A 121901-nucleotide genomic window follows, 5' to 3' on the forward strand; every position below is an offset into this window, starting at 1 on the left:
AGGCTGGTACAGGCACTATACACTGGTATAAGGCTGGTGCAGGCACTATACACTGCTATAAGGCTGGTGCAGGCTCTATACACTGCTATAAGGCTGGTACAGGCACTATACACTGCTATAAGGCCGGTGCAGGCACTATACACTGGTATAAGGCTGGTGCAGGCACTCTACACTGCTATAAGGCTGGTGCAGGCACTATACACTGCTATAAGGCTGGTACAGGCACTATACACTGCTATAAGGCTGGTACAGGCACTATACACTGCTATAAGGCTGGTGCAGGCACTATACACTGCTATAAGGCTGGTGCAGGCACTATACACTGCTATAAGGCTGGTACAGGCACTATACACTGCTATAAGGCTGGTACAGGCACTATACACTGCTATAAGGCTGGTGCAGGCACTATACACTGCTATAAGGCTGGTACAGGCACTATACACTGCTATAAGGCTGGTACAGGCACTATACACTGCTATAAGGCTGGTACAGGCACTATACACTGCTATAAGGCTGGTGCAGGCACTATACACTGCTATAAGGCTGGTACAGGCACTATACACTGCTATAAGGCTGGTACAGGCACTATACACTGCTATAAGGCTGGTACAGGCACTATACACTGCTATAAGGCGGGTGCAGGCACTATACACTGCTATAAGGCTGGTACAGGCACTATACACTGCTATAAGGCGGGTGCAGGCACTATACACTGCTATAAGGCTGGTGCAGGCACTATACACTGCTATAAGGCTGGTGCAGGCACAGTGTAGTCTACATATACCGCTGTACTGGTAGGAGGCGTGTCCGGTAGATGCCGGTGGGCGGGGCAGATTGGAGCAGGAGGATACACGTGGCTTTTCTTCGCATCCGCCCTTTAGGCTGCGCGCATGCGCCTGACGTCACGTACTCATTCATAAAAGCTGTAGGCAGGGTTCGGGGCAGAGGCGCTGCGGGCGGCGGAGATGAAAGATGGAGGCTGCTTGTTATATCCAGACCCAGCCATACCCCAGCGCTCTGCTGGCGACCCCCAAACCAGAGTCCCCCAGACCTGGACAGCCAGCACCCTGCAAGCTCATCACTGACCACCTGACCGGACGGAGCTATACGCGGGGCAGGACCCTGGGCAAGGTGAGGAGCGGCCGCGGTCTGTGACAGGGGGCTGACACTAAAATAATATAAAAATAATATAATAATAAATGTATGAAGCCCCTGTGCAGAGTATAAGTGCACCCTGCTGCGTGTGAATGGGGTCACTGAGCCGAGTCTTGCTGCGTTTTAATCGCATCTAGGGGAAAATTTTTGTGTGTGTATATGTAATATATATATAATCAGCTGGTAAAGATGGGGGTTACCTCTCCATGTTTCCTTTAAGTCTGGCTTGTGTAGAACTACAAGTCCCAGAATACCTTAATGGCTATCTTGCGCTTTATTTAGTGCTGGGTTGTGTTTGTTTTCTTTGCTTGTTACATATTTTGCCCTCTGGTTACTATGTATCTTGTCGCAGCCACTGGCTATAATCCTGATGTCACGGTGCTGGTTGTGGCCTCATCCACTGGCGATGGCTCTGGAATATCAATGTGTCCCTGCAGGAGCGTGCGGAGCCCCCCGTGTGCTGAGCTGCTCTCTGCAGGATCTGTGTGGATTGTTATGTTGGATTGTCATTAATATTGCTGTATTCTTGTATACAATCATGCTGGATTACGTGCCTGGTGCAGATGGCACGCTGCCCTGTGCTTTCTGCACCCCGCCTGGCATTGTGCTGCGGGACACGGTCTCTGCAGTGAGTTTACAGTCGGATTGGACAGTGATGGACATATTATTGGTGCAGCCTGTGTGCCTGAGAGGTAAGGGGTCCGCCACTACCTCCAAAGTAGATGGCATTGGGCATTATCATGAGCTACTGGGCCCATCTACTGTTTGTACTCAGGGGCCTCTCCTCCACGGTGACTGGCACTGTGGGTGGGCAGCAGGCACTGACACTTCTCGAATTTGTGATGTTCTGAGTCACGGCCTTTCCCTGGATATGATTCCGCTGTCGGAATCTGATTTATGCCGTATTCACCCTTTGCATTGTCTTCTGCTTGTTGCAATGTTATGGTTTCCTGGGCAGATCCTGATTATTGATGATTTTAAAGGGATGGGTCTGCAATGATTTCTGATATTAAACATGGACGAAGTGAATTTCCTCATTCCCCCCCTTCCCCTGCTGTAATCTGTGCTCTGCAGCAGTTAATGGACTGAGCAGCTATAATGGGTGCGTTGTCTGCAGCCATCCTCCATTATTGCCTCTGCAGACACTAAATAATCATTTATAGGAGGCGGGTGAGTGGGGGAATCTATAAATGTCTCATGTAGAGGAAGCGAGGATCGCAGGCTGTTATATTAAGGTCTGTCATTGATTATCAGTCAGGACAGGGTGGATCCGCGCTGTGAATCAGGCTGGCCGCTCTTCCTTGCTACTCATCCACATCCTTCCTTGGCTGATAAGTGCTATAAGGAGATCATCAATTCAGGGTCACAGGACCTAAAATGTAGGATGAGAGATTCTGCACCGTCTTATTATCAGTTTATCACAACTTGTAAAGATCTGCTTGCTGTCAGTGAACAGAAGTTTGGTCACGTTTTTTGGTGCATTGCTTCACCCTGATCTCTCCTGAGTTTACTGTATTGTCCTTTTTTACCTTTATCAGGGGGGATTTGCTCGATGCTATGAAATGACCGAGGTTTCCACTAATAAAACCTACGCTGTTAAAGTCATTCCACACAGCCGTGTGGCCAAACCTCATCAGCGGGAAAAGGTGAGTGACGTGGATGCCCAGCGCCATCACGGAGAATAATTCTAAACCTGTGTGTATCTATGGGCTGCCTTGTGGCCTGCGAGGGGTTAACAGCATAATGGTCTAGATGCAGGGCCCAGCCCTGGCTTCATGGGCTTGTAGGGAGCCCGACATTCCCAGTTCTGCAATTAAAGGACATGAGCCTTTTGTTTTCTGGGATGTTCAAAGAATTCCATGGACTTAAAACGTCATAATTCGTACATTCCGGCCGGACGCTCCTGGGATTGGTAGTGTCTTCATCACCCCCATTTTCTCAGCGTGATGTGAAATATTTATCTTCTCAACTTGGTCAACTGTGAAATTCCTCTACCTTTTTTTTTTTTTTTTTTTTTTTTTTTTTTTTATGGTAAACTTTTATCTTCTCTTTGCAGATTGTGACTGAAATCGACCTTCACCGGCAGCTTTATCACAGACACGTTGTCAAGTTCTCCCACCATTTTGAAGACTCTGACAACATTTACATCTTCCTGGAGCTTTGCAGCCGCAAAGTAAGTTTTGGCTTTAGAAAGTAGTCCTCATCATCCTCGCTGCATCTGGTGACGCGTTTGGTCTCCTGCAGAGACTGCGCGGTGCACTTTTTGTTTTCGGCTGCAGCTTTGTGCTCCGGTCATGGATGGTTTATTCAGCGCTGTCGTCAATTTCATTCATATGCACTGAGGCAGCTGTCAGCTCTATACAGAGGAGTCAGACGGCTGCAAGAGATTGGTGCTAGAATTGCCCTTTTGTGCAGGTTACATTTACACCCCCCCCCCTCCGGCCATTGTGGAGATATGTAACCTAAGCCGAGTTGCAGCCAGCTGTACATCCCGACCCTGACTGCAGCTGCTCTGAAGGCTCTTTGTAGTAAAGACTCCAAAAATAAATCCCAGCTCTTCTGTGGCCCCTGGGTCTCCCCAGACACAATACAGATGTTGGGAGTACAAAGCCGCCTGCTGTAAGCGCTGATTCATGGTGCTCCATGCTACTGTTGGCTAAAGTCTAGAGATGGCCAAAAGCAGGAGTGGATGTTAGGAATAGGTGGCGGGCTGCAGTGCAATAGACCTGATCCTCAAGATTATACTGGTTTAGCTTTCTTTGATGATTTCCTCCTGAGTAATAATGAGACTTTAGAACCATCTTGCGGCAGTGTTACTATGTAACAGGATATAGACAGTCATGAATGTTTCCAGATACTTTGTATCTTCAAGTCATTGTTTCCAGCTGGCTGTTAGCACAGGCTGCAGGGATTGTCTGCCTCTGGGGCTCCAGAATTTTAAGGTTTAGCATTTTAAGGTTTAGCAATGTGTTTCATCTTTGCTTTTTACAGTCTCTTGCACATATCTGGAAGGCACGTCACACGCTGCTGGAACCTGAAGTCCGGTATTACCTGAAACAAATAATCTCTGGCCTCAAGTACCTGCACATGCGAGGAATCATTCACCGGGACCTAAAATTGGGCAAGTTGTGCGCCCTGCAGTTCCCCCAGATGTAGCAGTAACAGCTGTGGTTGGTGCTAACTTTTTATTTATATATTTTCTTCCTACAGGAAACTTTTTCATCAATGAGAGCATGGAGCTGAAAGTTGGTGATTTTGGATTGGCAGCAAGGTTGGAACCCCCAGAACAGAGAAAGAAGTGAGAACTGTGTGGGGGAGACACATAATGGAAACTTCTACCATATGGGCATGGTGGGGGGGGGGGTATATGAATTTGATTAATATTGCACCATGATCTGTGGAATGTTCCTGGGTTTATGCTCTTGACTGTGCCATGTAAATATTTAACACTTATTCTCTGGTCTCCTTCCTAGAACAATCTGCGGGACCCCAAATTACTTGGCCCCTGAAGTCCTCCATAGACACGGTCACGGTCCGGAGTCAGACGTCTGGTCTCTGGGATGTGTCATGTAGGTTTAGTTTCCTCTTTAACACTTTACACACCCTAAAAATAAAAAGGGAAAGGAAAATGTAAGCTTGTGACTGTCATCCTGGAGCAGTGCGTGGGTTCACGCTGTGGTGGAACGATCTTGTTTATCTCCAGCTGCATTTCTTGTTTGGCGTCACACAGGAAACCTGTGGCATCGCTGTATAACTGATGTTATGCTGCTCTGCTTCCGGACGTTACAAACATGGCGAGGGTAGTGTGCCCAGCTCCTCCCTGGCAGGAGACAGAGGTTTCCCCAAGAGCGTTCATCCATAAGTGTCACTTGTCGCGTGCTGACACTACACTAATTACTGGGGAATCTATGTTCTGAACGTCGGTCCCCTGTGGTTTATTTGACTTATTTTATCTTCTGTGGAACTTGCATTTGACGTCAATAAAGATATCAGAGTATCAGATTGGCATCTCCAATGTGTCTATAAATGTCTGCATGGTATAAATAGTTTTATTAAATGACCCTTGTCCCCTCCAGGTACACACTACTCTGTGGCACGCCACCCTTTGAGACCGCAGATTTAAAGGAGACTTATCGCTGTATTAAGCAGGTGAAGTACACCTTGCCAGCTTGCCTCTCGTCCTCTGCCAAGCAGCTTATCATGGGGATCTTGAAGCGCACTCCAAGTGAGCGGCTGACACTCGACCAAATCACTGAGCATGAATTCTTCTCTAAGGTGCGTCCTTCCCTCCCTTGACACATTTTTATATGGAATCTTTTATTTCCTTGTCTGTAGATTAACCCCTTGTGTTCTTGTTCAGGGTTACACCCCGGAAAAGTTGCCTCCAAGTAGCTGTGTCATGGTCCCAGATCTGCACCCGCCCAACCCCGCCAAGAGCCTCCTCACCAAAGTTGCCAAGAGTTTGTTTGGAAAAGGAAAGTCAAAAGGTAACGACAGTGGACTATAAACTGTGCAATCAGTGACATAACACCATGGCTTTCAGCCACTATTTCCTCTGCTACTGTAAACTAATTCCTGCCTCAGATTTGCTTCCTAACACAAAGACCCATACTTTATTTTTATGCAACTCTGTATAGTCCAACGGTCTCCCTGCTAATCAGCTGGGTAAAGGAGTTGCAGCTGCCTCCTGTTAACTTAACCCATCCCTTTTAAAATAATTTATATATTTTTTTGCATGCCTTTAAAGAGGTTTTCCAGAGCCACTCACTTTTGCATTAGAATTGACTGGTGCAATTGAGGTTACAATTATGCACCATCAACAGGTATTGTGCACGTGTTGTAACCTAATGAAGAGGATGAGCGCTGTCCCTGCCGATCATGCATTCAACTTGTCGTCACCACTCGTTTCCCATGCAAGTGATAAGCTCTGCAGATCACTGATAACTTTTAGTAAAAATAAAGGCCCCTCTTCCCAAGTTGCTGGAGCATTGTAAATCGGTAATGCTGATCCTGCAGGGATTCTGATTAACTTCTAAACTTTGTCACAGCAGTTCTTTGTGTCTGACATCTGTTTGTTTTTGCAGCAAAGAATGGCTCCTCTGATGAGAAGGATGAAATATCTAAGCTGGTGACGGGTCTGGTGAAAACTTCAATCTGCCGACAGCTCAGCTATAAAACTGTGGAAGGAAGTGAGGTAAGGGGCAAAAGCTGAGAAATTTCTCTTTAATAGTTACTATCCATGGCTACAAACTATCTGGTCATGTCTATATCTACATTCTGTCTGGAATAGTGGCATAGATGGATGGATATTGCATGGATAAGACTGTTTTTATATACGTTTCATGAAAGGGTTTGTCCTGTGGCCAGAGGCTGTAAGTAATGCTTATTTTCAGCAGGGAGTCCAACTACTAGGAGTTGCACCAATTGGCAGAATTAACTTTTTATCCCTGTTAAGGTACCGTCACACTTAGCGACGCTGCAGCGATACCGACAACGATCCGGATCGCTGCAGCGTCGCTGTTTGGTCGCTGGAGAGCTGTCACACAGACAGCTCTCCAGCGACCAACGATCCCGAGGTCCCCGGTAACCAGGGTAAACATCGGGTAACTAAGCGCAGGGCCGCGCTTAGTAACCCGATGTTTACCCTGGTTACCAGCGTAAAAAAACAAACAGTACATACTTACATTCAGCTGTCTGTCCCTTGCCGTCTGGTTCCTGCCTTGACTGCTGGCCGTAAAGTGAAAGCAGAGCACAGCCACAGCGGTGAGTCACCGCTGTGTGACTCACCGCTGTGCTGTGCTTTCACTTTCACTTTGCGGCCAGCAGTCAGTGCAGGGACCAGACGGCAAGGGACAGACAGCTGAATGTAAGTATGTACTGTTTGTTTTTTTACGCTGGTAACCAGGGTAAACAGCGGGTTACTAAGCGCGGCCCTGCGCTTAGTTACCCGATGTTTACCCTGGTTACCAGTGAAGACATCGCTGAATCGGTGTCACACACGCCGATTCAGCGATGTCTGCGGGGAGTCCAGCGACGAAATAAAGTTCTGGACTTTCTTCCCCGACCAGCGATCTCCCAGCAGGGGCCTGATCGCTGCTGCCTGTCACACTGGACGATATCGCTAGCGAGGACGCTGCAACGTCACGGATCGCTAGCGATATCGTCTAGTGTGACAGTACCTTTAGACTGGAGCAGCAGAGCGCAGTATTCTGTTCTCCAGCAGAAGTTGTGGTCGGTGTTAGACCTGTTGCTCCACTTTGTAACTAGGATAAAAGAAAAAATCCCAGTCTGGCGGTTGGGACACCTACCGATCTGGAAGTGATAACTGTATAAACCTTTTTAAGGAGACTAAATCTTCTGTAGACTTAAGTTGGTGCAAGTTGACTTGCAGAACCCAATTTAGGGTATTATCTGGCTTCTGGATGAGAGCCGCCTCTTAGCTGACAGCATCACAACTATTCACTAGCTTATGTGGTGACTTCACAAAGTTGTCATTCTGCCAGGACGTACTGGCCTGGCCCCAGTCCTGTAAATCGTTTTGCACCAACCCTAGTGCAGGCATCCATTGCTCACTGAGCTGCCGTGTATCTAAGGTCCCTTATGGGACTCTAATAGAAGCCAAAAATATATCAATCTGACTCCATGCCCTGTCTCCTACCAGCAGGCGGCCGCCCCGGTCACTGGCCATGCCCTCAGCACTAGCTGCAGCCCAGTGGAGTCCTTGACAGAAGAGGCTTCGGGGAAATCTGTCTCAAGATCGATCCGTGGGAGCCTGGTCAGCAGTGACGGTAAGTGACACATCTTATAGTGGTTCTTGATTGTTTTGGGGTATGTGCACACGTTCAGGTTTTCGCAATAAAAACACAATAAAACCGCATTAGAAACTGCTGACATAATATGCATCCTATCATTTAGAATGCATTCTGCAATTTTTGTGCACATGATGCGTTTTTTTCCGCAAAAACGCATCGTGGTAAAAAAAGCAGCATGTTCATTAATCTTGTGATTTTGTCACGTTTTTCCCGCTATTCTATGCATTTGGAAAAAACGCATCAAACGCGCAAAAAACACATGCAGATTTCTGGCAGAAATCCTGACATGTGCATAGCCTTACTCTTCATCATGGCTGACTTTTTTTTTTTTCCCTCTCCCCTCCTTCCTGACAGGCTTTGAAGACTGCATCACTGCATCTGGTGTTATGGAGACTGCTCTAGAAGTCCTGAAAAACTGTATATCTTCCATGCCCACAGGTGAATAACCCAATGATCCTGTAAACTCTGCCTGTCAAGAATTCTTGAATGGTTAATTATAATGGTCCCATTGTTCTCTCAGGTGAAGGGAAACCAATCCCCCTCTCCAAATATGAAGATTTCATGTGGGTGTCGAAGTGGGTAGACTATTCCAACAAGTACGGCTTTGGTTACCAGTTGTCCAATAGAAGCATCGGCGTCCTCTTCAACAATGGCACCCACATGGTTCTACCAGCCAGTCGCAGGTACAGATCCAACTCTTCTCTACATAATCATTATGGTTTTCTGACCTGAACTCTGCCTCAAACTTGTGTCCCTCTTCCTAAATTGTACGATCTTGCTGAATGCTTCTGATGAGCCTGATCCTCAAAGCACAGTGGGTCGCCTCTATAGTCCATTAACAATTGGTTGCAGCCTGGACGAGCCCTTGAAATGCTGTTAGATACAATGGTATAATTCATCTTTCTTACCATAGAAACGTCCACTACAACCTGACAAACAGCCGCCACTTTATGTTCCCGACCTCGGCCGTACCAGAGCAGCTCCAGGGTCAAATGAGCATTTTGCATTATTTTGCCACATACATGGAGAAGAACCTCATGAAGGTGAGTTTTTGGTAGGGTAGCAGGATGTGGATTCCTATCGTTGGTCCACGTAGAAGCATTTGAATGCTCATTTGCTTCACAAATTAAATATTTACATGACTGGTTTCAGAACAAATGCAAAACTGTTCACCCGAATGTTTCCACTGCATCGTTTTCAATCTACAGTCATTTATCGAGTATCGTCTTGTTTTAAGAATTAATAGCCCCAGGTTAGTAAAGAGTGGTGGTGAATCGAGATGCCAGAATTGCAGTTTCTGGGTTGCTGCAGCTTGGCACAAAATACACAATAAGTAATCAAAATGTTAATATTTTAAAGAAAATCTGGTTATTTTGGATGGCGCGCTCCCACATTGGGGAAGACGCCTACAGTCAGTCTCCAGCGATGTCTTAAGGTGCGGTTATTAACGGTTGTACTGTCGCGGGTTCTTGCCTCAGGTTGGCGGTTTCTGGTGTTCATAGGTCAGGAATGTGACTGACCTAACCAGTTGTGAGGATCCAGTGGGAAGTGTGGGCTGGAAGCTGCTCTCGCCCCATCCTCCATTGCCTTTCACCACTTCGATCTCTGCAATTCCTCAATCTTCTGGTTGTAACTGACTTCTTACAAATTCCTGTGTCTGCAGGGAGGGGATCTGCCGTGTCAGGACGAGGGGAGCCGGCCGCTGCTGCTGCTTCTCCAGTGGGTGAAGACTGAACATGCCCTGCTGATGCTCTTCAACAACGGCACCCTGCAGGTAAGGACCCAAAGTATACACTGTATACCCCCACCCCACGGTTACTGCTACTTATCTTGCCTCAGGGTGCAATCCTTGCTCTCCCCTAAGGTTTGTGCATTGAAACTGCCAACCAAACACTCAGAAGAATTAAAATATTCACTTCTATGTAAAAGCGACTTGCTTTTCTGCAACGTTAAACCTCATCAGGTTTCCAAAGACTCCAAGCAGTTAAGCGCCCCGACCATTATTCAAATGAAACACTGTACTCTACAATAAGTCAATGGGAAGACTTAACAAATCTGCATTTGTTTAACGTTTTTAAATGCCATTAAAAAAAATACAGTAATACATTAAAGCACTCAAATAACTTCTCCAAAAAAAGATGCTTTGGGTATACCAAACTTCAAAGAAAAGTGGTTTCCTGGAGCATCTTTATTTATGGCCTTCTGAAACGTGTGCACATTACAAAATAGTTTGGTACAATGAATTGGTCAGGGCTGAATATTTCTCCAGCATCGTACTAGTACATTAATTAAAATCCCACCTAGACACCACTGAACGTCTACCAATCAGGAGGTCTGGTTTGACATAATGTGCATGACGGCCTTTATCTTGTCAGTCTGGATATAGGACCATTGCTGCCATTCTCCGTCTTCCAGCAGATCCTTAATGGTGACTAACTTAACAAATACATGAGTTTTTTTGTTGTAAGAGACAATATTGCAGATTACTGCGCAGTAACGAGTGATCTCTGCTCACGGGAGATCCTCAGTACTGTTCTGCCACCCTTTTCTGGTGCTGACTTGATTCTTCTTCTCAGGTGAACTTCTACAATGATCACACAAAGCTCATCCTCAGCAAACCTCAGGATGTCTACCTGCTCACCTACATCAACCGTGACCGCAGCTCCCAGACCTTCCTTCTCAGCTCTCTGGTGGAAAGCGGCTGCTCCTCAGACATGTACCACCGCCTAAAGTACACTCTGAAGCTTCTAGAGCAGAAGTCTGAATCCTAAATCTTCTTACCCCATACTTGGTCCTTCATGCCATTCCCTGCTCTTAACACAGCGGTGGCCAGATTTATCTGCTGGATGTATGGGGCAGAGTCTTTATCTGGAGGACCGGACCCTGGAACTGTACAATCCAAGGCTCCTCAGAGCTTTTTGGTGCTTGAAATATGAAATCTGTAGCGACATTCTTGAAGTTGCCTTCACGTGACTTGATTCACAATGATCCGGCAGTGGCTGGTCCTGCACAGATCACCCGGTGTGACAATATAAGGTTATGGGTTACACAAGGCTTCCCTGGTTTACTGCAGACGGTTGTCTGATCTCGTGACGGGCAGATTGTGGATACAGGACGCTCATGGCAAGTGTTATCTGATCAGTGGATTTGGCAGCTCGCTTACTGTATTAAGCTCAACGCAAGAGGATTAAGCAGATTTGCAATGGGGACATTAAGCCGCTGACTTGCTGCCTGTTGTAATACGGCTGTTTAAAAACAAAAAACTCCCATCCATCAGGGTGTTGCTGATGCAAAACAACCAGCTGCTGGGGGCTACTCTATTCAGACCCTCTAAGGGTCACAAATGGGTGACCCTGTCCCCATCTGCTCCAGGGGTGAGCTGCCAGCAATGGTGCAATATGATCAGCTATTGATTGTCCTAGCTTGCAGCAATGGATCCCCTGTGACAACAAACCAAACATTACAATCTTAGTGCATCGAGCTGAATCTTCCACTCTGGGATTCAGAATTGTCCACTTAATGCCATGTATCATCTCGCAAGACTCTCCCCCCTTGTCTGACTTTGCTGATCTAGAGATGAGCAAATTGGTTCACAAGATCCAGGGGTCAGGACAATGGCTGCTGCAGTGGAGCCCTGCAAATCTGCTACCTGCCGGCATCTGGCAAAACGTAATCCTTGCGGCACGAGACGGCTACTTGGAAGATCCGCACATGCCGACAGGTAGATGGCTGATTGCATCGCTCCCATCCAGTAGCCACAGAATGCTGATCTGGGTTCTGCAAGTTTATTCACCAATCTCTACTGCCATCTCATGCCGGAGGGTTCTCCTTCCATAAACGTCAACCTGTAGCTCTGCTCCTGTTCTTGCGAACAGACCAATGACTTAAATGGCTAATCCCCCAAATATTTAAGAACTGCATGGGGAAATCCTAATGGATGCAGGTCAGTTACATTACTAATGGTTCCCTTTCCTCACTTAATGCACTACATTACCAAAGGCTTCTTTGATTTTTGTTAAATTTGCTGTTATAAGCAAAATGGAAAAATAAGAGGAATCCTTATTTTCTCACTAAAACGTAACACGACCGTCTGCTTTTTCTTTTGACTTCTACCAAAGACCCTCTTAGACATCGGATCGACTGACTCCTGAGCTCCGTATAGAAGGTATTTTTATACGGAGCTCATTCCGATCACAGCACTTAAATGTCCTCTCCCACCCGGCACCCGTACACCCCACCTTTCTTATACGCTACATATCAGTCTGGTTCCACTTTCCCAATGTGGAGAGTAGATGCCACCAAAGCGGAGGTCTGCAGAGTTCAGGCTGCTACTTGAAAATTGTCTTGGTTTCACGGTATGAGCCCCCCACGAGAGCAGTGAGGGGCCCCACTACTGTTATATTTGTTCTTCCATTGGATAATAACATTTATTTATGTTTTATTTATAAAGAATGTATTTATTTTTAATGTGTTTTTTTTCCTTCTTAGATTTACATTAATCAAAGCAAAAGTTAAAAATAAAGTTTTATACAAACGACAAATAAAAAATTGATCTGAAAACTGCAGAAAATGTGTTCTGGTTCATTTGGGAGATGTATAACCAATTCCATAGCGTTTCGGGACTGGATTTGTTTGTCTTTGTGATCTGTAGATGATGGATACAGAGAATGGGCTGGGATTTGTTATTCGGCGTTGTCAATATGGTAAAGGATTAGTTTTAATCTGAGAAGACCAGACAATGGACTCTTGTGTAATTCTCTGCATTAATGTGATTCCCCCTGTCCACTGTAGATGTAAGGGTACCGTCACACAGTGCAATTTTGATCGCTACGACGGCACGATTCGTGACGTTCGAGCGATATAGTTACGATATCGCAGTGTCTGACATGCTCCTGCGATCAGGGACCCCGCTGAGAATCGTACGTCGTAGCAGATCGTTTGAAACTTTCTTTCGTCGTCTAGTGTCCCGCTGTGGCGGCATGATTGCATGGTGTAACATATATCGTATACGATGTGCGCCTAGTAACCAACGGCTTCTACATCGCACATACGTCATGAAATTATCGCTCCAGCGTCGTAGATTGCAAAGTGTGACAGCAGTCTACAACGCTGGAGCGATATTGTTACGATGCTGGAGCGTCACGGATCGTACCGTCGTAGCGATGAAAATTGCACTGTGTGACGGTACCCTAAGGTGTGAGCAATAGGAGATCAGAAATATGGAAGACCAAAACAAACCCTGCTCCATCTGTAGAGGGAAGATGGCAGAATTTGTGTTTGTAATCTCTGGCATTTTGCTGCATTGCTTCCTTCTGTCTGCCCCTAGGAGGAAAGGCTGTATATTGCCGCTGATGTTTGGAACAGGCCAGGATCACAATCTCCATTTTTAGCTCATCCCATAGGATTGAGGTTCAAGCTCCTTGAGTCCGGTCATATTCTTCCACCAAACTCCTCCAACCGTGTACACTGAACACTCTGATACAATGGCTCCGTCTCCCTGGTCTGCCACAATCTCGCTGCACTGTCACCCTGCTGCCATGGGGCCCCAGAGCAGGAGCTAGGGTCCCCCAACCAATCATTGCAAGTGCAACTATATAGCTGACCGCGTTGAATCAGCGTCTGACGACCCTGACAGGGAGTCACGATGACATCACTACTCAGTGCCCACTGTCTGGAGACCTGCGGTCAGAGGAATGAGGAAAGGGGATTTATTGGGGTGCATTATACAATAGTCTGCCTCTTCTGGGGGCTACATTATGCCATCTTGGTGTTGGTGCTATTAAACAGTTTTAGGGGCTACTAAGCGGTAATAATAATAATAATCTTTATATAGCGCCAACATATTCCGCAGCGCTTTACAGTTTAACAGTTTCAAACACAACAGTCATAAGTAACGTTAGCAATACAATAATTAAAGTGAAATAAGACGACTCTGCTTGTGAGAGCTTACAATCTACAAGGAGGTGGGGGAGATACGAAGTACAGGTGTGTATTTACAATGATGTATTTACAATGATGGTCCAGCCATATTCAGGGGGTGGGGGATAGATGGGGATAGTGAATGTGCTACACACAAACGTAAAATGACTCTGATTTGTGAACGTGATAGGCCGCCCTGAACAAATGTGTTTTGAGCGAGCGCCTAAAACTATGCAAATTGTGGATGGTCCTAATATCTTGGGGTAGAGCATTCCAGAGGATTGGCGCAGCGCGGGAGAAGTCTTGTAGTCGGGAGTGGGAGGTATGGATTAGTGCAGAGGTTAGTCGAAAGTCATTTGCAGAGCGCAGTGGTCTGTTAGGCTGATAGACAGAAATGAGGGAGGAGATGTAAGGGGGTGCTGCACTGTGGAGAGCTTTGTGGGTGAGAACAAGTACTTTGAATTGTATCCTGTAATGAATGGGCAGCCAGTGTAACGACTGACGAAGAGCGAACATGTTTGAGTAATGATTAGCCAGATGGATGACCCTGGCTGCTGCATTAAGGATAGACTGGAGAGGGGAAAGTCGAGTGAGGGGGAGGCCAATTAATAGAGCATTACAGTAGTCCAGGTAGGAGTGGATCAGGGCGACAGTGAGGGTTTTTGTTTCCATGGTGAGAAAAGGGCGGATTCTAGAGATGTTCTTTAGGTGTAAGCGGCAAGAGATTGTATATGGGAGGTGAAGGAGAGATCGGAGTCAAACATAACACCCAGACAGCGCGCCTGCTGCCGGGGCGTTATTATGGTGCCACCCATGGAGAGGGAAATGTCAGATTTAGGGAGGTTAGTAGATGGCGGGAGCAGAAGAAGTTCAGTTTTGGAGAGGTTGAGTTTTAGATAGAGCGGACATGATGTTGGAGACTGTGGACAGTCAGTGGCGTACTGTAGTACAGCGGGGGTAAGGTCAGGTGATGACGTATATAGTTGTGTCATCGGCATAAAGATGGTACTGAAAGCCAAATCTGGTGATGGTCTGTCCAATTGGGGCCGTGTAGAGGGAGAAGAGAAGGGGGCCAAGGACTGAGCCCTGAGGTACCCCGACAGTGAGAGGAAGAGGAGATGAAGTGGAGCCAGAGAACAGAACACTGAAGGAGCGGTCAGAAAGGTAGGAGGAGAACCAGGAGAGAGAAGTCCTTAATGCCAAGTGACTGGAGCCTAGAGAGTAGGAGAAGGTGGTCAACAGTGTCAAAAGCTGCAGAGAGGTCGCGAAGAATGAGCAGAGTGGTCACCGTTACGTTTTGCTGTTAGAAGGTCGTTGGTCACTGTGATGAGTGCAGTTTCTGTCGAATGTAGGCGGCGGAAGCTGGACTGTGAAGGGTCTAGGAGGGAGGCGGTTACTATTCTGGGTGGTACTATACAGTGAGGGGTCATTATATTGTGTACAAGGGGAAACCTGGGATATTATTAAATGTATAGTGGGCACTTATGGGGGAACTCGAGTTACTGTGACTGTCAAAAGGGCACAGAGGGCAATATTACTTTCTAGGGGGTGAAATGTGGGCACTGTTTTCTAGAGCACTTGCACCCGGCATTACTATATTCTAGAGCAGGGGTCCCCAACTCCAGTCCTCAAGGCCCACCAACATGTCATGTTTTCAGGATTTCCTTAGTCTTGCCCAGGTAATAATTGCATCACCTGTGCAATGCAAAGGAAATCCTGAAAACATGACCTGTTGGTGGGCCTTGAGGACTGGAGTTGGGGACCCCTGTTCTAGAGGTTGCTTTAGAATTTAGAGGGCACAGATAACCACTCAGTGGGTGCAGTAATAGGGACACATACCCCAATACTGAGCCACTGCTGCCGTATCAGCAGGATAAGGAGTTTGTGCAGATTGAGGATAGCACTGAAAATGAGGAGTGGCATGTCTGTAATCTCTGCAGCGAAGTCCTGGCTGGAGAGGTTCTCATGTCAGTCTGGGCCAGATGGAAAGTGAACAGTTCCATCAGAAAGAACGTCAGTGGTAAGTCACCATCTATAACTGTACTGTGATCTTATATGTTCTGTAGGACTGGTATCTACCACTGACCATATGGCGGTAATATCAATGTTTATTGTATAGAGTTTTTCAGTAATAGTGCGGTTATCTGCTAAGGTTCTCCTCCACTATAAGGGTGCATCACCCAGTTGTAATAAAGGTTACCTGGTTAGGGTCCCACTCAGACGTTTTGCCCACCCCTGAACCAAAACCCTAGCTACGCCTCTGCGGACAACCATTTTAAACCATGCATGCAAACTTTTGAAAACTTCTACGTAGATCAAAATTGAAAATGACGTATGCTGATAGTTCGGGTCACAAAAACCAGTGGTTGGGTGGGAAAATGCAACCACTATACCTGTAGTATGAATTGGCCCTAACTTACATACCAGGGGGCTAATGATATTGGGTGCAGGGGTTGTAATCGCACCCAGGCCAGGGGGACTGGAGGGGTGAAATGAAGACTTACTATTAATGACCTGTTATTTGTGGGCCCCATTGAAGATTTTACAATGGGGCCCACAAACTTCAAGGTTCACCACATACTGTTGAGGAGACTGTAGCTGATTGGGCATGCTTGGAGTTGTAGTTGCACCACAGCTGGAAAAGCCCCTGGTTGGAGGCTGCACATGCTGATGCCATGGAGCTCATGAAGTTTGGGGGGTCCAGCTCGGGGTTGACATAACTTCAAACCTCATCCTCATGTTGGGTTTAATCTCTAATATTAGTAGACAAGGGGGAAGAACCAGTCGGGGGTCCTACAAGTAATTGGAAAGAGGTTGCACTTTATCAATAGAAGCATGTCTGCCTTTTATTTTTGCTTTGGGGTCCTCAGTGCTCCCCTGACCATATACACAACACATGTGCACACTATAAATTTATTACACACCATGAGTGCTGCCATTATTCATAGTACAGCCCGTGCACCATGGCCACCGCAAACAAGGAGGCGTTAGAATATGAGGCTGAGGCAAAATGATCGTTCTGGGGGTCCCACAGGGAGCGGCTGGACACCTGCACCCCCTGGTGGCACATCTGGCCCAGGAAGACATTGCAGACCACTTTGTACCGGGCAGGGGTGAATTCCTTCAGTTTGCTGCGGATGAGGTCGGACAGATTCTGGGCCAGCTGCCCGCTGGTGATAGGGTTGTACTTGGCGTCCACCAGGTAGCTCCTCAGGATGGTCTCTAGAGCTTTCTGGGCTCGGCATGGGTTGAACCTGAAGTCCAGGTCGGGGCCCATCTTGAATGTGTTTTCATACTGAATCTCCTTAATGGGCTGATAGAGGGGAAGACCTGAGAAACTAACTCGTCCATAATGCGCCCAGGGCCCCAAGGACAAGCGCCTGTTGGAGCCCATTGTACACAGCGAGTTCTTGCGGGAGAATGGGACGTTCATGTTGCTGACGACCGAGCTGCGGCGCGAGTACATGGCGGGGCGCTCCTCGATGCTTCTCAAACGTGCCAGCTGGCGCGGTGGCATTTCTATGGAGTGAGAGAGGCGGCGGCTGGAGAGAGGACCTGACTTGGAAAAAGCGTCGCCTGCGGCACCCAGGGTCGTACTGTCCTCAGAGGGAGACGGAGGGTTATCTGCCATTGTCCTGCCCTGGAGACCGGGAGAGAAGAAAACTGCATCATATAAAGGAGGCGCAAACATCGTATAACGAAAAGTATAACTCTCCAATATACTGCACCCCACTCCAAATGAAGGGTGCACTGCAAAAAGTTGGCGGAACTGGACGAGACACATAAAAAGTTACAAAACTTTTTCTGACAGCCCAATATGACCATATTCACCAGCCCGGAGTCCAAGGCAGGATTGTCTATGCTGACACACTGTAACAGACTGGACTGTAGGGTCAGGCTGAATTTCCAGCCTTTGTAGATGGGTGTTTGGGTTGACTCGCAGGCTAGCTACATCTACAAGGTGGCACTAAAGGGATAGATGTCATGAAAATGGTGTGCAGAGCAGAAACAGATCACGGATGTCACCGATTCCAGATGACGTTCCCTGTAATAAATGTATAGAACCCACGGAGAAGTATATAACATCATTAGTGACAATGGCAGGAAACCGCAGAGAACATTCACCCAGCAGAAGTTCTGCTACAATGTCCCAGCTGGAATCCTCCCTGTTCTCATGAAGGCGCTGATATCCAGCAATCTCCTGGGCGGATGGCAGCGGGTACCTGGGGTAGAAGGGGAACATTCATCCTATCATATGACCCCCTCCAGGGCAGCTCTCCCTGTATCTAAGCCTGTGATACATGTCCTGCCCATTACCTGGAGACAGAGTAACCGGAGATATAAGGCAGCAAGCTACAACATGTTCATTATTAGTTGTAGAGACGATCAGATACTTAGGGGATTAAAGGGTGGAAGATACATTTATCCGCAGCACTGTCATCTTAGAAACTAATGTCAATGTAATTCCAAGGAGAAAGTGTCTGCGGACCCCCGACCAAGGGAAGTCCATTCATATCTGGAAATCTGCAGCTAATCCAGGTCCACTGCTACTGTCTGCTGAGCCATGTATCTAATCCTACCATGTGTGATACCGTCTGCTGAGCCGTGTATCTAATCCTACCATGTGTGATACTGTCTGCTGAGCAGTGTATCTAATCCTAGCATGTGTGATACTGTGTGCTGAGCTGTGTATCTAATCCTATCCTGTGTGATGCTGTGTGCTGAGCTGTGTATCTAACCCTATCCTGTGTGATACTGTCTGCTGAGCTGTGTATCTAATCCTGTCCTGTGTGATACTGTCTGCTGAGCTGTGTATCTAATCCTATCCTGTGTGATACTGCCTGCTGAGCTGTGTATCTAATCCTACCATGTGTGATACCGTCTGCTGAGCCGTGTATCTAATCCTACCATGTGTGATACTGTCTGCTGAGCAGTGTATCTAATCCTAGCATGTGTGATACTGTGTGCTGAGCTGTGTATCTAATCATATCCTGTGTGATGCTGTGTGCTGAGCTGTGTATCTAACCCTATCCTGTGTGATACTGTCTGCTGAGCCGTGTATCTAATCCTATATTGTGTGATACTGTCTGCTGAGCAGTGTATCTAATCCTATCCTGTGTGATACTGTCTGCTGAGCTGTGTATCTAATCCTATCCTGTGTGATACTGTCTGCTGAGCCGTGTATCTAATCCTATCCTGTGTGATACTGTGTGCTGAGCAGTTTATCTAATCATATCCTGTGTGATACTGCGTGCTCAGCCGTGTATCTAATCCTAACATGTGTGATACTGTCTGCTGAGCTGTGTATCTAATCCTATCCTGTGTGATACTGTCTGCTGAGCTGTGTATCTAATCCTATCCTGTGTGATACTGTCTGCTGAGCTGTGTATCTAATCCTATCCTGTGTGATACTGTCTGCTGAGCTGTGTATCTAAGCCTGTGATGAATGCCTTGTCTGTGCAATGTTGCACTACATTCTGCTTCCTCTGACATCTCAGGGATTCATTCCACATGACAGTGACCTGGAATGTATCACCTCTCACTGTGGCATGTTCATGGTTAATGGACGCAGATCACTCACCCCAAACTCATGTCCAGTGACTGTACGACTGGGGTCCGTTCACACGGTGCAGTTCATAACCACATTTGATCATTTTGTGCAGTTTTCACAGGTGAATCGTGTAACAAAATTGCCAATTTCATGCCCAGTGGGACAGATTCATAGTGGCCCCTCCGCCTGCAGTCACCTGAGGGGTTAATAGTAATGTGTTACCTGTGTGCCCAGCAGCAGGGTGGCAGTATGTCCGGGGTCCTCTCTGCTCCTGCGATACCCGTCCAGCCCTGGTCTTATAAGGGGCAGTAGCGGCATGCCCGGGCTCGTCCCCAGATTAATCATTGCCCCGGCCACTGTAAATCATTGCCACAGAGGAGACAGCTTGGTGCCGGCTGAGCCCGGGCCCGGGGCCAGCCCAAATACCGGGTCACCGTGGACACCGCATGCCACCTCCCTCTGCGATCGCATTTTATTTATTACTGGGCTGATAATTGGGGAACAGTTCGCATTTAATTAACGGGACCAAGAGTCCTGTACTAGTGACACTGTGTACTCTTGAAATACTCTGTGCTGCTGGGATCCCTGGTTCCTGCACAGTCCCTCTCTGAAATACTCTGTGCTGTTGGGATCCCCGGTTCTTGCACATTCCCTCCTCTCTGAAATATCCTGTGCTGTTGGAATCCCTGTTTCCACCACATTCCCTCTCTGAAATACTCTGTGTTGTTGGGATCCCTGGTCCTGCACATTCCCTCTCTGAAATACTCTGTGCTGCCGGGATCCCAGGTTCTCGCACATTCCCTCCTCTCTGAAATACTCTGTGCTGCTGGGTCCCTGCACATTCCCTCTCTGAAATACTTTATGCTGTTGGGATCCCTGGTTCCTGCACATTCCCTCTCTGAAATACTCTGTGCTCCTGTAAATCTTACTTTTTGGGCATTTACACCCCGCAGGGGCCAGTACTTTAGTCCAGTAACATGACCCACAAAAACCTGACATTATCTGCACATGGCTACATGGAAGCCACGCTTTGTGGGAACTTTACTGCTGTCCGGTGTTCATATTGATTACCACTAGTGATGAGCGAATATACTCGTTACTCGAGATTTCCCGAGCACGCTCGGGTGACCTCCGAGTATTTTTTAGTGCTCAGAGATTTAGTTTTCATCGCCGCAGCTGAATGAGTTACATCTGTTAGCCAGCATAAGTACATGTGGCGGTTGCCTGGTTGCTAGGGAATCCCCACATGTAATCAAGCTGGCTAGGAGATGTAAATCATTCAGCTGCAGCGAAGAAAACAAAATCTCCGAGCACTAAAAAATACTCGCAGGACACCCGAGCATGCTCTGGAAATCTCGAGTAACGAGTATATTCGCTCATCACTAATTGCCATCCAACTTTTCCAGGAGCAGATAGAACTCCAGGGTTTGTAGGCTGAGGATTGTCTGCACATTGTAATGCTGTGACCATGGTGCAGTCTGTGACTCATCGCTGTACTGGAGACTGACCCGCTGAGTCTGCACAGGAATGTCATGTCAATGAGCAAGAGCCTCCAGACTGGAAACACACACAGAGGGTCACAGCAGAGTCACCCAGACAGTATCACACAGGACAGGATTAGATACACAGCTCAGCAGACAGTATCACACAGGACAGGATTAGATACATAGCTCAGCAGTCAGTATCACACAGGACAGGATTAAATACACAGCTCAGCAGACAGTATCACACAGGATAGGATTAGATACACAGCTCAGCAGACAGTATCACACAGGACAGGATTAGATACATAGCTCAGCAGTCAGTATCACACAGGACAGGATTAAATACACAGCTCAGCAGACAGTATCACACAGGATAGGATTAGATACACAGCTCAGCAGACAGTATCACACAGGACAGGATTAGATACACAGCTCATCAGACAGTATCACACAGGACAGGATTAGATACACAGCCCAGTATCACACAGGACAGGATTAGATACATAGCTCAGCAGTCAGTATCACACAGGAGAGGATTAAATACACAGCTCAGCAGACAGTATCACACAGGATAGGATTAGATACACAGCTCAGCAGACAGTATCACACAGGATAGGATTAGATACACAGCTCAGCAGACAGTATCACACCAGAAAGGATTAAATGCACAGCTCAGCAGATGGTATCACACAGGATAGGATTAGATACACAGCTCAGCAGACAGTATCACACCAGAAAGGATTAAATACACAGCTCAGCAGTCAGTATCACACAGGATAGGATTAGATACACAGCTCAGCAGACAGTATCACACAGGATAGGATTAGATTCACAGCTCAGCAGACAGTATCACACCAGACAGGATTAAATGCACAGCTCAGCAGACAGTATCACACAGGATAGGATTAGATACATTGCTCAGCAGACAGTATCACACAGGATAGGATTAGATACATTGCTCAGCAGACAGTATCACACAGGATAGGATTAGATACATTGCTCAGCAGACAGTATCACACAGGATAGGATTATATACACAGCTCAGCAGACAGTATCACAGGACAGGATTAGATGCACAGCTCAGCAGAGTATCACACAGGACAGGATTAGATACACAGCTCAGCACGCATTATCACATAGGATAGGAGTAGATACACAGGTCAGCAGACAGTATCACAGGACAGGATTAGATACACAGCTCAGCAGACAGTATCACACAGGACAGGATTAGATACACAGCTCAGCAGACAGTATCACACAGGACAGGATTAGATACACAGGTCAGCAGACAGTATCACACAGGACAGGATTAGATGCACAGCTCAGCAGACAGTATCACACAGGACAGGATTAGATGCACAGCTCAGCAGACAGTATCACACAGGAGAGGATTAGATACACAGCTCAGCAGACAGTATCACACAGGACAGGATTAGATACACAGGTCAGCAGACAGTATCACACAGGACAGGATTAGATGCACAGCTCAGCAGACAGTATCACACAGGACAGGATTAGATGCACATCTCAGCAGAGTATCACACAGGACAGGATTAGATACTCTGTCTGGGCTGCACTCTGCTCTGGTTGCAGGAGTCCGCCCTGCTTTCCAGCCTCCACATCAGGCATTTCCTGGCTGTCTGGGGATCTCTGTGGGGGGATTCCATGTGCAGCCATGTCACACCCTCCTGAGAAGGTTGGGGTCTTTCTGCAGGGGGACGCCTCATCCCTTCCCCCTGCCTTGAGGGGCCTCATTAACAATGCACAGTTCAGGTAAGTGGCCCTGCCAGGGTGAGGAGCTGGGGCCCATGTGGGCAGTGCAGGCCTCCGTCACTGGCAGCTGTGTGTGCGGCTATGGAGGGGGCACCACCCGGGGGCTACAGCCACAGAGGGGTCACCCAGTGTTGTTAGGAAAGCTCTGCGGTTCCCTCAGTTGCCCTGTGGCCAAGAGCAGCCATGTCTGTGCAAAAAAAAAGTGCCCCCTTCTCCTAATCTTGCACTAATCACAAAAGTAGCAGGTAGTCTGTTCCCTCCTTCCTGAAATCCTCTGTGCTGCTGGGACTCTGCCCCTTCTAGCAATTCTCTAACTTCCCACTTCTCTACTGACCCTCTCCTTACACCGGTTAGACCTTCACTGATAACCGGTGTAAGGAGAGGGTTAATCGCCTCTTGTCGCTGAGGTTTTGGCGCTGTGTCTTTTTCTCATCAGCAGAATTGCATGAAAGGTGGAAATCCTGGTGGTCACGGTGAATTGCAGCACTCAGCAGCGCCCCCTCGGCCGGCTGACAACAGCACGACCTTACTATTCTAGAATGGGCTGATACGACTGTGTGGCCGAGCACCAGAGAGGTGAAGGCTCCGGTCGGGTGTTTTCTGGCCTCCCCCGGTCGGTCGGTTGCTCGGTCGCTGACTCTGCAGCTTTTCATCTTCCTACACGTCGCAGCAGCAAGTGAAATTTTGCTGCGACTGCAGGAAGTTGTCGGTGTGGAGCGCGGGCGTGAGGTAACCATGATGGAGGGACGGTTTGTCGTGTGACGCAGATGTTGTCATTGTTTGCCACAATCACTTCCCACACAATACAACGGCGTCCGCCGCTAAATATATCTCACAGGGGTGTATGCTGCCTAAATATGGCGCCGGCAGGACCCTGGAGCACAGGCGCAGGTGTATAATACATGTACTGGGAGGGGGGTCTGATAGCAAAATCATATGGGGGCCACTTTATTTTGAGGGTCGCTGCTCTTGTGGGCGCTGCGACTGTCGCTGCTCTTGTGGGCGCTGCAGCTGTCGCTGTTCTTGTGGGCGCTGCGACTGTCGCTGCTCTTGTGGGCGCTGCAGCTGTCGCTGCTCTTGTGGGCGCTGCAGCTGTCGCTGTTCTTGTGGGCGCTGCGACTGTCGCTGCTCTTGTGGGCGCTGCAGCTGTCGCTGCTCTTGTGGGCGCTGCAGCTGTCGCTGTTCTTGTGGGCGCTGCGACTGTCGTTGCTCTTGTGGGCGCTGCAGCTGTCGCTGCTCTTGTGGGCGCTGCAGCTGTCGCTGCTCTTGTGGGCGCTGCGGCTGTCGCTGCTCTTGTGGGCGCTGCGGCTGTCGCTGCTCTTGTGGGCGCTGCGACTGTCGCTGCTCTTGTCTCAACTTCTATCCCTGCCATGTGGAGGCTAAGGCTTCCCCTCTCGTGGAGGATGCTGAGGCTGTCACAACAGCACTTCACCCAACTAAAGCGACAGGCGCAGCGTTTCCCATGAGAGTGACGGCGCGCTGCACCTGTCGCTCTTGTTGGGAGCGCTGCGCCTGTTTCCCTTGTGGGGGGGCGCTGCACCCATCGCTCTTGCTAGGGGCTCTGCGCCCATTGCTCTTGTGGGGGGCTCTGCGGCTGTCGCTCTCGTGGGGGGGTCACTCTGCACCCGTTGGTCTTACGGGGGGGGGGGGGGGGGAGGGAGCGCTACACCTGTCGCTCTTGCTAGGGGCTCTGCGCCCATTGCTCTTGCGGGGGGGGGGAGCTCTCGTGGGGGGTCACTGCACCCGTTGCTCTTACGGGTGGGCGCTACACCTGTTGCTCTTGTGGGGGGCTCCGCGCCCATTGCTCTTGTGGGGGGGGCTCTGCGCCCGTCGCTCTCTTGGGGGGTCACTCTGCACCCGTTGCTCTTACAGGGGGCGCTGCACCTGTCGCTCTTGCGGGGGGGTCTTCGCCCATTGCTCTTGTGGGGGGCTCTGCGCCCATCGCTCTCTTGGGGGGTCACTCTGCACCCGTTGCTCTTACAGGGGGCGCTGCACCTGTCGCTCTTGCGGGGGGGTCTTCGCCCATTGCTCTTGTGGGGGGCTCTGCAACCGTCGCTCTCGTGGTAGGGCGTTCTACACCTGTCGCTCTTGTAGGGAGTGCTGCACCTGTTACTCTTGTGGGGGGGGCGCTGGTCCTGTCTCATGATATACTGTTCTCTACCTGATGATCTCAGACGCTGATCCTCCTGTGCACAGGAATGATTCATCACTGCTGCCATCAGTGATTTGCTCTGGCTGGATCATTTCTGTTAATATTTAATAATCTGTTGATAAGATTTTGTCTGCAGCTGTGACCTGTGCAAAGAATTATTAACTTCGGGCCTGTCCGCTCATGGTGCAGGCTCACCCCCTAGGGCGTCTTGTAGGTGGGGATCACCCCCCTTGGGTGTCTTGTAGGTGGGGGTTACCCCCTGAAGCGTCTTGTAGGTGGGGGTCATCCAGTGGGGCATCATGTAGGTATGGGTCACTACCTTGGGCATCTTGTTGTACATGCAGGGGGTCTCCCCCTCGTGTGTCTTGTTGATTCTCTTTTCTAGAGTTACTTTTTTCCACGTTATAAAAAGAGGGCCTCTTGAGGTAATATTGCACATAATGAGATTAGATACAGCATCTCAGTAGACAGTACTACAGTTATGGCAAACTGGACATCATTTCACACAAAACCCCAAAAATAGACCAGCCAAAATTGTGGGTAAACAATTTGTTTTCACTAGCATGTGATGCGCGTTCAAACTCACCTGTGGCAAGTAACAGGTGTGGGCAATTTAAAAAATCACACCTGAAACCAGATAAAATGGGGAGAAATTATCTCAATCTTCGCATCGTGTATCTGTGTGTTCCACACTAAAGATGGAGAACAGAAAGAGAAGAGAACTGAATGACGACTTGAGAACCAAAATTGTTGAAAAATATCAACGATCCCAAAGTTACAAGTCCATCTCCTGAGATCTTTATGTTCCCTTTGTCCACGATGTGCAACATAATCAAGAAGTTTACAACCCATGACACTATAGCTAACCTCCCTGGATGTGGACAGCAGAGAAAAATTGAAAGGTTGCAACGCAGGATAGTCCAGATGGTGGATAAGCCCCAATCAAGGTCCAAAGAAGTGCAAGCTGTCCTGCAGGCTCAGGGGTGCATCAGTGTCAGCGCAAACTATCCGTCAACATTTGAATGAACTGCTATTGTAGGAGACCCAGGAGGGCCCCACTGCTGACACAGAGACCTAAAAAAATAGAATGCAGTTTGCCAAAATGTATGTAAGCCAAAATCCTTCTGGGAAAGCATCTTCTGAACAGATGAGACCAAAATAGAGCTTTTTGGTAAAGCACATCACGCTACTGTTTACCAAAAATGGAATGTGGACCATGAAGAAAAGAACACAGTACCTACAGTCAAATATGTTGGAGGTTCAATGATGTTTTGTTGCCTGTGGCTCTGGGTGACTTGACTGTGCAACATGTTTAGATAAAAACTGGAATGGCAATGAACACTATGGTGTCTTATCCAGATTACAAACGATAGATTAAAGGGAACCTGTCACCCCGTTTTTTCAGTAGGAGATAAAAATACCGTTAAATAGGGCCCTGAGCTGTGCTTTACAATAGGGTCTTTTTTGTCCCCTGATTTTACCTATGCTGCCGAAATACCTTACAAAAGTGGCCTTTTTGGCCTGTCAATCAGGCTGGTCAGGTCGGATGGGCGTGGTCACAGCGCTGTTTCTCCCCCACATCTTGCTTATGTTCCCGTTGGTGGCGTAGTGCTTCTCGCATGCGCAAGTGCCGAATGCACTGCGCAGCTGCAGAAAAAGAGCGCGCTCGCCGCTATTCAGCGGTTTCTCGGTGGGCGCGGCCATCTTCCTGAGGCCGCGCGTGCGCAGATGGAGTCTCCTACTTCCCGGGGCTTCAGGAAAATGGCCGCGGGATGCCGCGCGTGCGCAGATGGACATCGCGGCGGCCATATTCCTGAAGCCGAGATTCGAACTTGGCTTCAGGAAAATGGCCGCCGCGATGTCCATCTGCGCACGCGCGGCATCCCGCGGCCATTTGCCTGAAGCCCCGGGAAGTAGGAGACTCCATCTGCGCACGCGCAGCCTCAGAAAGATGGCCGCGCCCACCGAGAAACCGCTGAATAGCGGCGAGCGTGCTCTTTTTCTACAGCTGCACTACTTGCGCATGCGAGAAGCACTACGCCACCAACGGGAACATAAGCAAGATGTGGGGGAGAAACAGCGCTGTGACCACGCCCATCCGACCTGACCAGCCTGATTGACAGGCGAAAAAGGCCACTTTTGTAAGGTATTTCGGCAGCATAGGTAGGGAATCAGGGGACAAAAAAGACCCTATTGTAAAGCACAGCTCTGGCCCTATTTAACGGTATTTTTATCTCCTACTGAAAAAACGGGGTGACAGGTTCCCTTTAAAGTGGGCTGTGCTCACCTGAGGGGGTTGTGAAAGTCACAACCCCTTTATTAGTTATTAAGCAGAGTTGGCTGCTACAGATCCACCAAACAGATAGCAAGCAAAGTTGGAGATGAAAGTGGATATAAAACCCGCAAAGCCGAGGATCCAATATACAATAGGAAACCAGATGAGATATGGATGCGGTTTTGTCAACGCGTTTTAAGGCGATCATACCTCTTCATAAGGACTAACCACAATGATCACCTTGAAATGCATTGACAAATAACCAGCTTGTTTATGGTTATAGGAAGCGATTTGATCGCAGTTATTTATACCAGAGGGTGTGCAAATAAATATTTAAGATGAGGGTGCCATCATTTTTGTCCAACCCATTTTTGGGATTTTGTGTAAAATTATGTCCAAATTGCCTTTTTTTTTTCTGATTTTTCATTGTGTTGTTCCAGTACACAAAAAGGAAATAGGCGTGTATATAACAAAACGTGTAATTGAATAATTTTCTGGGAGAAATATTTCATTTTCCGGAACAATTTTCATGGTGCCAACACTTTTGGCCATGACTGTTTTATAGAATACAATTAGATATAATGGCTGTACAAACCGCATCACACATAGTAGGACACACAGGATTAGATACAGCAAATAGTAGCACACAGGATTTGATTATATGATCGGATTAGGTACAGTATCACAAATGATTGGATTACATATAGCAGCTCAGCAGACGGTAGCACACAGGATTAGATACAGCAAACAGAATCATACAGGATTGGATTAGGTACAGTATCACAAATGATTGGATTAGATACAGCAGCTCAGCAGACAGTATCATGGATGACTAGATTAGATGCAGTGTTTTGACATCTGCTCAGTCTCATAAGCCGCTGTTGGATCTTGTTTTCTAGCGACGTCTCATTCGTGGTGGGGAAGCAGCGGCAGGTGGTCCACGCTCATCGCTGTATCCTGATGTGTCGCTGTAAAGTCTTCCACAGAATGTTCAGCGGGCAGCTGAAGGCAGCGCAGACCCCCCAGGAGATGCAGGTCCCCTTCGTGTTGGCAGACGTTCAGCCTGAGGTTTTCCTGGCAGTCATAGAGTTCATCTACACCAGCAGTGTGACGCTGGACAGTGTGATAGTGAGTATCTGGACAGATTGTACTGCACAACAGGCAGATCGGGGTGCACAGGGGGATATAGACCTCACTACAATGTGCAAGTGTGACTTTTCACTGATACACTGTAACCAGCTCTCTGCTGTGCACGCAGGAAATGATCAGGATCAGTAGCGTAACTTGAAACTTGTGGGCCCCAATGCAAATTCTCTACCTGGGCCCCCAACTATCATGGGTCTTTAATTGTAAAAGTCTTTACATATGGGCCATAGGGATCCTTTGGGTTCCTTGAGGCTGCAGAGCCAAGGTGCGATTGCAACCCCTGCACCTATTATACCTATGCTCCTGACATCAAGGAGACATCATAAAAATACTGACAAATTAGAAAGTTGCAGAACTTTTCATTGTTTAAGTTCTTTGACTCCCCCCATTATGGGTATTTATGGTGGCAGGTGGTGCAGTGGGCACATATAGTCTATGAGATGTGTAGCATGGTGGCTTCATTGCACAGCACTTCCAGCATAAGACGATCTTTGACTCTTCAATCTGGTGGGTAGGGTGGATAAAAATCAATGTTTTTTTTTTAAACAAATCAAAAAAATCGGATTTTTTTTATTTAAATCGGATTTTTTTTATTTAAATCGGATTTTTTTCAATAAACTGCTTTTTGAGGAAAATATTTTACCATCCAAAGGTTCTTCCATCATGAGATAAAGCTGAGTTGTTTAACTCAGTAGAATAAAGGCTGTATATGTGTAACATTCACAATGCCATGCTCTTCCAGAGGTTTCTGTAGGATTAGTGGGCAGTTTCTCTCCTATATTATCACAGACGCTCGCTTTACTTACGCAGTTCTCAAAACTGAATTTGACTCCGCAGAGGTCCCAGTCATCTTCATCACCGCACTTCTCATGATGTTGCCTCATTCGCGCCACCAGGCCTTGCATATCTCTTTGTTGCATCGTTTGCATTTTGCACGCATGCCTGCCTTACCGATAGGCGAAGGAGCTTCATTAAAATATTCCCAAACTGGGTCTCTTTTACGGCCAGCTGCCATTATAAGGAAAGAATGTAATAAACCTCAGATCGTACACACAAACAGATCCAGACTTGTCTGTCTGTGGCTATGCTGCAGTATTGTGCTCAAAGTTTCATTTTCATTTTCTTGTCTGCTTGCCCTTCCTCCTCCTCACACTTAGATTCACATTCTTCTTGTGTTGTGCAGATCTATTCCACTCCAAACAATCAGAAACATATTGTCTAACTTCTTGGACTTGGCACTGAAGGGGTTGATTCTGTATTCATAGGTTTGTAGAACAATAGGATTAAGGTCTTTTTTTCTCAACTCTGTTCATGTTGTAACATTTTTGCTGTGAAGAAGAGGCTGGGACCTCTGCGGAGTCAAATTCAGTTAGGTAGAAACTTTGATTTAAATCACTGATTTAAATCAAGCCTTACTGACTAGTGATTTAAATCGTGATTTAAATCAGTTAGATTTAAATCAAATCCACCCTGCGGGTGACTATCCAATTAAAATGATCTGGATCATTGTACATCTGGATTGGTGAGTGAGGATGAATCGTGAATCGGGTGGCTCAGGATGAACAGACTTCTAGCTCCCTCCCATATAAATCTGCAGAGCAGGGAATAATGGGAGAACACAGACTATAAATGATTAGAAGACAAGTCCTCTTTCAGTTGTGACATTCTTTTTCCGCCGCGGTGACCTGCGGTAATTCACTTGCATGGCGGCCGCCTGGACGTGCATCCTCTCTGTGCTGCAATAGTGCAGGAAGCGGCTGCAATAAAGGGGTTGAATTATTTCTTCCCATTTTTGCACTTCCGCTTTTATACTCTAAAATGAAATCACAAGCAAAAAAAAAAGGTTAATGATGGTGGGGGGCATTTATACCGGCCCATAGCCTCAGTGCCGCTCCTATGAGTTCTTCATTCTTCCTCTCAGGTTCTTACAAGTATCATTCCGCTTATATCCGTCTCTAGGAAAGATGGGTGAGTAACAATATGGCGGACATTACAGATTTCTTATAAGCAGATCTATGGCCGGGTGACAACTTTGTAACGGGGGGTGCAGGGAGGTGTCCATATTGGTTGGCTGTCACTTTGCAGATGCCGATGACCCCAGGTCTGATATTTATCATGGATGACTTTCTTGATTTTACTGGAAGTTTTGTGTTGCACAGATCTGTGTCATAAGGTGACGGACATTGTACAATCGCACTAAAAATAAAAAGTTACACAAGATGTTGTAGACAGAGGCCATTACTCCATTCTACAGTACAAAAGCCGGGGGTCCGACAGGAGACCAGATGGGTTAATATTCGGAGACTTGTTGTGTGACCCCTGAAGAAAAATACTGCCTTATGACAGCAAAAAGCAAATCCAGCGTTATATTTAAAGGGTTTGTCCACTTCCTACAAACTTTCCGTCAGGCCTACTAGATAGTATGGAGAATGATAAAAGGGGGTCTCCATTACACCACATTAGGGGGATGCTACAATGAGCCAATGGACCTGACAAGTTCATATATAAAACCAATATGGTCACACACTTACATTGGTCACTCGCCGGCGCTCTGTGCTCATTCGGTCAGGTCAATCATGTCACATGTATTAACCCTTTATCTTCTGCAGGCATTGGAAGTTCTCACTGCCGCCGTAGAGTACGGGCTCACAGACCTGAGAAAGGTAATTCTGAGGATTGTGGGGTGGTATCAGATAAAAATGATGTTTTTTGTAATGATGGTGGGTGAAAAATCTTTTCTAATTCTCAGTATAACCATTTAGAACAGAATAGTGAGTGCAGCTCTGGAGTATAATATAGAATGTAACTCTGGATCAGTAATGTAATGTATGTACACAGTGACTGCACCAGCAGAATAGTGAGTGCAGCTCTGGAGTACAATACAGGATATAACTCCGGATCAGTAATGTAATGTATGTACACAGTGACTGCACCAGCAGAATAGTGAGTGCAGCTCTGGAGTATAATACAGGATATAACTCAGGATCAGTAATGTAATGTATGTACACAGTGACTGCACCAGCAGAATGGTGAGTGCAGCTCTGGAGTATAATACAGGATGTAACTCAGGATCAGTAATGTAATGTATGTACACAGTGACTGCACCAGCAGAATAGTGAGTGCAGCTCTATACAGGATGTAACTCAGGATCAGTAATGTAATGTATGTACACCGTGACTGCGCCCAGCAGAATAGTGAGTGCAGCTCTGGAGTATAATACAGGATGTAACTCAGGATCAGTAATGTAATGTATGTACACCGTGACTGCGCCCAGCAGAATAGTGAGTGCAGCTCTGGAGTATAATACAGGATGTAACTCAGGATCAGTACAGGATCAGTAATATAATGTTGGAGTAAAGTATTTCTTGGATCTTCCAATTTTTTGCCTTGGGGATATTTTTTGAGCCTCCTGTCTAGCAATGAGAATTCTTCACATGCCACTAGAGATTACTGAATTCCTCACTGTCAGGCGCTTTTACTTAGAGGTTTGATGTGCTGCAGAAATGCCGTTATCGCTGAGTGCAGGTGTGTGCAGTGCAGGGTAATGTTCTGCTGGTCTGGTCCCTGAAGGTAAAAGAGATCTTATTTCCCTTTCTTCCACACTAACTTTATTTGAAACCCCTCTTTAAGATTTGGTGATCACAATGATTGACTATTTCAGTGAGATGACCCGCTGCGTCTCTTCACAATATCTTTGTATAATGAAAAGTTTTCCAACCTTCTAGAAAAACTTTGTCCCCGTTTCATCAAGGCTAACATTTTGTGTTAAAGCCTTTGTTTATTTTTATGAATGATAGGAAGGAGAAACTGAGTGTGCAGAGATTTATCCATCTTGAGACTGTATAGAAGTTTCAAGATGGTGCTTCAGTATATAGGTGGAGTGGGCATCTCAGGAAATGCAGTGTGTGAGGTGTGGGACAAACGGCCATGACTCTTGAGAAATGTAGTTGAGAGTCACAGAATGAGAAGTGGCAGGACGTTCAGGATGTAGACAATAAATCCCGCAAAGATGTCTGCGGGCAGGTAAAAATAAAGGTGGCAGGGTTCTTAGAGGGCTTTTTATAGGAATCGTGTTTGTTTGTTTTTTTGTGCCCAGAAATTCACTATAAAAATGGTAAGTAGCTGACACACAAAGTTGTTAGAAAGTTGTGGAAAGTGTTATTACACAGGAATAAGCGGTGTACAACTAGAAGAAAAAAGCTTCTCACTTGTAGTTGAATTTAATGTAATAATTGCAGCTGATTCTTCCTGTGAGAATCTGTATCCAGGATCCTATTAATAATCCGACAGGAAATGACCGACGTCTGGGACCGAACTGTACACACAGCTGCTTGCCCCATACTGACAGCTCCTGTCAATGTGCTGCTATCAGTCATGTATAACAATGCAACGTATGTGTTATATACTGTGTATATCATATCCTGTGTATGGTGTGGATTATATACTGTTGCGCCTTTGTTTTTTCTTCCCATACGTCCAAGAGTCATAACTTTTTGTTTTCGCCATCGAAACAGACGTATGAAGGTTTTACTTTTGCAGGACGAGTTGTAGTTTTGACCGACACCAATCAGTTTGCTTCATAATGTCCTGAAAAACAGGGAAAAATTCAGTCTAAATAAATCAAGATCTTTTGAACATTTTTTAGTCATTTGCAGATCAATAGCTCGTCTGTGCATTCTTTGATTTCCATCATTCCGCAATGTTTTCTTCTTGGTGTTGCCGTTGGGGTGTTGGGGACCCACTACATCTAAATGCCTCTGTCTGTGATTGATGGTGGCACCTAAATGGTTAAACAGCAGTGATTGGAGTTATCCCTGTGTCCTGTGTTACCGGCAGACTCCGGGTCCATAATTTTACCGTGAGAATATCGCCGTGATATTACGAGGAGACTTCTATGAATATTATCATACTCCTGTGCATGAAGCGCTGAAGATGAAAGTGAAAACGCCAGTAAATGACCCACACCTAGGAGTCTGATCTGGGCTGTAGGCGTCTGTAATTAGCTCTAGATGTCAGGAAACCTCAATGTCTCTGCTTATAACCCAGGGATGGAAAGATAGAGGTGAGACGTCTTTATCCAGGGGGAAGCAACCTAGCGGGGTCACGCTGCACACCCCCACGCAGGACACACGATCCACGGCCTCTCGTCCCGCTGTTTGTATACGATTCACACCAGCTACATACTCACTTTCATTTTTTACGTATGTCTCCATTTTTATACCTTTGTTTGTCAACCCTCATGATATATTAGAATACATTCTACTGATTTCATTTTAATTGTAAAATCATGAAAAATGTGTCAATGATTATAGAATTGTATGAAAATGTCCCATTCATCATTTATCATTCTCCTATCGTGTATCATCCATCACCGAATAGCCATCATTTGTCACCCGTCATCTATCATTTGTCATGTCATTCATGGAACATTAACCAACAAATAAAGTAGCAGTCTGTAGCACTATAGCATGAAAATATGCAATATGGGACATATGAATTGCATTACTGCTCGAGAAAATAAGAAAAATTGAGAATACTTAGCGCATAAATTGTCCAGTTCATGGAACATTATCATTCATCATCTCTCATTTAACAAATATTTTATCCACCATCCATCATCTGTCTTAAAATAAACTTTATTAATCATTCATTATCTGTCATTTATCAGCCATCATTCATTATCTATCGTCCCTCATCTGTCATTCAGGACACATCATTCATCAACACATCTGTTGTCATGATTCATCCGTCATCCATCATCTCAAATGTCATTTATCATAAATCTGCTATCATTTATCATCCAACATCTGTTGCCAATCGCCATCATTCGTTATGTCACTTATCATAAATCAGCTGTCAGTTTTCTATCATTTTTTATTGTCCATGATTCATTGTCCGTCATTCATCATCCACCACCCATGGTCCAAAACCCATCTTTCATCACCGATTATTCAATAAACTTCATCTATCGGGCATCAGGAATAATTTGTCATCCATTTTTTTTCGTCGTCATCATCATTTTTTTTTTTCCTCTGTTCTACAATGAAGTCATGAGACGATGTATACAATTTATGGGATCATCAGATATTGTCCATCTTTCCATCTCTCATCCCGCTGACTGCACTGATCACACCAGGGCGGTGATTTCCTTTTATATTGGTGGATATCGGTGACTCTTAATGAACCCCAATGCCATACAGTAGGGCCTGTTGGGGGTCAATCATGGTGCATTCAGCTCCATGTTTCCAGGCAAAATTAGCGGAAACTTCCAAATGAGAAGAACTTAGTCCATTTCTAAACCTAAAGACCAGAGCGGACGCGGGAAATCTGTGCAATTCCGAGTGCTTAAGAGTTGGGAACAGAGTTGAGCATAAACATTTGGATGACTCTGGTCATTAGTCCATGGTGGCCGGACCAGTGCCCTGCGACCCTCCTCTTCTGATTAGGTGGTCCGGCATGATGCGCACATTACGGTGCTCTGGGTTTGCTCATCATAAGAGGCATCGGTGATGCCGGCGGGAAGGAGATGGTTTACAGGACACTGGTCTGGCCACACCATGGACTGCCGACATGGACCTGGGTGCTGCAGATCTTTTTCCACAACTCTGCGTTGGAGCTGAACATGTCCTACGATAACGGCTCCATCTGCGCTGCGTGGGAATTACAGTATTTTTTATGACAAACAGATTTTGTCTCCAACTAAAAAAGCAAAATACTAAGAGGAAAGAAAGTCAGATTTGCATCTGGGCGCGGCGTCACCAAACCCCCTCAATTACATAGCTGAACTGGGAACTGATGTGTTATGGGGGTCTGAGCGCTGCCCATGACATCATGGAGGGGGTCTATTCTCCGCTCCGGATGTCTCTACGAGGTCAGCACTAGAGCAGGAAGGCTTTGAAGTAATATTACATGAAGAGGGATGGTGGGGGTCCGGGGGTCTCCCTCCCATGAGATCATCGCTTCCTTTTCCTCCCAGCTGCTTGTCATTAGAGAGGATGAGCCATTGTACTGCGCCCACCACAGCCCCAGTATAACTTCCTTATGGGAAGCCATTGATCAGACGGAGGCTTCCTGTATGTCCCAATGTCCACAACCAAGAGGACGAAATATTAACCCTAAATTAGACGCTTACAATGGCGCAAGAATAGGAGGAGCGGCTGATATCAATCTCCTATATGGAGGTTGTACCAGTGCTAGAGCGTTATAGGAGGAGAGGCTGATATTAGTCTCCTATATGGAGGTTATATCAGTGCTAGAGCGTTATAGGAGGAGCGGCTGACATCAGTCTCCTTTATGGAGGTTATATCAGTGCTAGAGCATTATAGGAGGAGAGGCTGATATTAGTCTCCTATATGGAGGTTATATCAGTGCTAGAGCGTTATAGGAGGAGCGGCTGATATCAGTCTCCTATATGGAGGTTATATCAGTGCTAGAGCGTTATAGGAGGAGCGGCTGACATCAGTATCCTATATGGAGGTTATATCAGTGCTACAGCGTTATAGGAGGAGTGGCTGATATCAGTCTCCTATATGGAGGTTATACCAGTGCTAGAGCGTTATAGGAGGAGCGGCTGATATTAGTCTCCTTTATGGAGGTTATATCAGTGCTAGAGCATTATAGGAGGAGCGGCTGATATTAGTCTCCTATATGGAGGTTATATCAGTGCTAGAGCGTTATAGGAGGAGCGGCTGACATCAGTTTCATATATGGAGGTTATATCAGTGCTAGAGCGTTACAGGAGGAGCGGCTGACATCAGTCTCCTATATGGAGGTTATATCAGTGCTAGAGCATTATAGGAGGAGCGGCTGATATTAGTCTCCTATATGGAGGTTATATCAGTGCTACAGCGTTATAGGAGGAGCGGCTGACATCAGTTTCATATATGGAGGTTATATCAGTGCTAGAGCGTTACAGGAGGAGCGGCTGACATCAGTCTCCTATATGGAGGTTATATCAGTGCTAGAGCATTATAGGAGGAGCGGCTGATATTAGTCTCCTATATGGAGGTTATATCATTGCTAGAGCGTTACAGGAGGAGCGGCTGATATCAGTCAACTATATGGAGGTTATACCAGTGCTAGAGCGTTATAGGAGGAGCGGCTGACATCAGTCTCATATATGGAGGTTACATCAGTGCTAGAGCGTTATATGAGGAGCGGCTGACATCAGTCTCCTATATGGAGGTTATAGCAGTGGTAGAGCGTTATATGAGGAGCGGCTGACATCAGTCTCCTATATGGAGGTTATATCAGTGGTAGAGCGTTATAGGAGGAGCGGCTGATAGTAGTCTCCTATATAGAGGTTATATCAGTGCTAGAGCGTTATAGGAGAAGCGGCTGACATCAGTCTCCTATATGGAGGTTATATCAGTGCTAGAGCGTTATAGGAGGAGCGGCTGATATTAGTCTCCTATATGGAGGTTATATCATTGCTAGAGCGTTATAGGAGGAGCGGCTGATATTAGTCTCCTATATGGAGGTTATATCAGTGCTAGAGCATTATAGGAGGACCGGCTGACATCAGTCTCCTATATGGAGGTTATATCAGTGGTAGAGCGTTATAGGAGGAGTGGCTGATATTAGTCTCCTATATGGAGGTTATACCAGTGCTAGAGCGTTATAGGAGGAGCGGCTGACATCAGTCTCCTATATGGAGGTTATACCAGTGCTAGAGCGTTATAGGAGGAGCGGCTGATATTAGTCTCCTATATGGAGGTTATACCAGTGCTAGGGCGTTATAGGAGGAGCGGCTGATATTAGTCTCCTATATGGAGGTTATACCAGTGCTAGAGCGTTATAGGAGGAGCGGCTGATATTAGTCTCCTATATGGAGGTTATACCAGTGCTAGAGCGTTATAGGAGGAGCGGCTGATATTAGTCTCCTATATGGAGGTTATACCAGTGCTAGAGCGTTATAGGAGGAGCGGCTGATATTAGTCTCCTATATGGAGGTTATACCAGTGCTAGAGCGTTATAGGAGGAGTGGCTGATATTAGTCTCCTATATGGAGGTTATACCAGTGCTAGAGTGTTATAGGAGGAGCGGCTGATATTAGTCTCCTATATGGAGGTTATACCAGTGCTAGAGCGTTATAGGAGGAGCGGCTGATATTAGTCTCCTATATGGAGGTTATACCAGTGCTAGAGCGTTATAGGAGGAGTGGCTGATATTAGTCTCCTATATGGAGGTTATACCAGTGCTAGAGCGTTATAGGAGGAGTGGCTGATATTAGTCTCCTATATGGAGGTTATACCAGTGCTAGAGCGTTATAGGAGGAGCGGCTGATATTAGTCTCCTATATGGAGGTTATACCAGTGCTAGAGCGTTATAGGAGGAGCGGCTGATATTAGTCTCCTATATGGAGGTTATACCAGTGCTAGAGCGTTATAGGAGGAGTGGCTGATATTAGTCTCCTATATGGAGGTTATACCAGTGCTAGAGCGTTATAGGAGGAGTGGCTGATATTAATCTCCTATATGGAGGTTATACCAGTGCTAGAGCGTTATAGGAGGAGCGGCTGACATCAGTCTCCTATATGGAGGTTATACCAGTGCTAGAGCGTTATAGGAGGAGCGGCTGACATCAGTCTCCTATATGGAGGTTATACCAGTGCTAGAGCGTTATAGGAGGAGCAGCTGATATTAGTCTCCTATATGGAGGTTATACCAGTGCTAGAGCGTTATAGGAGGAGCGGCTGATATTAGTCTCCTATATGGAGGTTATACCAGTGCTAGAGTGTTATAGGAGGAGCGGCTGATATTAGTCTCCTATATGGAGGTTATACCAGTGCTAGGGTGTTATAGGAGGAGCGGCTGATATTAGTCTCCTATATGGAGGTTATACCAGTGCTAGGGTGTTATAGGAGGAGCGGCTGATATTAGTCTCCTATATGGAGGTTATATCAGTGCTAGAGTGTTATAGGAGGAGCGGCTGATATTAGTCTCCTATATGGAGGTTATACCAGTGCTAGAGCGTTATAGGAGGAGTGGCTGATATTAGTCTCCTATATGGAGGTTATACCAGTGCTAGAGTGTTATAGGAGGAGCGGCTGATATTAGTCTCCTATATGGAGGTTATACCAGTGCTAGAGCATTATAGGAGGAGCGGCTGATATTAGTCTCCTATATGGAGGTTATACCAGTGCTAGGGTGTTATAGGAGGAGCGGCTGATGTCATTTGCACTTATAGAAAGGTTCTCTGCACTGGAGATTGTGTGACATAAGGAAGTTTGTTACGTGGCTGATAACAGAGAGAAATAGATTGCATTCACTTGTTGTGGATTCAGCCTCTCTCCAACTTGTAATGTCTGATAATAGGGAGCAATAGATTATACAGCTGCACAGCAAATGGAAGGAAATGTATAAAAATCTAATCTTATAAATTATGATAAATCTATGTAAGACCCTTGATGGTCATTTGGGGGGATGGGGATCTGCATGAGCTGCACCCCTCCCCTGCCTGTCCAGAAGTGACAGGCTGGGGAGGGGTGGACTGGAAGCCACGAGGGTCTCCCCATAAGGGTCTAGTCAGGAGGTTTGTGACTTGTTAGCAGCTTCTCTCTGAGTCAGGCTCCTGACATGACTGTGCTGATCATCACTTCTGCTAGGACTCCCCCAGGGGATCCCCAAGTATAACCTTCCCCCACCTCCATAACTTTCCTATCACCTCCCCCAAAACTTCTGCCTCTGCAGCTCTCTGTACTGACATGACTCCCGGTGCCCCCCATGGGACACCCCCTGTGTCTGGGATGATACATTGTATGTGCTGATCTTTCCTGTAACCTTCCCACTGAGTGATGCTGGTTTCATTATTTGTAGATACTATGTTGTATTAATATCCGGTGCGAATGCTAGAAAGTGCCAGCGGTGCCAGGAGCGTGGGCACTATGGGGTCTACGGGCCTCTAGGCACTGCCTGACCGTCCGGCCCAGCGGGGGTGATTGTAGCATATGATTGTAGGCAGCAGCTGCTGAGATCACTGGGGGATGCTGATCGGTGACCCCTGATCCTGGGATTTGTAGATCAGTGGCAGGAATGACATACACTGTATCACAGCAGATTGTTCCCACGGATCCTCAAATCTGACAGTGTCCAGGATGTCGCCGCGGTCTCACAGTCTCCAGTTTGTGTCATTATACTTGTTCTAAAGCAAACACTAAAGCGATTCACAAACTGTAAACACGACGTGTCAGGACTGCCGCACTGAATAATGGGGTGCATGAGGGAGAGGATGGACCTTTTCTGACTACCCCATTAGGATTATATAGAATAGTCATGAGATTTTCCCTTTTTAATATTGTGTTTCTTTACACAATTGTATATCTTTATATTGGCCAGAGCTCCAAATGCACTATATTGACAGCTACATAAAAAATTGTCCCCCCACCAGGGGGAGACCCCTGCATATAGAGATATATGATAAGATTCTAACTGTCTGCAGCCACCACTAGGGGGAGCTCCCTGTATACAAAGATGTATGGTAAGAATCTGTCTGATTGCAGCCAACACTAGGGGGAGCTCCCTTTATACAGAGATACATGGTAAGATCCTGGCTGCAGCCACCACTAGGGGGAGCTCCCTGTATACAGAGATACATGATAAGATCCTGTCTCCAGCCACTATTAGGGGGAGCTCCCTGTATACAGAAATACATGATAAGATCCTGTCTGCAGCCACCACTAGGGGGAGCTCCCTGTGTACAGAGATACATGAGAAGATCCTGTCTGGAGCCACCACTAGGGGGAGCTCCCTGTATACAGAGATACATGAGAAGATCCTGTCTGCAGTCACCACTAGGGGGAGCTCCCTGTATACAGAGACACATGATAAGATCCTGTCTGCAGTCACCACTAGGGGGAGCTCCCTGTATACAGAGATACATGAGAAGATCCTGTCTGCAGTCACCACTAGGGGGAGCTCCCTGTATACAGAAATACATAAGATCCTGTCTGCAGTCACCACTAGGGGGAGCTCCCTGTATACAGAAATACATGATAAGATCCTGTCTGCAGTCACCACTAGGGGGAGCTCCCTGTATAGAGATACATGATAAGATCCTGTCTGCAGCCACCACTAGGGGGAGCTCCCTGTATACAGAGATACATGATAAGATCCTGTCTGCAGTCACCACTAGGGGGAGCTCCCTGTATACAGAGATACATGATAAGATCCTGTCTGCAGTCACCACTAGGGGGAGCTCCCCGTATACAGAGATACATGATAAGATCCTGGCTGCAGCCACCACTAGGGGGTGCTCCCCGTATACAGAGATACATGATAAGATCCTGTCTGCAGTCACCACTAGGGGGAGCTCCCTGTATACAGAGATACATGATAAGATCCTGTCTGCAGCCACCACTAGGGGGAGCTTCCTGTATACAGAGATACATGATAAGATCCTGTCTGCAGTCACCACTAGGGGGAGCTCCCCGTATACAGAGATACATGATAAGATCCTGGCTGCAGCCACCACTAGGGGGTGCTCCCCGTATACAGAGATACATGATAAGATCCTGTCTGCAGTCACCACTAGGGGGAGCTCCCTGTATACAGAGATACATGATAAGATCCTGTCTGCAGTCACCACTAGGGGGAGCTTCCTGTATACAGAGATACATGATAAGATCCTGTCTGCAGTCACCACTAGGGGGAGCTCCCTGTATAGAGATACATGATAAGATCCTGTCTGCAGCCACCACTAGGGGGAGCTCCCCGTATACAGAGATACATGATAAGATCCTGTCTGCAGCCACCACTAGGGGGAGCTTCCTGTATACAGAGATACATGATAAGATCCTGTCTGCAGCCACCACTAGGGGGAGCTCCCTGTATACAGAGATACATGAGAAGATCCTGTCTGCAGTCACCACTAGGGGGAGCTCCCTGTATACAGAGATACATGAGAAGATCCTGTCTGCAGTCACCACTAGGGGGAGCTCCCTGTATATGGAGATACATCATATAATGTCTGGAAAAACCTTTAGGTATTTTTAGTTAAATTTTCACTTTTCTGTTATTATGTCAATAAAAAACCAATTTCTAATATACGTAGTGGCAAAATGATCAAGACTGGCTTTTTTTTTAGGAGCAATTGCAATTTATGCAAAAAATGTGTGACTTTAATCTACCTGTTTGCTAGCATAAAATCTTTGGAAGCTTCCCTTTTTACTAGTTCAGGTTCAAGGTTTCTTGTCTATTTTCCAGCTTTGTGTGGACTTCATCAGTCAGACGCTGACGGTGGACATGGCCTGTGAAGCGTTACAGGTAGGAGACTGTGCATTGGCTTATTATACAGGATTGTGATTAATATCCATAGCCGTTGAGGCTGCAGCGATGCATACAGTATATATCTGGGAGTCGGATCCATCAACACTTTTACACCAGAGTTCTGCAGTAAAAATCTTCAAAAAGTCACAAACTTTGGCGCATCTCGAGTCTGCATTAAAATTTTGCGACTTTTAACGTTATCGCGCCATTTTTGATGATGAGCGGCGATGGATGTGCACGCCTCTTTCTGCATTGCCTAATTAATTGAGGTGTGCAGAAGAGCGTAAACTTCAAGTTTTTGAGGTTTATTTTGGAGAGTTTCCACTAAAATAATCTCAGTGTGTATGTGCACATGACGTATTTTTCTGGCAGATTCCATCATGGAAACCGCTATGTGAGCAGAACTGGATAGGGACAGGATTCAATTCACTAACAAAAATAGACGAGATCTTAGAATATTAAGAAATAAAAGCACAAACTGCATTAAAAAGATTCAGAACTTTTGTGGACTTTTCTCAAGCTGCATAACATGTATAGTAACATCACGTCAATCGCTTAATTGCGCATACGTGCGGTTTTATTGCTCCTTCTCGTCTTTGTTACATATTTTTGTGATGCATTTTTTTTTTGTGCAAACATTCCGTTTTTGGATTTAAGGTACCGTCACATTTAGCGACGCTGCAGCGATACCGACAACGATCCGGATCGCTGCAGCGTCGCTGTTTGGTCGCTGGAGAGCTGTCACACAGACAGCTCTCCAGCGACCAACGATGCTGGTAACCAGGGTAAACATCGGGTAACTAAGCGCAGGGCCGCGCTTAGTAACCCGAAGTTTACCCTGGTTTAACATCCTAAAAGTAAAAAAGACAAACGCTTCATACTTACCTTCCGCTGTCTGTCCCCGGCGCTCTGCTTCTCTGTACTGGCTGTGAGCACAGCGGCCGGAAAGCATAGCGGTGACGTCACCGCTCTGCTTTCCGGCCGCTGTGCTCACAGTGAGTGCAGGAAAGCACAGCGCCGGAGGACAGACAGCGGAAGGTAAGTATGAAGCGTTTGTTTTTTTTACTTTTAGGATGGTAACCAGGGTAAACATCGGGTTACTAAGCGCGGCCCTGCGCTTCGTAACCCGATGTTTACCCTGGTTACCAGCGAAGACATTGCTGAATCGGTGTCACACACGCCGATTCAACGATGTCAGCAGGGAGATCCAGCGACGAAATAAAGTTCTGGACTTTCTGCAGCGACCAACGATGTCACAGCAGGATTCTGATCGCTGCTGTGTGTCAAGCTGAACGATATCGCTAGCCAGGACGCTGCAACGTCACAGATCGCTAGCGATATCGTTTAGTGTGACGGTACCTTTAGTTCAGTATGATTTAGTCTCTGAGATATCGTCAGTTGAACAGCGGCACATAAACCTCCATCAGTCATTCTGCCACCATGAACCTGCAGAGAGGTGATCTGCAGTCACAGAGGGGATGAGCATCTCTAAATGTCATGTTCCTCTTGTGACCATTATCTGGATGCGTCACTCGCTACTGCGGACATTTTCAGAACTCTTGGTAAAACTTCTGAAAAGCGAAAAAAAAAAAAATACATTTCCTGACACAAGATCAGTGGAGGCACCAGGTCGCCCGTTTCCCACTGCTAGAGTTGCCCAAATCCCACTGCTAGAATCGCCCGATTCCCAGCGTTAGTGTCGCTCGATTCCTACCACTAGTCGCCTGATTCCCAGCCCTAGAATCGCCCGATTCCCAGCGCTGGTCGCCCGACTCCCAGCCCTCGAATCGCACGATTCCCATCGCTGGTCGCCCGATTCCCAGGGCTAGAGTCGCCCGATTCCCAGGGCTAGAGTCGCCCGATTCCCAGGGGTAGAGTCGCCCGATTCCCAGGGGTAGAGTCGCCCGATTCCCAGGGGTAGAGTCGCCCGATTCCCAGGGGTAGAGTCGCCCGATTCCCAGGGCTAGAGTCGCCCGATTCCCAGGGCTAGAGTCGCCCGATTCCCAGGGCTAGAGTCGCCCGATTCCCAGGGCTAGAGTCATCCGATTCACAGGGCTAGAGTCGCCCGATTCCCAGGGCTAGAGTCGCCCGATTCCCAGGGCTAGAGTCGCCCGATTCCCAGGGCTAGAGTCGCCCGATTCCCAGGGCTAGAGTCGCCCGATTCCCAGGGCTAGAGTCACCAGATCCCTGCCAGAGTACTTCTTAAAGATCACATTGCCCATCCAGTCATATCTGTAATACCAGTCGCGGCTTAGGTACAGAGCTCGGAAGCCTATCATGTGTGATACTGTCTTCTAAGCCACTCCTGTATCTAAGTCTTTCTTTTGTTACTCTCTGCTGAACTCTTGTATCTAACCCTAGTATGCGATACTGTCTAATGAGCTACTATGATTCTATTATGTATCTATTATGTGAGATACTATCTGCTGCTTTGTATCCATTCCTATCGTGTGTGTTCACTGCTGCATCTAATCTTATATTAAGTGATACTGTCTGAGTTGTGCTATCTAATACTGCTACGTGTGATCTGTACTGATCTGCTGTATCTAATCGTATTATGTGTGATACTGTCTGCTGTGCTGATGTATCCAAACTTATCATGAGAGATCCTGCCTGCTGAGCTGCTGTATCTAAGCTTTAATCAGTTGGATTTGTCTTTCTCTCACTCTCATCGGCCTCGCAAAAATAAAAAACAAATGGTCTATAAATCACTGGTTTCCAGTCTACACCAGTACCACTTGAAGGGCCTGTTAGTGGGAGCCGGAATCTTGAACCAATTCCCAGTAAGTAAAGTAAATCTCTGAAAATTGTTGCCCCCGGTATAATACCCCCAACCCTCAATTTCCTCTCTGATTATGCAAACACACTAAATACTATACAAGATAAAATAATATATACCTCCTGAATAGCATGCTAGGTAGTGTAAGAGCCCCCCATGGTCCCTGCCCTCTTTCTTGGAGTCCCCCTATAGAATCACAATACATCATCTATATTTTCTGTCTCGCCCCCCATCCGTCTGCTGTAAAACATTGCCCAATCTGTGGAAGATCTATAGATCTGTTCATGCTCCTGGTTCATGAAAGCTCCCATGTCTGGTGTGTTTGTACACCTGTGTCTGGCTTTATTGGAAAACGGTAATTTTCCTATCCATCATATGCAGCATCACCGTATTGTACGAGCGAGCAAGTGATCGCGTCTCCTACAGTGACCAATAAAAAATGAGAAGCAAAATCAAATATATATATTATAATATGCAAATATAAGCAATCCTACCATCCCCCCCTTTTCTGCAGAATGTAAAATAATAAAGAAAAAAACATCTCTGGCATCTTCACCTGCATATCCATTAAGACAAATAAACTACCGTATTATAATGTGTACTTCATTTGCTGAAATTAAAAAAATCTAAATATCAGCATCACTTCCCCAAAAAATGGATTAAAAAAATAACGGTAAAATATATAGCTCATAGCACAAAAAAAAGCCCTCTGATACCGCTCTATGTTCAAGAAAAATTCTAGCTCTTTGAAAGCAAAAAGGAAAGGTCAAAAGAGAAAAGGATCGCCGGAGACTCCAAAGTCCTAGTCACTCGTGCCCGCATCACCCTGGAGACTGTACTGGCAGCCATTGGTGGTGGTCACCCAGCACCTGTAGGGTACCGAATGTGACGGACGCTGATTTAACATTGCGATGATGTAACATTGATTGTCTGTGTCTTCCATTCGTTCTTGGTTTTCAGGCTGCGGTGACTTACGGTCAGACCGACCTGCGACAGAGATGTCTGACGTTCATAGAGCGCCATACTGCGGTGAGTAGCCTCCGGGTGGTGGTGTGGCGGCACAAGAGGCCATTATACAGGTCCTTCTCAAAAAATTAGCATATAGTGTTAAATTTCATTATTTACCATAATGTAATGATTACAATTAAACTTTCATATATTATAGATTCATTATCCACCAACTGAAATTTGTCAGGTCTTTTATTGTTTTAATACTGATGATTTTGGCATACAACTCCTGATAACCCAAAAAACCTGTCTCAATAAATTAGCATATCAAGAAAAGGTTCTCTAAACGACCTATTACCCTAATCTTCTGAATCAACTAATTAACTCTAAACACATGCAAAAGATACCTGAGGCTTTTATAAACTCCCTGCCTGGTTCATTACTCAAAACCCCCATCATGGGTAAGACTAGCGACCTGACAGATGTCAAGAAGGCCATCATTGACACCCTCAAGCAAGAGGGTAAGACCCAGAAAGAAATTTCTCAACAAATAGGCTGTTCCCAGAGTGCTGTATCAAGGCACCTCAATGGTAAGTCTGTTGGAAGGAAACAATGTGGCAGAAAACGCTGTACAACGAGAAGAGGAGACCGGACCCTGAGGAAGATTGTGGAGAAGGACCGATTCCAGACCTTGGGGAACCTGAGGAAACAGTGGACTGAGTCTGGTGTGGAAACATCCAGAGCCACCGTGCACAGGCGTGTGCAGGAAATGGGCTACAGGTGCCGCATTCCCCAGGTAAAGCCACTTTTGAACCATAAACAGCGGCAGAGGCGCCTGACCTGGGCTACAGAGAAGCAGCACTGGACTGTTGCTAAGTGGTCCCAAGTACTTTTTTCTGATGAAAGCAAATTTTGCATGTCATTCGGAAATCAAGGTGCCAGAGTCTGGAGGAAGACTGGGGAGAAGGAAATGCCAAAATGCCTGAAGTCCAGTGTCAAGTACCCACAGTCAGTGATGGTGTGGGGTGCCATGTCAGCTGCTGGTGTTGGTCCACTGTGTTTCATCAAGGGCAGGGTCAATGCAGCTAGCTATCAGGAGATTTTGGAGCACTTCATGCTTCCATCGGCTGAAATGCTTTATGGAGATGAAAAAAACACTGGTAAATGGTTTACTGACCATGGTATTACTGTGCTCAATTGGCCTGCCAACTCTCCTGACCTGAACCCCATAGAGAATCTGTGGGATATTGTGAAGAGAAAGTTGAGAGACGCAAGACCCAACACTCTGGATGAGCTTAAGGCCGCTATTGAAGCATCCTGGGCCTCCATAACATCTCAGCAGTGTCACAGGCTGATTGCCTCCATGCCACGCCGCATTGAAGCAGTCATTTCTGCCAAAGGATTCCCGACCAAGTATTGAGTGCATAACTGAACATTATTATTTGTTGGTTTTTTTGTTTGTTATTAAAAAACACTTTTATTTGATTGGATGGGTGAAATATGCTAATTTATTGAGACAGGTTTTTTGGGTTATCAGGAGTTGTATGCCAAAATCATCAGTATTAAAACAATAAAAGACCTGACAAATTTCAGTTGGTGGATAATGAATCTATAATATATGAAAGTTTAATTGTAATCATTACATTATGGTAAATAATGAAATTTAACACTATATGCTAATTTTTTGAGAAGGACCTGTATTAGAATAATCATTGGGGGATTGTTATGTAGGCAACTCAAGATGTAACAAGCGTAACCCCCAAACATCAGCTTCATGTGGATTAGTTTCTGGGTTCTGGGTATTTTTGTGCTGTTTTCTCCACCCAGTGGAGGGGGATGGGATCTTCTGGATTGTAAAGTGAAGGTCAGGGGGTCTCCAGATCCTCTCACTTGAGTGTAGGCTGTGACAGATCTACTTGTCATCCTCCTCCTTCTTGTATTGTGTCTTTGTGGTGCCTCATTGTCTTTTAGGGTCTGGCACAGGCGGCTCACATCTGCCGGGTGAACGTTATTTAACGCCACCGACATGAGCCAGGAATATAAAGGCAACAAACAAAAAAGTAGGGTTTATTCTGGGGACATTACTTTGTGCCATTTGTCACAGCATTGAGAGAGAAGCAAGGTAAAATTAGCAGCAGATGGCGTCCATTTTTTGCTATTGCAGACCCTCAGGCCAATCGGCCCTGGCTGATTCATAGACCTGGCTGCCCACAAGATAAAGGCAGGACGCATAGATTACTGTAGATGAATCTGTGTGAAGGATACTGATTCCTCTATAACTTTGTGCATCAATGGCGCCAAAACAACAGGGCTGAGCACTTGGCGGGCTCCAGGGTATGAACTTGCCGATTTCAGTTGGTTTGGCCAATTGTTCCCTGACATACGATGTAAGAGGGCAGAAGGATCCGGTACATCCGATTTCGGACTGCCCATCGTTTTGTTCTCTAAGAGATCATTTGTGCCCGGAGGAGTCTGGCAGCAGCTCTCTCGTAGACAACATCGGCAGACTGAGCGCCCCTGCGTATGAGATAGTCGGGGGGCATGGCTATCAGGCGAACAATCGGCCAAACCATCGTTGTGACAAATTTAGTCTCAGACATGATATAGAAGCTGGTTGTCAGCAATAATAGAGGGGAATATGTGTGAGGATATCACTGATAATTTATTAGGATGATTATGGATTCTGGGCTGAGATGTTCCTCTTCTGTTTCCTGTGTGGGAATTATCCAAACAGGATGTAAACTGAAAATAAACATCTTCCGATCACCGTGGATGTCCTCAGCGCTGACCTCCAACCTTTTCTCATGATTTGTTCTCCTTACAGGAAATCATTAAGACACAGAGTTTCCGGGAACTCTCCGATCTTGGAATTGTCAGCATTCTACAGAGCGACCGGTTGTCTATTGATGAGGTTCCCCTTATCCAGGCAGTCCGGGAGTGGGCATATGTCAGCTCGGTAAGGATCCTGGTGTCCTTGTGTGATGAAAGCTGGAATTTTGAAATGGAACACTTCATTGCATTTTGCCCTTGGACCAATTGACATCAGAAGCATGAGCTGTTTTTGTGCCTAACACCTCAATGCTGCAAGTAGCACACGGTGAATTTAAAGACTTATGGAAGTTATAGTCTAATTCATTGGATAGGGAATAACTTCCCAACCTCTGGGACTTCAACATATTCTGATAACTGGGGTGCTGAAGAGCTCTGTGTGGACGGAACGGTGGCCCTATTGTAATACCATATGTGCTTGTTAACACTTTCCTTTGTAAGGTGGTTCTGGATGTCCAGGTGTCTGTGGTCGCTCAGGACGCGGTGCGAGAATTACGTCTTATCCTCCTGTCACCAGATGAACTCACTACACTAGAGCGGGAAAATGGCAAAGATGACCTCATCCCGGTGAGATGCGGGGACAGGGCTTTCCTCATCGTATGTTATAACCTGCTTCTTCTAACCATATCTTCTCATTATTAGGAAATCCAGATCGCTCAGGCCTGGAAATTTCACGCCCTGAAAAAAGTTAGTGACTCCCACCCTCATCATTTTCAAAGGAGGAAGGGGACCCTGGGGAGAGAGCACCACCGTTACTTGTACTCCCCCTCTAAATAATCTAGATAGTCATCTCTTGGGACCAAAGGAAGACAAAAAGCGTCTTCTATGACAGCCAGACGAGGAGTTGGATGTAGAGGGATGGTTGACTTTGGTGATCTCGCCCAGAATGGTGTGTGAGCTCTGATGGCAACAGCTACCAGTTCTGGTCATAACACTAGCAGGAAGCTGCACCAAGGAACACGCTACCGCACTGTAAATAATTCACAGAAAGATTTTAGATTTTACTATAATAACCATAAAAATGTTTCCAGAGTTATTTTATTGAAGTGTGAAACACAGAGTCAACAGCTTCTGGTATTGCAGCATTCACAGGATTCTTCACCTGGCTGTTCCAGGACCCTAACCCTGAACGATGCAGTAATACTGGATCTGAGCATGTAGTGCTGTACACAGCTGCAATCCGAGTTGTTCAGCCCTCCATTGTAAATTCAGATTGTTTGCTAAACATACAAACTTTGGTTTACTGTAAACAGAATTAAACAAGAACAATGTAAATTGCTCAACATAACTAATATCTTCAAATTCAATGCAATATGTCACTTTTACTGACTCCTGGAGTCACAGATTTATGTGCCCCTTTATGACAAGTGTCTTTAGTACTAGAGCCCCTCTAGCTGTTATAACCTGCTGCAGACTTGATGCATAGGTAGATACTGGCTTCTTTTGGCATTTCTGAGCAATCTTGGCCCATGCCTCATGAGCGATGACCTCATCACAGAATTATTTGCCCCCTTATCACAAGTGTCTTTAGTACTTAGTAGAGGCCCTCTAGCTGTTATAACTGTTATGAATAGGTAATTCAGAACCACAATGGACCTTGAAGTTCAGAGCACACAAGTGACCTGACAAAAACCACAAAACATAGGACGAGCTCTGAGACGTGGAAACTCTGCTGACCGCAATCCCTAAACCTATCAAACCACACTAGAGGTAGCCGTGGATTGCGCCTAACGCTCCCTATGCAACTCGGCACAGCCTGAGAAACTAGCTAGTCCTGAAGATAGAAAAATAAGCCTACCTTGCCTCAGAGAAATTCCCCAAAGGAAAAGGCAGCCCCCCACATATAATGACTGTGAGTAAGAGGAAAATACAAACACAGAGATTAAATAGATTTAGCAAAGTGAGGCCCGACTTACTGAATAGACCGAGGATAGGAAAGATAGCTTTGCGGTCCACACAAAAACTTACAAACAACCACGCAGAGGGGCAAAAAGACCCTCCGCACCGACTAACGGTACGGAGGTGCTCCCTCTGCGTCTCAGAGCTTCCAGCAAGCAAGCAAACCCAAAAAAGCAAGCTGGACAGAAAATAAGCAACAAAAGTAACACAAGCAGAACTTAGCTTATGCTGAGCAGACAGGCCACAGGAACGATCCAGGAGGAAGCAAGACCAATACTAGAACATTGACTGGAGGCCAGGATCAAAGCACTAGGTGGAGTTAAATAGAGCAGCACCTAACGACTTAACCTCATCACCTCAGGAAGGAAACTCAGAAGCCGCAGTACCACTCGTGACCACAGGAGGGAGCTTGATCACAGAATTCACAACCTATAACCTGCTGCAGACATGATGCATAGGCAGATACTGGCTTCTTGTGGCATTTCTGAGCAATCTTGGCCCATGCCTCATGAGCGATAACCTCATGACAGAATTATTAGCCCCCTTATCACAAGTGTCTTTAGTACTTGGTAGAGGCTCTCTAGCTGTAATAACCTGCTGCAGACATGATGCATAGTTAGACACCGGCTTCTTTTGTGCAATTTTGGCCCATGCCTAATGAGCGCTGTCCTCCAGTTTACTAATATGCTTGCATTTGCTGCATTCGCCTTCTTCAAAATCCACCAAAGATTTTCTTTCGGGTTCTACTCGGGTGACTGTGACGACCACTTCGGAACCTTCTGGGACATATTTTTAAACCAAGCCTTGGTGGTCTTTGAGGTATGATTGGGGTCATTATCCTGTTGGAAGGTCCAATGATGCCCAAACTTCCGGTTCCTCACAGATGTTTTCTCCTAGGAGCTCCTGATACTTGAGTGACTCCATCTTGCCCTCCACCCTTTGCAGGTTTCCAGTGCTGGTGAAAGCTAAACTTTCTCTGATGGCGGATTGCTCCGAGATAACCACTCATATTAATTCAGTTCTACATTTTTCACCACAGATCTTGCCGCCATGTTATTATTCTCTCAATGTCACGTTTGTAATGTAAGACAAGACGTGGATCCTCCCTGGGGAGGTCGGCGATGGAGCAGAGGAAATGGCCCCGGCTAAGAATAAACCAAACACGGCTAGAAATAGCCGGCGTTATTACTCATCACCTTCACACATACTACGAGGACGCTGGGTCCCATTAGGGTTTATTTACTGATGGGAGAAGTCATAATAACTCCCTATGATCAAAGATTCATTTAATCCAACCTCAAACATAACCGTGGAAACAAACCCTAGATAAGTTGCCCATAGCAACCAGATTATTGACATTTTTTTCATGCAGAGTAGGAAATGAAAGTAGTGATCTAATTGGTTGTTAGCAACCAATAAGATTCTATGTGTTATTTTCCCAGTGCAGGATGGCAAACAAAAGCAGTGACCTGATTGGTTCTCATAGAGCCCTTCGAACCAATTAGATTCCTTTTATATTTTTCTAGTATAGGTTTTAGGAAATGAAAGCAGTGATCTCATTGGTTGCCTTGGATTTATATAACCCAAATCAGATTTAATTTGTCATTTTTGTCAGACAGTTGAAAACAGAAATAAAAGATGTGATCTGATTCACTGTTGTGGGCAACTGCTACACTCCTCCTGGCAGGGGAGCAATGGCGTCTTCTCCTCATCCTCCAACATAGCGCACTGCTTGTATGGCTCAGGAGCTGCGCCCGCTCCATACAGCACAGGTGTCACTGTACCCTGCCATATCACAAAATTGGGGGGTATAACGTACAGGCGATCAAGCAGTTACAGATTCTAGTTCCCTAAGGGGATGAATAAAAAATCTAAAAATAATAAAATGACATAAAAATAATAATACATGTAGAAAATAAATTATAAAAAAAAATATATAATATAGTTTAAATTGGAGAAACTAATAAAATCGCAATATATTTGTCCCACACAATGGGGACAAAAATGAAAAAAAAAAAAAGCACCAAGCAGGTTCGGAAATCTGTTAACCTGCAGATTAACCCCATATATAATGTGACACGTTCTCTGTAACTAGTAAAACAATATTAAATCTATATATGTTTGGTATCACCGAAGAAAAAACAAATTTTTTTACTAGATGACATGGCAAAAGTGAATGGCCTCATTCAAAACTACAACTGGACCAGCAAAAAACAAGATCTCGTATGTCTAACGGCGACGTAAAAATAAAACAAAAGTTATGGAATTTGCAAGAAGGTGAGGAAAAAATGAAAATGCAAAAAAATCTAAATATTACCCAGTCCTTAATGAGACTGTCAATGGAACCAGCCGAGAATTTACTTGTTCTTGCAATATCGTTTTTTGGTTCCCTTTTCCATTCAGTAATTTCTGGATATGTCATTTTGCTTTCATGCAAATCTACCCCATAGGGAGTCTTACCGGCCTCCAGCCGTGTCTGTCGGGGCGGGGGGTGTGCTAGAATAGGTTCTTTTATAATGAAATTGCTGCACGGTTTTGTTCCAGTATCGGAGGTCTGGTGTCTGGTGGATAAATATTCATTGAGCACGTGTCGGCCTTGTTGTGGGGGGCTTCATCCCTCCAACCAGACAAGCAGGTGACAATCAGATGCAGGGCCCTGTGACCTCCAGACAGCTGGTGGGGAGTGAGGGACCCCCGGACGGAGGGCGCTGTCTGCACCTGTGCCTGCTTCCCAACAGACATGAAGCTTTCGTTTCCCCCAGTCAAGATATTTTTAGGCAAAATATCTACTTGTCCCTGTCAGATATCTCCCAATGTGACCAGAGTGCTAATATTTATTCTTAAAGAGGAGACCCGTCACTTGTTATAAGTATTTAATTAATTTATTTTTTAACCTGGTGTAAATGCCGCTGTTCTCCTGAATCCGGCGTTGTTTTTCTCTTGTTCCTCCGCCTCTCCATTCCTGAGATATTGTCCTCTTTTCTCTGTATATAAATCTAGTATTTTTATCCAAGTGGGTGTAGTCCTCAACTCTTCTCTATGGGCGTGTTCTAGCGGATCAAACCCACTTGGCTAACAAAATAAGACTTATATACATTGAAGAAGGGGCCGTATCTCGGGAACCGAGAAGAGCAGGAACAAAAGAAAGACAACGCCGGATTCAGGAGAAAAGCGGCATTTACACTAGGTAATAAAAAGCAATTAAAAAACACATCTATCGCATGTGTCAGGGTTACTTTCACAAGGCTGTTTTTCAGTTAGTAGGATCTATGTGCATATTTTCAGTTTCTGGATGTCATTGAGGATGTTTCCATTCACTGCCTACTGGCAGAGACTTTGAAAATAATGAGAAAATAGGAAATAAAAAGTTTAGCCTCTGATATGATGTGTATATAGTGATGAACCTTCACATAGAGGCCTTTACCCTGTGCAAGGAATGTGGCAGCTCCAGCAATATAATGGTTTATTGCTGCCATATAACTTAATGCCCCCTGTTCAGACAGTTTACCGGACTGAGATTTTTATGTGTCATGGATTTTATGATATGCAGAAGCATAACTTCAATCTTATGGGTTCCAGTGATAATTGTGTGTATATATGTGTGTGTATATATATATATATATATATATATATAAACACTTTTCTCTATCAAAACAAGGAGAAAAAAGAGAGGAATCCACAAGAGAAATAAAAATGTACGTAATTTATTACAAGAATTATACAACATGTAAATAGCAACAGATTCAAACAAAGCAAAAGGAATCTAGTTTAAAAACATACGGCAAAAGGGCAGGCAGTAATAACATGAATATTTCATTGCACCTAATATACAGAAAAGAAATGATAGTATAATTCCGACCCTCTATATCCCAAAATATGATGGAAAGCAACACTGCTGTAGTCCTATACTGATATAGGCACCATATGATTTTACAGCAAAAAATGCAAAAAATATAAAACAAGGGATAAATAGATATAGTCGTGAAAAGCCGACAAAGAAGGGGCTATTTGAAAATGCACCGATAGTATGAAGTATCAGAGGATCAATCGGTTTCAAATTGAACAAACCTGATCACTCTATGGAGTGAAACAATGCATAACTAAGCCTATGAGATCTTAAGCCAGCTAGAGTGGTATGCTAAATATCTATCATAGTTGTTAGAGCCAAAATAACGGTAAACTTACATGATATGCTTAGGTGGTGCAAATGCTACGCCCGTGCCGTTACCCCGACAGCGCCGTTTCGCGTACCAGGCTTCTTCCATATGGGGGCCGAATATATATATACATAACCCTTGCACCCACTGTTATTACGCCCCTGCCGAGATGCCTTGTCATAGATTCTGAGGCTGGAATCACACATGCAGCTTTTTATGCTGCTTAAAAAAGCCCCATGAATAGCTCCACCTTCAGGTTATGGTACAAACTGCAGTCCTTTTAAAAATAAAATTAAAATGCAAATACTTTCTGAAAAAATATGGTTTGTGCATGTAAGAGACTCCACGCAAATAAATCAGGGGGTGTCCCCTGCTGTTATAATATGGGCTTTAGCTGCAGGGCAGGAATTTTAAAGGTTAATTAGCACTGAGTTCTTGTATGAGAGCATCTGGTAGCCAAGTATATAAGGCAGTAACTGCAGGAGCTCGGTTCAAAGGTCTATGGGTGAGGGGCAATCCTGACACTGTTGGCAGGCCATATAGTATTATGGTGTGAGGAAGGGAAATCCCTGGTTAGACTTTTACCCCCCCCCCCCCCATGTGTGGAATGCAGTGACTCAGGCCCAGCTGTTCCTATGCCAAGGAATGGACAATAAACTATTAGAGGGGGTGGTCTCCAGTAATGTACTACAGTAAGTTTGGTGACACCTGCTGGACACAGCTGGGAAGTGCAGGCCTAGAATAACATTTCCTGCAAAAAAAACAGCCCTGATGCAATGTTATTTACATACAGGGGATTGAAATACCAAGGAAATGATAACCTGCAGATATAAAGTCTTGCCGATATTTGTAGACATTATTCCCATGCTTAATAGCTGATGAATTTTTTGGCATGATTACGCACTAAGATCATATAGCGATTAACCTTTAAAAGTCAAGAAGAATGTACAGAAAAGTAAAAAATAAGTGTGTCACCCATTACAAAAATTAAGGACAATGGAATGGCACCTGAATCCCTCTTATGTTCTGAACTGTCCAGAGCTGGGATATTGCTTATTGCCGTGTACTATTGCTAGATGGTTTTGTCCCCTGTTTAGTTTAGGCACAACCAGCAATGCCGTAATAATGTTTATGTTCATTGCTGCCATTTACTATGTGAATATTACAATCGAGTTGCTAACGATGTGCGACAAGTCTACAAGAAATGTGATGCGAGTAATGGTGACATCAGTATAGGTCACAATCGCATAGAGATTGGTCAGTAACAGAGAAATGCCTGCACTAGTGCTAACAAGCAGGTGGGGGTGAGTAGCATTCACTATATATGATGCGCAAGCTCCGGGCGACACAGGAGCGTGCAAAAAGCTCCAGTTTGCATTGCTGTCAATGTAGTTTATACAAGGTGAGGCAACCTAACTAATGAGAAGACTAGAGAGAGGGTGATGTTTGCCACCACACACAGTATAAGAGCACAGGGAATCCACCAGTAAGAATAAAATTAGCCAATAAGGCTACGTTCACACTAGCGTTCTGCTAGTGTGCGTCGCCTTAGCGTCGGGCGACGCAGCGGCGACGCACGCGTCATGCGCCCCTATGTTTAACATGGGGGACGCATGCGTTTTTGTGTGTTGCGTTTTGCAACACTTGCGTCTTTTTTGCCGCTAGCGTCGGACCAAGAAAACGCAGCAAGTTGCATTTTTCTTGCGTCCGATTTTCGGCAAAAAACGACGCACGCGTCGCAAAACGCAGCGTTTTTGCGTGCGTTTTGCCGCGTTTTTGGGTGCGTCGTGCGTTGCGTCGCCGACGCAGCGGCGCGCAACGCTAGTCTGAACGTAGCCTAATAGGTGTGGTGTTGCCACCCCAGAGGGAGTCTTGGAGCAGCTTCATGCCTGCAAGTAAAGCGGTTTGGAGCCACAGAGACCGAAAGGAAACAATTATGTAGTAATAGTTAAGGGTGACCGAGATGCGGAGGCCAGCACTGAGGAAGTGTGCTGTGGCACATTGTGAGAAAGAGAGGAGGAGCTGCAGAGGAGATTGCCAGCAAGCTGTATAATGACTTTTCAGCCCGCCATTATTACTAATACAAATTGTTTATTTATGTTCAATCCAGGCTGTTACTTTTGGTAAACATCTGAAAAAAAAATGTGCTGCCTTTGTAAGTAAATGATCCTGATCTGTCTTCTGTGTACACCTGCATTCCTTCTGTATTCTTATCAACATTGATGTTGGCAATGTAGGAAAGCTCAAGTCTCACTCAGTTACTGGTTTTAGTGGATATAATAATTATAACACCATATAACCAGTATGACTCTTACCCAGTATAACCACCTCCATATAACTTCTACACGTCTCTTTAAGCATATAACCATTATGCCTCCATACATTTATTAATCCATAAAAACCCATACATCTTTATGTAACCATTCTCGCCGTACCTGGTCAGTACACTCCTAAATAACCAGTATACAAAAAAATACCCCATAAAGATGAGTATAAGCAGTGTAACTCATACACCTCTGTATAACCAGCACATCTCCAATTAATCATTATACCGCAATACAGCAAGCATTACCCCATAAAAGACTTAGGCTACACTACTCTGTCCTCCTCCTCCCAGACCTGTCCTCTGCCTTCTACACTACTCTGTCCTCCTCCTCCTCCTGGACCTGTCCTCTGCCTTCTATACTACTCTGTCCTCCTCCTCCTGGACCTGTCCTCTGCCTTCTACACTACTCTGTCCTCCTGGACCTGTCCTCTGCCTTCTACACTACTCTGTCCTCCTCCCGGACTGTCCTCTGCCTTCTACACTACTCTGTCCTCCTCCTCCCGGACCTGTCCTCTACCTTCTACACTACTCAGTCCTCCTCCTCCTGGATCTGTCCTCTGCCTTCTACAATACTCTGTCCTCCTCCTCCTGGACCTGTCCTCTGCCTTCTACACTACTCGGTCCTCCTCCTGGACTTTCCTCTGCCTTCTACACTACTCTGTCCTCCTCCTCCTGCACCTGTCCTCTGCCTTCTACACTACTCTGTCCTCCTCCTCCTGCACCTGTCCTCTGCCTTCTACACTACTCAGTCCTCCTCCTCCTGGACCTGTCCTCTGCCTTCTACACTACTCGGTCCTCCTCCTGGACTTTCCTCTGCCTTCTCCACTACTCTGTCCTCCTCCTCCTGGACCTGTCCTCTGCCTTCTACACTACTGTCTTCCTCCTCCTGGACTTGTCCTCTGCCTTCTACACTACTCTGTCCTCCTCCTCCTGGACCTGTCCTCTACCTTCTACACTATGTCCTCCTCCTCCTGGACCTGTCCTCTGCCTTTGACACAGTGGACCATTCCCTATTACTATAGACCCTCTCATCTCTTGGCATCACAGACTTGGCCCTATCCTGGATCTCTTCATACCTAACAGACCGGACATTCAGCGTCTCCCACTCACACACCACCTCCTCACCTCGCCCCCTATCTGTCGGAGTCCCACAAGGTTCAGTTCTAGGGCCCCTGCTCTTCTCCATTTACACCTTTGGCCTGGGACAGCTCATAGAATCTCACAGTTTTCAGTATCACCTCTATGCTGATGACACACAGATCTACATCTCTGGACCAGATATCACCTCCCTTCTAACCAGAATCCCTCAATGTCTGTCCACTATTTCATTCTTCTTCTCCGCTAGATTTCTGAAACTTAACATGGACAAAACAGAATTCATCATCTTTCCCCCATCTCACGCGACCCCCCCCCCCCCCAACGAACCTATCCATTACAGTAAACGGCTGCCCACTCTCCCCAGTCCCACAAGCTCGCTGCCTCGGGGTAATCCTCAACACTGATCTCCTTCAAACCACATATCCAAGCCCTTTCCACTTCCTGCCGCTTTCAACTCAAAAATATTTCACGGATCCGTACATTCCTAAACCAAGAATCTGCAAAGACCCTAGTCCATGCCCTCATCATCTCCCGCCTTGACTACTGCAACCTCCTGCTCTGTGGCCTCCACTCGAACACTCTCGCACCCCTCCTCCAATCTATTCTAAACTCAGCTGCCGGGCTAATCCACCTGTCCCCCCGCTATTCCCCAGCTTCTCCCCTCTGTCAATCCCTTCACTGGCTCCCCATTACCCAGAGACTCCAGTACAAAAGCCTAACCATGACGTACAAAGCCATCCACAACCTGTCTCCTCCATACATCTGTGACCTCATCTCCCGGTACTTACCTACACGCAACCTCCGATCCTCACAAGATCTCCTTCTCTACTCCCCTCTTATCTCCTCTTCCCACAATCATGCACATACAAGATTTCTCTCGCGCATCACCCCTACTCTGGAACCCTCTACCACAACATATCAGACTCTCACCTACCATCGAAACCTTCAAAAAGAACCTGAAGACCCACCTCTTCCGACAAGCCTACAACCTGCAGTAACCACCGATCGACCAAACCGCTGCACGACCAGCTCTATCCTCACCTACTGTATTCTCACCCATCCCTTGTAGATTGTGAGCCTTCGTGGGCAGGATCTTCTATCCTGGACCAGTCGCTGACTAACCTTGTCTAAGATTGCCTGCGTTTTTATCTATACCCGTTTTTCAAATGTAAAGTGACATGGAATAAATGATGCTATAGTAATAAATATTGATTAAATAAAATGTATTTTATGAAAACTACAGCAATCATCCTACTAAGTAACACATCACTGGAATCAAGGTCTCCGTTTCTATATTATGCTGCTCTCATGAGGAAGCAGAAACCTGGTGTTAGAGCTCCTTTGACTGTGATCCCATCCCTGGTACAGTAGTTCAGAGCTGCACTCACATCATAGAATTTCTCGATTTTTATTTTACAATGTATTACCCAGTTTTCACCATCAGGGGGCAGCAGAAGATCAATAAGGGCTTAGTTCTTCTTGGATAACTATACCAATCACTGTCTGGATATTACTGCTGTTGTAGTCTTTCCATGTCATGCATATGTTGGATGTGGTAGGGCCGATTTATGTGAATCATCATCTTGGATCACAAAACTCGCTAAAAAAAATGTGTTAATAAGTTGGTGACTATCTGCTGTGTTTTGTGGGTAGGGTCCCCTGTAAGTGACCCCAAACTAAACTACAGTGAAACAGAATAGCTGCAATACCATTGATGGTCAGTAGATGTCAGACACAGACCTGTCTCCATGTAGTTTTATGATTGCACAGGGCAGGATCTTCAGGGATAGAGCTATAGCACTGTGCAAAAGTTTTAAGCAGGTGTGGGAAATCTGTGCGGCAATAGTTTGTGTAATGTATGTACACAGTGACTGCACCAGCAGAATAGTGAGTGCAGCTCTGGAGTATAATACAGAATGTAACTCAGGACCAGTAATGTAATGTATGTACACAGTGATTGCACCAGCAGAATAGTGAGTGCAGCTCTGGAGTATAATACAAGATGTAACTCAGGATCAGTAATGTAATGTATGTACACAGTGACTGCACCAGCAGAATAGTGAGTGCAGCTCTGGAGTATAATACAGGATGTAACTCAGGATCAGTAATGTAATGTATGTACACAGTGACTGCACCAGCAGAATAGTGAGTGCAGCTCTGAGGTATAATACAGGATGTAACTCCGGATCAGTACAGGATGAGTAGCGTAATGTATGTACACAGTGACTGCACCAGCAGAATAGTGTGTGCAGCTCTGGAGTATAATACAGGAGGTAACTCAGGATCAGTAATGTATGTACACAGTGGCTACACAAGCAGAATAGTGAGTGCAGCTCTGGAGTATAATACAGGATGTATCTCAGGATCAGTAATGTAATGTATGTACACAGTGATTGCACCAGCAGAATAGTGAGTGCAGCTCTGGGGTAGAATACCGGATGAGTAACATAATGTATGTATACAGTGACTGCACCAGCAGAATAGCGAGTGCAGCTCTGGGGTATAATACAGGATGTATCTCAGGATCAGTAAAGTGATGTATGTACACAGTGACTGCACCAGCAGAATAGTGAGTGCAGCTTTGGGGTATAATATCGAATGAGTAATGTATGTACTCGGTGACTGCACCAGCAGAATAGCGAGTGCAGCTCTGGGGTATAATACAGGATGTAACTCCGGATCAGTGCAGGATGAGTAACGTAATGTATGTACACAGTAACTGCACCAGCAGAATAGTGAGGGCAGCTCTGGAGTATAATACAGAATGTATCTCAGGATCAGTAATGTAATGTATGTACACAGTGACTGCGCCAGCAGAATAGTGAGTGCAGCTCTGGGGTATAATGCAGGATGTAATTCAGGATCAGTACAGGATGAGTAATGTAATGTATGTACACGGTGACTGCACCAGCAGAATAGCGAGTGCAGCTCTGGAGTAGAATATATGATGTAACTCAGGATCAGTACAGGATATGTAATGTATGTACACAGTGACTGCACCAGCAGAATAGCGAGTGCAGCTCTGGAGTATAATACAGGATGTATCTCAGGATCAGTAAAGTAATGTATGTACACAGTGACTGCACCAGCAGAATAGTGAGTGCAGCTCTGGAGTAGAATACAAGATGTATCTCAGGATCAGTAAATTAATGTATGTACACAGTGACTGCACCAGCAGAATAGTGAGTGCAGCTCTGGAGTATAATACAGGATGTATCTCAGGATCAGTAAATTAATGTATGTACACAATGACTGCACCAGCAGAATAGTGAGTGCAGCTTTGGGGTATAATACCGAATGAGTAATGTATGTACTCGGTGACTGCACCAGCAGAATAGCGAGTGCAGCTCTGGAGTAGAATATATGATGTAACTCAGGATCAGTACAGTATATGTAATGTATGTACACAGTGACTGCACCAGCAGAATAGTGAGTGCAGCTCTGGAGTAGAATACCAGATGAGTAACATAATGTATGTATACAGTGACTGCACCAGCAGAATAGGGAGGGCAGCTCTGGGGTATAATACAGGATGTAACTCCGGATCAGTGCAGGATGAGTAACGTAATGTATGTACACAGTAACTGCACCAGCAGAATAGTGAGGGCAGCTCTGGAGTATAATACAGAATGTATCTCAGGATCAGTAATGTAATGTATGTACACAGTGACTGCGCCAGCAGAATAGTGAGTGCAGCTCTGGGGTATAATACCGAATGAGTATTGTATGTACTCGGTGACTGCACCAGCAGAATAGCGAGTGCAGCTCTGGAGTAGAATATATGATGTAACTCAGGATCAGTACAGTATATGTAATGTATGTACACAGTGACTGCACCAGCAGAATAGTGAGTGCAGCTCTGGAGTATACCGGATGAGTAACATAATGTATGTATACAGTGACTGCACCAGCAGAATAGTGAGGGCAGCTCTGGGGTATAATACAGGATGTAACTCAGGATCAGTAATGTAATGTATGTACACAGTGACAGCACCAGCAGAATAGTGAGTGCAGCTCTGGAGTATAATACAGGATGTATCTCAGGATCAGTAAAGTAATGTATGTACACAGTGACTGCACCAGCAGAATAGTGAGTGCAGCTTTGGGGTATAATACCGAATGAGTAATGTATGTACTCGGTGACTGCACCAGCAGAATAGCGAGTGCAGCTCTGGGGTATAATACAGGATGTAACTCCGGATCAGTGCAGGATGAGTAACGTAATGTATGTACACAGTAACTGCACCAGCAGAATAGTGAGGGCAGCTCTGGAGTATAATACAGAATGTATCTCAGGATCAGTAATGTAATGTATGTACACAGTGACTGCGCCAGCAGAATAGTGAGTGCAGCTCTGGGGTATAATGCAGGATGTAATTCAGGATCAGTACAGGATGAGTAATGTAATGTATGTACACGGTGACTGCACCAGCAGAATAGCGAGTGCAGCTCTGGAGTAGAATATATGATGTAACTCAGGATCAGTACAGTATATGTAATGTATGTACACAGTGACTGCACCAGCAGAATAGTGAGTGCAGCTCTGGAGTAGAATACCGGATGAGTAACATAATGTATGTATACAGTGACTGCACCAGCAGAATAGTGAGTGCAGCTCTGGAGTAGAATACCGGATGAGTAACATAATGTATGTATACAGTGACTGCACCAGCAGAATAGTGAGTGCAGCTCTGGAGTATAATACAGAATGTAACTCAGGATCAGTAATGTAATGTATGTACACAGTGATTGCACCAGCAGAATAGTGAGTGCAGCTCTGGAGTATAATACAAGATGTAACTCAGGATCAGTAATGTAATGTATGTACACAGTGACTGCACCAGCAGAATAGTGAGTGCAGCTCTAGAGTATAATACAGGATGTAACTCAGGATCAGTAATGTAATGTATGTACACAGTGACTGCACCAGCAGAATAGTGAGTGCAGCTCTGAGGTATAATACAGGATGTAACTCCGGATCAGTACAGGATGAGTAGCGTAATGTATGTACACAGTGACTGCACCAGCAGAATAGTGTGTGCAGCTCTGGAGTATAATACAGGAGGTAACTCAGGATCAGTAATGTATGTACACAGTGGCTACACAAGCAGAATAGTGAGTGCAGCTCTGGAGTATAATACAGGATGTATCTCAGGATCAGTAATGTAATGTATGTACACAGTGACTGCACCAGCAGAATAGTGAGTGCAGCTCTGGAGTATAATACAAGATGTATCTCAGGATTAGTAATGTGATGTATGTACACAGTGACTGCACCAGCAGAATAGTGAGTGCAGCTCTGGGGTAGAATACCGGATGAGTAACATAATGTATGTATACAGTGACTGCACCAGCAGAATAGCGAGTGCAGCTCTGGAGTATAATACAGGATGTATCTCAGGATCAGTAAAGTAATGTATGTACACAGTGACTGCACCAGCAGAATAGTGAGTGCAGCTCTGGAGTAGAATACAATATGTATCTCAGGATCAGTAAATTAATGTATGTACACAGTGACTGCACCAGCAGAATAGTGAGTGCAGCCTTGGGGTATAATACCGAATGAGTAATGTATGTACTCGGTGACTGCACCAGCAGAATAGCGAGTGCAGCTCTGGGGTATAATACAGGATGTAACTCCGGATCAGTGCAGGATGAGTAACGTAATGTATGTACACAGTAACTGCACCAGCAGAATAGTGAGGGCACCTCTGGAGTATAATACAGGATGTAACTCAGGATCAGTAATGTATGTACACAGTGACTGCGCCAGCAGAATAGTGAGTGCAGCTCTGGGGTATAATGCAGGATGTAATTCAGGATCAGTACAGGATGAGTAATGTAATGTATGTACACGGTGACTGCTCCAGCAGAATCACGAGTGCAGCTCTGGAGTAGAATATATGATGTAACTCAGGATCAGTACAGGATATGTAATATATGTACACAGTGACTGCACCAGCAGAATAGTGAGTGCAGCTCTGGGGTAGAATACCGGATGAGTAACATAATGTATGTATACAGTGACTGCACCAGCAGAATAGCGAGTGCAGCTCTGGAGTATAATACAGGATGTATCTCAGGATCAGTAAAGTAATGTATGTACACAGTGACTGCACCAGCAGAATAGTGAGTGCAGCTCTGGAGTAGAATACAATATGTATCTCAGGATCAGTAAATTAATGTATGTACACAGTGACTGCACCAGCAGAATAGTGAGTGCAGCTCTGGAGTATAATACAGGATGTATCTCAGGATCAGTAAATTAATGTATGTACACAATGACTGCACCAGCAGAATAGTGAGTGCAGCTTTGGGGTATAATACCGAATGAGTAATGTATGTACTCGGTGACTGCACCAGCAGAATAGCGAGTGCAGCTCTGGAGTAGAATATATGATGTAACTCAGGATCAGTACAGTATATGTAATGTATGTACACAGTGACTGCACCAGCAGAATAGTGAGTGCAGCTCTGGAGTAGAATACCGGATGAGTAACATAATGTATGTATACAGTGACTGCACCAGCAGAATAGTGAGGGCAGCTCTGGGGTATAATACAGGATGTAACTCAGGATCAGTAATGTAATGTATGTACACAGTGACAGCACCAGCAGAATAGTGAGTGCAGCTCTGGAGTAGAATACAATATGTATCTCAGGATCAGTAAATTAATGTATGTACACAGTGACTGCACCAGCAGAATAGTGAGTGCAGCCTTGGGGTATAATACCGAATGAGTAATGTATGTACTCGGTGACTGCACCAGCAGAATAGCGAGTGCAGCTCTGGGGTATAATACAGGATGTAACTCCGGATCAGTGCAGGATGAGTAACGTAATGTATGTACACAGTGACAGCACCAGCAGAATAGTGAGTGCAGCTCTGGAGTATAATACAGGATGTATCTCAGGATCAGTAAATTAATGTATGTACACAGTGACAGCACCAGCAGAATAGTGAGTGCAGCTCTGGAGTATAATACAGGATGTATCTAAGGATTAGTAATGTGATGTACAGTTAGGTCCATATATATTTGGACAGAGACAACATTTTTCTAATTTTGGTTATAGACATTACCACAATGAATTTTAAACAAAACGATTCAGATGCAGTTGAAGTTCAGACTTTTAGCTTTCATTTGAGGGTATCCACATTAAAATTGGTTGAAGGGTTTAGGAGTTTCAGCTCCTTAACATGTGCCACCCTGTTTTTAAAGGGACCAAAAGTAATTGGACAATTGATTCCAAGGCTATTTCATGGACAGGTGTGGGCAATCCCTTCGCTATGTCATTCTCAATTAAGCAGATAAAAGGCTTGGAGTTGATTTGAGGTGTAGTGCTTGCATTTGGAAGGTTTTGCTGTGAAGTAAACATGCGGTCAAAGGAGCTCTCCATGCGGGTGAAACAAGCCATCCTTAAGCTGCGAAAGCAGAAAAAAAAACATCCGAGAAATTGCTACAATATTAGGAGTGGCAAAATCTACAGTTTGGTACATCCTGAGAAAGAAAGAAAGCACTGGTGAACTCATCAATGCAAAAGACCTGGGCGCCCACGGAAGACAACAGTGGTGGATGATGGCAGAATAATCTCCATGGTGAAGAGAAACCCCTTCACAACAGCCGACCAAGTGAACAACACTCTCCAGGAGGTCGGCGTATCAATATCCAAATCTACCATAAAGAGAAGACTGCATGAAAGTAAATACAGAGGGTTCACTGCACGGTGCAAGCAACTCATAAGCATCAAGAATAAAAAGGATAAAAAACATCTAAAAAAAGCCGCACAGTTCTGGAAGAACATTCTATGGACAGATGAAACCAAGATCAACCTCTGCCAGAATGATGGAAAGAGAAAAGTATGGCGAAGGCGTGGTACAGCTCATGATCCAAAGCATACCACATCATCTGTAAAACACGGCGGAGGCAGTGTGATGGCGCGGGCATGCATGGCTGCCAGTGGCACTGGGTCACTAGTGTTTATTGATGATGTGACACAGGACAGAAGCAGCCGAATGAATTCTGAGGTATTCAGAGCCGCCATACTGTGCTCAGATCCAGCCAAATGCAGCCAAACTGATTGGTCGTCGTTTCATACTACAGATGGACAATGACCCAAAACATAAAGCCAAAGCAACCCAGGAGTTTATTAAAGCAAAGAAGTGGAATATTCTGGAATGGCCAAGTCAGTCACCTGATCTCAACCCAATTGAGCAGCATTTCACTTGTTAAAGACTAAACTTCAGACAGAAAGGCCCACAAACAAACAGCAACTGAAAACCACCGCAGTGAAGGCCTGGCAGAGCATCAAAAAGGAGGAAACACAGCGTCTGGTGATGTCCATGAGTTCAAGACTTCAGGCAGTCATTGCCAACAAAGGGTTTTCAACCAAGTACTAAAACTGAACATTTTATTTACAATTATTGAATCTGTCCAAATACTTTTGGTCCCTTTAAAAACAGGGTGACACATGTTAAGGAGCTAAAACTCCTAAACCCTTCATCCAATTTTAATGTGGATACCCTCAAATGAAAGCTGAAAGTCTGAACTTCAACTGCATCTGAATTGTTTTGTTTAAAATTCATTGTGGTAATGTCTATAACCAAAATGAGAAAAATGTTGTCTCTGTCCAAATATATATGGACCTAACTGTATGTACACAGTGACTGCACCAGCAGAATAGTGAATGCAGCTCTGGAGTATAAGGCTGTGTGCACACGCTGCGGTTTTTGCTGCGGATTTGCAGCAGTTTTCCCAAAGTTTACAGTACCATGTAAACCTAAGGGAAAAAAAAAACGCTGTGCACATGCTGCGGAAAATGCCGCACGGAAACGCTGTGGATTATTTTCCGCAGCATGTCAATTGTTTAACGCTGCGGATTATTTTCCGCAGCATGTCAATTGTCTGTGCGGATTCCGCAGCGGTTTGCAACCAGCACCAATAGGAAAGTGCTGGTGAGAAACCGCAAGAAAATCCGCAGTGAAAACCGCAATGGTTTTGCACTGCGGATTTTCCAAATCCGCTGCGGAAAAGTCCACAGCGTGGGCACATACCCTAATACAGGATGTAACTCAGGATCACTACAGGAGCAGTAATGTATGTACACAGTGACTGCACCAGCAGAATAGTGAGTGCAGCTCTGGAGTAGAATACATGATGTAACTCAGGATCAGTAATGTAATGTATGTACACAGTGATTGCACCAGCAGAATAGTGAGTGCAGCTCTGAGGTATAATACAGGATGTAACTGAGGATCAGTACAGGATGAGTAATTGAGTAATGTATGTACACAGTGATTGCACCAGCAGAATAGTGACTGCAGCTCTGGAGTAGAATACGTGATGTAACTCAGGATCAGTACAGGATATGTAATGTATGTACACAGTGACTGCACCAGCAGAATAGTGAGTGCAGCTCTGGAGTATTATACAGGAGGTAACTCAGGATGAGTAATGTATGTACACAGTGACTGCACCAGCAGAATAGTGAGTGCAGCTCTGGAGTATAAGGCCGGTGTCACACAGCGTAGGGAAATACGGACCGTATTTTACATGCGTAATACGCAGAAATGGTCCCAAAATAGTGGTCCGTATGTCATCCGTAGGCAGGGTGTGTCAGCGTATTTTGCGCATGTAAACCTCCGTATGGCATCCGTACTGCGAGATTTTCTTGCTGGCTTGCAAAATGGACATACAATGGATCCATGGGCTCAAATATTCGTTAAAACATATATACTGTTATATATATATATATATATATATATATATACATGTCAGTGAGACACATATATATATATATATTTATATTTAATACAGCGCTAGATAGCTTAAAAGCCGGTAATTCAATTGCCGGCTTTTGTTATCTCCTTATCAAACCCGACAGGATATGAGACATGGTTGCATACAGTAAACCATCTCATATCCCGTATTTTTTAAACATATTCCTCACTTATAATGTTCCAAGTGTCTGTGTGCAAAATTTAGGGGCTCTAGCTGTTAAAATAAAGGGTTAAATCATGGAAAAAATTGGCGTGGGCTCCCGCGCAATTTTCTCCGCCAGAGTGGGAAAGCCATACATACATAAATCATCCAAAAGTCAAAAAAATATGATCAGCAAAGTGGTTTTACTATATAGAAATAAATGGAAGGAGGGTTTTTTTAAACATTTTTTTAGTGATTTTTTTTAGGCTTTTTTTAGCGGATCTGTTCTAGGGGGGCACCTGGATGTGACTATAGGGGGCTTCTCATGGCTCCGCATGTCAACTCTCGGTATATAGAGAGTGCAGATCGTGAAATGGCCGCACCTCTCGTCACCACTTTGGTAAGTGCACCCGAAGCCTAAAGGGGTCAAACCTGGAGTCGCCCTCATAGCCCCCCACTGCCTTGTTTGGAGCCAGGGTCCATATCTCTGTCATTGAGGGGAGGGGGTCTCTATTGACAAAACCTGAAAAGAAACAGGGAAGAGACACCATGTGACAATGCTCTAGGTGGGAAGTTTGGTATTAGTTACAGGCGGAGGGTGGGCTCACATCTCCCCCCTTCCTTCAGCAACCTGTCCCTCCAGGCAGGAGGAGCAGTGACAAGACAATTAATGAGGAGACCACCCAGATAGAAGAGGCTTTCACCCACATCAGACAATGCTGGGGTCAGGGGGGCCCAGGGAGGACACATTAACCCCCGAGCTGCCACTCCAACCGCCTGTACATTATACACTATAATATACAGAAACAAATTAAAGATGTTTATAAAACCCTGCGCTCTGCTTCCTGGGGAGGATGGGGGGCCGGGACCACCAGGGAGGAATCAAAGCCGGGACCACCAGCAGTCTGCTCCATAAAGATGACAACTCCAAATATCTAATGTAAAGTGCGGCCCACACAGGCGGACGAGCCCAAAAAATCCCAAAATACTGACTGTGCTGCAGGGGAACAGAAGCTATTGCTCCCTGTTATCAGCTGCATCAGGCTGGGGAAACTCGGATGGTAGAACAGGTGAATACAATCTATTACTCACTGGTATCAGCCATTTTTTAGCGGAATTGGCTATTTGTAGGGCGAGTGAATACAAGCTATTGCTCCCTGTTATCAGCCATTGCGGACTGCGGAGAATCTCCCTTTAGGGTACGTTCACATTTGCGGTTTGCGCCGCAGCGTCGCCGCCGCAACAAAACGCATGCGTCGTGCGGCCCTATCTTTAACATTGGGGCCGCATGTGCATGCGTTGTGTTGCGTTTTACGCCGCATGCGGCGTTAGGGCGCACCTGTCTGGGTGCGGCAAACGCAACATGTTGCATTTTTCGGGCGGCGCCGACCTTTTAAAAAACGCATGCGTTGTGTCGACCCTATCTTTAATATTGGCGCCGCATGGCGCCGCATGTGCATGCGTTTTGCTGCGTTTTTGTTTGCGTTGTGGCGACGACGCTGCGGCGCACAACGCAAATGTGAACTTAGACTTAGTGCTGTTATAGGCCGATCAGTCATGTAGCAGGTGATTTAAAGGGCCAGTGTTCAGTCTCTTCCTATCAATAGAGCTGTTCTGCAACTTTCTAATAATATGTTTGTTTTTTTTCACTAAACCTCTGCTTGTCATCAGTGAATGGAAATATTTACTGTCGTCATCCAGAAGATGAAGAAGGAGAATGTTCCTGACCTAGTCCTGCGCAAACCCAGAGGACATTGTATCCAGGACAGACACTGCTGAGCACATCCACAGCACAGAGCTCGGTCCAGGCCCATACATTGTACAAGTGTGGACTAATGTGACCTGCAGTCCTATGTAACACCATAGCGATCACAGTGAGAACTCTCTGAGTATAAATAATGTATGTGACCTGCAGTCCTATGTAACACCATAGATATCACAGTGCTAACTCTGAGTATAATGTATGTGACCTGCAGTCCTATGTAACAGTGCAGATGTCACAGTGATAACTCTCTGAGTATAATGTATGTGACCTGTAGTCCTATGTAACATTGCAGATGTCACAGTTATAACTCTCTGAGTATAATGTATGTGACCTGCAGTCCTATGTAACATTGCAGATGTCACAGTGAGAACTCTCTGAGTACAATGTATGTGACCTGCAGTCCTATGTAACATTGCAGATGTCACAGTGAGAACTCTCTGAGTATAATGTATGTGACCTGCAGTCCTATGTTACATTGCAGATGTCACAGTGATAACTCTCTGAGTATAATGTATGTGACCTGCAGTCCTATGTAACATTTCAGATGTCACAGTGATAACTCTCTGAGTATAATGTATGTGACCTGCAGTCCTATGTAACATCGCAGATATCACAGTGATAACTCTGAGTATAAGGCTGGGTTCACATTGCGTTAATAGCAGCCCATTAAACACATACGTTAACGGGCTGCTGTTAACGCAAGTGCCGTTATGGCAGCACGCTAGCGCAGATAGAGCTTCTGCTAGCTCTATCTGCGCTAGCGGTGACGGACCTGGAAACGCTGTAGCCCGCGTCTCGGCATCCGTCACTCAATGACGGCACATGGCTAGCGCACACAAATTGTGGGCGTGCGCTAGCGATGCGTCCGACATTGCATTCAATGGCGGCGTTAACGGACTACGTTACACCGCATTATGCCGCGGTGTAACGTAGTCCGTCTAATGGACTGGGGGGGACGCAATGTGAACCCAGCCTTAAAAATGTATGTGACCTGCAGTCCTATGTAACACCATAGATAGCACAGTGATAAGTCTCAGTGCAGATATTGTAGCAGATGTTACCTGCAGTCCTATGTAGCATCGCAAATAATACACTAATATGTCTCGGAGCACAGCTACCTGCAGTCCTATGTAACACCACAGATAACACAGAGATAGCTCTCTGAGCAGAGATAATATGGTGGATGTTACTTGCAGTCCTATGCAACAATGCAAAAAAACTGTGATAACTATAAGAACAGATGTCGTAGAGGTTACCTGCAGTCCTATGTAACAACACAGATGACATTGATAAGTCTCTGGGTATAGGTAATGTAGTAGATGCTACCTGCAGTCCTATGTAACACAAGATAACACTGTGATAACGGAGTAATGATAATATAGTATATCACCTGCAGTCCTATGTAACACCACAGATAACAGAGTAATAACTCTTAAGTACAAATGATGTAGTAGATGTAACCTGCAGTCCTATGTAACACCACGTAAACATTATAAGCAGAGTATACATAAACTGAGCCGAGTCCTGTGTTGCTGCAGGGAGGCGCGGCAGTTGATGGGTTAATGACTCAGACTGTGGTCCTCTGTCTGGGGGCTCCTTGGGTGGGCTGCAGCCATTGTTGTGTTAACAGAGTTTCTGTCCCCCCCCTTTGTGGATAATTCCCAGGAGTGCAGGAGGTTGAGGTGTCCATGCTCCTGGGTGGCCCCTGCCTGTTTACAGAGGATCTCAAGGGCCCCCATCACTAACATTGGCTGAGGACCAAGCATTGGGCACTACAAGGGTTAACCCCAGGTGCTCTCCTTCAGTGGGGTCATCAGTTTGGGGACATTTTCTTATAATCCCTGTTTAGTACATCCATGATTTCTATGTCCGCCCCTGTCCGGATTCATACACGACACACAATACATCACCTCGCGGACACAAGAGCTTACAATCTAATATGACTGTGGAAGAGAGGAGGAAGCCAGAGACAGATCCCATAGAGGCTGGGTCCTGAAAGCCTCTGTGCTGCTCTGCTCCTAGCTACATTGCATACATACAATAGATCGCCCTCTACTGGTCATATATGGTACTGCAAGTTTCACTTTCCAGTTGAGAAAGAGAGAACACAAACCCCTCTCCTGACTTTTGCCATCTCTACCTTCAGTACTCGGGCGATAAAACCTTGGAGAAATGATGGAGCGTAAGATTATATTCTGTTTTCTAAATGCCATTGATGTGGCAGCCATTTCTATGTCGTGTGGTCTGGGGTTACATAGAGTGATGGCTCTTACTGTAAAGAACCCTTTCCTATATTGATAAAGGGCCCTAAGCCGTGAACCATCACATAGATACTAGATGTTAGTGATGGGTTATTGTTTTTTTATTAATTTTACTCATCTCTGACTTTAATTGATGGAAGAAATTATAGCAAAATTGCTGGGCTGCTTTCCTGGCTGCTGTTTTAAGGAAAAGAAAAATGGCGAGAAAGGCAGAAGATTGAAAGAAAAAAAGTTTTCAAACTTTTGCACACATGAGACGTACAACAAAATGCGGGTCTTTTTTTCTCTGCGGTTCTGGCGCAAGTCCGGATAAATTCCTCCAAAGTCTAAAAGAAACTTACAGAACTTTTCATGGTACAAGGACTGTGCTTCCTTTACATGGGACTGCTGGATGGGGAGTCTTGGTTATTCAACATCAGTAAATAATCAAAAGGCTCAAGGTCTATCAGTAATGGCTCACATAGGGAGACTCCAAAAATAATAACTTGTATTGGATGTAAATATTTAATAATAACTAATAACATGTAAGACACACAACACAATGCACATAGGTGTACTCCTGGACTGACTGCATCCAATGCTCACCTGTATACCTGCAGAGATTGGCACCCTATGTATGAGATATTGGTGCCCCCACTCCTCAGCGGCTGTCCCTAGGACACCCTCGTCTATCCTTGTACTGCTAGGGGGTGGACAATGATTACCCAGTAACTTTAAAAAAAAAACATATACACTTTGATAGCATCTAGATACTCATAACATGCATGGGATCAGATGAATAAACATTAGCTCCAAAGAGAAAAAATGGTACTTATCAGATAGATAATGCTTCACTCTGTACGCGTTTCGCCTATTTGGGTCATCAGGAGGTAAGATGAATCGATGCTGCCTTGGGCCCAATGATCCGAATAGATGAAACACATAGAGGGTGAAGCATTATATCTATCTGATTAGGTCCAAAGAGAAAAAATGGTGTTTATCAGAAAATGCTTCACCCTCTTCACGTTTCACCTATACGGATCATCGGGCCCAAGGCAGCATCAATTCATATTACCTCCTGATGATCCAAATAGGCGAAACTCATGCAGAGTGAAGCATTATCTATCTGATAAGTACCAATTTTTCTGTTTGGTCCTAATCAGATAGATAATGCTTCACCCTCTATGTGTTTCATCTATTCAGATCATCGGGCCTAAGGCAGCAGCAATTCATCTTACCTCCTGATGATCCAAATAGGCGAAACGCAAAGAGGGCGAAGCATTATCTGATAAGTACCATTTTTTCTCTTTGGACCTAATTAGATAGATAATGCTTCACCCTCTATGTGTTTCATCTATTCGGATCATCGGGCCCAAAGCAGCAGCAATTCATCTTACCTCCTGATGATCCAAATAGGCGAAACGCGTACAGAGTGAAGTATTATCTATCTGATAAGTACCTTTTTTCCTCTTTGGAGCTAATTCTTACTCATCTGATCCCATGCATGTTATGAGTATCTAGATGCTATCAAAGTGTATATGTTTTTTTCTAAAAAAAAAAAAAAAGTTTCTAGGTAATCAATTGCTGCCCCCTAGCAGTACAGGGATAGACAAGGGTGTCGTAGGGACAGCCCTCAAGGAGCAGGGGCACCATGCTCTCAACATTTGTTTATGCCAACCTCCGCTGTCAAGTAGGTAGGGATTCAGACATTGGGCGAAAGATTATCTGTTTTTTATCATTGGGGTTTTCCTGGACTAACCATCGCCTGTTAGCCTCTCCTATTTTGTTCCAATGTACGGACGATGTCTATGGAGTTAATCTTCAGTGATTTATCTTGTGCAATACATTGTCATTATAGCCTTTAATGGATTTAGTTTAGGATTTGACATTTGACAGTTTGTACTGTTGTTGGTATGTGACATACTTAAATATTCAAGAAAAGTTATATTGAGCCTTAGTTATTCCTCCATTTGTGAATCTTTACAAAATATAAAATATTCACAGGTGAAATTCACTTTGTTCATCACCAGATGGCGCCAGAGGCCGTATAACTTTCACGTGAATTTGGGAGACCATAAACAAGAGCACATGGACCAAAAAAAAAAAAAAAAACATTTTGTGTGAATAGGCCCTTAGATGGCATCAGTAAATGTGGGCATGTGGGTTTAAATGCTTAATCATTTTCAAAAATCTGTGCTTGTTGTCAGTAATTTGCTATGCAACATTATTGTAAATGTGGGTCTGTGTGTTTCACCTGCAGAGAATACAACAAAGACAAGCTTCACTTCTCACATTCCATCCCCATCTTCATCTATTCCCAACCTGCACATACTCCTCATCCTGCTGATACCCCAATACTGAGCCGCTGCTGCCGTATGTGTCACTATTACTGCACCTGATACCCCAATACCGAGCCGCTGCTGCCGTATGTGTCCCTATTACTGCACCTGATACCCCAATACTGAGCCGCTGCTGCCGTATGTGTCCCTATTACTGCACCTGATACCCCGATACTGAGCCGCTGCTGCCGTATGTGTCCCTATTACTGCACCTGATACCCCAATACTGAGCCGCTGCTGCCGTATGTGTCCCTATTACTGCCCCTGATACCCCGATACTGAGCCGCTGCTGCCGTATGTGTCCCTATTACTACACCTGATACCCCGATACTGAGCCGCTGCTGCCGTATGTGTCCCTATTACTGCACCTGATACCCCAATACTGAGCCTCTGCCGTATGTGTCCCTATTACTGCCCCTGATACCCCGATACTGAGCCACTGCTGCCGTATGTGACCCTATTACTGCACCTGATACCCCAATACCGAGCCGCTGCTGCCGTATGTGTCCCTATTACTGCCCCTGATACCCCGATACTGAGCCGCTGCTGCCGTATGTGTCCCTATTACTACACCTGATACCCCAATACTGAGCCACTGCTGCCGTATGTGTCCCTATTACTGCCCCTGATACCCCAATACTGAGCCTCTGCTGCCGTATGTGTCCCTATTACTGCCCCTGATACCCCAATACTGAGCCGCTGCTGCCGTATGTGTCACTATTACTGCACCTCATACCCCAATACTGAGCCGCTGTTGCCGTATGTGTCCCTATTACTGCACCTGATACCCCAATACTGAGCCGCTGCTGTATGTGTCCATATTACTGCACCTCATACCCCAATACTGAGCCGCTGCTGCCGTATGTGTCCCTATTACTGCACCTCATACCCCAATACTGAGCCGCTGCTGCCGTATGTGACCCTATTACTGCACCTCATACCCCAATAATGAGCCACTGCTGCCGTATGTGACCCTATTACTGCACCTGATACCCCAATACTGAGCCGCTGCTGCCGTATGTGTCCATATTACTGCACCTGATACCCCAATACTGAGCCGCTGCTGCCGTATGTGTCCCTATTACTGCACCTGATACCCCAATACTGAGCCGCTGCTGCCGTATGTGTCCCTATTACTACACCTCATACCCCAATACTGAGCCGCTGCTGCCGTATGTGTCCCTATTACTGCACCTCATACCCCAATACTGAGCCGCTGCTGCCGTATGTGTCCATATTACTGCACCTCATACCCCAATACTGAGCCGCTGCTGCCGTATGTGACCCTATTACTGCACCTCATACCCCAATACTGAGCCACTGCTGCCGTATGTGACCCTATTACTGCACCTGATACCCCAATACCGAGCCGCTGCTGCCGTATGTGTCCCTATTACTGCCCCTGATACCCCGATACTGAGCCGCTGCTGCCGTATGTGTCCCTATTACTGCCCCTGATACCCCGATACTGAGCCGCTGCTGCCGTATGTGTCCCTATTACTGCCCCTGATACCCCGATACTGAGCCGCTGCTGCCGTATGTGTCCCTATTACTGCCCCTGATACCCCGATACTGAGCCGCTGCTGCCGTATGTGTCCATATAACTGCACCTGATACCCCAATACTGAGCCGCTGCTGCCGTATGTGTCCCTATTACTGCACCTGATACGGCAGCAGCGGCTCAGTTTTGGGGTATCAGGTGCAGTAATGGGGACACATACGGCAGCAGCAGCTCAGTATTGGGGTATCAGGTGCAGTAATAGGGACACATACGGCAGCAGCGGCTCAGTTTTGGGGTATGTGTCCCTATTACTGCACCTGATACCCCAATACTGAGCTGCTGCTGCCGTATGTGTCCCTATTACTGCCCGATACCCCAATACTGAGCTGCTGCTGCCGTATGTGTCTCTATTACTGCACCTGATACCTCAATACTGAGCTGCTGCTGCCGTATGTGTCCCTATTACTGCACCTGATACCCCAATACTGAGCCGCTGCTGCCGTATGTGTCCTTATTACTGCACCTAATACCCCAATACTGAGCCGCTGCTGCCGTATGTGTCTTTATTACTGCACCTGATACCTCAATACTGAGCTGCTGCTGCCGTATGTGTCCCTATTACTGTACCTGATACCCCAATACTGAGCCGCTGCTGCCGTATGTGTCTCTATTACTGCACCTGATACCACAATACTGAGCCGCTGCTGCCGTATGTGTCCCTATTACTGCACCTGATACCCCAATACTGAGCCGCTGCTGCCGTATGTGTCCCTATTACTGCACCTGATACCCCAATACTGAGCCGCTGCTGCCGTATGTGTCCCTATTACTGCACCTGATACCCCAATATTGAGCCAGTGCTGCCGTATGTGTCCCTATTACTGCACCTGATACCCCGATACTGAGCCGCTGCTGCCGTATGTGTCCCTATTACTACACCTGATACCACGATACTGAGCCAGTGCTGCCGTATGTGTCCCTATTACTGCACCTGATACCCAAATACTGAGCCGCTGCTGCCGTATGTGTCCCTATTACTGCACCTGATACCCCAATACTGAGCCGCTGCTGCCGTATGTGTCCCTATTACTACACCTGATACTCCAATATTGAGCCGCTGCTGCCGTATGTGTCCCTATTACTGCACCTGATACCCCAATACTGAGCCAGTGTTGCCGTATGTGTCTCTATTACTGCACCTGATACCCCAATACTGAACCGCTGCTGCCGTATGTGTCCCTATTACTGCACCTGATACCCCAATACTGAGCCACTGTTGCCGTATGTGTCTCTATTACTGCACCTGATACCCCAATACTGAGCCGCTGCTGCCGTATGTGTCCCTATTACTGCACCTGATACCCCAATACTGAGCCGCTGCTGCCGTATGTGTCCCTATTACTGCACCTGATACCCCAATACTGAGCCGCTGCTGCCGTATGTGTCCCTATTACTACACCTGATACTCCAATATTGAGCCGCTGCTGCCGTATGTGTCCCTATTACTGCACCTGATACCCCAATACTGAGCCGCTGCTGCCGTATGTGTCCCTATTACTGCACCTGATACCCCAATACTGAGCTGCTGCTGCCGTATGTGTCCCTATTACTGCACCTGATACATACGGCAGCAGTGGCTCAGTATTGGAGTATCAGGTGCAGTAATAGGGACACATACGGCAGCAGCAGCTCAGTATTGGGGTATCAGGTGCAGTAATAGGGACACATACGGCAGCACTGGCTCAGTATTGGGGTATCAGGTGCAGTAATAGGGACACATACGGCAGCAGCGGCTCAGTATTGGGGTATCAGGTGCAGTAATAGAGACACATACGGCAGCAGTGGCTCAGTATTGGGGTGTCTCTATTACTGCACCTGATACCCCAATACTGAGCCACTGCTGCCGTATGTGTCCCTATTACTGCACCTGATACCCCAATACTGAGCCAGTGCTGCCGTATGTGTCCCTATTACTGCACCTGATACCCCAATATTGAGCCACTGCTGCCGTATGTGTCCCTATTACTGCACCTGATACCCCGATACTGAGCCGCTGCTGCCGTATGTGTCCCTATTACTACACCTGATACCACGATACTGAGCCAGTGCTGCCGTGTGTCCCTATTACTGCACCTGATACCCCAATACTGAACCGCTGCTGCCGTATGTGTCCCTATTACTACACCTGATACCACGATACTGAGCCGCTGCTGCCGTACGTGTCCCTATTACTGCCCCTGATACCACGATACTGAGCCGCTGCTGCCGTACGTGTCCCTATTACTGCCCCTGATACCACGATACTGAGCCGCTGCTGCCATATGTGTCCCTATTACTGCACCTGCTGTGTGATTCTCTGTGCCCTCTAAATTGTAAAGCACCCCTCTATAATATAGTAATGCCGGGTGCAAGTGCCCTAGAAAACAGGGCCCACATTTTGCCCCCTATAAAGTAATATTGCCCTGTGTGCCCCTTTAATAGTCACAGTAACCTGACTTCCCCTACAAGTGCCCACTTCACATTGAATACTGTCACGAGTCTCCCCCTGTACAGCTCCCCTATACACAGTATGATGCTCTCTTATACACAGTATAATGCCCCCTCACTCTATAGTACTACCCACACATTATACTGCCCCTTTGTAGCCTCCAAACTGTTTGATTGCTCCAGCTCTGTATGATGGCCCCTTCACTGTAATCCCCACACTGTACGATGCCCCCTCACTGTAATCCCCACACTGTACGATGGCCTCCATATAGTATAATGCACCAGATTGTCCTCAATATAGTATAATGGACTCCTCCCCATAGGCAGACTCTATAGCATAAGGCAGCACCCATAGGCAGACCCTGTAGTATAAGACAGTACCCCCATAGCCAGTCCCTGTATTATGAGGCAGCACCCCATAGGCAGACCCTGTTGTATAAGGCAGAACCCCATAGGCAGACCCTGTAGTATAAGGCAGCACCCCATAGGCTGACCCTGTAGTATAAGGCAGCACCCCATAGGCAGATCCTGTAGTGTAAGGCAGCACCCCCATAGGCAGATCCTGTAGTATAAGGCAGCACCCCATAGGCAGATCCTGTAGTATAAGGCAGCACCCCATAGGCAGACCCAGTAGCATAAGGCAGTACCCCTATAGGCAGACCCCATAGTATAAGACAGTACCCCCATAGGCAGACCCTGTAGTATCAGGCAGCACTCCCATAGGCAGATCCTGTAGTGTAAGGAAGCACCCCCATAGGCAGATCCTGTAGTGTAAGGAAGCACCCCCATAGGCAGATCCTGTAGTGTAAGGCAGCAGCCGCATAGGCAGACTCCGTAGAAGGCAGCACCCCATAGGCAGACTCTGTAGTGTAAGACAGTACCCCTATAGGCAGACCCTGCAGTATAAGACAGTACCCCCATAGGCAGACCCTGTAGTATAAGACAGTACCCCCATAGGCAGACCCTGTAGTATAAGGCAGCACCCCATAGGCAGACTCTGTAGTATAAGATAGTACCCCTATAGGCAGACCCTGTAGTATAAGACAGTACCCCCACAGGCAGACTCTGTAGTATAAGACAGTACCCCTATAGGCAGACCCTGTAGTATAAGACAGTACCCCCATAGGCAGACCCTGCAGTATAAGGCAGCACTCCCATAGGCAGATCCTGTAGTATAAGGCAGCACCCCCATAGGCAGACTCTGTAGTATAAGGCAGCACCCCATAGGCAGACCCTGTAGTATAAGACAGTACCCCCATAGGCAGATCCTGTAGTATAAGGCAGCACCCCCATAGGCAGACCCTGTAAGGATAAGACAGTACCCCTATAGGCAGACCCTGTAAGTATAAGACAGTACCCCCATAGGCAGACGCTGTAGTATAAGGCAGCACCCCATAGGCAGACTCTAGTATAAAACTGTACCCCTTTAGGCAGACCCTGTAGTATAAGACAGTACCCCCATAGGCAGACCCTGTAGTATAAGGTAGCACCCCCATAGGCAGATCCTGTAGTATAAGGCAGCACCCCATAGGCAGACTCTAGTATAAAACTGTACCCCTTTAGGCAGACCCTGTAGTATAAGACAGTACCCCCATAGGCAGACCCTGTAGTATAAGGTAGCACCCCCATAGGCAGACCCTGTAAGTATAAGACAGTACCCCTGTAAGTATAAGACAGTACCCCTATAGGCAGACCCTGTAAGTATAAGGCAGCACCCCCATAGGCAGATCCTGTAGTATAAGGCAGCACCCCCATAGGCAGATCCTGTAGTATAAGGCAGCACCCCATAGGCAGACCCTGTAGTATAAGACAGTACCCCTATAGGCAAACCCTGTAAGCATAAGGCAGCACCACCATATGCAGATCCTGTAAGTATAAGACAGTACACCTATATGCAGACCCTGTAAGTATAAGACAGTACCCCTATAGGCAGACCCTGTAGTATAAGTCAGTACCCCCATAGGCAGACCCTGTAGTATAAGGCAGCCCATCTCCTGACATCGGGCGCAGGGTGGTGATGTCCCTGTGCCCACTGTCAGTGTCGGTGACGTCAGACGCTGACAGTGGGTGATGGGAGGAGCACTGGGCGCTCCTTCCCTCTTCAGTGCCGTCACCTGTATCGGCTAAAAGCCGATACAGCTGACCTTGCGGTGACGGGCGGGAGGCCCACTGCTGGCACCGGGCCCCTGCACCTGCTCCGGGGCCCATGGCGGCTGGGTGGGCAGAGCAGGGAGACCGATTCTCCCTGCTCTGCCGCAGAATGTAACTGTACTTACAGTAGCGTAGCTTCGGGTGGGCCCCCTCTGAGCTTCGGGCCCGGGGCGCTCGCACCCTCAGCCCTCCCCGGTAGCTATGCTACTGACTATAATACTGCCTCTATGTACAAGAATATAACTACTATAATACTGCTCCTATGTACAAGAATATAACTACTATAATACTGCCCCCTATATACAAGAATATAACTACTATAATACTGCCCCTATGTACAAGAATATAACTACTATAATACTGCCCCTATGTACAAGAATATAACTACTATAATACTGCCCATATGTACAAGAATATAACTACTATAATACTGCTCCTATGTACAAGAATATAACTACTATAATACTGCCCCCTATATACAAGAATATAACTGCTATAATACTGCCCCTGTGTACAAGAATATAACTACTATAATACTGCCCATATGTACAAGAATATAACTACTATAATACTGCTCCTATGTACAAGAATATAACTACTATAATACTGCTCCTATGTACAAGAATATAACTACTATAATACTGCTCCTATGTACAGGAATATAACTACTATAATACTGCCCCTATGTACAAGAATATAACTACTATAATACTGCTCCTATGTACAAGAATATAACTACTATAATACTGCTCCTATGTACAAGAATATAACTACTATAATACTGCTCCTATGTACAAGAATATAACTACTATAATACTGCTCATATAGATAATGATATAAGGGGATTTTGTCCTCATCATTGTTCCCACTTGACACAAAAAAAAAACAAAGAGAAGAATAAAGACTCAGGAGTCGGTGATTATAATCATATATAATATATATTTTACTCTTTAAAAATAGACTTCGGTTGGCGGCTACAACTTCTGTACAATCTACAAAAATAAACCTTTGTTTCCATTTAATATAAATAATTTAGATTTGGCGCAGTGACACCTTGTACCGAGCTTCAGTCCACAGAACAGACACAGACACTTAAGACCTTAGACCCTGCACGTCGCAGGGAGCCGCAGGGCGGCACGTGGTCATCTGGGCATCGCCCTGCGGCACCCGGCAGCGACGCGAGGGTTAATATTTATATATATTTGTTAGAGAAGCTGCCGTATCACATCTTACAGACACCACGCTAATAATAACAATAATAATTATTATATTAATTAACAAACACCAGAATACTATAGAGGTCCCTGAAGCGGGACAAATATAACAATGTCCTATAAAGGACAGGCCATTTATATATATATAATCCTATATATTTATATAGAGACATTTATAACGGTTCCATCATTCACAGCGAAGACAAAGTGGGGATTAACCACTTTAGTGCTGGACAACATTCTGGCAGTGAAGGCATTAAGAGGTTAATTAGTCATGTAGTTATTGAGATTCTGCAGTGCTACAAGTTCTGGGGGGAAAGGATCGGGGGGGAGACAGAATCCGGAGAAGAGCTCTGTATCTGATATTGCTGGAGGCGGGGGCGAATTTTACCAATGTTGGACCCTCCGATTTTATTTTTTTGGCTTGGAGGAAAAAAAATAGCTTATTTGGAGCTTGCTTTTTAATTGAGGCGTGAGGTTTTTAATAAATCTCGCCAGCTCCATATCAGTCAGATGTAACATTGACTAATCTGCTCCTTTTTTGGATAATTTTTACTCTTTTTTTGCTCTTGATTTTTTTTTTCTTAAAATCAAAATGCCTAATTTGTAACAGATAACCTCAGGATCTGTTTAAAATAATAATAATAAAAAAAAATAGATAAAAATGAATCCCCCCCCCCATCAGACGATGAAAAAACTCCTCATGTGAGCAGCAATTTGGGATTTCCCATAGAAATTAATAGGAAGTGATTTCCAACTTTTTTTAGGAGGATTTTTGGAATAGATCAAAGAAAAAAATAAATAAAAATAAATCTGAAAAAAATAAAAAAAAACAAACTCATTTTTGGAGGAGTTTTTCTTTTCCTGAAACAGTTTGGAAATTTTTTTTTAGTTTTTTTGATTGGCTAGTGTCAAATTTAGAGCTTATTCCATCAGGATCCTTCATGGTGACTTTCACTTTTTTTTTGCCCCCCACCAGGAATTTTTCAAAACTTCTTCAGGAAAAAATAAATAGTTCCAAAAACTTTTCATATGAATAGCAAAGTGGATTTCCCATAGAAATGAATGGGAAGAACTTTCAAGGAGGACTTTGGAGCGGATCTGTTCCAAAAAAAAAAAAAAAAACCTTAGTGTCAACTTAGGTGACAATTTAAAGCTCCAAAATATATTTTTCATTGACTTCTGAGACATTTGTAACCAACTTTAAGGATAAAAAAGACAATGGGTGGGAATATGTTGCATAGATGCACTGTATCCGAAACGACAGCAAGTTTCGGATCCTGATGCCGAGGAACGAACATCGAGTAGAGAAATCTGATTATTTTTTTTTTACAGGGAAGGAAAGTGCTTTGCTTTGTTTTTCCTTTTAACATTTTCTTCCAATTTCCCAAAGTGAAAAAAACCACTGCGTTTAAAAAATAACAAAAAAAAAAAGACTCCAGCAATAAAGGAGTTAACACATAGCAGCAAAACTGGCGAGTCTGATTTGCAGGCGACATAAAAGGTTGGATGGGAGGAGGGGGTCCGGGCAAGGCTTGAGGGGGTCTCTCCCCTCCCCCGCATCTACAGTACACTATCAGCTTATTAAATAGAAGTTGTGGTCACAGTCTCTAATACTTGATTGATCTAATCTTATTAGTATTCTCTTCTCTCCTTGTAGATGGCTCCGGGGGTCGGGGCTAATGTACAAAGATGCAAGTTCTGGAAGTGGATGCTTTTCTGAAAAAGAAGGGGGAAAAAAAAGTATTAAACTTGTGGTTGTTGTATTTTTATTTTATGCGATTCTTCTGGGTGAATCTAGTCGGCAGATAATCTGCTTCTGATGGTAGCAATAGTCACAAGTGATGACTGCAGTACCACCGACAACCACCTGATGGCAGTATGTCTCCTGCCTCCATATACTGACCTAGCGCACAATGGACGATCGCTCTGTGCTTCGCTTCTGCTCCAGATCCTCCAGCTCAAACACTTCCGGGTGCCGGTTTTTACTCCTGACCCATTTGGGCCTGTGTTCTGTGTGGTCCGTATCGCTGTCCTCATAGGCCTCGTGGCTGTACGCCCGCACGGCTCCTGGCAAGTTCGGATGAACCGCGACAGTCACCGAGGCCGTAGCTGTGACGGTGGTGATGGAGCCGCTGGGTCCTGTCACCTTTGTACAGTAGGCTGGAGGTGTAGTTCTGTGACCCTGAGGTCTACTGCCGTACTGAATCCTGTAATTGGGGGGCTGCTTAGCCCATGCAGACCCCTGGTTACACTTCCTCCAGTCTTTAGGCTCCTGAGAGTCCTTACAATCCTGACTACTGTTCCGGGTTACGTCCTGTAGAGTCGGATCTGCTTCGTCCTGAAGGACTTCTTCTTGGCTTCCCTTGCGAGGTTTTACCAGCTATAAAACATAGAAATAACATAATTTTAATTTTCTGATCTCATTTATACTTGTAAAATATATTTTACATGTTTGCAAGGGTTTTTAGTTAGAGAATGGCCACTAGGTAGCGCTCTTCTATTATATGTTTGCAATGGGTTTTCTTCTATATTTTACATGTTTGTAAGGGTTTTCTCTAGAGTGGCCACTAGGTGACGCTCTTCTATTACATGTTTGCAAGAGTTTTTCGCTAGAGAATGGCCACTAGGTGGCGCTCTTCTATTACATGTTTGTAAGGGTTTTTCTCTAGGGAATGGCCACTAGGTGACGCTCTTCTATTACATGTTTGCAAGAGTTTTTCTCTAGAGAATGGCCACTAGGTGACGCTCTGCTATTACATGTTTGCAAGGGTTTTTCTCTAGAGAATGGCCACTAGGTGGCGCTCTTCTATTACATGTTTGCAAGAGTTTTTCTCTAGAGAATGGCCACTAGGTGGCGCTCTTCTATTATATGTTTGCAAGAGTTTTTCTCTAGAGAATGGCCACTAGGTGGCGCTCTTCTATTATATGTTTGCAAGAGTTTTTCTCTAGAGAATGGCCACTAGGTGGCGCACTTCTATTACATGTTTGCAAGAGTTTTTCTCTAGAGAATGGCCACTAGGTAGCGCTCTTCTATTACATGTTTGCAAGGGTTTTTCTCTAGAGAATGGACACTAGGTGACGCTCTTCTATTATATGTTTACAATGGGTTTTCTTCTATATTTTACATATTTGCAATGATTTTTCTTCAGAGAATGGCCACTAGGTGGTGCTGTTCTATCGCAGTTCTTTTACTCTGTTTTCCGAATGTTTTAGTCTCAGGAGAACTTACCATGATTTTGGGATAGGAGGGGCTCTTGCTTGCTTCCAGCAGGATGTGTGATGGTTTTGGGGGGATGATATACGGACTGCGCTCATATAGTTGAGGATCATCTTCCTCTATCCCTGATGTTGCGGTGGTCTCAGAGTAGTATTCTGAGGAGTCCTCGGGGTCACTGAATCCCCCTCGTCCTCCGGCTTTGTGTTGCATGTAGAAGGCGTGGTGGTTGAGATGCGGGGGCTCTGGTGTGGGGGTGGGGAGGCAGTTACCGTTGTCTGCAGGGGTCACCTATGGATGAGAAATATTGCTAAGTCCATAATCGCACAGATGACGGAAGGTTGGCAATTTATCGCTAAGGCGCATTCAGTCATCCGTATGAATCGGCAAAAGATCGGACCTCAATGCACGGACTGGCCGGCGGCTCTCCCAGCATAGTAATATATGGGCGGCCAGTCCGTGTATTGCGGTCTGATTTCAGACTGATTTGTACGGATGTCTGAATATCTCATAGCAGGGCTCACCTCAGCCGGCGGTCCGATCAGAGACAGCAGCACCGGGAGCAGAACCAGTCCATTCAGCAGCCCCAGGACGGTAAGAATCGTGAGCACAGCAAAGAAATACCTGAGGAAAAGAGGGGACATCATCACGAAGGGTCCCTTGTAGAAATGCAATTTAGTTTTTATTTTTTTATTATAACAGAGCAACACGTTTCATTTGTAAACTACAACTCCCAGCAAGCAGAAGTGGTTTCTGCACGGGCTGCGCCGGACTTTTAAAGGGCCAGTCTGACGAAGTCAGAGCATAGGAGCCTGCTGCAGCCCGGGGGATTCCTTCCCGGTCAGTGGGGGTGCCCTGGCTTCCTGAACTCGCCCTCCCTTCCCCCATATCCATCCATTACAACCTGCATTCTGACCCACAGGAATGGGGGGGATGGGAGAGTGTCACACACAGCGTGAGAGCGCAGGCTAGATGCACGGAGAGCGTTCTTGGCACAGAATAAAAGTGACGTGAGCAGAACTGGGTCACTTGTCCCCGTGCCAAGAACGAGGTCTGTCTGGACCTTAATGGAAGCTTTAACACCGCATAAAAAAAAAAAAAAAAAGACCTTGGTGGTCCTCGTGGGGGAGCGCGACGCCGGCAGAGGAAGGGTTAAGTGGCCACTGCTCCAAGATGTGAATCAGCAGAGTTCTTAGAAGTGGTGTTTATGTTGGGTGCAGTAATCTCTGCTCTCATTGAGTGTTTAGTTTAGGAGTTTGGGGGGGATGGAGACCGATCTCTGAGCGACTTCAGCTGTTTACACCAAACTGTGCGCAGAATGTCTGTTTACAGGAGGGATCGCTGTGCTGGTTCCTGATCCGTCAGGACTTGCTGCTCCGCTCCCTCCTCCTCGCTCTTCTAAACAAGACCTCCCAGGCAGACGAAGGCTCTTGGATCGGATTCAGACACTGCGTCTTTTCGGGGGGCCACACACTGGGCTGTAATCTCCTGCCAGCTCAGCCCCTGACCCCAAGTCCAAACTACGTCAAACCTCTGCGGAGGGTTTCTTCTGTTAACCTCTTTATGGCTGAATGTGAATATTTGCAGATTTTTTAAAAAAATGCAAAAATACAGAAGTCTAAAGGGACAGACGCTGAAACACTCTCAGGCAATATTCACACATTGCGGTGCGAATACAGAGCGATGCACGGAGCGGACTCGGGGGTTCTGACCTTGACTTGGCGGCATCCTATATGCCTATGTGGCTGCTGAGTTCGGGTCAAGAGTCCCATGGCCGCTCCCTGAATCTGTGACAATTCGGCCTCAGAGTTGTATTAGAGCTATGGTACTACGAGAGGTATTTATGGTAAACGTGGAAAGTACACCTATCTCTTTATATTCTGCCTGGTGGTGATCCCACCAGACCTCTATTGTCTACTGATTACTGATCTATCTAAGTACCATATAAGTTTTGAAAGTACGACAACAATACCAACCTCGTTATTTACGCCTCTATATTGTGGTGTTTCTATTAGGGTACTATAACTCACGTATACCTATGATGTACCAGCTATTTTGCGTTTTCAGTACCACTATCATAAACAATATGAGGTTTTGTGGTGTCTAACAGCTCTAACTACGCACTATAAAAGGTTGTGTGGGGTCTAACATCTTCGAATACGTGTTACTATACTTGCCATAGTTTTGTCCGCACACTCTCTAGCTCACACTATATGCCAGAGTCTATTAATATTAGCTGATTCTAGCTATCATTGTTTTCTATAGCCAGCATCTAGCAGCATTTAGATTTTATTCACTTTTTCTTCTTTTTCTTTTTTGTGGTGTTATTGTTGGTGGTGGCTTTTTTTGAGGGATTCCTTTTTAGGGACTTTAGGGACAGTCTACGTTGAGCGGGGGCGCCATATCGTATCCCAGGGTGCCAACCTCCGCTGTCAGGAAGGGAATTGAGTAGGGCTAGGCACTTCTATCTTCCCTAGCCCTTTCCTGTACATTGGTATTATTTTTTGTCTGGTATTGTCCTGCATACCAGAGCCCCTTTTTCCCGTAGGATCCCTCCTACTGGTCTTTATGATATTTTTTGCTTTTTGGTCTTTTTTAATTATTATATTAAAATTTATTGTTTTAGGTCTTGCGTCAGTTTTTTGGTTTTTTTCTTGTTTATTAGTAGACCTTGGTTATTGGTAATTTGGTTTTTTCTGACAATTCGGCCTTAGGCTATGCGCACACGTTGTGGACTTTGCTGCGGATCTGCAGCGGATTGGCTGCTGCGGATTCGCAGCAGTTTTCCATGCGTTGTACAGCACCATGTAAATGTATGGAAAACGAAATCCGCAGTGCACATGCTGCGGAAAATACCGTGTGGAAACGCGGCGTTGTATTTTCTGCAGCATGTCAATTCTTTGAGCGGATTTCGCACAAAAACGGCGGTAAATCTGCAGTGCATTTTACCTGCGGATTTTGCAAAAATGGTGTGGAAAAATCCGCACACGAATCTGCAACGTGTGCACATAGCCTTAGGGTCTGTGCACACGATGTCTTTTTCAGGTGGGTCCATGCCAAAACCCCCCTGACAAAGCGCTAAGGAAACACTGTTACAAGAAGTGGCCTGACCATTCTTCAAGCCTTTGATGACGCTCTATACTTTACAATATAAGTCAATGGGAAGGTTTAAAAAGATGTCTGAAAAATGGCAGTGCAAAATATTGTGCAAAAATGCTGAGAAAACTTTAAAAAAACAAACACCTGCGGTCCATAAACATTGGACATACCCCAAGGAAATGACAAAAAAACACTAAAATAGAGACAAGCTTCAGGATTAGAAAACTCCGGAGAAAAGGAGCGATTCCTGAAACAGCTTAACGTTTTTGACTGCTGTCAAAAAAAAACCCCGTAGTATGGACACACCCTTAGGGCTCGTGCAATTGTTCGTATTTTCGGTGCAAGTGTGTTACAACAAAACATCTAATCACACTCGGACAAATGTTATTCTATGGGGCCGTGTACATGTCTGATATTTTTCTTGGACTGAGCCAGGCCAAGGTAAAAAAAATTGCAGCATGGCTGAGTTGGATACGATTATTGCATCGCACTCGGCCATGCAAATGAATGAGTCTGTGGAAAATATTGGACTGCACTCGGATGATATCTGAGTGCGGTGCGATTTCCAGGGACACAATGGAGAAGATGGAGACTTTTTTTTTCCCCATCTTCTCTTCATCCAAGTAAATCTGATCATAGAATAATGTGTCCAATTCTCTCGGATAAGTGAATATACGCTGGTGTGACCCTAACCTTAGGGAGAGTTCACATATGAAAGATACGTGGATGGTAGGCTCCTACGGAAAAATTGCATCTTAGATTTGTGATTGGGGTTACTGCTGAAAAGCACAACAGATCGGTGAGGGTCCGGGTTCTGAAAACCCCATCGACCACTCAAAACACTTGTGTGTGCAGCATCTCCTGAGCGTGCACATGGAGCTGTATATGGGCTCAATAAAAAAATCTATGAGCCCCCTACAATGATCAAGGTGCTCCTTAACAGCCAACATCAGACAGGTGTTTTGAGCAATCAGTGGGGGTCTCAGAACAGGACCCCCACCGATCTGCAGGACATCTCATCACACAATGTAAATTTTAAAAAAATAAATTAAAATAAGGCGTAGGCCTCTTTAAAGGGCTTTAGATGTTACAGGAAAAACCCGATATTGACTCAGCATGGTAGGAGGCAGAGTGATAGTAAAGCTGTATAATAACAATAAATCCATCTGACACTAGAACGGAACTGTACCTTAAAATAAAGTCGAACTCGGAACCTGCCAGCATCAGCACCCCGAGAAGAGTGGAAATGGCGCCATCCAGAACTGGGGCAAACATATGTTCGAGGGCGAGTACAGAGCGCTGGTTCCGGTCACCAATAGCAGTGAGAAATCCCTGCAGGAAAAATAAATATAGGATTAATTTAAAGAAATAAATAATTTAAAAAAAGTCCTAAATATCTTCCATGGCTTTATTCACACCTATTGAAACACAGTAAAACCGTATTGATTTTTTTGCTATGATTTTTCAAAATTACGGCAAAAACTCTCCAGGTTTTCCCACAATTTGGCAACGAGAGAACGCAACCTAATTATAGTCATCCTACTGTCTGTTCCATCCTTTGATCGACACTAATAGTAATATAATAATAATAATTATTTTTATATAGCGCTAACATATCCGCAGAGCTTTATAGTTTGCACACATTATCATCGCTGTCCCTGACGGAGCTCACAATCTAGAATAGTAACACAAATGGTTGAGCCGGCGACTCACCAATGCCACGTGAACGGTGAACTCTACGCCGATGCCAACGGAGGCGATGAGGATTACAACAGGGATGGCGCTGAGCTTGATGCCAATCAGTCCCATGATGCCAAACAACTCCACCGTCATCATAGCCAAGATAAAAACCTAGAGTACAAAATGAGGGACAGGTTAGTCCTGTGGTGGTGGCGCCTCGTTCTGATAGCTCGGCATTATTACTGGCTCTTACAATGATTCCGGCAGTCCATGGATTCAGCAGGAGGAGGGCGCACACCAGAAATGTACATGCCAGGACGATGCTGATCGCCAGGAGGAACCAGTGACGCAGACCGATGTACTGCTCCCAGAAGAGGAAGGGGTAACCACTGGGGTAGCTGTACACCCCCTGATCAGCAAACTCCTTACACACCGAGCGCACGCTCTCAATGGCTTCGATGAAATCAGACGTCTGGCGTAAACCGTTCAGGTAGAAGGGAAACTGGGCAAATTCAATAGGTTCTGCTGCTGAAACTGGGGAGGAAAGAGGAGAAAAGTGATATTTACATTTTCACAAAGATGACAGGTTACATCTACCCATTAGCTAAGAGCCATAAGGTACTGTCACACTAGACGATATCGCTAGCGATCCGTGACGTTGCAGCGTCCTCGCTAGCGATATCGTCCAGTGTGACAGGCAGCAGCGATCAGGCCCCTGCTGTGCTGTCGCTGGTCGGGGAAGAAAGTCCAGAACTTTATTTGGTCGCTGGACTCCCCGCAGACATCGCTGAATCGGCGTGTGTGACACCGATTCAGCGATGTCTTCACTGGTAACCAGGGTAAACATCGGGTAACTAAGCGCAGGGCCGCGCTTAGTAACCCGATGTTTACCCTGGTTACCAGCGTAAAAAAACAAACAGTACATACTTACATTCAGCTGTCTGTCCCTTGCCGTCTGGTTCCTGCACTGACTGCTGGCCGTAAAGTGAAAGCAGAGCACAGCCACAGCGGTGAGTCACCGCTGTGTGACTCATCGCTGTGCTGTGCTTTCACTTTCACTTTACGGCCAGCAGTCAGTGCAGGAACCAGACGGCAAGGGACAGACAGCTGAATGTAAGTATGTACTGTTTGTTTTTTTACGCTGGTAACCAGGGTAAACATCGGGTTACTAAGCGCGGCCCTGCGCTTAGTTACCCGATGTTTACCCTGGTTACCGGGGACCTCGGGATCGTTGGTCGCTGGAGAGCTGTCTGTGTGACAGCTCTCCAGCGACCAAACAGCGACGCTGCAGCGATCCGGATCGTTGTCGGTATCGCTGCAGCGTCGCTAAGTGTGACGGTACCTATAGACATCACTGGGGGACGAGGCGCTGTGAGCCGCATGCCTCAGGGACTGACTGCGTTCACATGATGGGATATAAGCGCAAGGATATAAACTCACTTCTCAGATTTTCCCCAGTGGTGTCGTATCGATCGTGGATCCATTCTGGAGGTTGAGGGTAAAAATTGGCCTGAGATGCGGCATAGCCCAGGGGATCATTGCTGACCCAGACCGTCAGGTAGATATAAAAAGCATCCTGAGGAATGAGGCCGTTCTCGTCCACCAGTCGCCGACTAGTCAGCTGTGCAGGGGAAACAACATAACAATGTATTAAGAGAACACAAATTTACTTACAAGTCTGTGAAATTTACACATTAGACCAATGAGGGCAAAAACCCGACAATGTCATCCGACAGACTAATGAGTACTGGGGGCTTCCCGACTCTCCCCCAACAGATGATCTCGGGGGAGTTAAAGATTAGGTATGTCCAATTTTGTTCTCGGGCGAGATGAGCCAACGACAGAGGAGTAAAAGACGCAGGAGTCGGCAGAGATCGCTGACGGTTGATCACAGCTATTAATTGTGTAAGGGGCCTCTAAAAAAAAATAAAAATCTACCTGATCAATATTAAAGGGATCCTTCTTGTTTCCTGTCTGGATGAGGAGTTTATAACCCAGGATGCCATCTTCGGTGCCGTTACGGTAATTATCCTGTGTGATGCGGCCAGACTGCCAATCCTTATCGAAAGAATCCTGGAGGCCTGTTGGAAGGGAAGGAAAATTTACTATAAATTTACTTGGCGGAAAAAACAAAAACAAAACAGAAACAAAGACAAAAGCCCCCTTTAAAAATTCCTGTGAATTCCTGACATTCACTTTCACATAAAGGTAACGGCTCTGATCAGGTCACGGGGCTCCATTACTACCATAAACAGTCCCTGGTGCTCCCACCATGTGCAGCGACCTTCCCATGTGCATCATGATAGGTTTGGGTTCGTCCTCACCTCTCAGCCACTCCTGGAAATAATGCAGCCACATTTTAGGTAAGTCTCTTCCTTCCTCTCGAACAACGTACTTGACGGAGCCAAAGGACTCGTGAAGTTCGTACAAGGACGTCTGAACCTTGGGGTAATCGAAGCCTCCCTTTGTAACAATGAACATGTTGTAGAAGGAGAAGTATTTGAACTGAGCGGAGATAAAGTTGTATTCCTTGGTCTCTCGAGGAACGATGTCCGTCAGATAGAGGCCATCATGAACCATGGTGGTTCCATACAAGCCGAGACCTAAAAGGGCCATGAAGAGAGCGACCACGATTCCCTAAAAAAAAAAAACAACAAAGACCTCAGTACAGGAAAATCTTCAGGTTTCGCCACATCTAAATGATCATTTGGCTGCATAACTCACCTTCATTTCAGGCTTCAGCAGTAAAGGCGCGTACTTCTCACGGGCAAATTCGGACAGGCTCCACTTCAGGAACGGAAGAGGGACGCACTCGCGCCTTCCTTTCGTTTCATTCACTTGAGACAGCAAATCTCGGGTGGAGCTGGAGGGGCTGAAGACCTGAGACCCCAAAGGGTCCACAGTGGGGACAATGACAGAGGGCGAGGTGGAGATCTGGGAGGTCGGTGGTAGGATGGTGACCACATGGTGCCCAGATGAGTCACACTGGGTGAAAGCCTGGACGGTGGTAGTGATATGGGTGCTGGTAGTGATGGTGGGGTTCCCGTAAGATGATGGATGGTAAGTGTGATTGTCGTTAGCGTCGGGCATTTCTTGAGGCTGAATCTGGATCACTCTGGAGGAGCACGGGCTACAGAGAAGAAACGGGGGGTCATAAATCATTCATCATCAGATTAACATCCTGACCCATCATAACGTAATGCAAAATGAATTACTATCTACCTGTAGAAGCAGCAGAGGATGTCCAGCCTCTGATCTTCTCTACGCTGGAGGTCCAAGCTCAGAATGGCAGGAAATATAAGCAAAACCATTGCAAAATTGAAGACGACCACGATAGCAGCCTAAAAGAAGAAGAAGCGTAGGGAGATCAATCATTCTCATCACTTACGTAACATTTCTTTAGTTCACATTCCAGACTTGGTGTTGTATATAATTAGGTGGAAGCATCCTGTAGTCTCCAGTCCACCCTTATCTCACAGACCACCCAGAAATTCCCAGCCCCTTACCCCCCTCTGACAGCCCCCAGGGAAGTGACATCTTAATGTATCCAAGGCCATTGTACTGATGTCACCTTTCACCTGAGCAGCTCGGACAATTCCCATTAGAGACATCTGATGCAATCTCGCCTTTCACTACCCTCCAGGGTCACTGGGATTGTAGTGCAGAGATGCTCGGACCCCCTTGACCCTTATATGCTCTGCACATAAAAGGAGGAGGGTACCGTGTTTCACTGTATAAAGTGGGTAATATTACCTGCAGGGAGAACGCCCGCAATGCTGGGATTGGAACCAAAGCCGCCATAAAAAAAGCAATCATGTTATTGATGGATGTCAGCGCCACACTTGTGCCCGTGCGTCTCAGGCATTCGCCAGTCCTTTCCTGCCACAATAAAAAAAAAAAAAAAACATAAATGAGACATGTGGATGTGAGTGACAGCGTCGCTGGGTGGTCTATAAGGTGAGAACTATTTTAATGGATGTAAATGAGGTCACTCACCTTTAATGGGGTACTCAGGCCAGTCTCGGTGAAAGCGTGCGCCAGCAAGAACATGTCATCCACACCGATACCAAGTGCAAGAAATGGCAGCACCTTCAAAAGGGAACATTGTATAGGATTGTGAGGAGCGTTCAACGAGCTGCACGGCATGAAAGTAAGTTCTAAGGATTTATTAATTTACCTGGGTTGTTGCAGCGTTGAAAGAGATGCCAAGAAGGGAGCAAAGTCCCAGTCCTGATGCCACGGAGAGAGCCACAAGGAGGACGCCGGCCAGACCCACGGCTCCTTGAGACTTGGAGCAATCCCAGCGAAGCATGGTGACGCAGGCATAGGCCAACTGCGGGGAGAGGAGATGATTTACTGACCCTGTTCCCTATAAGCCAAAATCACGGATGTTCATCAATCACTAAGGTGAAAGCGTCAGTCCTTACCATCAGCAGGTACCCGCCGGCAACACGGATGACGCTGACATCAGAGAAGGACTTCATGATATCATTCAGGGTGGTGGTGGAGAAGGCATGGATGTCCTGAGAGGAGTTCTGCGGGATGGACTGCTGCGCTTGCTGTGAACAGATGACATTTTGTTCTCATCACCCTCTGTCTACAGTCTGTTTATACCATGTGAGGAGGACGAGGAGGTGATGGCAGGACCCCAACGCAGGGTATATAATATAGATTACTGGATCTCTTCTCTCCTTGTTATCTTATCCTTCCCCACCAAACAAATCCCCTCTCTAAACAAAAGACCGATGACTACAGATGCTGGGGGCGTAGAGGGCAGAGGTTGGTTGAGGTCACCTGGTCTCTGGAGACCTCCAGCTCCTCTAGGTAAATCCACCCCCATCAGTGAAAAATGACCTATTGTAGCCATGGACACAAGCTGAAAATAGGATTAGGTAAAAAAAAAAAAAGTCACAAACCTCTACAAGCTTTCGCTGCCACGACTCCAATATGGCGGCTGCCTTCTCCTCATTCCAGTTGATGTCATGGATTTCATAGTCATCTTTGAAGTGTTCGTAGAGCTGCCCCGGACTCATTAGGAGGTACATGGTCTGCAGAGCTTCAGCGCTAAGAGAAAAGAAAGACGTCAATATCGGGGGATCGGCCACGGAGCAATGACCGGCTCTGCTTAGAGAACAGTTCTTTACCTCTTTAACTCTCCGTTGGTCCCCCTGGACATCCCACCTAGAATCAGCTCCTTCTGCCAGTACATGAACTTCTTGGAAAAGCCGTGGCAGCCATTCTGAAGTGTGGCGACAATGTCTGGGGTCTACGATGGAACACGGACGTATGTATTAGAACATTATCCTGGCTCTTACAGGAGAAGTGGCTCCGTTAGGAGATGACATTGCTGCTAACCTCTTGTGACTTCTTGTTAGGAGAACTTTCGGGACACTCGGAATCGGTGGGGTCGAGACAAGGCCGTTCCATATACGCTTGTCCCACCTCGGCCTTGTCCAGCATTTCTTTGAAGCCGTCGAGGCTGGTGAATTGGCTGAGCTCCTCCATCAATTGGACGGGGTCCAAGTTTGTCCACTGAATGTCTCTTCTCCCCCTGCAAATAAGAAAGGAATTAAAAATGTTATTACATATGGCAAATCTGAGAATATTTTCTGCAACATTTACAAGAGAGGGAATTGTCCTGTATTGGATAGTTTTCAAGGGTACAACAAGCTGACGGCAATGGGTTACGGGGGGCGCTGATGGGTGCGATGAGAATTAAGATGGCCGTGCACAATAGAAGGCTGTTGGCCTGAACGACTGTCCGGCTGACTCTCCCATACACGGGAGCGCTCGCTCGGCTGTGCGCTCCTATGTGCTCTATGAGAAAGCCACCGACTGACATGTCGGATGGTGACTTATCTGATAGAGAACAACATGGAGGGCAGTGTGAAATCGGACATGCCCGATCCACATCTCTCCCGACAATGCCCCCATACACATTAGACCACCGTCGGCCGAGCCTGTCGATATCGGCAGGTTTGGATGACACAAGTCTAATGTGGATGCCCAGCTTTAGTGTCTGGAGCTTAGAAGATGACGTAGATCAGTGTCACCAGCTTACGGCTGTAAAGTTACTACAACTCCCATTATGCCTGGAGTTGTAGTTTTGCAACAAGCCACAAGTTGGGGCGCATAACCATAGACCTTACTAGCGGGATGCATCGGGCTCTCCTATAGTGCCCCGTTCACACTTGTTCTCTTGGTTGCAGACCGTACAAGTTGCAGGGAATTTAAGGTGAAATAAAAACTGATATTAATTTTTTTTTTCTACCTATTGAAATAGTTGATGAGTGATGCTTTCCCCACCCCCTTCTAAGATCTGGGGTCTGCGTCCCCCCTTACCCGATGAGGCGTGCCAGATGCTAAGAGGGAGAAAAAAAAAAAAAGGAGCATGTATTATCCTGTTACACAGGGGAACAAAGCTGTGTACTCCCATTTCATCAGCACGTAGCGCAAGTCAGGGCAATTATCAGCAGCTCGCTAACATCTTGATAGACCGGGAATCCCTGCAAGAAATGCTGGGAAGGTGGTCGGGATGGTGGGGGGGGAACGACGGCTGCAGCATGGGAGGCCGAGGAAAGCCGGATGCTGGGAAACGTCTCCAGGAATGAGCCCTGCGATGCCTGACGGGAGCCGTGTAGGAATAGTGTGCGGATCTCCAATATGCTTTGTGCTTCGCTTCTTCCAAGATCTCCGCTTGCTGTTGGTGAATGGAAACGTTCATTGGCAGAAATCGTGTTCCGGATTGGTTCTGCTCACTTATTGCAATGTATCGGTGTAAGGAAAAAAGAGTCAATGTAACGAGCACCGCAGCTGTGTGAGCAGAATACAAGGAATACCCCGATAATACAATCCACTGACAGCAAAGTGCATGGACGTCTAAATTAGACAAGGTTTTCCATCGGTTCTAGCTGAGGAGCGTAGATTACGAGGAGCCATATTAGATGGGAACATCCAATCAGATGAAGGCCCCTGCGCCAACAACCTGAGAGATGTGGCGGCTGGATCCTCTCTGGGGGGGGGGGGTCTCCGAGCTCCAATGAACTTGAAATCCAGCAACCGATGGGTTAACAGCGAGCAAAGAAAATTCTCACATGAAAAGAGGGCATCTACTTGGATCTGTGGGCCTCCCAAACAACTGGCTTATATAGAGGCTATGGGTCCCTCGCATCCCCTCTTTGGATGCTGGGAAATTCACCATTTTTACCCCTCCAAAAGATGTGATGACCCCACGTAACAAGTTCTGTGTTTTCTCAAGCCCCCAGATAAAGGGAGGTGAATGAGGGGGAGGGAGGAGAGAGGGAGAGGGAGGAGGAGGTAGAGAAAGGAAAGGAGAGGTAGGTGGAGGGGGCAGCTTTATTTTACTGCCTCTCCATGGACCAAAACATCCCTGAGTGCAGAATACTCCGGGACCAGGGAGAAAAGAGGGAAAAAGCCACCCGGGAGCCACCAACCATTGGGCATCTAGAAAGAGAAGGTCCAGATTGTATCTGCACAAGAAAAAGATACAAAGTGGTCCTCCCCGGAGGGCGCCGCTCCACCACGGGGACATTAGCGGAGAAGGGACACAACACACAGAGAATTGCTCTGGTGGGTGAGGGAGGGGTAGTGCAATAATTCATTAAATCTGGCCAGAAACGAGGCTGATTCCCCCAGATTCCCACATACCAAGCGGCTGGCAGTTGCTTCCACAGTGAAGTCCCTTTATCCGTCCTTTTTTTGCTTCACTGAAGCCAACTCAACGCTTTTGTTTTTTGCACACATTACTGCTCCTTTGTTCTGCAGCCTCTCCCTCTGACTCTGCCTTACAGAGAGGGAGCGATCCCCAAGGCTGAACTGAAGCGGAAGAGGCCTGAGCCGAAACCGCCGACGGAAACTGCAGCAGCGGCTCGGCGGCCTGCAGAGCATCGCACAGAGTATACGGGCCTGCAGAGCATCGCACAGAGTATACGGGCCTGCAGAGCATCGCACAGAGTATACGGGCCTGCAGAGCATCGCACAGAGTATACGGGCCTGCAGAGCATCGCACAGAGTATACGGGCCTGCAGAGCATCGCACAGAGTATACGGGCCTGCAGAGCATCGCACAGAGTATACGGGCCTGCAGAGCATCGCACAGAGTATACGGGCCTGCAGAGCATCGCACAGAGTATACGGGCCTGCAGAGCATCGCACAGAGTATACGGGCCTGCAGAGCATCGCACAGAGTATACGGGCCTGCAGAGCATCGCACAGAGTATACGGGCCAGCAGAGCATCGCACAGAGTATACGGGCCAGCAGAGCATCGCACAGAGTGTACGGGCCTGCAGAGCATCGCACAGAGTGTACGGGCCTGCAGAGCATCGCACAGAGTGTACGGGCCTGCAGAGCATCGCACAGAGTGTACGGGCCTGCAGAGCATCGCACAGAGTGTACGGGCCTGCAGAGCATCGCACAGAGTGTACGGGCCTGCAGAGCATCGCACAGAGTGTACGGGCCAGCAGAGCATCGCACAGAGTGTACGGGCCAGCAGAGCATCGCACAGAGTGTACGGGCCTGCAGAGCATCGCACAGAGTGTACGGGCCTGCAGAGCATCGCACAGAGTGTACGGGCCTGCAGAGCATCGCACAGAGTGTACGGGCCTGCAGAGCATCGCACAGAGTGTACGGGCCTGCAGAGCATCGCACAGAGTATACGGGCCTGCAGAGCATCGCACAGAGTATACGGGCCTGCAGAGCATCGCACAGAGTATACGGGCCTGCAGAGCATCGCACAGAGTATACGGGCCTGCAGAGCATCGCACAGAGTATACGGGCCTGCAGAGCATCGCACAGAGTATACGGGCCTGCAGAGCATCGCACAGAGTATACGGGCCTGCAGAGCATCGCACAGAGTATACGGGCCTGCAGAGCATCGCACAGAGTATACGGGCCTGCAGAGCATCGCACAGAGTATACGGGCCTGCAGAGCATCGCACAGAGTATACGGGCCTGCAGAGCATCGCACAGAGTATACGGGCCTGCAGAGCATCGCACAGAGTATACGGGCCTGCAGAGCATCGCACAGAGTATACGGGCCTGCAGAGCATCGCACAGAGTATACGGGCCTGCAGAGCATCGCACAGAGTATACGGGCCTGCAGAGCATCGCACAGAGTATACGGGCCTGCAGAGCATCGCACAGAGTATACGGGCCTGCAGAGCATCGCACAGAGTATACGGGCCTGCAGAGCATCGCACAGAGTATACGGGCCTGCAGAGCATCGCACAGAGTATACGGGCCTGCAGAGCATCGCACAGAGTATACGGGCCTGCAGAGCATCGCACAGAGTATACGGGCCTGCAGAGCATCGCACAGAGTATACGGGCCTGCAGAGCATCGCACAGAGTATACGGGCCTGCAGAGCATCGCACAGAGTATACGGGCCTGCAGAGCATCGCACAGAGTATACGGGCCTGCAGAGCATCGCACAGAGTATACGGGCCTGCAGAGCATCGCACAGAGTATACGGGCCTGCAGAGCATCGCACAGAGTATACGGGCCTGCAGAGCATCGCACAGAGTGTACGGGCCTGCAGAGCATCGCACAGAGTATACGGGCCTGCAGAGCATCGCACAGAGTATACGGGCCTGCAGAGCATCGCACAGAGTATATGGGCCTGCAGAGTATACGGGCCTGCAGAGCATCGCACAGAGTATACGGGCCTGCAGAGCATCGCACAGAGTATATGGGCCTGCAGAGCATCGCACAGAGTATATGGGCCTGCAGAGCATCGCACAGAGTATATGGGCCTGCAGACCATCGCACAGAGTATATTGGCCTGTCGACTATCGCAGAGTATATGGGCCTGCAGACTATCGCACAGAGTATATGGGCCTGCAGACTATCGCACAGAGTATATGGGCCTGCAGACTATCGCACAGAGTATATGGGCCTGCAGACTATCGCACAGAGTATATGGACCTGCAGACCATCGCACAGAGTATATGGGCCTGCAGACTATCGCACAGAGAATATGGGCCAGCAGCCTGCAGACTATTGCACAGAGCGGTGCAGAGTATATGGGTCAGCAGCCTGCAGACTATCGCATAGAGTATATTGGCCAGTGGACTGCAGACTATCGCACAGAGCAGCGCAGAATATACGGGTCAGCGACCTGCAGACTATCGCACAGTGCATACAGGTTCTGCAGACTATCGCACAGAGTATATGGGCCAGCGGCCTGCAAACTATGGCACAGAGCAGCGAAGAGTATACTGGTCAGCGGCCTGCAGACTATCGCACAGACCGACGCAGAGTACATAGGCCAGCGGTCTGCAGACTATCGCACAGAGCAGCGCAGAGTATATGGGTCAGCGGCCTGCAGACTATCACACAGAGTATATGGGCCAGCGGACTGCAGACTATCGCACAGAGTATATGGGCCAGCGGCCTGCAGACTATCACACAGAGTATATGGGCCAGCGGCCTGCAGACTATCGCACAGAGTATATGGGCCAGCGGCCTGCAGACTATCGCACAGAGTAAATGGGCCAGCGGCCTGCAGACTATCACACAGAGTATATGGGCCAGTGGCCTGCAGACTATCACACAGAGTATATGGGCCAGCGGCCTGCAGACTATCGCACAGAGTATATGGGCCAGCGGCCTGCAGACTATCGCACAGAGTATATGGGCCAGCGGCCTGCAGACTATTGCACAGAGCAGCGCAGAGTATACGGGTCAGCGGCCTGCAGACTATCCCTGTTTCGCTGTCTCCTATTCACTCCTCATACATTTCGCTGACTTCTCTTATCCATGTTTCACTTCTTTTTTCCTTCCTTTTCCCCATGCTTTACTCTCTGTCTCCTCTTCATGTTTCACTCCCTCTTTCCATGTCTTGTTCTCTCTCCTCCTCCCTCTTTCCATGTCTCATGTTGTCTCCTTGTAACTATCCTCCCCATGCTTTGCTTTCCTTCTCTCGCTCTCTCTCTGTCTCGCTCTCTTCTGGTCATTGTCACTCTGTCTGTCTTGCTTTCCTTCTCTCGCTCTCTCTGTGTCTTGCTCTCTCCTTATCTTTCTCCTCTTGCTCTCTCCCTGTTGCTCACGCTCACCTTGTCTCACTCTCTCTCGATGTCGCTCTCTCGTTGTGTTGCGTCCTCTCGATGTCTCGCTCTCCTCTTGCTGTCTCTCCATGTCTCGCTCTCTCCTTCTCTCGCACCCTCTCCATCTCTCCTTCTCTCGCTCTCTTTCCATGACGCTCTCTACTTCTCGCTCTCTCGTTCTCTTGCGCTCTACATGTCTCACTCTCCTTCTCTCACGCTCTCCTTCCATTGCTCTCCTCTCTCTCTCCATGTCTCGCTCTCTCCTTCTCTCTGTCCATGTCTCTCTCTCCTCTCGCCCCCTCTCCATGTCCCGCTCTCTCCAGGTCTCTCCTTCTCTCGCTCTCTCTCCAGGTCTCTGTCATTCTCTCGCTCTCTCCATGTCTCACTCTCCTTCTCTCGCTCTCTCCTTCTCTTGCTCTCCATGTCTCTCTCCTTCTCCTGCTCTCCTTTTCTCTCTCTCCTTCTTGCTCTCTCCATGTCTCACTCTCCTTCTCTTGCTCTCCATGTCTTTCTCCTTCTCGCTCGCACCAGGTCTCTCTACTTCTCTCGCTCTCTCCTTCTCGCTTTCTCCATGTCTCTCTCCTTCTCTCCTCTCTCTCCATGTCTCTCTCCTTCTCGCTCTCTCCATGTCTCTCTCCATGTCTCTTTCCTTCTGTCACTCTCTCCTTCTCTCGCTCTCCATGTCTCTCTCCTTCTCTCCCTCACTGAGTTCTCCCCTCTCTTTTACAGTTCTTTATTCCACCAGGGGCCTGAATAATGGCAGCATTTCAATTTGTTTAGCGACTGAAGCCATTTACAGCATCATTAGCATGAGAATACGTTCTGTTACCATTTGCTGACAAAGCCTGCGCTCAGCTTGGGCCCCATATAGATAAACACACTTGTAAACACAAAGAATAGTCACTATTGTCCTGGCTTCCATCTTCTGTCCCCCCCCATAACCCACCAGAAGCCTCTCAGCCCCCCAGCCTTAATAGACACATAATTGCCAGAGTGAAATTGAGGGAGGGTGAGCCTGGGAGACATGTGAAGTCCTGCGGGGGCGACACCGGCTCAGTCAAGGTTGCCACAATGTGTAAATCTGGGGCCGGATTCCGGAGGGACGACACTTTCCTGCGCCTCCATGATAGTGACAGAAAGCCGACATGCTCCATTATCCATCTGTCATGTTTGTTTAAGATGCGGCTCAGATGACCACCATTAAATTATTAAATCGACAGCCAACGACACGCAAAAAACGGAACAGGGGGCGCGGACCGCTGACGGGAGCGCGGACAACTTCCCGTGGCGTGGATGGCTAAAGGGGGAGCGGACGGCTAAAGGGGGCGCGGATGGCTAAAGAGGGAGCGGATGGCTAAAGGGGGCGCGGATGGCTAAAGAGGGAGCGGATGGCTAAAGGGGGAGCGGATGGCTAAAGGGGGAGCGGATGGCTAAAGGGGGAGCGGACGGCTAAAGGGGGCGCGGATGGCTAAAGGGGGAGCGGATGGCTAAAGGGGGAGCGGACGGCTAAAGGGGGAGCGGACGGCTAAAGGGGGCGCGGATGGCTAAAGAGGGAGCGGATGGCTAAAGGGGGCGCGGAAGGCTAAAGGGGGCGCGGACGGCTAAAGGGGGAGCGGACGGCTAAAGGGGGCGCGGACGGCTAAAGGGGGCGCGGACGGCTAAAGGGGGCGCGGAAGGCTAAAGGGGGCGCGGACGGCTAAAGGGGGCGCGGACGGCTAACGGGGGCGCGGACGGCTAAAGGGGGCGCGGACGGCTAAAGGGGGAGCAGACGGCTAAAGGGGGAGCAGACGGCTAAAGGGGGAGCGGACGGCTAAAGGGGGAGCGGACGGCTAAAGGGGGCACGGACGGCTGCTTTACTTACGGTAAATACGCGGAGCCTCCCTGCAGCTGAGACCCTTCCCAAAAACAATCCAACGGAGTGATGATGACACATGGGAAAAGCTTCTCGATCATCTACAAAACAGGAAAAATCCCGCCAGCTGTTAAAAAAAAAATTAAATCCCACTTTGTGGCCCCCAATTTATTAATTCTGCGTCATAAGGAGGACCGCCATAGCAGCTCTCCGCACGATGCACTCACCCGCTCAATCATCCCATTCTCGATTATCGGGACGCCTGACTTGTAGCAAATCTTATTCAGATCCCACGACCTGGTAAGAGAAAGAAATGATTAGTAACGATGTGGTGACATAATATTGAGACGGCAAAGATCGCTACATCACAAGGGAACTGGTTCTTTCTGCGACAACCAACTGGGTCCGATTTTTGCGACTTCCTTTTTGCAGCCGTGCCCCCCCCCTGAACGACCCTATTCACATGAGATGTAGAAGCCACACATGGCGATCGCGGGTCACGTGACCAAAGTCGCCGTGTGGTCCCTGGCCACTTCCCATACTTAATGCATTGCATGAAATTTGAGTGACAGCTCTCCCTTTTAAGAGGTTCTGCAGCATTACAGCCCCAGTCCAGAGACACAGGGACAATATCACAATCCCAGCTTCCCGTCATGGCGGTCTGCAGCCGCGGGGCACTTACTTTCCGTACATTGAGACCTGCACTTTGCTAGCAGCCAGCGCGGCACTCAGGTGCAGCAGGAGAGCCTCTTGGGTCAGGATATTTTCGCCTTCCGTCTTCGGGGTCTGGATGAGCATTTGCGAGGTGTAGACGGACTCCTCGCCCATCTTCTCTTTCGTGTAGCTGAGCTCCTGGCTCACCCGACTTCCCGCTGGAGGAGGAGGAGAGCAAGAAGGAGTGTTCAGTAATTTTGCACCAGGGTCCTGCATTCCTGGCTGATGTATGACATAATGCAAAAGTCCATTATACAAGACAGGAAATTCCGAGCGTTAATGCCCTCGTGTGGCTTATCGGAGGTCACATTATATATATATATATATATATATATATATATATATATATATAGAGAATAATAATATATAGATCGCGTATTATCTGGTGGAGCAGAATGGGTTAATGTGCCCATGTCATAACGAGCTCTCGGTCTGTGGGAACTGTATGGCCGGGGTATTCACCGCGCCGCTTGCGAACTTTGTGAGCAAGAAAGAAAGTTTCTTGTCATTAGTGTTAATTTGAAGGAGCGCTGGTCCATCTGGGCTTCAAAGCCCATTGAGCAGAGGCTGAGGAATTTCAACTCCCTAATTAACCCAGGGAACAGACATGAAAAGAGACGGCGATGGGACCCGAGGACGCAAACTTCAAACGGAGAGGTTACTGCAAAGGACGGGAGAAGTGTGTATGGGGGGCAAGTGGGGGGCACGGAGGAGGAGAGGTGGCCCTGTCCCTATAAAGGTAGCCAAATAAAAGGTGCATACAAAGGTCCCGTAAAAATGCTCTACCTACCCTAAATCGTGGGACCCCGCTAACCCGAAATCAACAATTGGCCTGCGGTGGCGCTAACTTTCTGCAGGAGCAGCAGAATCGGGCAGGCGGACGTCGACCATAAATACAGTTTATTAGAAGGAAGCGTTGTAATTACAGGGGGCCCATGTTTTATGTTGCCTCCTGTCCTGTCTTCCTTCATCCATCTGGACCACCCATAGTGGAGGTTCATCTCTCATCTGTTCACCATGTGATGCAGACACATTGCTCGCTTGCTCACTCGCTTGCTGCAGACACACAAACTCCCACGCAAGGGGAACAAAAAAAAAAAATGTTCCCTACTGGACGGCAAGCAAGAAAAATGGAAAGAGCCTTAATTGCCAAAATCTGAGGAAAACGAGAGGTCGGGACCCGAGAAAACCGAGCAGACATGGATCTCTAGGAATAACAGTCCAGGGGATGAGTGCCACTCAGTGTCTGCCGGCTGGCGAGGTCACTTCCGTTTTTCTTGCTTTTCAGATTTGGGGTCACCAGTGCTAATATCAGGGGCCCTTAGGATAGGTGCATTTCACTACAACCCCTCGTCCTGCTGAAACAACCCCCAAAATATTAGATGATCATGGGGGACTTGGGTGCAATCAGATGCCCTTTGGCTCTAAAGCTGGCCATAAATGGGGGACAAAACTGTCATCACATCCGACTCCCCCCATAAGTGGGAGACACAACTGTCGTCATATCCGACTCCCCCCATATATGGGAGACACAACTGTCGTCACATCCGACTCCCCCATATGTGGGAGACACAACTGTCGTCACATCCGACACCCCCCCATATGTGGGAGACACAACTGTCGTCACATCCGACACCCCCCATATGTGGGAGACACAACTGTCGTCACATCCGACACCCCCCATATGTGGGAGACACAACTGTCGTCACATCCGACACCCCCCATATGTGGGACACAACTGTCGTCACATCCGACACCCCCCAATATGTGGGACACAACTGTCGTCACATCCGACACCCCCCATATGTGGGAGACACAACTGTCGTCACATCCGACACCCCCCATATGTGGGAGACACAACTGTCGTCACATCCGACTCTCCCCATATGTGGGAGACAACTGTCGTCATATCCGACTCCCCCATATATGGGAGACACAACTGTCGTCACATCCGACTCCCCCATATGTGGGAGACACAACTGTCGTCACATCCGACACCCCCCATATGTGGGACACAACTGTCGTCACATCCGACTCTCCCCATATGTGGGAGACAACTGTCGTCATATCCGACTCCCCCATATATGGGAGACACAACTGTCGTCACATCCGACACCCCCCATATGTGGGACACAACTGTCGTCACATCCGACTCTCCCCATATGTGGGAGACAACTGTCGTCATATCCGACTCCCCCCATATATGGGAGACACAACTGTCGTCACATCCGACTCCCCCATATGTGGGAGACACAACTGTCGTCACATCCGACAACCCCCATATATGGGGGACACAACTGTCATCACATCCGACTCCCCCATATGTGGGAGACAACTGTCGTCATATCCGACTCCCCCCATATATGGGAGACACAACTGTCGTCACATCCGACTCCCCCATATGTGGGAGACACAACTGTCGTCACATCCAACTCCCACCAATATGTGGGAGACATAACTTTTGTCACATCCGACTCTCCCCATATGTGGGAGACAACTGTCGTCACATCCGACACCCCCCATATGTGGGAGACAACTGTCGTCACATCCGACTCCCCCATATGTGGGAGACAACTGTCGTCACATCCGACACCCCCCATATGTGGGAGACACAACTGTCGTCACATCCGACACCCCCCATATGTGGGAGACAACTGTCGTCACATCCGACTCCCCCATATGTGGGAGACAACTGTCGTCACATCCGACAACCCCCATATATGGGGGACACAACTGTCATCACATCCGACTCCCCCATATGTGGGAGACACAACTGTCGTCATATCCGACTCCCCCCATATATGGGAGACAACGGTTGTCATATCCAACTCCCCTCATATATGGGAGACAACTGTCATCACATCCGACTCCCCCATATATGGGGGACACAACTGTCGTCACATCCGACTCCCCCATAAGTGGGAGACATAACTGTCATCACATCCAACTCCCCTCATATATGGGGTACACAACTGTCGTCACATCCGACTCCCCTCATATATGGGGGACAACTGTCGTCACATCCGACTCCCCTCATATATGGGGGACACAACTGTCATCACATCCGACTCCCCCATATGTGGGAGACACAACTGTCGTCACATCCGACTCCCCCATATGTGGGAGACAACTGTCGTCACATCCAACTCCCCTCATATATGGGGGACACAACTGTCGTCACATCCGACTCCCCCCATATATAGGGTACACAACTGTCATCACATCCGACTCCCCCATATGTGGGAGACACAACTGTCGTCACATCCGACTCCCCCCAATATGTGGGAGACAACTGTCGTCATATCCAACTCCCCTCATATATGGGGTACACAACTGTCGTCACATCCGACTCCCCCCATGTGTGGGAGACACAACTGTCGTCATATCCAACTCCCCTCATATATGGGGTACACAACTGTCATCACATCCGACTCCCCCATATGTGGGAGACACAACTGTCGTCATATCCGACTCCCCCATATGTGGGAGACACAACTGTCATCACATCCAACTCCCCCCAATATGTGGGAGACAACTGTCGTCACATCCGACTCCCCCCCATATGTGGGAGACACAACTGTCGTCATATCCGACTCCCCCCATATGTGGGAGACACAACTGTCGTCACATCCGCCGCCCCCCATATGTGGGAGACACAACTGTCATCACATCCAACTCCCCCCAATATGTGGGAGACAACTGTCGTCACATCCGACTCCCCCCCATATGTGGGAGACACAACTGTCGTCATATCCGACTCCCCCCATATGTGGGAGACACAACTGTCGTCACATCCGCCGCCCCCCATATGTGGGAGACACAACTGTCGTCACATCCGACTCCCCCCCCATATGTGGGAGACACAACTGTCGTCATATCCGACTCCCCCCATATGTGGGAGACACAACTGTCGTCACATCCGCCGCCCCCCATATGTGGGAGACATAACTGTCATCACATCCAACTCCCCTCATATATGGGGTACACAACTGTCGTCACATCCGACTCCCCTCATATATGGGGGACAACTGTCGTCACATCCGACTCCCCTCATATATGGGGGACACAACTGTCATCACATCCGACTCCCCCATATGTGGGAGACACAACTGTCGTCACATCCGACTCCCCCATATGTGGGAGACAACTGTCGTCACATCCGACTCCCCCATATGTGGGAGACACAACTGTCATCACATCCGACTCCCCCATATGTGGGAGACACAACTGTCGTCACATCCGACTCCCCCCAATATGTGGGAGACAACTGTCGTCACATCCGACTCCCCCCCATATGTGGGAGACACAACTGTCGTCACATCCGACTCCCCCCATATGTGGGAGACAACTGTCTTCACATCCAACTCCCCCCAATATGTGGGAGACAACTGTCGTCACATCCGACTCCCCCCATATATATGAGACTCAGCCTGGCTGAGATATGGGGGACAAAGGAAAAGGCCACTGCCAGACTCCTCTGGCAGAGGCCCGCGTAAACATCAGATAGTCGGTCAATTACGCCAAAATTGGTTGGTTCGGCCAGTGTGTATGGGGGGCTTTACTCATTAAAGAGAGGTCCCAAATGGGAAGATCTCACTCCACCAGATTAGAAGGGTGGCTAATGCTCTGTATGATCTGCGATATCCTACAGCCGAGACCATGACACGGGACCACATCCAATAAACCCTACAAAATACCCTATAAAATGCTGTTGCCCTTATCAGCCTAATGTTCTCGTACTCTCCAGAATCCTCCGGTGTTATTCCAGCGCTCAGGCTCAGGCCTGACAGGAGGCTCCCAGGGCCACTAAATATTTCAGGGCTAGATTTTTATGGAGGCAGTGATGAATGGGACCTTTACAAGTTCTGCAGCGAGACTTTTGCCCAGAACGGCCCGTTTGCTTCCCCCTGGTTGACTGTGGCTCTGGAACGGCCAAAATTTCCTGACATGGGAACCGGAGCCGCACGTGTGTCCTGGCCGCGCGTCAACTCATGCAGCGCGTCTTAAAACGGGCAGGTGAGCGTCTTTAGGGGCGCACATTCTGCCACTTCACGATATTTCTAAGGGGGATGTTTCTGAGTTTTGGGGGTGTTAAAACGCTGTGAATTTTCTGCACCATTACCTCCTCTCCGTCCCGAGCCGACAAAATTTACAAAAAAAAAGACTGAATAATCCCGATATTTTTATGCTTAGTCTGGAACTTGCGGCTGCGTTAAATCTGTCAATGGCGGGTCGACTGGTAAAACAAACAGCGGCATTCCTGGGCGTTACGTCTGGGGGCCGGGAAGGGGTTAAAGCTTCTTTTTTTTTCCATCCTCTCCTGCACCCAGTCGTGTTTAAACAGGAAATATTCCCACCCTATGGTTAACTCTCCGTTCAGCCACAGATGTGATAACAAGCGCTGAACAACCACACACACAGTCTTTCCACGGCGCTCAGAGACGCTGCCAGCGCACACACCGCCTTGGCACGGGCCGCGCAAGTAAAATAAAAAAGTAATGGCAGCGTCCCAGCGCGGGAGCGAGCACGACTGGGAATGAGTAAGCCACCGTGATCCCAACCAATTACACGCAGACCCTTCACATGCAAAATGTCCTCAAGTTTGGGGGAGGTTTTTTTCCCCACTCCTACGAAAATCTCGGCGTCCTCAGTAACGACCGCGCGGTTCCGTGCGCCCCACGTGTGATTGTAGCGGAATTAATACAGCAGCCACCCTTTAATCTGACCTCAAGTGGATCAGATCGTCAAATATTCCGGATTATTAGACTAGGAAAAGTCGTGAAAAAATAAAAAAAATAACAATGTATCCCCAAAATCGGACTTTTCGGATTATCTGGATTTAAACGTTATCAGAAGGAAATATAAGGATTCTTGTGGGAATGAGGAGGCAAAAGGTGAGAACGTGGACCCCATTAGGAATGGATATTATGGAGGAATTTGCTTAAAATTTTGTTCCAATTTTGCTACAGTGAAATGATGACTGACACAGACTTTCCTGGACCTCCTCCTTTTGGGTTGCCTTCCCTGGGGGCTCCCTTTATCCCCCTGACGCCACCGCCAGCAGCACCCCCACAAGGATATCTGCATAAGTGTTGCAGGGACAAGCAAAGTTTAAGTGTTTTTGGGTGGATTATATGGATTAAGGAGTGTGTGAAAGGCACCATGTTGCTTAAGAGGATACGTCTCACCGAGGGTATTCTACCTGCTCCAGACGACACAATGAGCCCTAAAAACTCTGCCGCCTCCATTATGGAGCCGACGACCAATCGCCTTTCTCTCATTTACATAATCCTGTTTACCCCCAAAAAAAGTTTTTAGTTTAATAGTAACGAGGAGGAGACGGTTTTGGACGTTTTTTTCCCAAACTCCTTCAATGAATGGCATGATGAGAGAGTCGGGCTCCATGGGGTTATTTTGGGGTCTAAGACTCAAAAAAATAAACAAAAAAGAAACATGACAGCGCCACTCTTGTCCACAGGCGATATCTGGTATTGCAGCATTTAAGTGAATGAGGAGCGGTTGCAATATCAGACACAACCGTTAACAAGAGTAGCGCTGCTTCTGTAAAAAAAACAAAAAGTACCCGTGTGAATATTTTTTGCTTACCGTTACCGAGACTATTGACATAAGAACGCCCTTATATTTTAATACCGAAGACGATATTTTCAGAAAGAAAAAAAAAAAAAGCAAAATCAAGAAAATGGAAGAAGTTGAGAAAAGTTTCAGGACTGCAGGGCGTGTTGGCAACAAAGAATTTCAGACCAACATCTTAACCACAGGCTCAAACGCTTTTTTTTTTTTTTTTTCCTTTTTCCCACACCCCATATAAATGCTGCTATAGCACTTAAGATGGAGCCAAGCGCTGCAACCCATAAATACCGAGACCAGATGCACCGTCTTCCCAAAGCCTCAAAAGGTCTTTACCCGTCAAGACTGGGCCTTTTGTCCTCCCTCCTATAGATTGTTCTATACTGCAAATAAGACACAAGGAATAAGAGGGAGAGAGGGGAAAAGGAGAAGGGCGGTAATGACCCCCTCCACGAGACCCCTCATTCATTTGTCCCAGGTTTCTGCTGAAACTTCTGTAAAGTGAAGCATAAAGTTTGGGAGATGGAGAAAGTAACCCCCCGAGATTCATTATAAGACTTATAATAAAAGGACTGATTTGTTTATAGAGGCTGAGGGTGATATTACGGAGTAAAAATGGCGCTCGGATGGCGTTTTACATCGGTGGGTGTCAGTAAGGACGATGTGCATACGGTGCGGCTAAGCAGGATGATGTAGAACGGCTTGCCAGCGTTATTTGTCTCTAGCAGCCACAGCGGTGATCTATGGCTGCCAGACGGGATGGCGTCACACCATTACCATGGCGTCACACTGCAATGATGGCGTCACACCGCAACTATGCCGTCACAACGCAACAATGGCGTCACACCGCAGCGATGGCATCACACTGCAATGATGGCGTCACACCGTATCCATGGCGTCACACTGCAATGATGGCGTCACACGGTAACGATGTCGTCAAACCGTAACCATGGCGTCACACCGCAATGATGGGGTCACACTGCAATGATGGCGTCACACCGTAACCATGGCATCACACTGCAATGATGGCGTCACACCGTAACGATGTCGTCAAACCGTAACCATGGCGTCACACCGCAATGATGGGGTCACACTGCAATGATGGCGTCACACCGTAACCATGGCATCACACTGCAATGATGGCATCACACCGTAACCATGGCGCCACACTGCAACGATGGCGTCACACCGTAACCATGGCGTCACACTGCAATGATGGCGTCACATCGTAACCATGGCGTCACACTGCAATGATGGCGTCACACTGCAATGATGGCGTCACACCGTAACCATGGCGTCACACTGCAATGATGGCGTCACACCGTAACCATGGCGTCACACCGCAATGATGGCGTCACACTGTAACCATGGCGTCACACCGCAATGATGGCGTCACACCGTAACCATGGCGTCACACTGCAATGATGGCGTCACACCACAATGATGGCGTCACACCACAATGATGGCGTCACACCGTAACCATGGCGTCACACCGCAATGATGGCGTCACACCGTAACCATGGCGTCACACTGCAATGATGGCGTCACACCGTAACCATGGCGTCACACTGCAATGATGGCGTCACACTGTAATGATGGCGTCACACTGTAATGATGGCGTCACACCAGGCTGGTTAATCAAAAGAATAGCCTGTCGCCATCAGGTGAGAGGGTGATCCCGGGGCTCCCGTCTTGCAGCCACAGATCACTGACGTGGCAATGGATCGGGTGCTATGAATGGATCTGCACCTCCTCTAATATCTGGAGTATATAACACATACATGTCCTGGCTTCTCAGTCCCGGTATATTTCTGTCTCCTGAATCAACCACAGAACAGATCAAACATTTACTACACCATAATTACAGGTCACTGCCAGACAGGCTGCGGCCTACACCGCTCCTGGGTCTAACAAGCCGTCCTCCCTGCTGTTTGGCAGATATCAGAGTCTAAAAAAAACAAAACACATTTCAAGTGTACAAAAAATGACTGAAGCATGAATGAAACTGTGAGAGAAGTAGTAACTGAGCGGCACCTACACCTCATACACAGGCAAAGGGGAGGCGTCTAGCCAAAACAACCAATCAGAAAATTGCTTTCATTTAATTATATGATAACCAATCAAATCACTGCTTTCAGGTTCTCCATAAGAACCAATCACAACACTGCTTTCAGATTCTCCATAACAACCAATCACATCACTGCTTTCATGTTCGGTAACAACCAATCACATCACTGCTGTCATGCTATATCAGCCAATCACATTCCTCTCACGTACTGCAATACCTTATGAATTGCAGCATTGCTTTCTATAACAACCAATCACATTGCTGCTTTCATGTACTGAGATAGCAGCCAATTATGTCACTGCTTTCATGTTTTCCATAACAACTACCTGAATCACTGTCATAACATCCAATCACAACGCAGATTTCATTTTCTCCCATAACATCCAATGAGATAACTTCTTTCATCCTCTATAAAAAATTAAATCTCATTGGTCGCCATGGTCAGCCCCTCCAGTTGAAGAAAGAAAGCAGTGATTTGATTGGTTGCTATGGGCAACACCAGCACTCTTTTCTTAATTTTGCTCCCATTTAAATTCAACTAAACTTTATTAGTGCTGACAATGTGATACAATGCAGTGACAATCCGTGCGTTTACCTCACGGAGGTTCATGCTCGCTGGCGGATGACATCGGTTACTGTCACCTCACACGTTTCGGCGCTGTCGCCTCAGACACATGTTTACACTTTGTAGGGGCCGAATCTACAATCTGTTCTTTATTTCAGTAACTAATTCACTGGAAATTGAGGCTTATGGCTCCCAGATCCCCCATAATTTATGTGAGCCATCACGGATGTGGACGCCCGGACTCGCTGCGCCCAGGCTTATGTGAACGTGACGAGATAAAAGATCACAATCTAAATATCTGGCTCAGAATTCAGTATTTCCCCCGCGCCGCCATCATCCTGTCACAATATCAGATGTTCTGCTACCATACCAGCGTCACCGCCACCAAAGGCAGAAATTATAGTAAAACGACGGCGCTGACCACACTTACGCCAGCAAAGTGTCTCCCGCTCCACACGGCGCAGCGTCACACGCTCACGGACAGTTCTGTCTACATTTACAGGACGTTCCTGGGGTAAATTTGTGTCAGGCAGTGGTCGGCCACACCCCCTAGCGGAATAAGCTCCACCCACCTCTGTAAAACCGCCATAAAGGAATAAGGTTTTAGTCCGACTACGAGTTACGCAAAAAACGTACAACACTTGAAGCTTTACTACAAATTTCTGGCGCAAACTGTCTGATGACTTGGCCCCTATAGGTTTTTGCCGCTCATTTTGGTGGCTTAGAGGGGAAGGGTGTGGATGAAAATGGCACTTGTACCAAAATGTGAGCGAAAAAAATTCTGGCAAAGTAACCAACAGAAAAGTTAGGGCGCAGTCAGACGGCCATATAAATCAGAATGAAGTGCACGGACTGGCCAGCGGCTCTCCCCATCCGAGCGTGACAGCTTCATGTATTTCTATGCAGAGAGCCGCCGGCCGGTCCGCGCATTACAGTGCGCTCTCGGTCTGATTTATAGGAGTCCTTAGAGATTCTCTGGTGAAAGCAAGTTATCACCTATCTACAGGACAAAAGGGAACTGATCGGTGGGGGTCCGACCAATGGGATCCGCGCAGAACGGGGCAGCAGTGCGCATGCTGTACCGCCACTTCATTCATTCCCTATGGAGCCGCCGAGTGCTGCGCTCAGCCCCATAGAGAATGAATGGAGCGGCGTTCGGTCGTGGGACCCGCCGCGCCATCTTATAACAGGGATAAAACTTCCCAAATTCTGCAAATCACTACAGATCCCAGCAGTCAAACACCCGCTGATCAAAAAGTTATCTTACCGGACGAGCCCTTTAAGGGTAAAGCATCTGCGATAAATTTTTACGCATTTTACGACTTTCTAGTCTGCGCTATATAATAAATATTAGATGGGGGTATAGGATCGGCCGCATTGTCTCAGGTCAGCTTTGAGGTCGTAGCGGATAAAAAAGCATTAATATTACAATGGAAAAACATGGAAAACAAATATTCAATCTGTAAATAAAAAAAGTGCGACTAATTGCAAAAATGCACTGGATGTTTTAAAAAATTATTATTAATGATGCAGTGAATAACAAAATGAATAAAAGTATATATTATATATATATATATATATATATATATATATATATATATATATATATATATATACACACGTTTTATATATGTGTGTGTGTGCGCACACATACATTAGAGGTGATCTGCTGCACACGTCACACATGCACTTCCATGTTTGCAGGGACAGATGCGCGGATACTTGCGTCCGTGGACCTATAAAGCGTCCATCGTGCGGGTTATTTTTACCGTATAGAGCGCGGTATATGTTTAACAGGCCTCCCCTCCCCCCTCTCCTTACAAGACACAGCTGCTCACCATCTACTCAGCTCCAGCAACAAGCCTTTTGTGGTCCCCCTATTAGGTCCTAGACCACCCACTACCTATGGTGACCACCCAGGCATTCCCCGCAGCTCCCCTCCTCCCTGCTCTTCCTGCTTACAGAAAGGAGCCTATAGGAAGCCAGAGCCCTAATGCTCAGTTTGTTTTCTCTGTCTGTCTATGGTACGTTGCCTCCTTCTGCAGCCTTCCTGCTTATGAAAAAATAAAGAAAAAAATAATCACACAGTATGTCTCCCTCTCCCGTACCCCCTGCAACCCCTAAAAAACTGAGAACGGTGCCATAAACCAAGCCAACCCCAGGGTCATGGGAGGGATGTATACGGTAACCTCCTGGAGACCCCCGCTCATCATAAACCACAATTCAATAAGGAAGATCAAAAGGCACAACCAAGAGAGAAATAGGCAAGTAAGGACTACTCCACCCATCATGGTAGAAATTACTGAGCCAGAAAATATTCACGGAATGTAAGCAATGTCACATTAATCTACATCCTGCAGTCTAGAGGAAAGGCCGACACTAAGAGGTTCTGCAGTAGCCGTAGGAGAGGCTGTCAGAGCTGGGATACGTCCAGTGCAGCGTCCTGTTTACCGAAGCTTCTCCTCCGGCCGATGTGAGAGCTGTGAATATTAAACACTGCGCTCTGTGCTGCCGGGAACACTGGGGCTCCTGTGCTGGCGACTTAGGAGTATCAGGGCGCAGAAACCACAAGGAACTACCGCCAAGGAACGCAGCGGCAAATCACAGACTGCACTTCATACATGATGCGGCCAGATCAGAAGGAAAGACGAGTATAATAAGAGACATGCCTAATCCTGAGAAAGCTGGGTGACAACCAATGTGGCCGCTATGACAACTCCGGCAGGGTTATCTTCCAGCTTTCCTACAACCCGGAATGGCATTTCCTTCTGCAGTGATTCTTTAGCAGGTATGTACCATTCAGAGGTTTTGGGTTGTCACCCAGCTTCCTAAAACCTCTGAATGGTACATACCTGTTAAAGAATCACTACAGAAGTAAATGCCATTCTGGGTTGTAGGAAAGATGGATAACAACCCTGCAGGAGCTGTCATAGCAGCCACTTTGGTTGTCACCCAGCTTCCTAAAACCTCTGAATGGTACATACCTGCTAAAGAATCACTGCAGAAGAAAATGCCATACTGGGTTGTAGGAAAGATGGATAACAACCCTGCAGGAACTGTTATGTGGCCACATTGGTTGTCACCCAGCTTCCTACGCGGCCACTATGACAGCTCCTGCACGCTTATCATCCAGCTTCCCTACAACACAGAATACCAGTGATACTTTAGCTGGCATCTACCATTAAGGTGTCTTAGGAAGTTAGGCGACAACCAATGTGGTCACCATAACCGTTTCTGCAGTGTTGTCATCCAGCTTTCCTACAACCCACAACAGCAGTGATATTTTAGGAGGTATGTAACATTCAGGGGTCTTAGGAAGTTGGGCAACTACCAATGTGGCCGCTATGACAGCTACTGCAGAGTTGTCATCCAGCTTTCCAACAGCCTAGAATACCAGTGATACTTTAGCAAGTATGTACCATTCAGGGGTCTTAGGAAGCTGGGTAACAACCAATGTGGCCGATATGACAGCTCCTGCAGTGTTGTCATCCAGCTTTCCTACAACCCACACCTGCAGTGATACTTTAGCAGGTATGAACCATTCAGGGGTCTAAGGAAGCTGGGTGACAACCAAGATTTATAATACTAGCCCTATAGGCTGCTGGGAAGTTTTCTAAGAAAAAGAAGCTGATGAAAAACATTGTGGGACTTGTAGTTCAATAGTAACGACGCTACAGCGCACAAAATACATCAATGGCCGCCTAACTCACCTTCCACCCATAGACGTTCGATGTCGGTCTCAATGGAGGCCACCCGTAGTCCCACGGCCAACGCTCCGAACACCAGAAGACCGATGAACAGCACCTTCCCACAATGTCGCTGAATGGAGCATCCCAAAGAGAAGAGCAGGGACTGGAACTGAGCGCGGAGCCAGAGCGGAGCCTTCTGACCGACTGCTTTACCCTAAAAAGAGAAGAAAAGGGGTCACAATGTGATGGCTGAAATAGCGGGACTCCTACCAGGGCTCCCATAACTAACAGGAGACTACAACTCTCAGCATCATAGGCGGAGCGAAGTTCATGATTGCCCCTCTTATTCCTAGACCCTGAGCCTAAGGACAACCAACCCCTCAACGCAACAAGTGAGGTTCGGACCCGATGCCATGATGCCTGGCGCTGGGTGTTGTGCCAGAGGAAAGATTAAGAGCAGATGTTGCAGCACGGGAGCGGCGCAGACCATGTGTCATGCAATGACCTCTAATTCCTAGCAGGTTGTTGTGAGTTTTATGGGACGACTCTTTATAGATGTTACTCATGAGCTCTCAAGGTCATAAAAGACTCTTCTGATGATGTGAAAACCCAGACGACTTATTAAAAGGCCCACCTGGCCCGGCATGGCCCCCGCGCTCCCAACATCTGACAGGTGACTACCAACCAGGAAGAGGGCATCTACGGAGAAAGGAAGTTGGAGAAATGGACAGAAATATCTAAAAAAAATAAGTAAATGATAGGATGGAAGCGAATGAGAACCCTGACCCTCCCCGCCCATGCATTTTTTGTGGCCTTGTCCCAAAGCCAGTCCCCTGTGGCTGGAAAACTAAAACCAACCACAGAGGGGTCCGCGCAGGGCAAGCTGGCATCCTGCGGCAGGGAAATAGGAGGTTTCTGGCGACACAGGTGGTCCTGCTTACGCAATGGCCGCAACGTTTCCTCCCTCCGACAAATGTCAAGACTGAGAAGGAAAAGGAGCCGGTCCAAAAAAAGATAGAGACCCCACAACGTGACAGTAACCCTTTCAATGGCGCCACTTACAATAAACTTATTGGCACCAACACAAATGTCTGAAGGAGCAGCTGCACCAGTTCCTGCACCCGTCACCTACACGCCGGGCAGCGATGCCTCCGCACCGGCCGACTGTCAGCTCCGCGGGTCGTCTTCCCTCATCTACTCCGCTCACATGGGGAGAATTTGGAATATTTTGACTTTGCATTCCCTTCCCTGAGGGTCCATGTGTTTCAGGCATTTTACTGGAAATGTGAACCCTTTAGTGGCTGGACTATAATAACCAGCATTGATGTAAGATGCGATGGTGCCCGCTCCCACCCGGCATGGATAAAATCACAATGACATTTCCATTAGGACATGTGCAGGAATGTGGAGACCCCCACGTCCCACCCAGAACTTAAAAGAAAACATAAAATCTATTCCAAAAAGTGAACAGTGAGCAAAAGAGCCAAGACAAGTAATGAATGACTCCAGGACCGGTGTGTAAAGGTAGAAGGAGGAAAGTGACCTAACGGGAGCGGAGTGCAAGCTCTGCAGGTTACCCTCAAGCTAATGACATCTGGGGGCCCGACGTCCCCAGCGATGGCCCCGAGGGGTGAGGGCCACTACCCTGGTGACAGATGATGACACAAGAGCCGCTCTGACAACTCACCTTAGATATTTGCTTAAGTGCAAAGGCGGCGTGACAGTAGCTGGGTCTCCGCAGCAGATCGGATCCCGGAGAAGGGTAGGAAGTTTTGTAGCCCGGGGGTAAATCTGTAAAGCCTCTTTCCCCCGCGGTGGGGGGAACAGAGGCCATTGGTATCCTATAGCGAGCAGCGACTGCGGATGGAGGGTAGATATGACGAAAATCACCGGCTAAAAAGAATCAACAGAAAATAATCCATGCACAAGTGGGCAGCCTCCGTCAGGAGGACGGGGAATACGAGGGGGCTGCCGGATGAGGTGCAGAGGCTTCCATCTAGGTGGGCAACTCTTTAGGTCCTGAGGTCTTCTCCTTCATGCTTCCCAGCTCTGATCCGATCAAAGAGTCAACGTCAAATGCACAAAAGGGGTCTGGCACGAAGGGGTCTGGTCCCGGAGATTGCAATGTGAGAAATCCCTGGAAGTGAGGAAGATGATGGCACAGCTCTGCCCTGTGTGATCCGGTGTCCGGCCTCTCAGCATCTGTGCTTAAGGCTACTCTCTACTGTGCCTGTAAAGAGAGAGCGGAAGGGAAGGAGAGGGGGGGAGAGGCTCATGGAAATGTGTGGAGGTTCTCATTGGCCAGGGTAGAGGCAAATTACTCTCTAAACAACTCCTATTATTAGCTGCTAAGCAACAGCTCCCCAAAGTGAGGAGGGAGCGAGGAGACCACCCAGGCTGCACCCTCTCAAATCAATGAGGGGACAGGAGGGGAAGGGAGGGGGGCTTCAACATAGAAGCCGCACAACTTTTACAGGAATTCTGCTCCGCAGACCTCCAAATGCTACAAATTTCTTACCACCCTGCTCTGTCCAAACAGCCCCGAAAACCCACCCTTCCCACATCGCCCCTCATCTCTTATTTAGTGGTGCAAACAGACAGACTGCACAGAGACAGCTGCAACCCAGCCATTGTGGGGCAGAGACAAAAACACACATCGCCTGCTCTGCCATAGGGAACACCCAGACTACCGGCAAGGGGGGGGGGGGGGACAGGGCGCCCCCAAATACTGCAGCGGGATATTTAATCATTAATTTTAAAAAAAAAATTATATATATATTTTATCACCTTTAAGAGTTAACGGTATTAGGGACTCATGTCTCTTTAAGTTGGGAATTTTAGGAATTAATCACCATTGTTGGTGCACGTCCATATTATTATTATTGCGCCATCTGTATATTTCTTTTCTTTAATTTTGCACATTATGTTGTGTTTTTTCTTAAGTTTGGAATTTAGAATGTACTGTTACAAATATATATATATATATATATATATATATATATACACACACACAGTATTATAACAGTACATTCCTAATTTAAAAACAGGACAAAAGAAGACACAGATAGATATACATATGTTATATATATATATATATACGTACACATTCTTTTTTCCAGGAGAAATGCGGGCCGTCCCGGGCGCAGCCTTCCCCTGTTTCAGTTGATTTTTTCAGACAGATGTTTATAGAACGAGATTGCAGAGAGTTGAAATGGATTATTTATGTAAGGGGATGTGTGTATTTCTATAAAAGCCGGGGCCTCTTTCTCCCTCCCAGCCGCTAAATGATCCATTTCACACGCATCACATCACTGCACAAACATTGTGTCAAAAAAAAAAATAAAAAAATTCCACAAACGCTTGTACGGCCATCTTGCAGCAATTAAATAAAAACCCAGAAGAATTGCTTCATCCTCCGGTGTCTCCAAATGTACTTCCATCCCATTGTGTGCGCAGATATGGAAATTATTCTGTGTCATGACAATAGTGGTTACTGATGGAATAAGGTGAATTTACAACATTATATCAAAATATTACTGGTAAAAATAACTATCTGGATTTTTTTTTTCCTAATTTGGATCAATTCTGACTCCAAATGTAAGCACTGCATATTTGCATGCTCTACGTATGAAGCCATAGATCTATACGTATGTTTACATTTTTGCCAGTAAAAAAAAGAAAAAAAAAGAAAATGAGATTTAAGCAGATTTTTGTGTTAACACCTGCAGGAAAATATTCTCACCTATTTCTCCCATAAATTCAGATTATATGATAGGTTGTGATCAGTGACAGGCGCAGTACCAGCAGTGGCCAGCAGAGGGAGTGTCAGGTCAGTGGAGAGCAGGCGCTCCCTCTGCAGGGGGCTATTTCCAGGCTGCTGCTGGGGGTCCTGCAATGAAATATAAGACAAAATGTATCAGTGTAATATACAGGACAAGGCAGAACTACTACGCCCAGCATCAACAGTCTGGCACATGGTCATTATACAGATTACATCATTACTAATATTGGTGGTTTACGAACTACATGAACAGAAAAATGCTAAAGATTCCGGCACACAAGATAGAGGACCAATATTTGGAAATTATATGCACAAAGAAAAAAAAAGAAGAAAAGATTCCCCATCACTACCAAGCCTAAGGGCCTGTGCACTCGCAGATTTGTCACAAAACCTGAAGGGTTTCCTAGTACCATGAGCTACTGTATCTAATCCTATCCTGTGTGATACTGTATGCTGATCCATGTATCTAATCCTATACTGTGTGATACTGTCTGCTGAGCTGTGTATCTAATCCTATCCTGTGTGATACTGTCTGCTGATCCATGTATCTAATCCTATACTGTGTGATACTGTATGCTGAGCTGTGTATCTAATCCTATACTGTGTGATACTGTCTGCTGAGCTGTGTATCTAATCCTATATCGTGTGATGCTGTCTGCTGAGCTGTGTATCTAATACTATACTGTGTGATACTGCATGCTGAGCTGTGTATCTAATCCTATACTGTGTGATACTGTCTGCTGAGCTGTGTATCTAATCCTATATCGTGTGATACTGTCTGCTGAGCTGTGTATCTAATACTATACTGTGTGATACTGTATGCTGAGCTGTGTATCTAATCCTATACTGTGTGATACTGTCTGCTGAGCTGTGTATCTAATCCTATATCGTGTGATGCTGTCTGCTGAGCTGTGTATCTAATACTATACTGTGTGATACTGTATGCTGAGCGGTGTATCTAATCCTATACTGTGTAATACTGACTGCTGAGCTGTGTATCCAATTCTATCATGTGAGATACTGTCAGGCTGAGTGCTGTATCCAATCATATCCTATGTGATACTGTCTGCTTATGTGCTGTATCTAATTCCATCATGGGTGATATTGGCTGTATTCAATCCTATCCTGTTCAATGCTCTCTGCTGAGCTGCTGTATCTAATCTTATGAAGTGTGATATGAGGTGTTGATCTACTGCATCTAATCCTATCATGTGTGACACTCTATGCTGTTCTAATGTATGTAATCCTATGTGTGAAACTGTTTGCTGAGCTGCTGTATCTAATCCTATACAGTGCAGGAAATGATAAAGTCTACCATTCCACTGAGCGCAGGTTTAGCGTTTCCAGCCCATTATGTGACCCTCTACAGCCAATCCGCGCTCTTGGATACATTCAGTAACTGATAGATGCAGTATAAACACAGACAGCCGGGTGTATACAATGCACAGGGCGGCCTCACACCTGTACCGCGCTCATCCTCCCCCTTATACCGCACTCATCCTCCCCTTTATACCGCACTCACCCCCCCCCATACCACGCTCATCCTCCTCCCTGTACCGCGCTCATCCTCCTCCTGTCCCGCGCTCATCCTCCTCCCTGTACCGCGCTCATCCTCCCCCCTGTACCGTGCTCATCCTCCTCCCTGTACCGCGCTCATCCTCCCCCCTGTACCATGCTCATCCTCACCCCCTGTACCGCGCTCATCCTCCTCACTGTACCGCACACATCCTCCTCCCTGTACCGCGCTCATCCTCCTCCCTGTACGGCGCTCATCCTCCTCCCTGTACCGCACACATCCTCCTCCCTGTACCGCGCTCATCCTCCTCCCTGTACCGCGCACATCCTCCTCCCTGTACCGCACACATCCTCCTCCCTGTACCGCACACATCCTCCTCCCTGTACCGCACACATCCTCCTCCCTGTACCGCACACATCCTCCTCCCTGTACCGCACACATCCTCCTCCCTGTACCGCACACATCCTCCTCCCTGTACCGCACACATCCTCCTCCCTGTACCGCGCTCATCCTCCTCCCTGTACGGCGCTCATCCTCCTCCCTGTACCGCACACATCCTCCTCCCTGTCCCGCGCTCATCCTCCTCCCTGTACCGCGCTCATCCTCCTCCCTGTACCGCGCTCATCCTCCTCCCTGTACCGCGCTCATCCTCCTCCCTGTACCGCGCTCATCCTCCTCCCTGTACCGCGCTCATCCTCCTCCCTGTACCGCGCTCATCCTCCTCCCTGTACCGCGCTCATCCTCCTCCCTGTACCGCGCTCATCCTCCTCCCTGTACCGCGCACATCCTCCTCCCTGTACCGCCCACATCCTCCTCCCTGTACCGCGCTCATCCTCCCCCTGTACCATGCTCATCCTCACCCCCTGTACCGCACTCATCCTACT

General features: G+C 46.8%; 4 protein-coding genes across 5 annotated transcripts; 2 read left to right on the top strand and 2 right to left on the bottom strand.

Moving 5' to 3' along the window:
* Positions 1–935: 935 nt before the first annotated feature.
* On the top strand, positions 936–12537 carry PLK3 (polo like kinase 3). Of its 2 annotated transcripts, none has more exons than XM_069737991.1 (15): positions 936–1131; positions 2694–2801; positions 3212–3328; positions 4147–4276; positions 4366–4453; positions 4629–4724; positions 5232–5430; positions 5516–5642; positions 6240–6349; positions 7817–7943; positions 8322–8405; positions 8488–8650; positions 8881–9010; positions 9631–9741; positions 10544–12537. In XM_069737991.1, exons 1-15 carry the CDS (start codon positions 973–975, stop codon positions 10736–10738), a joined length of 1944 nt encoding a protein of 647 aa, XP_069594092.1. In that variant the 5' UTR covers positions 936–972; the 3' UTR covers positions 10739–12537. The 2 variants fall into 2 exon arrangements, with proteins under 2 accessions (XP_069594092.1, XP_069594093.1); XM_069737992.1 differs by having other exon boundaries at positions 7820–7943.
* A 4172-nt stretch (positions 12538–16709) lies between these two features.
* Positions 16710–22694, bottom strand: DYNLT4 (dynein light chain Tctex-type 4). The gene is made up of 2 exons (XM_069737994.1): positions 19660–22694; positions 16710–17526 (listed from the first exon to the last, which is right to left on the bottom strand). The coding sequence occupies exons 1-2, from the start codon at positions 19780–19782 to the stop codon at positions 16825–16827; spliced, it is 825 nt and encodes a 274-aa protein (XP_069594095.1). The 5' UTR covers positions 19783–22694; the 3' UTR covers positions 16710–16824.
* BTBD19 (BTB domain containing 19) lies at positions 22491–49376 on the top strand. Its single transcript, XM_069737993.1, has 8 exons — positions 22491–22694; positions 28021–28249; positions 30877–30930; positions 41470–41529; positions 45272–45340; positions 48084–48215; positions 48530–48655; positions 48731–49376. Exons 1-8 carry the CDS (start codon positions 22597–22599, stop codon positions 48863–48865), a joined length of 903 nt encoding a protein of 300 aa, XP_069594094.1. The 5' UTR covers positions 22491–22596; the 3' UTR covers positions 48866–49376.
* Positions 49377–82516: 33140 nt separating this feature from the next.
* Positions 82517–117948, bottom strand: PTCH2 (patched 2). Its single transcript, XM_069737995.1, has 24 exons — positions 117408–117948; positions 115742–115934; positions 102779–102968; positions 102324–102393; positions 102106–102197; positions 94537–94732; positions 94326–94447; positions 94098–94245; positions 93609–93740; positions 93359–93514; positions 93178–93270; positions 92935–93060; positions 92404–92522; positions 91906–92311; positions 91506–91818; positions 91120–91262; positions 90622–90802; positions 89435–89715; positions 89215–89352; positions 88691–88833; positions 84927–85026; positions 84418–84693; positions 83092–83568; positions 82517–82904 (listed from the first exon to the last, which is right to left on the bottom strand). The coding sequence occupies exons 1-23, from the start codon at positions 117552–117554 to the stop codon at positions 83092–83094; spliced, it is 4242 nt and encodes a 1413-aa protein (XP_069594096.1). The 5' UTR covers positions 117555–117948; the 3' UTR covers positions 82517–82904.
* Positions 117949–121901: the final 3953 nt, after the last annotated feature.

The sequence above is a fragment of the Ranitomeya imitator genome, chromosome 8 (genome assembly GCF_032444005.1).
Source record: "Ranitomeya imitator isolate aRanImi1 chromosome 8, aRanImi1.pri, whole genome shotgun sequence".
Lineage (NCBI taxonomy): Eukaryota > Metazoa > Chordata > Amphibia > Anura > Dendrobatidae > Ranitomeya > Ranitomeya imitator.

Coding starts and splice junctions, on each gene's coding strand:
- BTBD19 (XM_069737993.1), top strand. CDS start 22,597: ATGTCACACCCTCCTGAGAAGGTTGGGGTCTTTCTGCAGGGGGACGCC. Junction 28,250..30,876: donor TGACGCTGGACAGTGTGATA/GTGAGTATCTGG, acceptor TATCTTCTGCAG/GCATTGGAAGTTCTCACTGC. Junction 45,341..48,083: donor TCATAGAGCGCCATACTGCG/GTGAGTAGCCTC, acceptor TTCTCCTTACAG/GAAATCATTAAGACACAGAG.
- PTCH2 (XM_069737995.1), bottom strand. CDS start 117,554: ATGGCCTCTGTTCCCCCCACCGCGGGGGAAAGAGGCTTTACAGATTTA. Junction 102,969..115,741: donor CGAACGTCTATGGGTGGAAG/GTGAGTTAGGCG, acceptor CTCCTCCTCCAG/CGGGAAGTCGGGTGAGCCAG. Junction 91,819..91,905: donor TGCTGAAGCCTGAAATGAAG/GTGAGTTATGCA, acceptor TTTTTTTTTTAG/GGAATCGTGGTCGCTCTCTT.
- DYNLT4 (XM_069737994.1), bottom strand. CDS start 19,782: ATGATTAATCTGGGGACGAGCCCGGGCATGCCGCTACTGCCCCTTATA. Junction 17,527..19,659: donor CCCTGCTGCTGGGCACACAG/GTAACACATTAC, acceptor CCCGGTCTCCAG/GGCAGGACAATGGCAGATAA.
- PLK3 (XM_069737991.1), top strand. CDS start 973: ATGGAGGCTGCTTGTTATATCCAGACCCAGCCATACCCCAGCGCTCTG. Junction 5,643..6,239: donor TGGAAAAGGAAAGTCAAAAG/GTAACGACAGTG, acceptor TTGTTTTTGCAG/CAAAGAATGGCTCCTCTGAT. Junction 8,651..8,880: donor GTTCTACCAGCCAGTCGCAG/GTACAGATCCAA, acceptor TTCTTACCATAG/AAACGTCCACTACAACCTGA.